We start from the raw sequence: 144,179 nt of genomic DNA, 5'->3' as shown, positions 1-144,179 counted from the left end.
AACTTTAAGGTTATAACCTATAATACGATAAGCCATAAGTAATTACAGAATAATGAAATGTGAAGAGACCCAAGAGATACTCCAATGCAGTGAGTTTTATGTATTTTTATTTATTTTTTATTTGTTGGAGAAGGAGTCTCACTCTGTCACCTAGGCTAGAGTGCAGTGGCGTGATCTCGGCTCAGTTGCAGTGAGTTTTAAACTGGAGTGTGTATTCCTTTGTGTAGAAGGCCATGAAGACTTTTGAGGGAGTACGTGGATGTGGCCAGTTCTCAGAGAATCTATTTTCAGTTTTCCCACTTCCATGCGTCATCTTTCGAAAATTGGTCTGCCCGGAAACACCTGGAGTATAGGCTCCAGGGAGACTTTTGTCTCTCACTTCCCTTTTCACACTTTTAAAAAGAAGGACAGTGTTTTCAAGTTGCCCCTAATATCACAACACGGGGTTCTGCCCTTAGGAAGAAAAACCTCCAAGGCACTAAACACAGGTTCAATAGGAAACACTATTAGTCACTATTGAGAATGTGAGTCAAACTACCACTAGGTTACATATTCTTTGCAATTCATGTGGTTCTCAATGCTTTCCTTTCAACCACGTTGAAGAAGGACCTAAAACAAATAAGAGCTGATACATTTTAATATATAAGTCAGAAGGAGTTTAAATGAGTGAGAGACATTACTAAAATAAAACTCCTTTCTAATCTTATATTTTACACAAATAGGTTTCTAGCCTTAACATATATGAAACACACACACACACACACACACACACACACACACGTAAAGTGCTTGATAATAAATTCGATTAGAGCACAAAATAATATTTATCCATGGACATATAAACTCATTGAAAAATTATTCTTATCCAACTCATTTAAGAAATAGATTTTACATATTGATTGTATGTTTTATTTCTTTTATTCAAATGTGTAATGTGTTTTATTTTGATCAACTGTATACTACAAAATAAATGTGATCATAATTCAATCTTGAATGATTTTTTAGCCCATAGGAAAGGAAGGTAACAGAAAATTATTTTATAATAAATGCTACATATATGTCATTAAAATACATATTTAATACAGATATATTTTATACCAAATAAATATGATCTGATGTTCAATGAAAGGCTTAAATATAAACATCATACAGTATAAAATTCTGTGGGGATGACTACATGAGTTACAAGATAAAAAGGAACAATGTTAAAATTTTGATTATTTTAATACAGACTGTTCATGTACTTCTAAAAAGATGTGTGTATTCAATTGTTTTGATGTATAGATACTATCGGATGCATTTAAAAAGATAAAATATTGTATTTTATTTTTAAAATTTGTTATATCAATATGCTTTAAAGTATGTCCTTTCTCATCACGTAAACATACAGTGAAAAATGTTAGCTTGTAATTTATAAGTGAAGGAGTATTTTTTTAAAAAGTTCATCATAAAACAAATTAATAAAAAAGTTTGATTAACACTGTTCAAATAGAACTTGCAAACGATTTTCACAGTAGACACCTTCCTTCAAATGAAGTCTTACAAGGAGTCCTAGTATATAAAACAGATATGCTTGGAACAACTGTGCACCCCATTTCTCCCCATACTGCTGTAACTCTAGCAGCAGTCCTGGAAGTATCTTCTATGCATCTATAAAACAGTTTTCTAGTCACTGATCTAGTAAAATCTGTTATTTTACAGTTGGACAGCAATGGCTCAGAGCCAGTGAGTAGCCGAACTATCCTCAAACCCAAGTTATTCACATTCAAAGCTTAGATACTTTATATATATATATAAAAATGCAACATAGTCTATAACAAGATACTATTTGGACCCCATGGCTCAGCCTACCCTTTAATAAATCATTGAAAAATGCACGTTTGATACATAATTTTTGCCTTGTGTTTTTTAGACACTATTTTCAACCCCTCATTTTGCAAGTTTGTAGCACAATTCTCCTGTGTGTCTTCTGTTTTTCCTAACATATTTAAGTAATAAAAAGACTAGAGTAAAACTTCAGTATCATAGAAAGCAAAGGAAAAGCAAACGTCATTAAGTGAAATGTATTAATTTTATGAGATTTCAAAAGAAATAGTTTTATTACTATTAAAACTTGAGATATGGTATAAACTTGAGCAAAATGAGTAAAGTAAGTTTAAATGGAGACAAATCCATTTTCAGGGTTACCACAAGCCCGAATCTTCCTTACTGTACAAGAATGAATTACTACATTCAGAAGTAATAAGGAAGATGAATATGGCTTTAATTTTTTGAGACTGATGTTTGCAAGCTTGATTATCTAGAAATATTATCTACATACATTATATACTGCTTAACATAATTCATTTTGAAAAGCTGAATTCAAAGACAGTACCTGTGTTTCATCTAAATAAATACATATGACTGCTTGACGCTTCTGATTCTTTCTTATTCAACAAGTTATTTTGATATCTATTGAAATTACCTTAATTTTTTGTGGTAATAAGAAAATATCCAAGAAATCTCTCCCCAATACAGTGTTATCCTCAGCTTAACTCTGCCAACAGAAAATTATGCCATCCCGTATGTTTCCAATTTATTACATCAGTTTTGACTTGAAATCTTCAGCTCTATCTATAGAATGAAACTTAACAGGTTACTTAGATCAATATTGAGAGTCAAATTTGCTAATCCCATTGCGTGTACAAGTTGCTCACAGGTCATTGGATGTATACGTAGAAAACATTCCCCAGCCCCTATGCAGCTATGTCCTGCCTGTTCCTTAGTTTTATGTGGGCACTTACCTCTCTGATCTGCTATTGTGTTGCTCCTTGCACACACCACTGTAGGGTCATTGGCCTTCATTGCGCTTTAATTCTTGTAACCTGTCAGTTTCCTTCCTGTTTTGAGGCATTTGCACTGGCTTTCCCTCTGCCTGGAATACATTTCCCCTAGATATGTGCATGGCTCATTTCTCTCACTTTTTTCAAGTCTTTTCCTAATGTTTCGTTGTCAGTAAGTTCAACTCTTACCATTATCCTTTTTTTTCCCTTTATTTGGACTTATCATCAAGCGTGCGATATAATTTATTTCTTTGTTTGATTTTGTATTCCACGTCCCAAATATAATTCATGCAAAGACAATAATTCTTTTTTCCAAAGGAATAAATAAATCTTGATTTCAATTATGATAAAATATAAAAATAAATCTTTTAGTATTAAAGGCTATAGTAACACAAGATCGTGGGGCCTTCTATTTATGGAAGATTATAGTTTAGAAAATAATAATATAGGAAGAAGATAACAGCAATTGTATACATAACAATATTTTAAATGATTATGTTAACAAAGAGAAAAGGAAAATGTAAATAAATTCAGAGAATTCAGTACAATTAAATCAAACTCATTTTGTGAAATAAGACTCAACAGGGAAACTAACCACATGATCCTTTCTGTGATGAACTGAATTTTCATCATCTGTGGTATTGGCTGGTCCTCAGAACCAGAAATAAGTCTAGTGTTAATAGAAATACTTTATCTTCCTTGCAAATGAAATGTGAATGTTACAGACAATAGCGAACCCGTGCTTTAAAATGTATTGTGTATTATCAGCCTAGTAGCAGCATTTAAATTCAATTCACAAAACCACTTTAGATCAAGGCAGCATAAAAAAGGAATCTGTCAATCCCAATGCTTAGACGCAACCAAAATTAAATTTTGCTGTGCACTCCAAATTTTAAGGTGGCTGCATGCAGTTGAATAAGCTAAGGATATTATCCTTAAAGTAACTTTGTATATGGTGTTAATTATTTGTAAATATGCTAATCTTCTCAAATAGAATTCTCTTATTCCCTTTTTATTTCCCAATCTTGATAAATTCTGGGACATTAATTACATATATGTGTGTGTTTGTGTGTGTATGTGTGTGTGTGTAATCGAAGAATGGCAAACTGTCTTTACCCTCGAGATTATGCTCATGTGTTCTGCTCCTACAGCGCGCTCCGAAAAGCACATTGAAGTATAGTAACTTGCTTTCAAAATGTTACTCTGCCTTATGTTGAATAAAAGCAGTGAAAGTGGGCATCTTGTGTTGTTCCAGTTCTCAGGGGGAATGCACTCAACTTTTCCCCATTCAGGTTAATGTTGGCTGTGGGTTTGTCATAGACGTCTTAAATATGATTCTGAAAAAAATGCAACAGAACACTTACAAATATAGAGAAGGTCATCACCAACAAATAGAGAGTAAAAACTGAGAGTCAAGTAGGAAAATTGTAAAATTCATATAAAGCATTTCTTTCAATGAAGACAAGCAGCTGCTCTCAGGCACGGATTTTATTTCCAAGTGGCAGAAGGGCTACTGTTCTAATAATGTTAACACATGGCCCGGAGAACCTCAAATAAAAATTATTACCTCAGACAAGGAGCTGTAAAATTAAAGGGCCAATCAAACCGTATTTGCTTGAAAAGACAATCACAAAATATGCATAAATAAACCCCTAACCAAGTAGCTTAGCCACAGTTGACTGTAAATAGGAAAAAGTAGGATGAAGTCCAGCACTGGATTCAATGTCTTACCATGTTAGTAATGTTGTGCTCATTTGTGATAAGCACCTGTTCTTCTTGCCTGCTTCATTCGCCCATCTCCTTCCTATTTTGTATTTTTAAAATATCATATTAACTCACCATTTGTTAAATCGATTCCACTTATTCCTTCTTCTATGCTCTCATCTTATAACCTCTCTCTTTTCTTTCATTATTCTCCTGAAATACAAACATGACCTCACATATACCCTGATTTAATCATTCAGAGACGCTTTGCTGACATTCAATCATTCAATGACTCCTTGCTCCTGAGACAGGGATTTTCATTTGCTTTGTTCTCAGCTGTATCTTCAGTGCCTAAAAATGTGCTTGCACTCAAAAGGCATTGAACAACTTTACTGAATGAGTAAACCAAATTTTTGCCATGGTAACAAATTATTTTTCACATTGCCGGACAATGCTCTTCACAAACTAGCCTGAAACCACCTTTCCTGGCTCTTTCTCTGGAATTCCTTCCGTCAAATACACTCTATGCCTGACTTACTCTCACTGTACCAAAATTCACCATGTTCCTAGAAGCCATTCGCAATTCTGTGCTGCATGATCCTTTCCTTTTTTTTTTTTTTTTTTTTTTTTTTTTTTTGAGATGGAATCTCACTCTGTTGCCAGGCTGGAGTGCAGTAGCACCATCTCGGCTCACCACAATCTCCGCCTCCTGGGTTCAAGTGATTCTCCTACCTCAGCCTCCTGAGTTGCTGGGATTACAGGTGCATGCCACCACGCCCAGCTATTTTTTTTATTTTTAGTACAGACAGGGTTTCACCATGTGACCTGGATGGTCTTGATCTCTTGACCTCATGATCCACCTGCTTCATCCTCCCAAAGTGCTGGGATTACAGGCGTGAGCCACAATGCCTGGCTAATCTTTCTACTATGGCCAGTAAGGAGAGTTTCTACAGTTAGTTGAGTAGCAAGGTATAGTCTTACGTGGTGTGACATAACCATGGGAGTGACATCCTATCATCTTTACTGGTGTTCTATTAGTTAGAAGTAAATTATAGGTCCCACACATACTCAAGGGGAAAAGATTCCAGAAAGGTGCTCATCAGCTCAAACTTCTGTTCCAACTCCCAGGAGGTGGGAATTAGAGGGATACCTTAGAGTCTGTTTACTGTACTGTCATTGCAGCTGGCTGAATGCTGGTTTCATTTACTAAGATGAAGATCAAATGAGGATAGAGTTTGAAGATCATGAATTCTGTAATAAGCATCTTGTATTTAAGGAACCCTTGAGACATGCATTTGCGTATGTAGAGTAGAAAGCTGGATATATGGATCTGAAAGTTGGAACAGAAGTTTGAGCCGATGAAATAAATTTTTAAAAATTGTTGGCATATATTGGCAGTTGAAGTATGAGAGTAGAAGAGATCATGGAGAAGGAGGGAGTCAGAATCCCCCAAAATGTCAGTATTTAAGAGCCCAGAAAGAGATAAATATATAACAAATATATATTCACTGCTTATAATGTGTCACATATTGTTTGGGGTGTTATCTTGTTTATGTGTCTGAAGCTCACATGAGGTATCTGAGTTGGGATAATAAACAGTGTGTGAACACTGTTTGGACAGAGGCACTGTAACTAAGAATATAGCACAACTGCATGCAGGAAATAGGTGTTAAATTTACTATGAGCTAAGGAATTACCCTTATTTACCTGCTACAAACATACGCAAACACATACTCTCTCATACATACTAGTCCCAGGAATAGAAGGCTACAGTGTTCTGAATTGTGATTCTTCCTCACACATTTTGGGACATTTTTATAGACATTTTCCAGATTACAGAATTAACCTTTAAGGTTTAACCAAATGACAGGATTGATATTTCAAGGAATAAAACAAACAGTGCTATAGAATCAATAAAATAACACTAGAGCAAACATAAAAAAAAAAATCCCACTTCCAATACAGGCTTTGTGCAAATACATTTTTCTTCTAATTTTCTATAACTTGTGGGGTGGTAAAATTCAATATGTAACTAGCAATCAATGGTTTCTCTTAAAGTTATACACACTGAAGGACATTTTTGTTACTTAACTAGAAAAATGGATGTAGCCTCCTAAGCAGTAACTACCTAGAGGTTAAAGAATGAAGGACTTAAGTTTTCTTGCTTAGGTCTTGCATTGATAATGTTTCTGAAAGCAATACATATGCTCAAGAAAATGCACTCAAGTAATTCTTGATAAGTGAAAAAATACAATATAAAAGAGGCAACTATGCTAGAAACATGCTTTCATTCATTTTGCTTTAGGTACTGTATTTGAGAAGAGTAGGTTCAACATTTTGTACATCTCTGAGAAAACGGCAAATGAAAAATTACCATCGTGTACAAGAATGTTAATTCCTAAGGCATAAAGGTTTAGAGAAGGCAAACAAAACTTGCAGAGCAATAACTCACAAGTAAGTGAAAGAATAAGCCACAGAAGTATAAATAACCTGAGCTTTTTCTGCATTGAAATAATGAGGTTTTTTGGAATCCAGACCTTGTCACTTTACCCTGCTCAAATGAGGTCGATTATATGTAAATAGATGCAGCATAATAATGAAAGATTGTACTTGGCAACTTTTCAGGAATAAGATCTGAGTCTTAATAACTTCATGTAGCTCTCAGTTGAAAATATCACTATACTATATGGTTCTCTCTATCAGATGAAAGGCAATATATATTTAAAAAGTAAATAACCCTTTCAAATTTGTAATGTTTTACCTAGCACTTCATGAACAGTTTTTTTTTTCATCAAATTAAACAGAAATTATATTTGTCTTATTTCTATACAGGACATTTGGAAGGTTGGTTTGTTGACACCGAGAATGTGAGCAACCATGAAATACCTTCTCTTTAACTTAGCCTCAGTTCTATTACTTTCTTTTCTGTCTAAAATCTATCTCTTTTTAAGACTCCACTGTTTCTTTTTTTCTTTCATCAAGAAGCAGGTGAATTTATTCTGGAGCCATTTTTTTCCCCACAAAGACATAACAGTTTAACCAATGTACAAGAATGATAGCATAGGCGTCAAGACAAAGAATAGAGAATAATGGAGCCAAGCAGAGATGCAGATGTTAGAACACTGGTTGCCCAAGTTCACTGGCCATAATTTTAAAATGTCAATCACAACCAACTGTAGATTTTGTAGGTATCTCTAAACAGCCAAAGATAAAATTACTTTTATAAATTAATATTCCAGAAGGCCTTATCTGATTGAAACTCTGGAAAAAAGGTAGATGAAATGACAAGTACAAATAGACGTAGAGATATAATTTTTATGATTTTAGGAGATTCACAACTCTCTAGAAAAGAATATATCAATGATAAATTAGAGGAAAATACATCATAGTACTTTCATTTCGAATTTTCACTCTCATATTGCCCCAAAATGTGAGTTCATAATTTTCAGTCACTAGAAGAGTCTTCCTTAAAAGAGAAGATACATGGGAAAATGCACTGTGTCTGTAAAGCACTACACAGATCTCATTATCACTACCGCAGGCTGGCTGGAGAGCTAAGACACGAACATAGATAATGGATCCAAGAATGTGATCAGTCATATGAGAAAGGTGCCATGAAATGCTATGAAAAGACAGGAAAATGAGAGAATGTTATGAGACTTTCAAAACTTACTATAAGACTTATGTCTCATATGATGTACAAATGAGGATAACAGCATTACAGAGGGAGAGAACCTTATGGGCAACAGTAGTAAGGTTCAAATGCTTATGCCTCAAACTATTTATTGCGGTTTAAGCATAAGTGATGGGTACTGGGAAATAATAGAAGGCAAAGGATACGCAGGCAGTTTCAGGTTAAACTATAATTTAAATCAAATTTTTACCATTTTCCACAGAGTGACCTTGGGCAATACCTTAATGTATTAGTATTAGGGACAGAATAGGATAGATGTGTGTGTGTGTATATATATGTGTGTGTGTATATATACATGCGTATACGTGTATACATGTATACGTATATGTGTATACATGTATACGTATATGTGTATACATATGTGTATATATGTATACGCATGTGTATATATGTATATACATACATATAAATATATATATATATATATATATATATATATATATATATATATATATATATAAAAACACACACTCACTCATGCAGACTAGTCCTAGTAATAGAAGGCTCCAGTGTTCTAAATTTATTAAGGAGTATTGACTCACACGATCACAAGGTGAAGTCCCATAGTAGGTCATCTGCAAACTGAGGGGCAAGGAAGCCAGTTCAAGTCCCAAAACCTCAAAAGTAGAGAAACTGACTGTGCAGTCTTCAGTCTGTGGCTGAAGGCCCAATAGTCCCTGGCAAACCACTGGTGTAGGTCCAAGAGTTCAAAAGCTGAAGAACTTGGAATCTGATGTTTGAGGGCAGGAAGCATCCAGCATGGGAGAAAGATGAAGTCTGGAAGACTCAGCAAGTCAAGTCCTTCCAACTTCTTCTGCGTGATTTGTTATAGCCATGCTGACAGCTGATTATATGGTGCCCATCCAGATGGAGGGTGGGTCTGCCTCTCCCAGTCCACTGGCACAAATATCAATCTCCTCTGGCAACACCCTCACAGACACACCCGGGAGTGATACTTTGCATCCTTCAATCCAATCAAGTTGACACTCCATATTAACCGTCACACTTGATTTATCTGAGAATCAATTTTCTCATCTTTCAAATGGGAGTAAAATGATTACTTTAAGATTACCGCAAGGAGAGCATATGATGAGCCTAGCTTAATTTTTGTATATAAAGGGCAGTGAACAAGGTGATGCCTATTACTTTAGGTTTCTGTACTGAAACAATAACGTACAAAAAGTTATAATATATACAGATGCAACCCACTCTGCAAAATAGATGTAAACCTGAAAATTTCTGTGTATGTCTACATTTTTATAACTAATACTGTATTTAAAGTTACTCTTGTGAAGCAGTATTTAAAGTAATACTATAGGCTTATCTAGATAGCCTATATATAGATAAGCCTATATATAGTATTACTTTATAGTACTATAGATAGGCCTATCGTGAAGTATAGAATAACTTCACTCCTTCTATTTTTCCCATTTCATAAATCCAGATTTTTAAACATCATGTGTAGTTAATGCTGGGTATACCTATATAAACTTGCCTCACAAACAAACTTTGAAGTCAGAGAGATGTATATAAATCAAAGATCTCACAGCCTAGAATTGCTTACTTATAAGAAATGTGTGATCAAAGGGTCAGTCTTCAGCTACCACCAGGAATACCTCATCGGCCATCAGAGAAATATAAAAGGCATGGGACAACCTGAATTTTTATACTTCCATATCAGTGGCAGAAGAACGGACAGATTATCAGACAGGGCATGTTATATGTTCAGTTTTTCATTGTAATGGAAAAGTGAATTTTTTTTTACATTTGCATATGAAAAGAAGTCAGAAGAACCCAGTAAACTGCCTGGATTTAAGTTTGTAAAATCAGTTTACAAATATGTTTAATATGCCCCTTATAGTCACTGTGAAAAGAAGGTTTATGAAAGTGTGTTAAATGAAGTTTCTCGAATTCTGGCAAAATTGAAATCTATAGGCGGTGAATCACAGGGTGTGTCAGAGCCAGCAGTTGACTCTGAGAATTAAACATGGTGGCACTATACTCTGATCTCATTTGCAACTTGACTTTCTTGATGGAAACTACACTGGGGAATGACAGGTTGTAGAAATGAGACTAACTTGCTATTTAATTGCTGAGTAAATGAAAGACAAATGTGGGCTTGAGGAGAATAATGCTAAAATGACACCTCCAATTTATGTTGGGTAGGAAGGACATATATTGGTCTTTTCATTTTACAAATAAAAACAAAGTTCAGAGTAGTTAACTTTTCTATGGTCACATAGCTATTAAACTGTACATCTATCCCAGTTATTATTGCTGTGACGTAAACCACCTGAAAATCAAGCGGCTTAAAACCACAACTATTTAATTACATCTTATATATTATGTAATTAAGCAACTTGAGAGTGGTCAGTAGGATGATTGTTCTGCTCCTCACAACATTGACTTAGGTCACTTTGTGGTACCTATCTGATGGACGGAATAGTCTAGACACCTTTTGGCTTCCCTGGGCCACATTGGAAGAATTGTCTTGGGCCACACATAAAATACACTAACACTAATGATAGCTGATTAAAAAAACAAATCTCATAATGTTTCAAGAAAGTTTACAAATTTGTGTTGAGCCACATTCAAAGACGTCCTGGGCCGTGGGTTAGAAAAGCTTGGTCTAGAGAGTCCAAGGCTGCTCTACTCACATGTCTGACACCTTGCAGAGGATGACTGGAAGAACGCTGGTATCAGTTAGGACTTTTTACCAAAGTGTCTATATGTAGCCTCTCCAACATGGTAATCTCAGGGAAGTCAGACTTCTTAGATGGTAGCTGGCTTCCGCCAGAGGAAGTGCTCTAAGAGAACCAGGAAGAAGTTGTTTGACCTTTTCTGCCATTGTCTACCTTAGGAGTCCCCAACCTTTTTGGCACCAGGGACCACTTTCGTGGAAGATAATATTTCCCTGGATTAGGTGTGGGGAGGTGGATGGAGTAGGGGTCGGAGGTTGGGGATGGTTTCAGGATGAAACTGTTCCACCTCAGATCATCAGGCATTAGATACTCATAAGCAGCACACAACCTAGATCCCTTGCATGCGCAATTTACAATAAGGTGTGTGCTCCTATGAGAATCTATTGCCACCACTCCTCTGACAGGAGGTGGAGCTCAGGCAGTAGTGCTCACTTGCCAGCCATTCACCTCCTGCCGTGCAGCGTAGTTCCTAACAGGCCACAGATAGGCACTGGTCCACAGCCTGGGACTTGTGGACCCCTGGCCTACCCGGTTTTAAATTAGACTTTACCCCTTGAGTAGGGTATGTCAAAATCAAATTATAAAAGAAATGTTTCTGGGGACCTTCTTTAGGAAATGCAATGTGTTGTTAATGCCATGACTAAAACTAGGGTCTCATGGCTATTAGATTTTCCTAGTTTCTGCTAAATCTCTCTGCTTCGTATACATGCAAGTGTGTGCCCAAAGGCATATACATAGACATATACAAAGACAAACACAGGTACACACAATATAAGTTAGAATGTAAACTCTAATGTATTTTATTTTTTCTATTTTTGTTTTCTATTTTTGACAGTATATTGTCTCTTTGCTATATTTTTCATTATCGTACTCCCTCAGAAATTAGCATGGTAGGGGCTCAATATGTATTTGTGATGTGAGTGGATGAATAAAGGTGTGAATATCAAATGTAAGGAAAGTATCCTTACTATATAATTTCAGTTTTCTGCATAAAAGATGATCAAAGAAATTTCTACTTTGATTAATTTAATTATAGCTATTTCACTTGCATTTTAGAATAGTTTGGCTAGTCTTGATTGATACTTCCATGCAATAATAAATAGAAATAATTTGTAATTCTAGAAAATGAAAAGTGATTTAGTTGTTCTGTATTCAAATAGTCCTAGGATGAAATCTAGGCATGGATGCATTTACAAGGTAAAATTTTGATGAGTACCTTCTATGTCCTTGAATAAATTGCTGCATCGCAAAGTAGCAATTTTGCTATGAAGCCCTCTATGGATTCCTGAAATTGTAACAGTCTACCTTTCCCTTTGTGCTTGGTTTGCATGTTATGATTTCACAATACATAGTGTTTCACTTTGTAATGATTTTAAAGTTCTCTCTTAAACCAGATGAGAAATACCCTGAAGATAGTCTGGCTTAATTCATGGTAAGAAGAAAAATATATCCTGTCTTCACTTCTAAACATTTTTTCTTTGACCAAAAGAAAATCAATTTTTATACTAAAAGTAAATCATGGACTGGGAGCAATACTGAAACAATTTTCAATACAGAGATCTGTTTTTAGGGGAGAATTTGTCATGTGTGGTGAAAGGCATGTTTTCTAGGAGGAATAATTAAACTTGGCCTACATTGAAAATGCATATTCTTATACCCAAGAAAAAAATGTCACTTTCACAAATGAGCAATGATCTAAAGTCCTCCAAATACACTAGAAAAACTCAGCTTCAAAAAAGCACACATAAACAATGAGTAAGTTTCTTGATTAATTTGCTGTTACTATATTCTTTGAGGCTTATAATTCATCTAGATGAAGTGCCACTGAGTCAAACAAACTCTTTGTTCACAACTAATTTTGACCCCTGGTTTACAGTCATCACTTTGTTTTTAAGATAAAATGAAAACTGTATTTTTTAATCATTTTATGACACTGAAAACATATGATAACATGATCCCAAATTTCTGAGCTTTGAATTATTTTTAATATCCAGAGGGAACACAGCTTGGGACAGACAGGTGATTTTGCATTCATGATCTCCAACCACTAGTTTTCCAGACAGGGAAACCAACTCAAAGAGAAGGGGAACATATAAGTACATATATGGATACACACACACACACACCAACTCAAAGAGAAGGGGAACATATAAGTACATATATGGATACACACACACACACACACACGCACCCACACACACACACATTGGATGAGTATCCATTATCCAAAATGCTTAGGTTCAGAACTGTTTTGGATTTATTTGAATTTTTGAATACTCTTATATACATACTGACATATTTTGAAGAAGGAACCCAATTCTAATAGCTTGAACGTCATTTTATACAATACGTTTGATAATCTTGTGCATGAGACAAAGTTTTGATAGCATTTTGACTGTAACCCATTACATGAGGTCAGGTGTGGCATTTTCCTGTGTTGCTATGTTGACACTCAAAAAGTTTTGAATTTTGAAGCTTTCAAATTTAAGATTTTTGGATTAAGGGATGCTCTATCTGTATACAGGCATACCTCATGTAATTGTGTTTTGACTTACGGTGCTTTGCAGATTTTGCATTTTTACAAATGAAAAGTTTGTAGCAATCCTAGGTTCAGCAAATCTATTGACACCATTTTTTTCTTTTTGACAGCATATGCTCACTTCAAGTCTCTGTGTCACAACATTTTGGTAATTCTGGTGATATTTCAACCTTTTTATTATTATTGTATCTGTTATGGTGATCTGCAATTACTGATCTTTTTATGTTATGCTTGTACTTGTTTTAGGTCCTCATGGACTGCATCTATAGAAGATGTTGAACTTAATCATATAAGATGGTGAACTTAAATAGATAGATGTTGTGTGTTTTCTGACTGCTCCACCAACCAATTGTTCCTCTATCTCTCTGCCTCTCCTCAAGTCTCTATATTCTCTGACACACAACAGTGTTGAAAGCAAGCTAATTAAAAACCCTACAATGGCCTCTAAGCATTCAAGTGAGAGTTTCACCTTTCTTAAAGCTAGAAATAATTAAACTTAGTGAGAAAGGCATGTGAAACGCTGAACTAGGCTGAAAGCTAGGCCTCTTGTGCCAGTTAGCCAAATTGTGAATGCAAATAAAAGGTTCCTGAATAAAAAACTACTACCACAGTGAACAAAAACATGATAAGAAAGCTAAACCATCTATTGCTGATATGAAGAAAGTTTTGGTTATCTGGAGAAGATCAAATCAGCCAGAACATTCCCTTAAGCGAAAACCTAGTCCACATCAAAGTCATAACTCTCTTCAATTCTAGGAAGGCTGAGAGAGGTGAGGAGGCTGTGGAGGAAAAGTTTTAAGCCAGCAGGGGTTAGTTCACGAGGTTTAAGGAAAGAAGCCATCTCCATAAGGTGAAGCAGCCAAAGCCAATGTAGAAGGTGCAGTCACTTATCCAGAAGATCTAGCTAATGTAAATGGTGAAGATGGCTACGTTAAACAATAGATTTTAAATGTAGATAAAACCACCTTCAGCCAGGTGCAGTGGCTCACACCTGTAATCCCAGCAGTTTGGGGGGCTGAGGCGGGTGGATCACCTGAGGTCAGGAGTTTGGGAGCAGCCTGACCAACATGGAGAAACCCTGTCTCTACTAAAAATACCAAAAAAATATTAGCTGGGCTTGGTGGTGCATGCCTGTAATCCAAGCTACTTGGGAGGCTGAGGCAGGAGAATTGCTTGAACCTGGGAGGCAGAGGTTGTGGTGAGCCGAGATCGCACCATTGCACTCCAGCCTGGGCAACAAAAGCAAAACTCCATCTCAAAACAAAACAAAACAAGAAACAACAACAACAATAACAACAACAAAAGAAAAAACACCTCCTGTTGGAAGAAGATGACATCCAAGACTTTTGCAGCTGCAGAGGAGAAGTCAATGACTAACTTCAAAACTTGAAAGGACAGGCTGATTCTCATTTAAAAGGCAGATGCAGCTGGTGACTTTAAGTTGAAGCCAATGTCCATTTACCATTCTGTCTGAAAATCCCAGGGTCCCCCCAAATTATGCCAAATCTACTGTGTCTGTGCTCTATAAATAGAACAACAAAGCCTGAATGAGAGCACAACTGTTTACGGCATGGTTTACTGAATATTTTAAACCCACTGTTGAGACCTACTGCTCAGGAAATAAGATTTCTTTCAACATATGACTGTTCATTGACAATATACCTGGTCACCCAAGAGCTCTGATGGAGCTGTACATAAGATTAATGTTGTTTTCATGCTTGCTAATAAACATTCATTCTGCAGTCCATGAATCAAAGAGTAATTTTGACTTTCAAGTTTTATTATTTAAGAAACATATTTCATAAGACTATAGCTCTCATAGATTGTGATTCCTGTGATGGATCTGGGAAAAGTAAATTGAAAACCTTCTGAGAATGATTCATCATTCTAGGTGTCATTAAGAACATCTGTGGTTCATAGGAGGCTGTAAAAATATTGATATTAAAAAGAGTTCACATAAAGTTGATTCCAGCATTCATAGGCTTCAGTGGAGAAAGTAACTGCAGATGTGTTGAAAATAATAAAATAACTGAAATGAGAAGTGGAGCCTCAAGATGTGACTGGATTGCTAATCTCATAATAAAAACTTCAATGGATAAGGAATTGCTTCTTACAGATGAGCAAAGTAGTTTCCTGAGGTGGAAACTAATTCTGGTGAAGCTGCTGCGAACATTGTTGAAGTGACAGCAAAGGATTTAGAATGTTCCATAAACTTAATTGGTAAAGTAATAGCAGGGTTTAAGTGCATTGACTCCAATTTTGGAAGAAGTGCTAATGTGGTGAAAATGCTATCAAATAGCATAACATGCTGTAGAGAAATCTTTCTATCTATGAGGCAAGATTCGTTTTTGTTTTAGTTTAGGAAATTGCACAGTCACCCCAACCCATAGCAACCACCATCCGGATCAGTCAGCAGCCATCAACATCAAGGCAAGACTCTCCACCAGCAAAAATATGATGACTATCTGTAGGCTCAGTTGGTTGCTGGCATTTTTTTTTTTTTTTTTTTTTTTTTGAGATAGAGTTTCGCTCTTCTTGCCCAGGCTCAAGTGCAATAGTGTGATCTCAGCTCACTGCAACCTCCACCTCCCAGGTTCAAATGATTCTCCTGCTTCAGCCTCCCAAGTACCTGGGACTATAGGCATGTGCCACCACGCCTGGATATTTGTTTTTGTATTTTTAGTAGAGAAGGGGTTTCACCATGTTAGTCAGTCTAGTCTCTAACTCCTGACCTAAGGTGATCCACCCCTCTTGGCCTCCCGAACTGCTGGGATTACAGGCATGTGCCACCGCGCCTGGTATGGCATTTTTTATCAATAAAGTATTTTTAATTAAGTACACTTTTACACATTCTATTGCACACAAATAGACTATTGAAAAGTATGGGCATGTAAAATTTCACATGCATCAGGAAATCAAAAAGTTTGTGTGACTCAATGTATTGTGATATTTGCCTTTGTGGTGGTCTGGAAACAACCCACAATATATCTGAGGTATGCCTGTGTTTATATGTGTGTGTGTCTGTGTGTGTGTGTGCGTGCATATCTATGTGTGCATATGTGTGTATATACATATACACACATATACACACATATTATCTGGAGAAGAGCAAATCAGCCAGAACATTCCCTTAAGCCAAAACCTAGTCCACATCAAGGTCATAACTCTCTTCAATTCTAGGAAGGCTGAGAGAGGTGAGGTATTCATACACATACATGCATATATATGTATGCATGCACACATATGCATACATATATGTGCATGTATGTGTATGAATACATGTATACATACACATATATGTATGTATATGTACACATATATGCACATTCATATACATATATACATATGTATGTATAGGTGAACATATTTTTTATATATATATAGTGTGTGTATATATGTATAAAACATAGCTTGTCTGTAGTAGAAATAGAACACATGTTTCTAAACTCAGTCTGGGCTTATCCCAAGTCCATCAAAATTGCAACTACCTCTAAAGTTTTGTTAAAATTTTTCATTTTAATAGAGTGATCTTAGTCACAGTCATACAAAAGCTAGATATCACACGTTTAATAAAAAATAACACCATATTGCAAAGTATATCATGCATCTTATTTTGTGAGGTTTTTAAAAAGTGTTTTGGTTAAGACTGTGACCTGGGCCTGCAGTATCCTTTATTGTTTATGCTGCACCATTAGAAGCATGAATGTCACTGATTTAGGTGGCATGAGGGAGAGGGACAGCTGGAAAATAGGACAGATGAGAAGAATTATTGAACTGCACCAGACCAAGGAGGATTCATCAAGAGAACAATGATTATTTATGAGGCAACTCTCAAGTACTCCCACTTTTCACCTACTAGTAGTATATAAATTTAAGGTTAGTCACCTCACTATGGACATAGATAAACAAAGAAGATTTTGTTGTCAATTGGACCTACTTGAATATGTATTCATCATAATTTAAGTTCATATCTCACATACATTTTTAAGGAAAAAATGTAGATGTGTATAAATTTATTTTTATAAATAATTTTGCTTTTCTCATTACAGTTAGTAGATATTAATTGTAAAATTAAAAATATATGTATACTTATAATAATAAAACTTAGTTATTAAGCTCAATAATATTTTAGAGCCATTACATCTAATCTTTTTATAATATATTCATAGAGGTATGCATATACATGCATCCACCCATGAACATACATTATTTAAATGTTATTAAAGTGTTATACCTTGCTGTTTAGGGTCTAACATGATATTTTGAGTATTTCCCAGGTCATTGGAAATTCTAAGTAACATTGCGATGAATATATACAAGACCATAATATAGTATCATGGGTTCTTTAACCATTCTTCTACTGTTGGATATCTAACTTGCTTCTAAATTTTCTATTGTAAACACTGTCGTTGTTACAATTTTGGTATATTAATTATTTTGTTTCTGATTATTTATTTAAAGTATTTTCCTCTAAATTATTGATGTTGTTTTTAAGGTTTCTGACTGATCTCAGCTTTGTGGTTCTGATACAAACCTCAGGTATTAAGCTGCTTTGCTCACATTTTCAGTATGCTTCCACCAAATCAGCTTAGGCTACTGTGGCCAAAAGAACTAGGTTTCAGTCACAGGTATGGTTAAATGCATGACTTTTAGCAATTGCTTTGTGTAATTGTTTTAGATTGATAATTCTTTCTCCCTAACAATTCTACATATTATATTAAGAAATCCCATATTTCAAAAAACGATGCTGAATTTAAACGTACCCTAAAAGAATAGATTTATATGGCACACATCATACTTTCCTACTTTTTGATAATGAATCATAATTTTAAACTTTTTTGTTCACTTTCAGAAGACTAGTCCAAGTATTAAATTTAGGATTGAGCTAGACATACCCAAGTTTTACTGAATGACTGAGTGTGATGGTTAATACTGACTGTCAACTCAATTGAAGGATGCAAAGTACCGATCCTGGGTGTGTCTGTTGGAGTGTTGCCAAAGGAGACTAACATTTGAATCAGTGGGCTGGGGAAGGCAGACACACCCTTAATCTAGTGAGCACAATCGAAGCAGCTGCCAGCAAATATAAAGCAAGAAGAAAAACCTGAATAAGAGAGACTGGCCTAGCCTCCCAGCCTACATCTTTCTTCTGTGCTGGATGCTTCCTGCCCTCGAACATCAGACTCCAGGTTCTTCAGTTTTGGAATTCAGACTGGCTCTCCTTGGTCCTCAGTCTGAAGACAGCCTATTGTGGGACCTTGTGATTATGTGAGTTAATACTTAGTAAACTCCCTTTTATATACATATATATATATATTTTTTTTTTTTTTTTCTTTTCTCCCATTAGTTCTGTACCTCTAGAGAACCCTGACTAATACAAATTTTGGTACCAGGAGTGGTTCTAGAGCAATAGAATATTAAGAATGGACTTTTTTCATTGGTTTTGGGGTTTCTGGAGTTAACTGCTTAATACGATTAGACCTAAAAATGCTAAGGACTCGAATTCTAATGGTATGGAGAACACTGATAGTCCTTGGCATGAACTGTTTAGAGAGTTATGCAAAATAAATGCATTTGACACTCCTGATTCATTGCTCATGGGAGGCAAGGAGTTTAGTGACTCTATACATAATACCTTTGACCACATGTGGAGAACCAAGAAACATAATGAAGCTGGTTGTTTGCTCCTAAGTTCAGTGGACAAAGTGATGAAAGAAAATGATGAACTCAGGGATTATATCCCTGGATTCAGAAGCAGATACTGAGCCTCAAATTCTCTAAGATTGCCCTGAGTGAGAGTCTCACCTCCCATGGAGAAAGAGCTGAGGTTGTGGAAAAGCAGACACAAGCTCTTATCATGCAAGTAGCTGATCTGTAAGGAAAGGTGCATGCACAGCCTTGCCAGGTGCCTACTGTTAAAGTGAGGGCATTGATTGGAAAAGAATGGGACCCTGCAGCTTGGAATGGGGACGTCTGGGAGGACCCTGATGAAGCTGGGGACACTGAGTTTGTAAACTCTGATGAACTTTTTTTGCCAGAAGAAGCAGGTTCCCCATCCCCAGTAGTAGTAACAACCCCTTCCCAACCCACACTGCCATCAGCCTTTCCACCTTTGTCTGAGGAGATAAACCCTGCGCTACCTGAGGCAACAGTGCTGGCATCCCCTGAGGCAGTTGCCAGGTAAGAGAATGTTGATTCTCCTCAGGAGCCACCCCCAACACCCCTGTTTACTTCTAGACGTATAACTAGACTAAAGTCCAGGTGGGACCCTAGAGGTGAGGTTCTGAGTGTGACCCATGAGGAGGTGCACTACACTTGAAAAGAACTGTTTCAGTTTTCTCATTTATATAAACAGACATCTGGAGAACAGGTATGAGAATGGATATTAAGCATGTGGGATAATGACATAAGAAACAGAGTTGGATCAGGCTGAATTTATTAATTTGGGCCCACTAAGTAGGGACTTTGCATTTCATGTTGCAGCTCGGGGAGTTAAAAAAGATTCTAACGGTTCATTTGCTTGGTTAGCTGAAATGTGGATTAAAAGATGGCCCATTGTGAGCAAGCTGGAAATGCCTGATCTCCCTTGGTTTAATGTAGAGGAAGGGATCCAAAGGCTTAGAGAGATCGGGATTGTGGAGTACATTAGTCACTTTAGACCTACTCATCCAGCTGAGGGGTCCAGAAGATATACCTTTGACCAATACCTTCTGAAATAGACTTTTGAGGGCAGCACCTGCATCTTTGAAGAGCACTGTAATTGCTCTTCTCTGTATGTCAGATCTAACAATGGGAACTGCAGTCACTGAATTGCGAAATGTAAATACAATGGGAATGATTGGATCCTGAAGTGGCAGTGGCCAAGTTGCGGCACTCAACCATCAAAAGCAAGGTGGGCGTAGCTACTGTAATAGACAGCAGAGGCAAAGCAGAAATCAGAATAGTTTGACTCAGGTAGAGCTCTGGCATTGGCTAATTAATTACAGTGTTCCTAGAAGTGAAATTGATAGGACGCTTACTGCATTCCTACTTAACTTATACAAGCAGAAAACTTCTAGGTTGAGTAGACAAAAGGCTAATTTGAATTATAAAAACAGAATCATGACCCTTCAATCAATTTCCAGACTTGAGCAAGTTTACAGAGACAGAATCCCTTGAATGAAGGAAAGGCCAGGTCCCCTTGAGGAAGGACACCACTACATTACCAACAACTTATGCAGTGAATCTTTCTCCCACCCTTCCCCAAGGAGATCTCTGGCTTTTTACCTGGGTACATGTGCATCGGAAAGGGAAATGATCAGACATTTGGGGGACTACCAGACACTGGCTCTGAGCTGATGTTGATTCCAGCGGATGCAAAATGTCACTGTGGTCCCCAGTTAAAGTAGGTGCTTATTGAGGTCAGGTAACTAATGGAGTTTTACCTCAGGTCCAACTTACAGTGGGTCCAGTGTGTCCCCAGTCTCATCCTGTGGTCATTTCACCAGTGCCAGAATGCATAATTGGCATAGACATACTTAGCAGCTGGCAGACCCCCTCCCCCTGCCCCATTAGCTTCCTGACTGGGAGAGTGAGGGCTATTATGATGGAAAAGGTTAAATGGAAGCCATTAGAGGTGTCTCTACCTAGAAAAATAGTAAATCAAAAACAGTATCGCATCCTTGGAGGGACTGTGGAGATTAGTGCCACCATCAAAGACTTGAAAGATGCAGGTGTGGTGATTCCCACCATATCCCTGTTTAACTCTCCCATGAATGACAGTGGATTATCGTAAGTTCAACCAAGTGGTGACTCCAACTGTAGCTGCTGTACTAGATGTGGTTTCATTGCTTGAGCAAATTAACACATCTCCTGGTACCTGGTATGTAGCCAATGACTTGACAAATGCCTTTTTCTCCATTACTGTTCATAAGACCCACCAGAAACAATTTGCCTTCAGCTGGCAAGGTCAGCAATATACATTTACTGTCCTACTTCAGGGGTATATCAAGTCTCCAACTATGTGTCAATCTTATTCAGAGAGACCTTGATCGCTTTTCACTTCCACAAAGTATCACACAGGCTCATTCCATTGATGACATTATGCTGATTGGATCCAGCGAGCAAGAAGTAGCAAACACACTGACTTATTGTGTGTCAGAGGATGGAAAATAAATTCGACGAAGATTCAGGAATCTTCTACCTCACTTAAATTTCTGGGGGCCCAGTGGTGTGGGGCCTTTTGAGATATTCCTTGTAATGTGAAGGATAAGTTGCTGCATTTGGCACCTCCTACAACCAAGAAAGAGGCACAATGCCTAGTGGGCCTGTTTGGATTTTGGAGGCAACACATTTCTCATTTAGGTGTGCTACTCCAGCCCACTTATTGAGTGACCCAAAAGGCTACCAGTCATGAGTAGGGTCCAGAATAGGAGAAGGCTCTGCAACAGGTCCAGGCTGCTGTGCAAGCTGCTGTGCAAGCTGCTGTGTCACTTGGGCCATATGACCCAGCAGACCAATGGTACTTGAAGTGTCGGTGGCAGATAGGGATGCTGTTTGGAGCCTTTGGCAGGGTCCCATAGGTGAGTCACAGCAGAGGCCTCTAGGATTTTGGAGCAAGGTCCTGCCATCTTCTGCAAATAACGACTCTCCTTTTGAGAGACAGCTCTTGGCCTGTTAACTGGGCTTTGGTGGAAACTGAACGTTTGACCATGGGATATCAACTCACCATGTGACCTGAACTGCCTATCATGAACTGGGTGCTTTCTGACCTGTCTAGACATAAAGTGGGTCATGCACGGCAGCATTCCATCATCACGTGGAAGTGGTATACATGCGATCAGGCTTGAGCAGGTACTGAAGGCACAAGTAAGTTATATGAGGAAGTGACTCAAATATCCATGGTCTCCACTCCTGCCACTCTGCCTTCTCTCCCCCAGCCTGCACCAACGGTCTCATAGGGGGTTCCCTATGATCAGTTGACAGAGGAAGAGAAGACGAGGGCCTGATTCACAGATGGTTCTGCACGGTATGCAGGCACCATCCCGAAGTGGACAGCTGTAGCACTACAGCCCCTTTCTAGGACATCCCTGAAGGAGAGTGGTGAAGGGAAAACCTTCCCAGTGGGCAGAAGTTCGAGCAGTGCACCTTGTTGTGCGCTTTGCATGGAAGGAGAAATGGCTAGATGTGCGATTATATACTGATTCATGGGCTACAGCCGATGGTTTGGCTGGATGATCAGGGACTTGGAAGAAGCATAATTGGAAAATTGGTGACAAGCAAATTTGGGGAAGAGGTGTGTGGATGGACCTCTCTGAGTGGCCAAAAACTGTGAAAATATTGGTATCCCATGTGAGTGCTCACCAAAGGGTGACCTCAGCAGTGGAGGATTTTAATAATCAAGTGGATGGGATAAGCCAGTCTGTGGACACCACTCAGCCTCTTTCCCCAGCCACCCCTGTCATTGCCCAATGGGCCCATGAACAAAGTGGCCATGGTGGCAGGGACGGAGGTTACGAATGGGCTCAGCAACATGTACTTCCACTCACCAAGGCTGACCTGGCTACGGCCACTGCTGAGTGTCCAATTTGCCAGCAGCAGAGACCAACACTGAGTACTTGATATGGCACCATTCCTTGGGGTGATCAGCCAGCTACCTGGTGGCAGGTTGATTATATTTGACCTCTTCCAATATGGAAAGGACAGAGGTTTGTCCTCAGTGGAATAGACTTTTAATCTGGATATGGGCTTGGCAATCCTGTACACAATGCTCCTGCAAAGACCACAATTCGTGGACTCACAGAATGCCTTATCCACTGTCATGCTATTTCATATAGCATTGCCTCTGACCAAGGCACTCACTTTACAGCTAAAGAACTGTGGCAGCGGGCTCATGCTCATGGAATTCACAGGTCTTATCATGCTCCCCATCATCCTGAAGCAGCTGGATTGATAGAATGGTGGAATGGCCTTTTGAAGTCACAGTTACAATGCCAACTAGGTGACAATACTTTGCAGGGCTGAGGCAAAGTTCTCCAGAAGGGACTTGGAAGAAGCATGTATGCTCTGAATCAGCATTCAATATATGGTACTGTTTCTCCTATAGCCAGGATTCATGGGTCCAGGAATCAAGGGGTGGAAGTGGAAGTGGCACTACACACCATCATTGCTAGTGATCCACTAGCAAAATTTTTGCTTCCTGTTCCTGCCACATTACATTCTGCTGGTCTAGAGGTCTGAGTTCCAGAGGGAGGAACACTGCCACCAGGAGACAAAACAACAATTCCATTAAACTGGAATTTAAGATTGCCACGTGGACGCTTTGGACTCCTCCTACCTTTAAGTCAACAGGCTAAGAAGGGAGTTACATACAGTGTTGGCTGGTGTGATTGACCTGGGCTATCAAGATGAAATCAGTCTACTACTCTATAATGGAGGTAAGGAAGATCATGCATGGAATACAGGAGACCCATTAGAGTGTCTCAGTATTACCATGCCCTGTTATTAAAGTCAACGTGAAACTACAACAACCCAGTCCAGGAAGGACTACAAATGGTCCAGATCCCTCAAGAATGAAGGTTTGGGTCACACCACCAGAAAAAACAAAAACAAAAACAAAAACAAAAAACCACCTGCTGAGGTGCTTACTGAAAGCAAAGGGAATGCAGAATGAATGGCTAGTAGAAGACAGTAGTAATCAATACCAGCTATAAACACGTGACCAGCTGCAGAAATAAGGACTGTAACTGTCATGAGTATTTCCTCCTTCTTTTGTTAAAAACATATTTGCACATGTATACACTAGTACTAAGAAACTATCTTCACTTTATTTCCTTTTCCTTTATCATGTGACATAAGATTTGTTGACTTCATATCAGCATTTATGTATTGATAACTTCATGTAATGGTATTTGCACTGGCAATTGGTGCGTTTCTGGTTGCGTGAAGAATTGTATTACATTAGGTATAATTATGACCTTATAATCGTCTTTATTTGAAGATTATGTATGATCTCAGGAGATGTGTATGGGTTCAAGTTGACAAGGGTTAAACTTGTGATGGTTAATACTGAGACTCAATTTGATTGGATTGAAGGATGCAAAGTACTGTTCCTGGGTGTGTCTGTGAGGGTGTTGCCAAAGGAGATCAACATTTGAGTCAGTAGACTGGGAAAGGCAGACCCACCCTTAATCTGGTGGACGCAATCTAATCATCTCCCAAAAATATAAAGCAGGCAGAAAAAAGCAAAAAGGAGAGACTGGACTAGCCTCCCAGCCTACATCTTTCTTTTGATGCTGGATGCTTCCTAACCCCCAACATCAGACTCCAAGTTCTTCAGTTTTGGATCTCAGACTGGCTCTCCTTGATCCTCAGCCTGCAGACAGCCTATTGTGGGACCTTGTGATCATGTGAGCTAATACCTAATAAACTCCCCTTTATATATATATATATGTATGTTCCATTAGTTCTGTCCCTCTAGAGAACCCTGACTAATACACTGAGCTAATTGCAGCTCATTTTAAAGTTTTTATTTTATTTTTTAAATCAAGACAAGAGTAGGAGGCTTTTTTTAAATCAACACACTTTGGATCTTTGATTCATAAGAACATCTAGAAACATAATCAAATCCTGGCGTTTCTGCCACTTCACTGTGAGAATTTCTCAACCTGTCTTCCCCTAGATCATCCAGAAGCCAGAAGCTTATCTTGCAATCAAGATCTGCTTACAGACCCAACGGCAGCTACTAGTTTGTCTTTCCTGAGCATCTTTCCACTTTAAGGAGGAAAGACAGACAAGTAATATGCACTAAGTGTATACCAGGTGTTCTCCCATATATAACTTCATCCTCAGGCTTCCCCTGAAAAGTAAAGTTTATCAGTGCCTTTATCAGAGGAGGCAACTGAGGAATTGAGGTTTGGAAGTAACCTCTGCAACAACGCTCAGGTAGCAAGTAGCAGAATGTGTCTGACTCCTCAAGCTGTTTTTTGATGCACGACACGGAGATGTCTCTAAGCTCCTGACAGTTTTTCTTCTCTGCTTTCAAGTCCTGTTTCTTCAGAAGCCTCTGAACCAGAAATAGAGGGATTACTGTCACACTGTGTCTCCCCCACTGTCTGCTGCTCACCCACCAAGTCAGCCTTTCCAAACTGGCATTCCCTTCATCCTCCTCGTCATGCTGCAGACTGAAATAGAAAATATGGTGGGACTTAAATACTTTTTCTGGCATATTTTCCATAGAACTAGGTTTGTTAAGATAGTGAAAAAAATAGAAAGAAAAAAATACTGTTTAACTTCCTCATGAATTCAGCTTATAGATTAAGAACATTTTAAATCTACGTGTCTCAGGGAACACAAGGAATTCTAATTCCATTTACCATGCACTTGGTGCACATTTGAAAAATTGTTCTTATTAAATTATTAATATAAACTCATGCATTAGAACACACATAGATCTTCATATTATAGAAAAATGACTTCTAAACATTATAGAACTTACCTTATTATATATAGCAGAATTTCCATTATTATTAGAGATCTGAAACTAATGTATTATATTATTTAGTTTCTCCTCACTTCTGTGTTTCCTTTGTTTTCCTTCCATTTTGTTTTGTCCTGAAAAGATTTAGTAAGTAGGCCCTGTGTCAGGGGTTGAGAACAATGAGGTGACTAAGATAGGACATTTACCAAATTTCACCCTGTCAGTGTTTTAGCGGAACATTCATCATTCACAAATGTGAAACATTCATGGGGACAGTAACACCTAGGATTTGTTTACTATGTGAAAAATCACAATTAATTAACAAAGTCATTCATTCTTAATAACTACAAAAAGTAGGGCCTGTTATACTCATTTAACTGATGAGGAGACTAAAGTTCAGATAATTTTAGTGACTTTCCATAGATCACACAGCAAGTAAGAGGTGGAGTCAAATTAGCATGCTAGTCTGCCTGACTCCAATGTCTGTGGTGAATTATGTACCAACCATGGCCTTTATTTTCTTTTATGCCATAATATTTTTTTTCTTGTTTCACTAATCAAACAAACATATTATTTTAGTTACAGAACATTAGATTTAGAAAATCAAGAACCCTTAGGAAAATATTACATTAGTGTTTTTAATCATAAAACATAACCTAATTAAATCACTTATCAGACATACACAATTGAAATAAAGAATACCAAGTAGAATAAAGTCATTTTATTCCATTGAAAAAGCATTTATGGCATCCTATGGGCAAAACACAATTGAGAATATAAAGATTAAAAAGCCATGGACCCCCAGGACTTAGAGCTTGGAGTCTGACCGGGGAGTCAGAGGCATATAAATGACTTCAGTAACAAAGCTAATGACTTTAAATACAGTAAAAAGAGGTTCAGAAAACATTGTGTGGGATTTGTAGGAAAAGAGATATTAGGTCTCCACAGAAACAATTGAGTTATACTTTTTAAAGGGCATTGGATCTAATATTAATTTTTTAAAAATTAATAATTGCTTGAATAAATAGGCAAAAGTCATAGAAGACAGGGTGAACTGTTTGAGCAAAGGTCAAACCTAGTACTTTTCAACTCTTTTCATTCATGGTCACCAATCTGTAGACGACTAAACATGAAAAAATGACCAAATATCGTTATCTAATTTCTCAATAATGACAACATTAAAATTTGAGTGAATATTTAATCACATCAGTAGGCAAGAGATACCAACAAATTCCTTGCACACAGAAAGCATTAAGAGGTGACGTCTGATGAAGCAGGACAGGAGGAATCATATTATATAAACCCATTCTCATAATAATCTCATCAATTAGAATCACAGAGAAGCTCATGATTCAGCAGATGTCAATGGTTGGAGGACTGGGAAATTAATGATAAACATGCCACTTGATCAATCAAACATCCTTTTTCCTTTACTGAAACTATGATATTTACAGTAGCCAAACACATACCCACTAGGCAGAAAGAGAGAAAGAGAGAGAGGTCGGGGAGTGGGGAGATGCCAGAAAGAGGAGGAAATTCCTCTCAAAATAATTAAACAGCCCCAGAGAAAATTTCTCTTTGTTCCTGGCAATAATCTGTCTCCTGGTTTAATAATCCACCATTCCTCAAGCCCTGCCCAAGGGTAGAAAGAGGTACAAGGCTGAAGACAGTAATATTAAGTCAAAGTCTGCATAAGAAAGAGTTGGACAACTAACCTCACTCCTCTATTAGACTTGCAGAATGCCTGCATCAATTGCATAGCCTGTAGGCAAGTTAGCCCTGTGTAATATGGGCATGTCACTTAACCTTCCCAAACCTAAGTTTTCTGATCTTTAAACTGAAAAAGATAATATATAACCTCTCTATTTGTTAAAGAAACTTTATTAAATCTGACATGACAAATATTTCATTAGAATTCTCATATGCTGAGATAACATGGAGGGATTAGAATACATAGATTCCGAGTTCGTGAACATTGGGTTGCCATGTGCAGAAGAATGAAACTAGACCCCTATCTCTCAACATATATAAAAATCAATTCAAAATGGATTAAATGCTTAATAGAAGACCAGAAACTATAAAAGTACTGCAAGAAAATTTAGGGGAAACTCTTTTGGACATTGGTTTAGGCAGAGACTTTATGTCTAAGACTGCTAAAGCATAGGCAACAAAAACAGAAATAGACAAATGAGATTTCATTAAACTAAGAAGCTCCTGCACAGCAAAAAGAACAATCAACAGAAGTTAGTGGATAACATGAAGAATGGGTGAAAATATTTGTAAACTGTTCACCCAACAAAGGACTAATGGCCAAAATATACAAGAATCTCAAACAACAGGAAAAAAAAAATAATAATCCCATAAAAAAGTGGGAAAGGACATTAATAGACATTCCTCAAAATAAGACATACAAATGACAAACAGGTATATCAAAAAATGCTAAACATCACTAATCATCAGAGGATTCAAATCAAAATCACAATGAGATATCATCTTACCCCAGTCAGAATGGTTAATATATAAAAAGACAAAAAATAATGCATGGTGGTGAGGATGCGGGAACTCATACACTTTGGTTGGAATGTAAACTAGTACAGACACAATGGAAAAGAGAAAGAAGATTTCTTAAAATACTAACAATAGAATTACCATATGATCCAGCGATCCCCTTACTGGGTATCTATCTAAAGAGAAAAAGATAAATAAATATCTCAAAGGAATACCTGCATTCACGTGGTTATTGCATAGGTATTCACAATAGAAAAGACATGGATCAACCTAGGTGTCCATCAACGGATGAATGGACAGAGAAAATGTGGTGTATATACACAATGGAATATTATTAGGCCATAAAAAATGATATCCTGTCCTTTTCAGCAACATGGGTGGAACTGGAGGTTATTATATTAGATACCTATTATGGGGAGGGGGGAGGGAGGAGGGATGGCACTGGGAATTACACCTGATGTAAATGACGAGTTGATGGGTGCTGACGAGTTGATGGGTGCAGCACACCAACATGGCACAAGTATACATATATAACAAACCTGCATGTTGTGCACATGTACCCTAGAACTTAAAGTATAATAAAATAAATAAATAAATGAAGTAAGCTGGGTGCAAAAGGACAAATATCACATATTATCTATCACTTTTATGTGGGAGCTAAAAAATTTGATCACATGGAGGTAGATGGTGGAAAGACAGATAACAGAGACTGGGAAAGGTGAGTGGGGAAGCAGAAGGATGGAAGTGTGTTAAAGGACACAAACATGCAGTTAGACAGAAAGAATGAATTCAATGTTTGATAGTAGAGTAACTATAGTTAACAAAAATGTATTGTAGTTGGATGATGGACACCCCTAAACACCATAAATTCCCCACTGCATATTATATACAAGTAACAAAATTTCACATGTACCCAGTAAATTTGTACAAATACAATGTTTTTAACAGAAAAGCAAATTATGCAACTTTTCAAGAAATTAATATTGTATGTATAAAAAATACAGGGTATCGTTAATTAAGACCTATTTTAAACCATCTTCCGAACAGTTTAGAGTTGATTGTATCTAAGCTAATATTTGAGCCGGGCCTTCAGCATTCGTGTAGGATTTAATGACAAAGCCTATACATGGTATAGACAAAAGCACAGGGATAAAGATATTTCAAATGAGTTTGGAAATTAGCTTGAATGGAGTGAGGTTTCACAAAGAAGGAAATAATTGGGAATCAGATTGAAAGGGTAGATGAGGAAAGGTGATGCCATTATTTTATAGATTCAGACCAAAATATACATATTTTGCCTGAAGTTACTGGAAAATTGATTGCGGCAGAGTAGAGTTTCATGAGATGAGGCCCCTATTAATAAATGAAGTTTGAGCAGTCTGAGGATTAGATACGTAAATCCGTATCAATAATCGAATCCTTCATATTTGAGCAAGCTCTCCTACCCTATAATATATATCCATTTGTGTTAACATTATTTATTTATTATTTATTTATTTTTGAGATGGAGTTTTGCTCTGGTTACCCAGGCTGGAGTGCAATGGCATGATCTTGTCACACTGCAACCTCTGCCTCCCGGGTTCAAGCGATTCTCCTGCCTCAGTCTCCTGAGTAGCTAGGATTACAGGCATGCACCACCACACCTGGCTAATTTTGTATTTTTTAGTAGAGACGGGGTTTCTCCATATTGGTCAGGCTGGTCTTGAACTCCCGACCTCAAGTGATCTGCCCACTTCAGCCTCCCAAAGTGCTGGGATTACAGGCATGAGCCACCACACCTGGCCCATTTGTGTTAACATTAAACAATCATTATCAGAATGTTCATAATAGCTGGACTTTATTGAGAGTGTTCAACAAAATTGGCCTAAAAGTGTTTATTTTTTTCCTCACCCACTGCTGTGGCACAGCGACCCTAAGGAACACTCCCTCCTAATGCGGGTCCCATTGATCCACAAATTCTCTCTGGGCTCCACCTTCTGTGTTCATCCTTTCAAACTGTGCAGTCCATCCTATCTGTCTCTGTTTCCAGGACGTTTACTGCTAGAGCTTTTCTAACCACTTTGTCCCTCGGATTGATGCTTTGGATCAGTTCCTAAGTCTCCAACCTGGCTTCACCAGAGTTACTATATAGTGCTTTTTCCCCTTGTGTTCAGAAATGGGAGTCAACCCCACTTCTGCCTCAGCCTCCAGTCCTTACTGCCAGCCCATACAGAGCCCTAGTTCTCCTCTTTACCCGAGTAGGGCATTCAAACACTGACTCCTTCCTTACTTCATGCTAGGCCCCCTGCCAGGTGCTTTAAGCAAGTAATTGCTATTAACATTCACAACAGTTATGTCATGTCAATTTAATTATTTCCATCTTCCAGGTGAGAAAATTAGGTTAAGTTAAATGTTTTAACCATATGTCCCGTCACGCAGCAAGTAAACTGGATTCCAAATGAAGTCTGCCACACTCCATAGCCTGAACTCTTTCCAACTCATCACAATGCCTTTACCTTTGGGGTTTTCTTTACCATGCACACTGTTTGGATTTTAAAGATATTGATCATGTCGTGTTGGTTACAGGAAAAAACACTTCAATCACTTCAACTACTTATCTTGGAATATTATCTTCAGTCAGCTCATCATTTAGTTGTTCTTTTCTTGTCATGATACACAGTGAACTGTATATCCATACGATCCACTATGACTATATATCTATATGAAGATATAGATATAGTTGGCTCTATTTATCATTCCCCTGAAACATACTATTGATTTGCTGAGAATAATAGTTTTAACAATTGCACTCATGATTAATGTGGCTTAGCTAAAGCACAGAATGGTAATTCGGGTGTATGGGTAAATAGAGAATATTCTAATGTTTGCATCATTTTCTTTAATTTTACCTTGGTTGCTGTGCTTTGAAATCAATGTGAAGAGAAACAAACAAATAACATGTATGGTGTTGCACAGCATTAAAGTCAAAATGTGCTATAAACAAAGACTGCATATTTTAAAACAGGGTGAAGGAGCAATTTTCTTTAAAAGCCAATAATTTGCTGCTAACTACTAAGGGAAGAAGCTGTTCCTTTGTTGGCCCATCTTCATTGCCAATCTATTTTTCTAAAATTGCAAGTACTTACATAAAATTAAATACAAAGGAGTTCAAGAACATCTTTGGATTTCAAATTCAAAAGATAGCTCGTTATATGTATAACGATTTTGTCCTACAAGGTTACCCTGTAATTTTTTTTTCATTTTAATTAAAAAGCAAGACTACTGAGGGGCCTACACTAGGGCAAAGTCTCTTTGGACGTGTTGCCATAACTCAAAGCACACGTAACAACCTGCTTCAGTATGTCACGGAAAGAGGCCACCTGAGAAAGGCAGAGTGAATGCATATTTCAGAACACTCCTAATATGCAGAGGAAAAAAAGAGAAAGGAAAAAAAAAGCCAGTCTCACCCAACAAAGGCTAAAAGCTAGACTTTCTCTAGCTTGTAAGACAGGACCAAGGGTTTCGTACTTCATTTTGCCTGACAGTATTTTTATGAGAAAAATACAAATCAAAACAATGGGATGAAATGGTTAAGAGAAAGAAAACAGCATTGTAGTTCATCTTGATTATTGTCAACAACATGAAACAAGGTTCTTCTCTGAAGAAAGCATTTTATGAGTGGCATATTTATGTAAAAGTGCACTTGATAAAGAAAGCTGACTATATCCAGCATTGTTTGAAGGGCGGAGCACCAATTTTAAATCTAATATAAAACCACCGGATTTGGTTCGATGTTATTAAAGGTTACAAAATGTGATTTATAAATATTTCATATGATTCATGTCCTTAGGTTAGTTGTTGATTTGTTTATTTTTGCTGCTTTTTTACAGCGCTATCATATTATTTGTAAAATTCTGTTTTTATATGTTATAAAATAAATTTGCATAATAAAAAAGCTTATCACAGGAGAAAACCAATGGTTAGACTACTAAGTAAGTGCACTTGACGTTTTTTATTACCATTGTTTTAATCAGAAGTAAACCTCACTGGAATGCAATTCAGTTGTAATTTACTGAGTTTTTTGGGTGACTACAAGTGAGGAAACTTACTAACTTGCTGAGTGACCTTGCATAATTTGCATAAGTTACTTAACCTCTATAGGCTTCAGTTTTCTCATCTGTGAAGTACAAAACATCCTTAATACATGAACTCTAATGACCCTTGCAGCTATAATACTCAATGAATTTCTTTAGTGGTGAGTATAAAAATGTTAACTCAAAACATCTCTAGATACTGATAAATAAAGCACGGTTCATTCAGCCATGTTCAAAAAATTCTACAATTATTTATTATTGCCTTGCACATTTATGCTTCCTCCCTCAATTAAAATGTTATATATTAAGAAAGAGAAAATGTTCAACAAACTACAAGATAAAGGAACACATAGGTTAAGGTTACTGTTAAGGAGCTATAAGATGGTAGAATGCAGAAATATCACTCTGCCAAAGATGATATTCAGTAACGATTATGTGAACAGAAAAATACAAAGTTACAGTTAGACAGAACGAATAAATTCTGGTCTTCTACTAACAATGTACTGTGTATTTCAAGATAGCTAGAAGAGAAGAGTTTGAATGTTGTCATCCCCCACAAAATGATGAATATTTAAAATGATGGATATAACAATTACCCTGACTTGCTCATTACACAATGTATACATGCATTGAAACATCACACTGTATCCCATAAATATGTACTATTATTATGTGTCAATTATAAACAGAAAAGTATTGATGAAGAAAAAGATATGTAGAGAAAGTTGCACACAGTGCTGTCTTCAAGAACAGAAGCTTCGTTTAATATGAGGAATGTAAAAGCAATGACGTGGGTGAGATGCTGCCTGTAAATAAAATGCTGCTACAGATATGGGGAGGGTGAGGCTAAAGGCAGGCATTTTCTTCAGGAAGCAATTCCAGTAATCCAGGAAAAAGGTAAAAAGTGTTTGAACTGGGGTGTTGGTAGTACAAAAGTAAAGAATAAGGCTGAAGTCACGGATATTTGGAAAAAATAAGGGATGAGTTTTGGTGGAAGAATAAAAAAAGATGATAGACGGACAAAGAGTAATAAAGAATGTCTTGTGAGATTTGGAAACTGAGGGTAACCTTAAAGAACAGAAACACATGTATTAAGGGTACTGATAAGGAGCTAGAACAAGGTAGAATGAAGAAGTATCATTCTGCCAAGGATCATGCAGTGAAGACAGAAACATCAAGAAAAGGAGCTGAAACTGGCACAGCCAAAAAAAAAAAAAAAAAAAAAAAAAGGAAAAATGTGGTTGTATGCGTGATGCAGGAAAGTTCTGTCCAGGTTTTCAGACAGTAGACAATTAGAAATGAGAAACATTTCACGCTGGAATCCATGACACAGAAGTGATCATTGAAGGCTTGAAAACAAATGATATTCATGAAGGATAGGGTAGCAGGAGAGAATATTAGAGGCATGAGGCCATAAATAGAGGATACATCTTGGAGCAGTGTGATACTTAACTATTACTAGGTAGGCATGTATACAGATGGCCCCAATTACTATGGTTAAACTTGTGATTTTTTTTTTCTTTGCTATAGTGTGAATGTGACACAAATTCAGTAGAAGCTGTACTTGGAAGTTAGAAGTTTGATCTTTTCCCAGGCGAGCCATATGTGGTGTGATGCTCCCTTGCTACACTGGGCAGCACAGAGAGCCACGGTTCCCAGTCAGCTATGAGATCGGGAGGGTAAACAATTCGTATGTTGCAGCGTATTGTGTTGCCAGCCTTTTCTGGATACTGTGTTTTGTGTTTTTGCATCCCATCATGTCCGTAAAATGCCCATCTGTGTACAGTATTCAATACTTTATTATAAAATAGGCTTTGTGATAGATGACTTTGCTGAACTATAAGCTAATGTAAGTGTTCTGAGCACATTTAAGGTAGGCTAGGCTAAGCTATGACGCTTGGTAGGTTAGGTATTTTAACTGCATTTTTGACTTACGATGTTTTCAACATATGATGTGGTCATCAGAATGTAACTCCATTGTAAGCTGAGGGGCATCTATAGTCTCCTTCATGACTGCTGATAGATAAATCACATGTTTGTGTTTTTGACAAACTAGATTACCCAATTAGATAGATAACAAATGGAATTTTAAACCCAAAAATCTCAGACAGGTGTCAGCTAATTTAGAAAGCTTGTTTTGCCAAAAGTTGAGGATGCACCCCTATGACACAGCCTCATGAGGTCCTGACGACATGTGCCCAGGGTGGTCGGGGGACAGCTTGGTTTTATACATATTAGGGAGACATGAGACATCAATCAATACATGTAAGAAGTACATTGGTTGCATCCAGAAAGTTGGGGACAACTGGAAGCAGAGAGGGGGCTTCCAGGTCACAGGTAGGTGAGAGACAAATGGTTGCATTCTTTTGAGTTTCTGATAAGCCTTTCCAAAGGAGGCCATCAGATATGCATTTATCTCAGTGAGCAGAGAGATGACTTTGAATAGGATGGGAAGCAGGTTCGCCCTGAGCAGTTTCCAGCTTGGATTTTCTGTTTAGCTTAGTGATTCTGGGGGCGCAAGGTAGTTTGCTTTCACAGAATCTAAATATGAATATGATAAAAGGAATTTGATCCTTTCATTTTCTTCCAGTGTTTTGAGGTGGAAATAAGAAGCCTCAACAATAATGATAAATTATTACAATTTGTAATGTTAGTGTTCATTTACTGAAGTTCAGTCTGTGCCAGGACAGTCGTTTAGGAAAATCAGATAAATAATGGTTGTCATCAAGGAGTTTATTTTCTAACTCTAAGGAAGGGCAGACTGACCTCTCAGCAGAACTAAAAGCAGAAGGTTTTCTTTTTCTCCTTTACTAAATATTTGCCAGTCCAAGTTTTAGCCTGTTCATGGGGAAAAAGAAGCAGAAACTTGAACCAGGGATCGTATCTTCAGGAATTTTGAATGTAAGTAGACATGACTATAATGAAAATGTTCAGTCTGAAAGGGTCTAGCAGATTGGGCCTTCTTTTGTTGACTTTTGGAGTTAAAGGTTTAGGTAAGAGTAGAAGGGTTCATTTTAGTGGGTCTCTTTGTTACCCAAAGAACCAATTTAATTCCAACCACATACCTAAGCCACCCCATGACACTTCTCACAATTTTCTGAACTGAATCAATATAATAGAAAATGTATTCACAAACTCCATATTGCACTGTTATTAGAAAAAAGCAAAAGTAGCTTAAAAAGTATTATCTTGGTTGAAGAAACAAGAAATAATTAAACATTGGAGATTTTGGCCTATGAATAAGGTGAGTGCATAAAAATATCCCCAAGAAATTCATGTTGCTTTCAAAGAATATTGAAATATTAAATCCACCCTAACATCCAGGAGATAGATTCTCTTGATGTGTGTGTGTATTTTTCTTTAATGCAGCCAACCTTATATTTTTGTCTTCATAAACAGGTAAAGAATTTGATGAAGTGACTGTAGCCCACCAAGTGAAAACACAAATAATTTTCTGTATTTTTTCTCATTTTGGCAATAAAATAATGTTGTTATATTTCTTTTAAAAATACAGTCATATTAGCTCTACACTGAAACTTGGACTGTATGAATATGAAACTGTTACTTTATATTCAAATCTAGTCTAATTATAAGATTGTGCAATCTTGCTGTAAATCTTGGTTTCTTGTCTTCAAGATAAATGTTGATATAAAGATTATAGCAAGGAATTAAACAAAAATTATTCATGAAATTTGCCTATAACTTTTATGTTTATCAAAGGACAGCTGCTAAAATAAGCCCCTTGGGGTTATCCCCAACTCCCCATAATTGTTTAAACTTCTGCCTGTGTTTTGATGCCTGTGTGTCAAAAAGGTTGCTAAAGAAGAATAAAAGCAAATATTGAATTTGGAGAATTTGACTTCAGTATTTGAAGTTTCAAATTTATTGCTTTGTTTTTATTATTTACATCAATTGATATTTGAAAAAGGACGCTTTTTCTCAGAAATTGACTTAGTTTATTGGTGTTATTGTTGCTATATGATGCATTTTGATTATGATTAAACCTGTTTTTCCCCAATGTCTTTCTAAAAATACCCTTACAATGAATTTCTTTTCCCAATATAAGTGACCCAATTACATTTGATTCTTGGTGTATGTGGGTGGGAGATGGAAGGGTCCAGTATACTACTACTATGCTTTTCTAGGCTCCAATGAAAGCTGAATCTCCTTCAGTGTCTATCACCAGTCTTTTATCCCATAATCTCTTGGGCAAAAAGAAAAATCCACTGTTCTCTCTGCTGCAGAAATACAGAAAGCCAGCATGACTCCACTGCACAGGTACATACAGTGCATGGATATAAGAAATGGTTGAAACCAGCCTGTTGACAAGAGCTTGAAATTGTGATATATAGTAGGACAACATTAGTAGCTCTTTTAACCTGTCATCTATAAGTCTATCACCTATCTTTCTATTTATCTATCAACTTACTTACCTATCTGTGATTTTGCCATTGCTGAAGTCTTAATTTAATTCCTTGTAATACCTTTCCTCTAGGGTAATTTTTCTGTTATTCACTTTGCCTATATTCCCTCCCCATTATAAACCATCCTGAATTCAACAGCAATGGTAGTTCCTTTAAACCATGACCCTGATCATGTCGTTCCTACTGTTCAAAACCCTGCATTGAGTCCCCATTCAAGGGCCATCTCTATTAAACTTCTTGGCCTCCTCTTTGGTGCCTCCTTTTTCTATAACATGCCGCTCATCTCAGTGAACCATACTCCATGTTGCTTTCTTACCTCTATGCTTCTAGTCATTGCTCCCTCTAATGATGATCTTTTCTCCCATAACCTTATAAGTAAATCCTGTTGGTCATTCAGACTTTAGTGCAAATATCACATTCTTTATCTCATTTTTTAAGAATCCCCCACTCTCTTTCTACCTGCTCTCTCAGTTGGAAGTATCTTTTCCCTCTTCTGAACACTTACAGCCTTTATGAAACTTTCTTTCACAGAACTAACCATTGTCTACCTCTTTCTGTGTTGTAGGTAATACATTTACACATCTGACTGTCTTATTTTTTCTATTATTCTATTGTTATGTTAAGGGGACTACAGAATTGTGTTTATTTTTGTGCCCTTCACAATGCCTGCACATTGTATATAAATGCCTTACAGTTATTAAAAGAATAAATAACCACTGTTGCTAATATGCTTAAAGATAGAGTAAGAATCTCTATTCAAAGCACAATGGATTGTATTGCATCTTTATAATGAAAGACAGCATCACATAAATGGAAGAGCATAGAATGGAAAAGGATATGGGTTTATTACTAGCTCGAATATTTGCTAGGAATTTGGACTGGGGAAAACTAGATTGTTTATTTCAATGACTGTCCATTTTTAGGGAGATTATTATTATCTTTCACCCAAAGTCATTGCAAGTATTAAATTATGTAATTTATGTACATATAAACACAATAGTTAACACACTTCTGCTTGATATTTATTTTTTTTTCACAGTATTTTGACAGTATCATCCCACTGTATCCTGGCTTCTATTGTTGCTATTAAAAGCTCTGCTGTCAGTCAGTTTTGGTTCCTTGCTAGATCATTTGCCTTTTTATTTCTCTCTAGGTACTTTTCACTTCCTTCCCTTGACTTTTATGTCTTCTCATTTCACTGACATATGTCTAGGCATATATTGTTTTAAATTAATTCTATTGGAGTTATTCTGTGCTAATTGATTCTTTGGATTTATGTCTTTCATTTCTGGAAAACTCTATACCATTACTTATAATATTCATCTCCCGGTCTCTATTTTTCTACTATTATTCTAGTTAGATATTTATTAGACACCTTATCCTCCATATTGCTTAATCCAACATTAATTTTTTGTCTCACTGAGCTGCATTTTACGAAATTTCTTCAGAACTATCTTTTATAAAAACAAATTCTTTTTTTCTACTGTGTCTACTATCTAATCTGCTCATATAATCACTATTTATTTATTAAATTATATATTGGTTTTGTGTCTATAATTTTTATTCTGTTCCTTTTTATGCCTATAACTTCTATTGAATTTTAGACATTCATGGTCATTTTTAATAGTCTCCAATGTTGCCCGTTTTTTCAATCCCTTTATTTCTTTAACTATTTCCAGCAGATTTATTTGATACTCTGTATCAGCTAATTCAAATATATAATTCCCTTGGGGCTTTAAATCTGTTGTTAATGTTCCTTTGATTATGCATCATATGTTGTTTGCTTATGTATTATGCAATCTTTGGTTATGTGTTTATGTTACATGGATCATAAAATGTGAGAACTCCAGGGAATAAAGTATAAACTTTTTTTTTTTTTCCAGATTAAATTCTGTGCTTGTTTCTACTTGGGGACTACAGTTGCTACTGATCTGGAATCACACTAGTCTCTGTGAAGTTTCCCCTCTGTGTGAGACACTTAGGCTCAACTCTGCCATCTTGACACTGGCCCAAGTCTTAGCTTCCTCCACGCAATGCTGTTATCAGCATTTTTACTCAAGACAACTCTGTTAGTCCATTTTGTTTGCTATAAAGGAATACCTGAGGCTGGGTAATTTGTAAAGAAAAAGGATTATTTTGGTTTATTTTTCTATACGCTGTACGAGAAGTATGACACCAGCATCTGCTTTTGATGAGGCTGCAGGATGCTTTGACGCATGGCAGAAGGCAATGGCAGCCAGCATGTCACATGGTGAGAGAGGAAGCAAGGTGGGGAGGGCAGTGCCATGCTATTGTAAACAAACAGATCTCCTGTTAAGTAGTAGAGTGGAACTCACTCATTACCATGTGGGGAGGGCACCAAGCCATTCATGAAGGATCTGCCCCCATGACTGAAATACCTCCCACTAGGCCCCACCTCCAACGCTGGAGATCACATTTCAACATTAAATTGAAAGAGGAAAAATATATAAATTATATCAATAGCCTACTTTATGGTACTTACTTGCTGCTAAACCCTCCACACACTAAGCCCGACTCATATATTTTTGGTGGGAAAGAGACCCAGGAGAACTCTTTCACCTAAAAAAATATAATGCATCATGATAATAGTTTCATATAAAATTAGTTATTTTGCAGTGACAGAGACCTTCAGTGTCAATTTTCTGCCATACCTGAAGTGAAAGACTTCTGATTATACACATCATTTACTGGTGCATATAATTGTGGACTTGTACTGTTTTTACATTTTTCTGTTGGTTTTTACATTTATATTTTCCTCCCTCCAGAGTTTTTGAGGTGACTTTGAACAAGAAACACATAGTCTACTTCATTTTATTCGCATAGTATCTGTAACACATTAGGTTCTCAACAATTACCTTTTAAATATATACAGAAAACTTCCATGCTCTTTAATTTATATGAACAGAATATATGACAAAATCTAAGAATGTAAATTATCTGATAAAAGCTGTGAAAGTAAAAGACTCCTCAGATGTGAACTTATATATCTATTTAGAAGAAGGGAATATAAATCTTCCCCTTTTAGAAAATTCTGAGACTGTAACATTTATGCCTTTTCCGCCAACACTTTTACTTATTTGCCTTCACACCAAATCCCTAGACAGCAAGAAGATCAAAAACATCAATACTATTTTATGACATACTCTGAAAAATGAAACAGGTAAGAAATACGGATAAAATACTAACTTTTTTTAACTGTAGAATTTAAAAGGCTGTGTTTACTGATATAATCTCATATGTATTAATGTGACCTTAATGTTAATAAAAAACAATTCTACCATCTGAGTATTTGGTGATACAAAAACTAAAATTATAAAAAAAAAAGGTTCTGAAGTAAAAGTGCTAATTAAAAGGTCAAAGAAAAAGGCATAGTCAGTGCTTAATTATCTAAATACCAGTAACTCAAATCATGTGATCCGTCTTTCTCTGTGGCTGCCTGTTGGCTACTTAGAAAACTCATTATAATCTTCATTATAGGATGGAAAGAAAAAATTAAAAGAATAAAGAGTCTACTCTATCCATTCAGAGAAATTTTAACAGTTCTGATAAATAATAGAGAAAAATAAAATTGAACCTTTAGTTTCAAAGGAGGCTAGTAAATCATATCTATTTGTTCCCTTTGTTCATTGACCCTATCCCCATTAATAATTCAAAATTAGTACATGCAGCACCTACACCTGTGTTGACTCATATATGTTATGTCTGAGAGTCAAAAATGCAGAAAGAAGGATTTCTGGCTGGGTAATTCTGACAATATTCACCTCTCCTGGCCAAAGTCCTGAAATGAATCTTTATTTTCAATCTGCAATTTAAATATTGCCTAAATGGTTCTGTCAACAGGCTCTGTCCAAAGGACGAAAAAGAATTGGCAGTAATATAAAGGATATGGTTATTGAATTCTGTCCCAAATCCTTCTCACATTAGCCTTCTATTGTGATTAAAATTGGCAAAATGATGCTTAAAAGAAGACAGGCCTTATTTATTGGGATACAAGTACCATTGACCCAGGACAAGCAAATAATCTGTCAGATTACTTAGCTGTTATGGTGAAAGGCAGAAACCAGGGCATTTCTGAAAGCAGACAGAGTGAATATGAAAAGTCTCCAGCCTATGAAAATATAGATGTCCTTATTTCAGAAGGGCATGTTTTCAAAGATAACTTCCTCGGTTTTAGCTTCTCATAGCCAGTCTATCAGTGTACGGTAAGAATTACTTCCTAACATTGCAATACCAGGCCGCAGTTCAATGAGTACAGTGATTAAAATTCCTAACATCAAAATATTAATTATTTAGAATACATACAGAATTTATTGATAGACTCATTTTTTAAAAAATAACAGTATACATTTTTATGTATTGTAACAGTTCAAGAAAGCTGCTTCTATGCATTTCCTAACACCATTTAAATTCTGTAGATGCTTTGATTTCAACACAATCCTGAGCACATTATGATTGAGGCAAGCAAATAGCCATGCACTCTGGCTGGTGAAAGGTGCTACAATATATATATGAATAGCATGTGCTTAGAAGTTAAGTTAGATGGATCTGGATTTGAATACTGGATCTGATCCTTACTAGCTATGTGACTTCTTACAGCATACATATTCTATGAGCACTCATTTCTTTAACTTAGAGTCGGGTAGTAATAGTGTTTATATCACAGCGTTCTTGTTGGGTTTAAATAAAATAGTCAATGTAAAGCATTTTTATAGTGCCTGACACATAATAAATGCTCAATAAATGTTATATCAATATTCCAATATTATTACAATAAATATTTTATGTAATTGATATTTTTATTGTTTACAAAATATAAAACCCAAACTACCTGGAAACAGTATATACCTTATTTTAATCTGTATTTATTATCATTATTTTCATGAGAAGAAAACTCAATTTCAGATATTTTAGGTAAGTTACCTGAAGACATGTAGTCATAAATGAGAGGGCTGAGTGCTGCACACACATCTGTTTCACCCCAAAGATCATGTTTTTTCATTGCACACACTGATTCTTAAATTAATATTTCTTGTAATGATGGTTAAGATTCAGGAGGAGAAAAAAGGACTGCATTTGGGAATTAACTAACTGGTATCCCAGTAAAAGATAGCAGCATATTCAATATGATGATACCACCTGTCATGATAGGCCAAAGCTCCACATTACCCCGTCTCTACTAAAAATCCAAAAAATTAGCCAGGTGTGGTGGCAAGCACCTGTAATCCCAGCTACTCGGGAGGCTAAGGCAGGAGAATCACTTGAACCCGGGAGGCGGAGGCTTCAGCGAGCCAAGATCATGCCACTGCACTCCAGCATGGGCGACAGAGCAAGACTCTGTCTCAAAAAAAAAAAAAAAATAGAGTTTACTCCTTGTCATGTACAAAATACTTAACAGGCCTATTTTCTATAGTTTAACAAAACAGAGCACACCTGTTCAATCTGAACTGAGGTGCACTTTTAAGTATACAATCGAAATGTTTTCCAGCTTAAGCCACATTAATGTGTCACATTGATTTCCAATTCTGAAATAAGTTCAACTAAAACACTAGCAAAACATAACAGAAAAAAAATGAAAGGGATTTGTGCTAGAAATAGCAGATAGAGCAGTGAACATATGTAGAAACTGACATAACAACAGTGAAAGAATATATAGCTTCTGAAACACCATGGCAGCCTGAGCCTGCAAAATCCTTTTATTAGCTGCCATAGCAGTAAACCAGAAGAGTAATTAGGGATTTGAGCAGCATAACACAGGGTAATAGAAGGGGCTAGAAAGAACTGCAGCACGGCACAATAGCATGTGCCAGTCAGAGGAAGGCTGTGCACTCAGTTTGAAAAATCAATGAAAGGGAGAATATGTTAGTGCCTATGATTTTGGAGAGCTGACTTCAAGGCGATGGGTGAAGCTGAATCTAGTTGCAGTGAACCAAGCACAGGCTCACAAATTTTTACTTCCCAAAAAACCATTTTGAGTCAGCTCTGATTTGCAGATCTACAAAATTTCAAAACGACTCTGAACTGCATAGGCAGTCAGTTTTTTAAATGAGCAGTGTTTTCTCTATGGGGCCCCTTGGGTGGTTTGGTGTAGCATCTTAAACCATGAATTAGTATCAGGCTATATACAAGCTATAAAAGTAAATAAAAGTCTTACCAATAATCTAGATAAAATAATTAGTGCAATTAACCAGAAATAAAAACACAGGTATAAGAATTTATTCATCTTTGTATTAATTCAGCAAATATTTATTAAATACTTAATACACGGATAGGTCTACTAAGAAATGTGTAAAGATATCAAGAAGTCCAATATACAATCTTTCTCCAAAGAAACTGAGGAAAAGTAAATTACATTGTAAAAATTTAAAAAGTAAAACAAAAGAATGACAGGTATCTTGAAAAAAGTGTGAATGTAAATGTCAGTGGTTCAACTATTGAAACTAACTTACTTAATCACTCTGATTGTGTTTGCTCATCCAAACAATTGTCATGTGAATTGTTAACTTGAAGTGATTGTCTCGGTGAACTTAATTTTTAAAAGTATGTTAAAGTGACTTCCTCTTCTGAAAGATGGAATAGATACAATTTTGCATATTTCTCTAAGTACTACCAAAACCCCTGAATATTATATATAAAACAAACAAGAACACTCTGAAAGTTGGAAATAAATAGACTGTTTAGAGAGCTCAGGACCCAGGAAATGACATGGTGGTGAGCTTCCTCGGTTTCTTTTTCTTTTCCTTCCTTCCTTCCTTCCTTCCTTCCTTCCTTCCTTCCTTCCTTCCTTCCTTCCTTCTTTCCTTCCTTTCTTCCTTCCTCCCTCCCTTCCTTCTTTCCTTCCTCCCTCCCTCCCCCACCTCTCTTTTTCTTTTTCTTTCTTTCTTTCTCTTTTTCATGTGTCATATATTTGAGAGTGGCAGCTAAAGAAGCCAACAAATTGGAAATGCCAAAAGGCACAGACAAAAAGCCCAAATAAAATTCTGCTTTGTCTAGCCAAAGGACAAGAAAAGAGGTAGCCTTGGCGAGAGAGAAAATTTTAATAAAATAACTACTCTACTGCAGCCAATCCTTACCCTTGAAAAAGCTATTCTTATTCCCAATCTTGTGTCCAAAGTTGGAGTGGGGAGGCTTCTGACTTCATCAGGGTTTAATGAGAAGTTCCGGCACCTGGGTATGCATGGTGTCTATTTCCGCTTGGCAGTAACAAGGCAACCATGCAACTCCTTTCAGGGCTGTTGTGAGAAGAGGCCTATTGAGTAGCAGTAATGAGATACTTCACCCCCTACGCAAGGTGAAACTACCACCCCAACTCACAGGTGGCAGTGGAAACTAAGTGGACAACTGGAATTTCTGACCTTACCTGGCAAAAAGGAGACAGTGGCTCTCTCTTCCCCTACCAGAGTGATATCATAGAAAGCCAGCTAAAACAGATGGCTTAAATAAGATCCAAAGGGTTACAACACAATACGTAAGATTGATTCTATGGTGTGAATGTTTGTGCCTACCCACCTCTGCCAAATACTTACGTTGAAAACCTAACAATCAGTGGGATGATATTAGGATGTGGGTAATTTGGGAACTGATTAGATCATGAGGGTGAGGCCCCAGAAAATTGCCTTCCCCTTTTCCACCACATGGGGACACAGCTAGAAGGTACTACCTGTACACCAGGAAACAGTCCTTCACTAGATGTCAAATCAGCCAGTACCTTGATCTTGGACTTTCTAGCCTTCAGTACTGTGAGAAATACATTTTTGTTATTTGTAAGCCACCCTGTTGATGGTATTTTGTCATAACACCCCATATACCCTAAGACAATGCACATGCTTTAGTAAAACAATAATTCATCACACAAAGAACCAGAAGAATCTGACCTATTACTACTGTCTCTGCTATAGGAATGTTTTCTTAATGCAGACCAATGAGCTGGAGTCAAAGGAGAGTGCGGCCCACCTATTGATCTGAAGAAGTAGAATTCAGAGATTGTAGCAATTAACGCAGATACTGTTTGAAGGGTAGAGTACTGGGAAGGAAAATGCCATGCAAGAAAGGAGGGGGAAGTTAGAGAGTTCCATGAGTGTCCTTTGCGAGTTACTTGCTGAAGGTTAGGCTGCACATTCAGAGAATGAGTCTGCCTGAGATTTACCAGAAAATGGCTACTATGGGGTTGGTAGTGGAATACAGATACTAGAGGTAGAGTAGTTATAGACATATTAGACATCAGACCTAGATAGAGAATATAGACATCATTAATACCTGCAGATTTTGCTCAGCCACCAGAAAGCCTAAACCTTATGTGTAAAGGCCATCCTCTAGAATAGGAGATGGAAAAGTATGGTTCTTGAATCTAATCCAGCCTGTCATTCATATTTGTAAATAATGTGTTGGAAACTGGCCATGCCCATGTGTTTATGTATTGTTAATGACAACTTTTATGCTAAAATGGAGGAGTTTAGGATTCCACAGAAACTCTATGGCACACAAAACTAAAAAAAAAAAAAAAAAAAATTACTACGAGGCTATTTATAAAACAAGTTTGCCAATCTCTGCTCTAGAGTAAAGAGTACCCTAAATCCACTTTAACACGGCCTACCAAGCCCTCTGTTAAGACAAGATGCCTGCCTAAGACTAAAATTTAAGTAGTAAAACGAAAAAATGCATTCTCATTCCAGGCCCCTACCACTAAGCAAAATGTCAAGTAGCAAGTAATTTGCAATAGACATAGATCACTAAGACACAATGCAAAGAGAAGACTTAAAACCGAGTTTAGAGTATATATTGAAAAATAAATCCACTGGCAAACCAATCCCTATATTAAACATGGGTTTTGCTAAACATATTTGAAGACTGGATATAATGAGTATAAACATAGCAACAACATACCTCAAACATTTATTTAGATTAACTTAAATACCCATAATAAAGATCTAGCAGAAGAGGATGTACCCCTATTTTCAAGCATTTAAAAAGAGTTATCTCAATCATTACTGTGGTATAAAAGAGAGCTGGTTTTTTTTAAAAAAAATAGGAAACAGAAAATAGGCAGAAAAACAAAACATTCCCAAGAATAAAATAAATCATTATGACCAGACTCAAATATTACACAGATGTTGGAAGTATCTGAAAATGAATTTCAAACAATTGTGATTAATATGCTGAAGGTTATTTTAAAATGATGGACAACATTTAAGACCAGATGGGTAATTTTAACGGAGAAAATGGAAACTGTAAGAAAGAATGAAATGTAAAAGCTAGACATAAAAAGCACAATAACATCACTAGATTCAACACAATATAGAAAGTAATTCATTTACTAAAAGATATACCTACAAAAATTACTAAAACTGAAGCACAAAGAAACTACGGAATAAAGAAAGCAGAATGTATCATCCAAAACTCATGAGACATTAGGAAATGATCTAATATTTGCATATTTAAGATTGTACAAGAAAACAAAAGAGAGAAAATGGGGAAGGAAAAATGTTTTTAAAAAATTGGCCAAGACTTTTACAAATTTAATGATATAATCAAAAGCACAGAGCTAAGAAGCTTAGAAAACACGAAATAGAATAAACAAACATACACAAATTCACACTCACATATTTAAGTGAATCATTTTCAATTTGCTAAAAAGACAAAATGAAAATATTAAAGGTTTTCAGATAAAAAGAACACATGACTGATATTGTTAGGCCTTGTGTCTCCACCTAAATCTCATCTTGAATTGTAATCCCCAGGTGTTGAGGGAGAGACCTGGTGGGAGGTGACTGGATCATGGGGGCGGATTGCTCCATGCTGTTCTCATGATAGTGAGTGAGTTCTCGTGAGACCTGATGGTTTTATACGTGTTTGAAATTGCTTCCTATCCTCACCATCTCTCTCGCCTGCTGCCATGGAAGGCATGCCTGCTTCCCCTTCTGCCATGATTCTAAGTCTCCTGAGGCCTCCCAGCTATGTGGAGCTGTGATCAATTAAACTTCTTTTCTTTATAAATTACCCAGTCTCAAGTAGTATCTTTATAGCAGTGTGAGAGTGGACTAATACAATTACATACAGATGAATAGACTTATAGCATAAAACTCTTTATAAAACTAAGCAAGCTAGAAAGTATGGGATGAAATCTGTAAAGTGAAGAAAGAAAAAAAAAGCTACTGTCAAGTTAGTAAAAATGTTTTAAATAAATAAATTAGAATTTCTCAGAGAAACAAAATCTGTAAGAATTTACTGGGAGAAAAAAAGAATTGCTAAAGCAATAAATTGGAAAGGAAGAAATAAAAGTGTCCCTCTTTGCAGATGACATGTTTGTGTACATAAGAAAATCTTTAAAAATCTGTGGAAAAGCTCCTAGAAGTAGTAAAGTGATTTTTTTTTCAAGGCCACGTGATAGAAAAATCAATATGCACAAGTAAACCATATTTCTATTTACCAGCAATAAAAAATTGGAACTCAGTTTAAAAAATACAATACCATGACAATAATACCCCCCCCAAAAAAATCAACTCAGGTTCATATTTTACAAAACATGAACAGGCTCCATATGTTGAAATAGAAAATATGGATGAAAAAATCAAAGAAATATCAATTCTCCTCAATCAAATCTGTTTACTGCAATCTTAATCAAAATCTTGACAGCCTTTTAAAAATAGGTATCAACAAGGCGATTTTGAAATATATATATATATATATGGAAATGCAAAATAATTAGAAAAGCCAAAGCTATTTTTTAAAAGGACAAAGTTGGAGGGTTTACAATACCTGAGTTCAGGATTCACTGTGAAACTACAGAAATTAAGGTAATATGGAATTGATGAAAGTGTAGACTTACAAATCAATGGAATAGAGAACTGAACAATAGGCTCACACAAATATAGTAAAAACAAAAATCTATAGACTATTTTCCCCTATATGGAGGCATGTTACACCTTTGTATTGGTATATTTTTGTCAATAAGATCAAAACTATCTCTAAATCTGTGGTTCTTATGTATTTGTGGGGTATAGGTCTTGTTGAGAGTGGGAACTGTGTCTTGTTCATTTCTATTCTCCTCAGTTATAAAGATAGTATTAATTCATTAAACTCCTATTCCATCACATATTAATGCTATAAACTTGGGAAGGGAACTTCTAACTCTCAACTTCCTCTCCTGTAAAATGGAGATAATACTACATACATGATAAGACAGTTGTGCCAACTAAATGACATCATACATATAAGGCAATCAGCAGAGTGAATTGTATATATCAAAATATAGAGTAACCCCCTTAAATATTAGTTGGTGGCCTTAGGTTGGGATTTTTAGAAGTAAACCTTTACTGTGTGATAGACAGACATTCTTGTGCAAGTAATTATTGAGGAAGTGTCCTCAGAGGGGAAAAAAAGAAAGAGAGAGAGAAGCAGAATAGGGTCAAAGAAGTTATTAAACAAGAATATGGTCTCAAATTCATATACATTCAGTGTGATCCCAAGGGCAGCTCTGAAGCACAAAATGCTCTACAGAAAAGAAGTAGCCTCATTATAAGTAGAGAATAGTCTATGGATGCAACTTGGAGGTAGCTTCTATGTGGCAGACAGTGGAGAAAGGGATCAGTTTTGAGCAGTCAGCACTCACAGCAGTAAGAGGCAAAAGCGCATTTACTTGTGACAGGACATCTGGGCAGGGCATTGACGGCATCTTCTAACTTATTGTGATTGTCTGATTATTCTACCAAGATATTTAAATGTAAACGAAGACTTTAAAAGTAATATAATACAATTAAGCCATATTGTGGAACATCTCTCTCCCAACTTCAACTAAAAGATGACATTACCAGCAACACGTAAGCACAATATTAAGTAGTTGAAATGTAGCAGCAAATGACAGAGAGAGAGAGATAATATTTACAAAATCCACCTAACTTATAATGCTCTCTATTCACCTTCTACACTCAGTCCTTCAAAAAACTCTTACAGGAAATGTAATGTGAAATAAATCTTTTTTTAAAGTATGTAGTGATGCGTTTCACTTTACAGAAAGTACAACTGAGCAGGTATTTTATCACAGACAGAAAAGAAAATGACAATAACAAAAACAACAAGGTTGATTATTGTTGTTTCCCCACTGGGAAGAAACCTAAAGAGGGAAGATTGAATGATCATAAACGCTGATAGTTTATTACCTTCAATGAAAATTGGATTATGTAGATAAGAAAGCATAAAAGACCTTCCAAAGAACCAGGAGGTATGGAAGAAGAAGCACCTAGTCCTGCTCCTCCTATCACCCACTAAACCGGACAATAAAACAATGGCCAACCTTATACGTTGTGCCAGTGTTTGCTTCTACTTTCAGGAAATGGGATAAGATTGCTGCTAGAGATTTGTGAGTGAATGGTGGGAAGTAAAACACCTGATTTTGGCCCTGACTTTCTCACTTCGGAGCAAGGGTTTCAGGGCTCCATTCTGAAAGGAAAAATTATACAAAACTTGAAGGTAATCTCTATGGATTGGGTAGTCAAATTAAATAGAGGATTCTCATGTAGATTTAAATTTCAGATAATGATGGATAATTAAGACCTACTTACACTGAAAAAACTGTTGTTTGAGTGAAATTAAAATTTCAGTGGGCTTCTTGTTTCCTACTATTGGAAATTCATATATGGACATGTTACAGGATGTGGATATGACGGTTGGAGCTCCAGCTCACTTTTTGGAGCATGAGGAGACATGCTTGAATATAACAGGTTGACGCCTTGTTTCCTGTTGATATGAAGGTTGTGCCATGCCCACACAAGGGAGCATTTTGGACTTTTTATTTAAAAGTGAGAAATAAACTTATATCTTGTCTAAGCTGCTTTGTATTTAATGACCTGTATAGAACACTCTCTGGGTTTTGACTCAATAAATATTTGTGGAATGAATGAATGATTGAAATCCAGTAGATTTCACCCATACTCTTTCAGAGAAAATAAAAGGTCTTGATAGAACTGGCCACATTACACTTGAAAAAATACTGTGAGTGAAAGGAAGAATTAAAGTAACATAACAAGCACTGTATAAATATCAAGTTCATAAGAAAATACTATCAAAAACAATCTTTTACAGTATGTGCTTTTTAGTATTAAAATACTTGAGAATGAAAATTAAATTAAACAAAAATGATAAAACAGAAAAATAAGATGAAAGAGTAAATCATAGAAATAATAATAACTTAATGCTTCAAAATTCAAAATAGAACTAGGTCGATGTGAAATAGAATGGAAAAGAATAGTGATGGCTGTAAACCATATTAATGATGTGGATTACAGGCTTAGAATAATAACAGTGATTGTAATTGGAAGAGGAGCAGACTAAGACTTTAAATAATTTTGAAAGAATGTAACATGTAAGGAGAATACAATAATGAATTAATATGCACATAATGTTACATAGAAAGTGTAACAAAAGAACAACAAACAAAATTCAGAGGAGAGGCAGAGCAAGATGGAAGAATAGAAAGCTCCACCAATCCTTGCCCCTCCCCACCCCCAACAAGGACACCAATTAACAACTGTCTACACAGAAATAAATACGTTCATAAGAACCAGAAATCAAGCGAGCACTCACAGTACCTGTTTTTAACTTCGTATCGCTGAAAGAGGTACTGAAAAGACAGGAAAAACAGTGCTGAATCACCAATGTCACCCCTCACTCACCCCCAGAAGCAGTCTCATGGTGCTGAGAGCATTTCTGAGCACTGGGGTTGGGATAATACAGCAACTTTGAGAAATAAAACTCAGTGCTGTCCCATTACAGCAGAAAGGAAAACCAGAACAAACTCATCTGACACCCATTAACAAAGGGAGCATTTTTCTTTGTATCTATTTTTTCATCAACTTATATTTTAAGTTCTAGGGTATGTCTGCAGGATGTTTAGGTTTGTGACACAGGTAAACATGTGCCATAGTGATTTGATGCACAGATCAACCCATCACCTAGGTATTAAGCCAAGCAACCATTAGCTGTTCTTCATGACGCTCTCCTTCCCCCCACCCCCCAACAGGCCCCAGTGTGTGTTGTTCTCCCCTCATGTGTCCATGTGTTCTCAACGCTCAGCTCCCACTTATAAGTGAGAATATGTGGTGTTCGGATTTTTGTTTCTGTGTTAGTTTGCTGAGGATCATGGCTTCTAGCTCTATCCATGTTCCTGCAAAGAACATGATCTCGTTCTTTTTTATGGCTGCATAGTATTCCGTAGTGTATATGTACCATATTTTCTTTATCCAGTTTATCATTGATGGGCATTTGGGTTGGTTCTATGTCTTTGCTATTGCAAATAGTGCCATAATGAACATAAGTGTGCATGTATCTTTATAATAAAATAATTTATATTCCTTTGGGTATATACCCAGTAATGGGATTGCTGGGTCAAATGATATTTCTGCTTCTAGATCTTTGAGGAATAGCCACACTGTCTTTGACAATGGTTGAACTCATTTACATTCCCACCAACAGTGTAAAAGTGTTCCATTTTCTCCACAACCTCACGTTTCTGTGGTTTCTTGACATTTTAATAATTGCCATTCTAATTGGTGTGAGATGGTGTCTCATTGTAGTTTTGATTTACATTTTCCTAATGATCATTGATGTTGAGCTTTTCTTCATATGTTTGTTGGCTGCATGAATGTCTTCTTTTGAGATGTGTCTGTTTGTGTCCTTTGCCCACTTTTTAATGGAGTTTTTTTTTATTGTAAATTTGCTTAAGTTCCTTGCACAGTCTGGATATTAGACCTTTGTCAGATGGATAGATGCAAAAATTTTCTCCCATTCTGTAGGATGTCTGTTCATTCTGATGATAGTTTCTTTTGCTGTGCAGAAGCTCCTTAGTTTAATTAGATCCCATTGGTCAAATTTTGCTTTTGTTGCAATTGCTTTTGATGTTTTCACCATGAAATCTTCCCCTGTACCTATGTCCTGAATGATATTGCCTAGATTTTCTTCTAAGGCAATTATAGTTTTGGGTTTTACATTTAATTTTTACTTAATTTTAGTTAACTTGTGTATAAGGTGAAAGGAAGGGGTCCAGTTTTCTGCATATGGCTAACCAGTTCTCCCAGCACCATTTATTAAATAAGGAATCTGTTCCTATTGCTTGTTTTTGTCAGCTTTGTCAAAGATCAGGTGGTTGCAGGTGTGCAGTCTTATTTCTGCGTTCTCTATTCTGTTCCATTCATCTATTTATCTGCTTTTGTACCAGTACCATGCTGCATTGGTTACTATAGCCTTATAGTATAGTTTGAAACTGGGTAGCATGATGCCTCTAGCTTTTTTCTTTTTGCTTAGGATTTTCTTTACTATATGGGCTCTTTTTTGGTTCCACATGAATTTTAAAGTCTTTATTTTTTTTTAAATTCTGTGGAGAATATCAATGGTATTTTAATTGGAACAACATTGAACCTATAAATTACTTTGGGCAGTATGGCCATTTTCACAATATTGATTCTTCCTATCCATGAGCATGGAATGTTTTCCATTTGTTTGTGTGCGCTCTGATTTTCTTGAGCAGTACTTTGTAGTTCTCCCTGAAGAGGTCCTTCACTTCCCTTTTTAGCTGTATTCCTAGGTATTTTATTCCCTTTGTAGCAACTGTGAATGGGGGTTCATTCATGATTTGGCTCTCTGCATGCCTGTTACGGGTTTATAGGAATGCTAGTAATTTTTGTGCATTGATTTTGTATCCTGAGGCATTGCTGAAATTGCTTATCAGCTTAAGAAAGTTTTGGGCAGAAATGATTGGGTTTTCCAGATATAGGATCATGTCATCTACAAACAAAAATAATTTGATTTCCTCTCTTCCTATTCAAATACCCTTTATTTTTTTCTCTTGCCTGATTGCTCTGGCCGGAACTTCCAATAGTATGTTGAACGGGAGAGGTGAGAGAGGGCATCCTTGTCTTGTGCTGGTTTTCAAGGGGAATGCTTTCAGCTTTTGTCAATTCAGTATGGTGTTGTCTGTGAATTTGTTGTAGACAGCTCTTATTATTTTGAAGTATGTTCCTTTGATCCCTAACTTATTGAGGGTTAACATGAGGAGATGTTGAATTTTATTAAAAGCCTTTTCTGCATCTACCAAGATAATCATGTGGTTTTTGTTTTTAGTTCTTTATATGTGATTAATCACATTTATTGATTTGCATATGTTGAACCAACCTTCCATCCCACGGATGAAGCCAACTTGATCATGATAGATGCGCTGCTAGATTCAGTTTGCTAGTATTTTGTTGAGAATTTTTGCATCTATGTTCATCAAGGTTATTGGTATGAAGTTTTTTTCTTTCTTTATCTGCCAGGTTTTGGTATCGGGATAATGCTTGCTTCATAGAACAAGTTGGGGAGGAGGCCATTCTCCCCAATTTTTAAAAACAGTTTCAGTAGAAATGGTTCTAGCTCTTCTTTATACATCTGGTAGAATTTGGCTGTAAATCTTTCTAGTCCAGTTTTTTTTTTTTCCTGGTTGGTAGGATTTTTATTATTTATTCATTTTTTGAACTCCTTATTGGTCTGTTCAGGGATTCAGTTTCTTCCTGGTTCATTCTTTGGAGGTTGTGTGTGTTCAGGAATTTTTCAATTTCTTCGAAATTTTCCAGTTTGTGTTCATAGTAGTCTTTGATGATTTTTTTTTTATTTCTGTTGGGTCAGTGTTTACATCACCATTGTCATTTCAAATTGTGTTTATTTGGATTTTATTTTATTAGTCCAGCTAGTGGTCTATCTTATTAATTTTTCCAAAGAACAATCTTCTGCATTCATTTATATTTTGTATGTTTTTTTATGTGTGAATTTCCTTTGGTTCAGCTCTGATTTTGCTTATTGCTTGTCTTCTATCTTTGGGGTTGATTTGCTCTTGTATCTCTAGTTCTTCTAGTTGTGATGTCAGATTATTCATTTGAGATTTTTCCAACTTTTTGATGTGGGCATTCAGTGCTATAAACTTCCCTCTCAACACTGCCTTAGCTGTATCCCAGAAATTCTACTATGTTGTAGTTTTGTTCTTATTAATTTCAAAACAATTCTTGACTTTTTGCTTTAATTTCATTGTTTACTCAGGAGCAGGTTGCTTAATTTCTATGTAATTGTATGATTTTGAAAAATGTTCTTATTATTGATTTCTATTCTTTTGCACTGTAGTATAAGGGTGTGGTTGATATGATTTTGGATTTTTGGAATTTGCTGAGGATTGTTTTATGTTCAATTGTGTGGTCAAGTTTGGAGTATATACTGTGTGGTGATGAGATGAATGTATACTCTCATTTTGGGGTAGAGAGTTCTGTACATGTTTGTTAGGTTCATTTGGTCAATTGTTTAGTTCAGGTCATGAACATATTTGTTAATTTTCTGCCTTGATGATCTGTCTAATACTTTAAGTAGGGTGTTGAAATGTCCCACTATTATTTTTGGGGAATCTAAATCTCTTTGTAGGCCTCTAAAAACTTGCTTTATAAATCTGCATGCTCTAGTGTTGGGTGCATACATATTTAGGATAGTTAGGTTTCCATCTTGAATTGAACCCTCTGCCATTATATCATGCCTTTATCTTTTTTTTCTATTACTATTATACTTTAAGTTCTGGGATGCTTCTGCAAAACATGCAGGTTTGTTACATAGGTATACACGTGCAATGGTGGTTTGCTGCACCCATCAACCTGTCATCTACGTTAGGCATTTCTCCTAATGCTATCCCTCCCTTAGCCCTCCACATCCCAAAAGGCCCCAGTATGTGATGTTCCCCTCCCTGTGTCCTGTGTTCTCATTTTTCAACTCCCACTTATGAGTGAGAACATGGGCAATGTTTTCTTTTCTGTTCCTGTGTTAGTTTGTTGACCATGATGGTTTCCAGCTCCATCTATGTCCCTGCAAAGGATATGAAATCATTCTTTTTTTAATGACTGCATAGTATTCCATGGTGTATATGTGCCACATTTTCTTTATCCAGTCTATTGTTGATGGGCATTTGGGTTGGTTCCAAGTCTTTGCTATTGTGTACAGTGCTGCAATAAACATATGAGTGCATGTGTCTTTATAGTAGAAGGACTTACAATCTTTTGGGTATGTACACAGTAATGGGATTGCTGGGTCAAATGGTATTTCTAGTTCTAGATCCTTGAGGAATCACCACACTGTCTTGCACAATGGTTAAACTAATTTACACTCCCACCAACAGTATAAAAGCATTCCTATTACTCCACATCTTCTCCAGCATCTGTTGTTTCCTGACTTTTTAATGATCGCCATTCTAACCGGTGTGGTTTTGATTTGCACTTCTCTAATGACCAGTGATGATGAGCTTTTTTTTTTGTTAATGTTTGTTGGCTGCGTAAATGTCTTCTTTTGAGAAGTGTCTGTTCATATCCTTTGCTCACTTTCTGATGGGGTTGTTTTTTTCTTGTAAATTTGTTTAAGTTCCTTTCTGGATATTAGCCCTTTGTCAGATGGATAGATTGACAAAATTTTCTACCATTCTGTAGGTTCCCTGTTCACTGTGATGATTGTTTCTTTTGCTGTGCAGAAGTTCTTTAGTTTGATTAGATCCCATTTGTCAATTTTGGCTTTTGTTGCCATTGCTTTTGGTGTTTTAGTCCTGAAGTCTTTGCCCATGCCTGTGTCATGAATGGTATTACCTAGGTTTTCTTCTATGGTTTTTCTTTTATGGTTTTAGGTCTTGCATTTAAGTCTTTAATACATCTTGAGTTGATTTTTGTATAAGGTGTAAGGAAGGGGTCCAGTTTCAGTTTTCTGCATATGGCTAGCCAGTTTTCCCAACACCATTTATTAAATAGGGAGTCCTTTCCCCATTGCTTGTTTTTGTCGGGTTTGTCAAAGATAAGATGGTTGTAGATGTGTGGTGTTATTTCTGAGGCCTCTGTTCTGTTCCATTGATCTATATATCTGTTTTCATACCAGTACCATGCTGTTTTGGTTACTGTAGCCTAGAAGTATAGTTTGAATTCAGGTAGCATTATGCCTCCAGCTTTGTGTTTTTGGTTAGGATTGTCTTTTCTATATGGGCTCTTTTTTCGTTCCATATGAAATTTAAAGTAGTTTTTTTCTAATTCTGTGAAGAAAGTCAATGGTAGCCTGATGAGAATAGCACTGAACCTAAAAATTACTTTGGGCAATATGGCCATTTTCACAATATTGATTCTTCCTATCCATGAGCATGGAATGTTTTTCCATTTGTTTGTGTCCTCTCTTATTTCCTTGAGCAATGGTTTGTAGTTCTCCTTGAAGAGGTCCTTCACATCCCTTGTAAGCTGTTTTCCTAGGTATTTTATTCTCTTTGTAGCAATTGTGAATGGGAGTTCACTCATGATTTGGCTCTCTGTCTATTATTGGTGTATAGGAATGCTTGTGATTTTTGCACATTGATTTTGTATCCTGAGAATTGCTGAAGTTGCTTATCAGCTTAAGGAGATTTTGGGCTGAGATGATCAGGTTTTCTAAATATACAATCATGTCATCCACAAACAGAGGCAATCTGACTTCCTCTCTTCCTATTTGAATACCCTTTATTTCTTTCTCTTGCCTGACTGCACTGGCCAGAACTTACAATACTATGTTGAATAGGAGTGGTGAGAGAGGGCATCTTTGTCTTGTGCTGGTTTTCAAAGGGAATGCTTCCAGCTTTTGCCTATTCAGTATGATATTGGCTGTGGGTCCTTGTATAAGTTGCTTTCTTCTTGCTGCTTTCATAATTCTTTATCCTTTTTATAATTTTGTTATATCTCCTGGGGTAATCGTTTTTGGTTTCATCTTGTTTGAGGACCACTGAGCTTCATGGATATTATCCATATTCCTCCAAATATTTGAGAGGTTTTCAGCCATTGTTTCCTTCAATAAAATTTCTTCCACTTTCTCCTATCATTTTCTTTGGCAGCTATAATATTTATATTGATTCATTTGATGGCTTCTCATAGGTCCCACACGGTTTTTTAAAATTTGTTATCATTCTTCTTTTCCTTTTTGTTCCTCTAGCTGGCTGATTTCAAATGACCTATCCTTGAGTTTACTAATTCTTGCTTTTGTATCATTGAGTCTTCTATTGAAGCTCTCTATTGAACTTTAATTTCTACCATTGTACACTTCAGATCTAAGATTTATGTTTAGTTGTTTTTTACAGTTTATATTTCTTAATTAAACTTCTGAATGTATTCAAGCATTTTTCTGATTTCTTTAGTTGTCTGCGTTACCTTGCATCTCATTGAGCTTCTTTAGGGTGATCATTTGTATTTTGTTAGGTAATTTACAGATCTCAATTTCTTGGGGATCATTTACTGGAGATTTATTAGTTTCCTTTGATGGTGACCTGTTTGTCTGATTCTTCATGATCCATGTAACTTTTAATTTGTGTCTGTACATTTGAAGAAGCAAACACTTCCAGTCTTTACAAACTGGTTTCAGCAGGCATAGTCTTTCTCTTGTTGAATCCTTGGGCTGGTGAAATTTTATCTGGAATTGCAGTTTAATGGGGTTGGAGCTAGGTCATGTGGAGGCTGCTGGCTCTGCTTTATACACTGGGTAAGTCTGTTATTATGGGACCAGGTGAGTATTGATTCTACTTGATTCCTGGGTAGATCAGACTTCCTCTAATACCTTAGTCCATAGGACTGGTGCTGCAACAAATGTGTGTTTTAATGTCTGCAGTTGGATTTGTAGATGGTGTACCTGTTACCAGTTGCACTGACAGGTTGCCTCACATTGTGTCCCTGAGAGAACTCCTGCGGGGTAACTGAGTGGATCCCTGAGTAGGAAACATTGCCCCTGTACCACAGCTGAGAGGGGCAAGAACCAAGTCACAAGACTGCTTCAAGGTTAACAGCTTAGACCAGTATCTCCATGCCTGCCTCTGAGGATATAGATATCCAGCCTTCCTAGTGGGTTCCCGTGTGGTCAAGACTGTCCCCAGAATGCAGCTTAGAGGGACTGAAGCCAGATTAAAATTCTGCTTTAAAGTTTGTAGTCACACCACAGACATGAGGCCTATTATCTGAGGCATGAGTAAACATGGCACCTTCCAGTTCCCTTGGCAGATACTGCTATTAGCAACACCAAGGCTTAATAAGCCTGTAGTCAAGTCCACAGAGAAATGGGGCTGTATTTCCTGTACCATAGTTGGTTATCCTGCCACCTGAGCATGGGTCCGACTTCTCAAAATGGCCCTCCTTAGTTAAGCTCTATTGGGGTTTTTGCAGCATTATACCTATATCCCCCAAATCCCATAAAGGCACTTTTGACTGTGGATGGCTGCCAAATTTTTGTTACCATGGTGGGACATCAATGGGAGACTTCTATTCTGCCATCTTACTAACATCACTCCCAGATAATTTTTAATCTGAGCAAGCTGATTCTAAGGTTTATAAGGTTTATATTCTAGTTTGTGGGAGAACCAGGAAAATTATTAAAATCGAATAGCAATTTGGAGTCTAGCTCTACCAAATGCTAAAATATTTTATAAAGTCATTTCTATCTTGTCAGCTTTCAATAATCTTTAATTTACCATAATATCTCATAAATACTATACCACTGAAGCTGCTCTTGTTAAAGTCAGTGATAATATCCAAGTCTTTAACACTAATGAATGACTCATTTAGTCTTTATATAGCTCGGCCTCTAAGCATCATTGGACACTGGTGACAATTTCTTCCTACCTGCAAGCCTTTATGCCAGTGTTTTTCATGATCCTATTCTCTTTTTAGTTTTCCCCAGCCTCTCAGGCCTGCATTTCAGGTTCTTTAACCTGTTTCTCTTATTTCCCAAACACTTCAAATGCTGGCATTTTTTAATGCTCTGTCCTAAGTCTCTTTTCTTCTCATTGGTGCATTATCACTAGGTTGTATGATATATTCTAAAAGTTTCAATTACTAGCTAAGATTTAATGTGTGGGTAATAAATAAGTAGATTAAAAGGGGAAGGAGAGAGCATTCCAGAAAAAGGGAAGAGCACGTGAAGACAGCAAAGCCTGTTTGAGGATATACATTAATTAAAACAGTAGCTCTCATTTATTGAGTACTTAGTATATACTAGGCTCAAATCTAAATGTTTTCAATATATTAAATTTCTTACTCCTAAACCACATGAGATAGTTCTCCATTTACAGATGACTAAAATGGGGCACAAAGAAATTACATAATTTGCCTAAATTATGCTGCTAGTAAACAGGGAAACCAGGACTCCAATCTAGGTAGCAAGACTCCCAAACCTGGATTGTAATCACGATCCTATGGTTCACTGAAGCTTTAGCACTGAAGTGAGGGAACACCACTAGGAAGAGAGGTTGGATGGGTGAGGACTACAAACACCATTACAAATATTTATGCCTCGTATCTCTTTCTCTTCTCCATGGGCCTTCCAGTCTTCTGCTACATTCTGCTAGCTCCTACTCATTCTGCAGATGTAGGTTTAAATGTGTCTTTTTTCAAGGAATCCCTCCTTCACCACCTCAGGCTTGATTAACTTTCTACTGCTATACATTTATAAAGCTTTTTATGCCATTTATCTTCCTAGTTAATTTCGCTTATCATCTGAAACTCAATACAAACATCATCTATAGACTCTTTCCCTGACCACCTCCCCAGTAGATTACATTTTACTGCAACAACCTTCATCCCACTTAAACCTAGTTTTGCAGTTTCTGTTTTCCACTCAATCGTAATTTTCTTGAGGCAGGGACATAGCATGGTTCATCCACAATGGTATCAATAGCAACTAGAACAAGACATAGAGCAGACATTCAATAAGTTCTTCTTAAATGAATTAAGATTAACTAAAATACCACTAGTAAAACTACATGGCTGCAACCATTAATGAGCACTTAATTTGTGCCAAGTACTAACTAGATTATTTTTATACAGTCTTACTAACTTCCCTAACCACCCAACGAGGTGGCCTTATGATTTCTTTTTTAAAGGAGAATAAAATGAAGCCCAGAGAAAGTAAATGATTGCTTATAATAATAATAGTTTACAGTCATTTAATGCTTATTTTCCATGCCCCAAACTAGGTATAATTTTCATAATTTACCTATGACAAAGAAGTTGTTGCTGTAGTATAGATGCAAGCACTGAGGCTCAGAAGTAACGCACCTGATTGGTATCATGCATTTGTGAATGTATGTGTAAGAACCAAAAAGTGAACCCAGGGCTTTCTGATCCTGAAACCTGGACTCTTTCCACTATATCACTGTTGTTACCTTTCCATCAGTGAAGGATACGTAAAAAGCAACTTCATGCTGATAAGGAGTGTTTATTGGCAGTTATCTAGGTCTTTTATTAATTTTCCTTTTTTCTCCTCTAATCAAGACACAATAAATTTATATAATTTAATAAAGTATTTAAAAATATGGATGTGCCTGGCAAAAGTAACAAAATAGGTTTTGCTTTATTTTCTGAAAAAGAAGAGACTTAGTAGCCATTTGAGCAGGAGACCAGTGTTTAACTGGGCACCTGAAATTTGCCATTTAGCATATGATGTACAATTCCAGGTCTCCCAACCAGTTCTTATTTATTTATCTATTTATTTTGAGACAGAGCATCACTCTGTCACTCAGGCTGGAGTGCAGTGACACAATCACAGCTTAATGCAACCTCAAATTCCTGGGCTCAAACAATCGTCCCATCCTAGTGTTTGAGGAGCTGGGACTACAGGAGCACACCACAACTCCTGGCTAAGGTTTTTATTGATTTATTTTTTAATTTTTGGTGACAGGATCTTGCTATATTGCCCAGACTGATCTCCAACTACTGGTCTCAATCAATTTTCCTCCTACGCCTCTAAAAGCACTGGGATTAGGGGTGTGGCCCACTGCACCTGGCCCCAGCTCACCTTTAATGATAATATTTAGTAGGAATTATTTATTTGCCATATATACTGTCAGGCTACATCATTTTTTTCATGAAATGTTCTCTGTAGAAAATAGTGTAGTAAAGGGGACTATCACAGAATGTAGAATGAGTGTGTTGCTCCTTATATATCTATCAAAAATGTTGATGAAAATATGTTATGATTAAAAAGTTTTTAATCACATCTCACATAGATGATTACCTAATTATAATCCCTAAGTCTTTGCAACTTTTAATTTAGCTTTATGCATTTTTAAAATGACAGCTGAAAGAAATCATCTGGTCAGAATACTAATATCAACTGTCTTATATAAAATAAAAATGAATAAAGGGTTTTATATTTTAGTATGTTGCTAATGAGTGACAGAAAATTTAGTATGTTGTTAATGAGTGACAGAAAATTATGTGTTGCTGACTTATCTTCAAATCTATTTTATAGGAAAATATGTTTTCTTTAAGTCAGGGATGACAAAAATAAAGTTGCCAATTAATAAGTATCCCCAGTTAAACTGGTTATGATGAATATGTGTGTGTCAAATTGTGTAGAAGCGAAAATAAAGAATGATTAAGGTAGAAACAGCCCTTGCCAGGGGAAAGAGATAAATGTTATGCGTTTTCTTACCTATTATATTAGTCTGTTCTCACACTGTTAATAAAGACATACCTGAGACTGGTTAATTTATAAAGGAGGGAGGTTTAATTGACTCACAGTTCCACATGGCTGGGGAGGCCTCACAATCATGGCAAAAAGCAAGGAGGAGCAAGTCACGTCTTCCATGGATGGCAGCAGGCAAAGAAAAAACTTGTGCAGGAAAACTCCCATTTTTTAAAACCATCAGATCTCATGGGGCTCATTCACTATCACAAGAACAGCACAGAAAAGACACGCCCACATGATTCAATTACCTCCCACCAGGTCACTCCTATGACACGGGAGAATTATGAGAGCTACAATTCAAGATGACATTTGCATGGGGACACAGCAAAAGCCTATCATTTTACCCCCACCTCCTCCCAAATCTCATGTTCTCACATTTCAAAACCAATCATGCCTTCCCAACAATCCCCCAAAGTCTTAACTCATTTCAGCATTAACTCAGAAGTCCACAGCTAAAGTCTTATATGGGACAAGGCAAGTCCCTTTTGACTTACTAATCAAAAGTAAGTTAGTTACTTCCTACATACAATGGAGTCACAGGCATTAGGTAAATACACTCATTCCAAATGGAAGAAATTGGCCCAAATGAAGGGGCTACAGGCCCCATGCAAGACCAAAATACAGCAAGGCAGTCAAATCTTAAAACTCCGAAATAATCACCTTTGACTCCATGTCGGACATTCAGGTCACACTGATGCAAGAGGTGGGTTCCCATGCCCTTGGGCAGCTCTGCCCCTGTAGCTTTGCAAGGTAAAGCTCCCCTCCTGGCTGCTTTCACAGGCTGGCGTTGAGTGTCTGTGACTTTTCCAGGTGCAGCGGCAAGCTGTTGGTGGATCTACCATTCTGGGCTCTGGAACACAGTGGCCCTCTTCTCACAACTGCAGTAGGCAGTGTCCCAGTGGGGACTCTGTGTGGAGGCCCCAACCCCACATTTCCCTTCCACACTGCTCTAGCAGAGGTTCTCCATGAGGGCCCTGCCCCTGCAGCAAACTTCTGGCTGGACATTCAGGCGTTTCCATACATCCTTTGAAATCTAAGCAGAGGTTCCCAAACCTCAATTCTTAACTCCTTGTGCACCCACAGGCCCAACACCACATGTAAGCTGCCAAGGCTTGGGGCTTGCACCCTCTGAAGCAATGGCCTGAGCTGTATGTTGGCCACTTTTAGTCACGGCTGGAGCTGAAACACTGGGATGCAGGCCACCATGTTTGGAGGCTGCATAGAGCAGGGGGGCTCAGGGCCCAGTCCAGGAATTCATTTTTCTATTCCTCCAGGCCTATGATGGGAGGGGCTGCCATGAAGGTCTCCAACATGCCCTGCAGACATTTTCTCCATTGTCTGGGTAATTAACACATTTCTGCCGCAGGCTTGAATTTCTCCCCAGAAAATGAGATTTTCTTTTCTACTGCATCATCAGGCTGCACATTTTCCAAACTTGTATGCTCTGTCACCCCTTGAATTCTTTGCCACTTAGAAATTTCTTCCACTAGATACCTCAAGCCATCTCTCTCAAGTTCAAAATTCTATAGATCTCTAGGGCAGGGGCAAAAGGCCGCCAGTCTGTTTGCATAGCAAGAGTGACCTTTACTCGAGTTCCCAAAAAGTTCCTAATCTACATCTGAGACCACCTCAGCCTGGGTTTTATTGTCCATATCACTATCCAGCGTTTTGGTCAAAGCCATTCAACACCTTTCTCAGAAGTTCCAAACTTTCCTATTTCTTCCTGTCCTCCATTCTTTACGAAGTTCCAAACTTTCCCACATGTTCTTATCTTCCTCTGATCACTCCAAACTGTTCCAGCCTCTGCCTGTTACCCAGTTCCAAAGTCGCTTCCACATTTTTGGGTATCTTTACAGCAGTACCCCACTCTACTGGTACCAATTTACTGTATTAGTCTGTTCTTATGCTGCTAATAAAGACATATCCAAGACTAGGTAATTTATAAAGGACAGAGGTTTAATTGGCTCACAGTTCCACATGGCTGAGGAGGCCTCACAATCCTGGTGGAAGGTGAATGAGGAACAAAGTCACACCTTACATGTCCACAGGCAAGAGAGCTTGTGTAGGGGAACTCCCCTTTATGAAACCGTCAGATCTCATGAGACTTATTCACTACCAGGAGAACAGCATGGGAAAGACACACCCCCATGATTCCATTACCCGCTACTGGATCCCTTCTATGACACATGGGAATAAGGGGAGCTACAATTCAAGATGAGATTTGGGTGGGGACACAGCCAAACCACATCACCTATCATGCATTGGTGTGGGTGTGAATATTAAACAGCAAATTATTTGGATCTGAAGCTCCAAATGTTTGGAAAATAATTTCCAGATATATTTAATTATCCTGGTAGTTGGCAAAGGTACACCTTGAATTATAATAAATCCTAACTGTCTGTTCACATTCACAGTATCACCAGTCATTAAGTGCAGTATGTGCAGTTGTACTTCCAAATAGTTCTAAGATAGTAACTGATTATTCCATACCATAATCTACCAAATTCTGTTCAACTAAGAGTACAAAAGCCAAGGGAAATGGTCTTGCTTTTAGCACACAGCTAAAAGGCTAGGTTTTGCAAAGTTAGGTATTTGACAGTTAAGATCAGGAGGGAAGGATTCTTGCTGAAATTAAATACTTGTAATACTACTAACATTGGAAAATAATTTGCTTTCTGACTTCTTATGACAGAATGAGTTTAATAAGCAAACTGTGTATACATACATATATGCCTACACAAATCATTTTCCTTACTTCTGCTAATTAACATCTTTTCCCTTTTTCCTCCTAATGCCATCTCTATTATAGAAATTATTAGTAATAATTAATAGTAAAATCATTATTATGATAGATATAACATGTAGCTCAGTTTAGCAAATATTTCCTGATCAATTACTAAATATCAGAAAAGGTGTTGGACATGCATACATAAATTATAGTGGAAAAGGGTCCAAAGGTTATATGTGAAGTCCTCTGTTCCAGCTAGCACGATGAATTCCAAAGTAAAGCACTTCTGCTGCAATTCTTCAGGAAACAAATTTGCCAGCTCATACTCACTCCTGGAGCCTTCATATCCTAGTTCAGAGGTTCTTAAAATATTGTTACCAACTCAGCAGCATCAGACTCACTTTTTTAGACACGCAAACTTTTGGTCCCACTCTAAACTCACTAAATAGGAAACTATAACTACAGTCCATCAATCTATAGCTACTCAAGCCCTCCTAGTAAATCTAAAGCATACTTAAGTTGTTTGAGAACCACTAGCTTATTCAATAGTCTATGTCTACATAGTTATATTCCTTCTCTTTTAGTTCCCATTTACAGCCAAACAGGCTCCAGTGACACTGGATCTGATCTAGTTCCAGGTCTAGCTTCCTTAAGGATGAAGGACTGCAAGGGATAAGGTCAAGTGGTCCCAATCTTCTCAACTAAGACCAACCTCAGGTTGATCCACCAGCTTAACACGACCATATAATTGAGCCTAGTTTAGACCAACAGAATTGCTTGGGCAACCCAAAAAAGCATGCTATGTATAACATTGGTATTTTTAAGCTTCTAAATTTAGGGGTGATTTTTTAATGCGGTGTAACTAAAACATGAAACCTGAACCCAATCCTGAAAACTGTAAGAGAGCTATTGAAGAGTTAAGATAGAGAATGATATGATCAGATTTGCATTTTTAAAAAATCACTCTTGCTATAGTATAGAAGACGGGTTGAAGGGGGAAAACAGGCAGAGGAATTAGCAAATGCATGCAAGAGATATTAGACCCTGAATCAGAGCTATAAGTCATTTGCTTTATATAGAATTACATTAGACCAAGGTGTTGTTATAATTCAATATAACTGGAAAGCTATGGGATATGCTCATAATGTTTCAACAGGTAGGAAAATAATACATTTAACCCCTTTAATAAGTTGTTTGCTTCTTTCCCCCAGTTAGACTTTGGGTAACTATATGGGTGCTGCTATGCTGTAACATGTTCCACCTACGTTATATGTCTTCGAAGAAAATGTAGAAGCCATCTTATTGACAGAACTATCTCACAACCAGCAAAGGAAATTGGTTGATTTTTTTCGCATACATTCTATAGGTTTGTGTTACTTCCTTCACATACTCAATTCAATTGTAGATTATTAAATTGTAGGTTATTAAATAGGAGAATAATTGTGGATGAGCAAAAAGGCTTGCATGGAGAATACAGCAGCAGATAAATGGCCAAATGGCTGGCTTTGGAACAACGATTCATCAAACATGATTGGTGAAATCTCGCTAAGCACTATGTAAGGTAAAGACTGGTTTTATTAACAGAATGCAAGTTATGGGCTTTATGGACAGGGATACAAAACTAAGGAGAGAAAAGGCTGAGAAAAAAAGTAAGGGTCAGATAATATGCTGAGATGAAAATGGAAATGGACAATATTGGAATCTCCATGAAACTAAAATTGTAATAGCAGATTAAACCACATTACAGGAAATTAAGAATAACATCGACACCATAGAAAAAAATCAAATGATTGTTATGAGCAGCCTTTCCCAAAATGCAAAAAAAGTATGGAAAATGTAAATATTATGACTGAGAATTTGGTAATTATTTAAAATATAGAATGACAATCCAAGCAGCAGGTTATAGGGGTTCTTAAGGAGGAAAACTGAGCAGTTCTAAAATAATTAATTAATAAAAGTAAAATTGAATAAAGTTGTCTAAATCTAATAAGAAAATAAATATGCAGCATTTAAGACCTTCCTGATTCTCCTGTAAATTTAATGCAAAGAATTCTACAGGTAGAAACACTGACAAATGTTTGAATAATTGTAGTATTAAAATCCTATAGGTATCAACTAATGACTCAAAGAAAGTTACTTCAAATTGCCTTCAAATTTCCCTCAGCAACACTGACTATCAGAGAGCACTGTAATAATAACATCTTACAAAATTTGAGGGCAACTTGTTTCCTACTGCCACCTACAACCAACTTGTCATTTATCTGTAAGTGAAATCTTCAGCTTCAGGACCTTTGTATTGCTGTTCCCTATCTTCCCCAAATTGCTTTGTCATTCGTTCTTTTCATTCATAAAAATATCTGTCCAAATCTACCCTTCTTGGAAATGTCTACTCTACTGAAAACAACCTAATGGTCTATGCTTCTCCAGATGTTTTTTATAGCTGTCATCACTACTAGTAACTTGATATTTATTTTCCACTGTTCCTACTAAAATATAAATTCCATTAGATTAGTAGTATCATAGATAATTGTGTTTTTCTGGCATTAGTAATGCCTAACATAGTCACAGACACATGATAACTACTTAATATATAGTTGTTGAATGAATGCAAATGTATGAATCCCCTCATAATCTCTCACTTGGATTAATAGCTGGTCTTGTTCCTAATCCACAACATCATCCCCCCCTCCTAATTCAGTTTCTACACAGAAGCTAGGTTGAAGTTTTGAAATTATGTCATTGTATTTAAATCCCTTCAGTAAAGGCCCATAAAATTTTTTATAAAATCTCAACTTATTGTGGTCTAAAACTTCTGATATATTCGGTTGTTTCTTCAACCTCTTTCTATGTCATTACAAAACTTGAGTGGAGGCAGGTAAATGCAGATAATAGCTTGCTCTTAATTTAACTCAATTACATAAAGACATGAAGCTGCTCTGAATTGATTTATAAAGTTAATGTAATCCAAATTAAAAGCCAGTCAGGTTCCATTGCAAGAAGCCAGAAGTCTGATCTATTGTGTTAAATATATTTAATACCACAGAAAACAATTTTTCAAAAGCACTTTCTCTTCCTGGGATAATTGTTACAGGGATATTCCCCACTTATTTTATAGCCCACGCTTGTTACTAAATCATGTTCATTAAATCAAGGGATCATTGCATAAGCCTTTCAGTATCTTCTCACTAACTTTCCAAATTTCTGTACTTTACCTGATTATAGTTTGGTTCTAAGTATGCACCCTCATTTTGGTCTCCCTTTCACTCCATTTGGCAGATATGTTTCATAGTTTATATTGAAGGCTTGTAGTCATTTCTTTGTTTCTAAAAATATAGTTTTCTTCTCTATTTTCATTTTATTTTTCCCAGTTTGTGAAATTACTCTAAAATTTAACCAAAAGTTGATTAGTTTACCTTATAAAATTAAAAAAAATGGATATGGTTACAAAATATGAATTTTAAAAGGAGAAGTAATACAGAAGAAGATAATATTAAATGATTAAAACAACACATTGGTACTTAAAATGGTAGTTATTTAAACAAAACTGAAAATCTCAGAAACTAACCACAGCATATATTCCAATTGGTGACATAATAATTGTTGCAATGTCCAATCCATAAGAGAAAGATTAGTCAATAAATTATAATAGAACTAAACCATAAATAAATTTCAACAGGATTAGAGTTTTTGTATATAAAATAAAATTATAAAATTATAAAGTACATAGTTGTATATCTTTCTCATTTAGAGATCTTAAAGAACATTCGTACATTTAAATACTTTGGAAACATCTCCTTATATAAATATAGATATAAAGAGCAAAACAGATATTACAAAGACTAAAACTCATCATTTATAGAGATATACATCTTTAACAAAAACTCTAAAACATAAGTAGAAAATGAACAAAGAATAGCAACAACCGATTCACATCAAATTAAATGCAAATGATTTATTTTTAAATACTTAAATTCAGTAGTAATCAAGAAGATGCAAATTAAATAAATATATAAATTTCCTTTTCAAAATAGAAAGCTAAATATATTACTAAAAGTACAGCTAAAACTGCACCCTCATGTCATGCAAATGGTTGTTTCAGGCTGCTCAGGCTGCCAAAAATAAATAAATAAATAAATAAATAAATAAATAAATAAATAAATAAATGAAGCCACAGACTAGGTAGCTTAAACAACAGAAACGTATTTTCTTACAGATCTGGAGACCAGAAATCTGAGATCAAGATGCCAGCAGGGTTAGTTTTTCCTTATGCCTCTCTTCTGCCTTCTGCCTAGCTTACAAATGACCATCTTCTCCCTGTGTACTCACATAGCATTTTTCTGTGTACATGCATTTCTGGTGTTTTCTCCTCTGGTGTTATCAGTTCTATGAGATTAGGGTCCCACTCTTGTAACCTGATTTCATCTTGATTATGTCCCTAAAGATGCTATCTTCAAATATAGCAACGTAAGGGGTTAAGGCTTCAATGTATAGATTTTGTGGGCACACAAGTTAGTACATAACACAGTAGTTTCAGTTTTTCATAATTTTATAAGTAGCCTTTTGCCATATATCTATAGATCACTTATTGTTTTTATAGGAATCAATAAGAAAGGCATATTCAAACATACATTCAAAGGTTTTGATAGAATGATATTTATCCAGAGAAATATTTGTATTTTTCCTCAAAATTGAAACTACCTAAATAGGCCACGATAGGAGACAAGTTAAATTAATGATACTTGTAATCATGTTTCAAAGTATATTTAATAAAGTAAAGTATGCACTCAGTGCAAAGTTTCGTACACAAAACATTACAGTTCATCCTATATGCAATATTAATTCCAATGGGAAATATATATCTCTAATATGTATATAACTTCATTTCAGCATACTATCCTCTAAAACCCTATAGATATATAATTGTATATTATGTATTACATATATTTATACATATAAATATCATAAGCCACTACACTAAAATTAAGAAAAGTTTTATTTTTTAGTAGAAAATCTTTTTTCTATATTATTCTTTAACAATTTTTAGTCAGTGGAGTATTTTCTATACAGATAATACATATTCATAATATCAAAAAAGAAATATTTCACTTGTTCTTGGCAATCACTCAGCTCTTTCCTTACTTATCCTGACCTGTGTTCTCAAGAATGTTTCAATGGAAGCCTCACGCATCCATATCAAAGGCTGCCAAGCCTTCTGATAATTCCTTTTAAGAATTCATTTAATAGAGTCTTTCTTGAAATTTAGTTATTTCATTTGTTATTCTAGTCATTTAAATATCCTCCCAAATAAATACTTAGATTTAACAAACATTCCATTTTATATCTATGTCTTCAAAACATTTTCTAATGGTAATTATTTGAATATTATCAAAAAATGATCCTTCCATATGAGAATTGGAGACATTCTAATACTCAGCATCCTGTGTACTACTGGAGGATCAAGAAATATGTAAACATATTCTCAAGAAAAAATTTGGTAAACAGCCACACTCACAAATACCTATAATGTGTCACTGAAATAAGAATTGCCATTGAACTCCAGAATTGGATATTTTTAGACATTTTTCTAAGTACAGAAATTGTTGCCATAGTAACTTGTAACAGCTGTGAATAATCTGGCCCTAATCTGAAGCACTAAACAGCATTACAGAGGCTCAGTTCAACTACTTTTTTGTCTTGAAAGATTTAGGTTCTATATTGAGCGATAAACACCCTAAGCCCTGTATAAGAAAAGTTCAATAGCATCAGAATCTGTAAAATGCTTAGGAATAAGCTTAACTATGGAGATGAAAGACTTGTATATTGGCAACTATGAAACATTCATGGAAAAAAATTAAAGCAAACACAGATAAATGAAAAGACATCCCGTGTTCATGGATCTGAGCAATTAACATTGTTAAAATGTTCATAACCAAAGCAACCCGCAAGTTCAATGAAATCCTTGTCAAAATCCGAATAACATAGCTACAATAGCCTTCTAAGAGATAACATAAAAATATGTAAACAGAGACAATTAAGTAAAAACATGGGGGAGATAAAGTTAAGGTATATAATTTTATTGTTTTTTGCCTTTCTATTATTTCATTTGTGATATAAGTTTTTATCTCTTTAAAATAATGACATTTACAGAATATTTCACCCAACTTTTGCAGGATACATAGTATATTTATCAGCACATGAATCATTCTTTGGAATAGATAAGATCCTAGTCCATGAAACAAGTCTAAACAAATTCAAAAACATAAAAATCTTATCAAGTATCTTTTCTGGTCACAATGAAATAAAACTAGAAATCAATAACAAGAGGAACCTCAGAAAACACATAAACACATGGAAATTAAACAACATGCTCCTGAAAGAACAATAGGTCAATGAAGAAATTAAGAAAGAAATTTAAAAATTTCTTGAAACAAACAAAAATGGAAACATAACCTACCAAAATCCATGTATATTGCAAAAGGAAAAAAACACCTATACCAAAAACATAGAAAGACTTCAAATAAATAACCTAGTGATGTACCTGAAGAAATCGAAAAAGCAAAAACAAACCATTTCCCAAAGTATTAGAAGAAAATAAATAATAAAGATTAGAGCACAAATAAGTGAAAAGAGACTAAAAGCAAATACAGAAGATAAACAGAACAAAAAATTGGTTTTTGAAAAGATAAATAAAACTGACAAACCTTTTGCTAGACTAAGAACAATAGAAGACCCAAATAAATAAAATAAGAAATGAAAAAGGAGACCTAGCAATTGAGACCTCAAAAATACAAAGAAACATTGAAGACTACTATAAACAACAATATACCAACAAATTGGAAAACCTAGAAGAAATGAATAAATTCCTGGACAAATAAAACCAACTAAGATAGAACCATGAAGACAGAGAATACTTCAACAAACCAATAGGGAGTAATGAGATTGAAGCAGTAATAAAAGATCTACCATTAATAAAAGCCCAGGACCTGATGGATTCACTACTGAATTGCACCAACCATTTAAAGAAGAACTAATACTAATCCTACTCAAACTCTTAAAAAAATTGAAGAGGAGAGAATATTGCCAAAGTCATTTTATGAGGCCAGCATTTCCCTTAGCCCAAAACCAGACAAGGACACAACAAAAAAAGAAAAGTTCAGGCCAATATCCCTGATGAATATAGATGCAAAAATCCTCAAGAAAATACCAGTAAACCAAATTCAATAGCACATTAGAAGGATGATACAATGTGATTATCCTTCTAATGTGCTCATGTGCTATGATCAAGTGGGATTTATCTCTGGGATGCAAGAGTGTTTCAACATGTGCAGATCAATAAATGTGATACATCACATTAACAAAATCAAGAACAAAAACCATATTATTATTTTAATAGATGCTAAAATTTTGATAACATTCAACGTCACGTTATGATAAAAACTCTTATCAAAATGGGTATAGAATAAACATCCTTCAAAATAATAAAGGGCATATATAAAAAACCCACAACTGATGTCATATGGAATAGGAAAAAAATTAAGGCCTTTCTTTAAAGACCACAACATGATAAGGTTTCCCACTTTTACCACTTTTATTTCACATAATACTGATAGCCCTGGCCAGAGCAATTGGGCAAGAGAAAGAAATAAAGGGCATTTATATTGGAAAGGAAGAAGTCAAATTAGCCTCATTTGCAGACATGACTTTAGACTTAAAAAAACCTAAAGACTCAATCAAAAAATGTTATAACTCAAATGAAATTAGTAAAGTTCCAGGATACAAAATAAACATGCACAAATCAGTAGTGTTTATATATGACAACAGCAAACAATCTGAAAAAGAAATCAAACAAACCATTCCATTTATAATAGTTACAAAAGTATAGGACACCTAGGAATCAATCTAACCAAATAACTGAAAGGTCTATACAAGAAAAACTATAGAATTCTGATGTAAGAAATTGAAGAGAACACAAAAAAAGGGAAAATATTTTATGATCATGGAATCGATGAATTAATATTGTTAAGATGACAGTACTACTCAAAGCAATTTATGGACCCAATGAAAGCCCTATCAAAATACCAATGACATACTTCACAGAAATTAAAACATTCTAAAATTTATATAGAACCACAAAAGACCCTGAATTACCCAAGCAAATCTCAGCAAAAAGAACAAAGCTGAAGACATCACATTACCTGACTTCAAAATTTACTACAAAGCTATAGAAAACAGAACAGTATTGGTACTGGCATAAATACAGACATATAGACCAGGGCAAAAGAATAGAGAACCCAGATATAAATGTATGCACTTACAGCCAATTCACCTTTAGCAAAGGCACCAGAACATACAATGGGGAAAGGACAGTCTTTTCAACAAACGCTGCTGGAAAAACCAGAAAACTATATGCAGAAGAATAAAGTTAGACTCCTATCTCTTACCATATACAAAAATAAAATAAAATAGATTAAAGACTTAAATGTAAGATCTATAACTAAGAAACTACGAGAAGAAAACACCGGCAAAACACTCCAGGACATTGGTCTGGGTAAAGATTTCTTGGGTAAGATCTCAAATGTACAAGCAAACAAAGCAAAAATAGACAAATGGAATTACAATAGACTAAAATGCTTCTTCACAGCAAAGGAAGCAATCAATAAAGTGAAGAGTCCACCCAAAGAATGAAAGAAAGGAATGCAAACTATGCATTTGAAAAGGGGTTCATATCTTGAATATATAATGAGTGCAAACAACTCTATAAGGAAAAACCTAATGATCCAATTAAAACATGGCAAAATATCTGAACAGATATTTCTTTAAAAAAGACATACAGATGGCCAACAGTTACATGGAAAAATGCTCACCATTTGTAATTATCAGAGAAACGCAAATTAAAAACAATGAAATATTACCTCACCTCTGTTAAAATGGCTTGTATCAAAAATAAATAATGAATGCCTAGGAGGATGTGGGCAAAAGTGAACCCTACTACACTGTTGATGGGAATGTAAATTAATACAGCCACTATGGAGAACAGTAGAGAGGATCCTCAACATACTACAAATAGAACTAACATATACTCAGCAATTCTACTACTGGTATATATCGAAAAGTGAGAAAATAAATATATAGAAAAGACATATGCAAATCAATAAACATAATCCATCACATAAACAGAACCAATGACAAAAACCACATGATTATCTCAATAGATGCAGAAAGGCCTTCGATAAAATTCAACACCCCTTCATGCTAAAAACTCTCAATAAACTAGGTATTGATGAAATGTATCTCAAAATAATAAAAGCTATTTATGACAAACCCACAGCCAATATCATACCAAATGGGCAAAAGCTGGAAGTATTCCCTTTGAATACTGGCAAAAGGCAAGGATGCCCTCTCTTACCACTCCTATTCAACATAGTATTGGATGTAATGGCCAGGGCAATCAGGCAAGAGAAAGAAATAAAGGATATTCGAATAGGAAGAGAAGAAGTCAAATTGTCTCTGTTTGCAGATGACATGATTGCATATTTAGAAAACCCCATTGTCTCAGCCCAAAGTCTCCTTAAGCTGATAAGCAACTTCAGCAAAATCTCAGGATACAAAATCAATGTGCAAAAATCACAAGCATTCGTATACACCAATAATAGACAGAGAGCCAAATCATGAGTGAACTCCCATTCAAAATTGTTACAAAGAGAATAAAATACTTAGAAATACAACTTAAAAGAGATATGAAGGACTTCTTCAAGGAGAACTACAAACCACTGCTCAAGGAAATAAGAGAGGACACAAGCAAATGGAAAAACATTTCATGCTCATGGATAGAAAGAATGAATATCATGAAAATGACCATACTGCCCAAAGTAATTTATAGATTCAATGCTATCCCCATCAAGCTATTATTGACTTTCTTCACAGAATTAGAAAAAAACTACTTTAAATTTCATATGGAACTAAAAAAGAGCCCATATAGAAAAGACAATCCTAAGCAAAAAGAAGAAAGCTAGAGGCATCATGCTACCTGACTTCAAACTGTACTACAAGGCTATAGTAACCAAAACAGCATGGTACTGGTACCAAAACAGATATATAGACCAATGGAACAGAACAGAGGCCTCAGAAATAACACCACACATCTACAACCATCTGATCTTTGACAAACCCAACAAAAACAAGCAATGGGGAAAGTATTCCCTATTTAATAAATGGAGTTGGGAAAACTGGCTAGCCATACGCAGAAAACTGAAACTGGACTCCTTCCTTATGCCTTATACAGAAATTAACTCAAAGTGGATTAAAGACTTAAATATAAGACCTAAAACCATAGAAACCCTAGAAGAAAACCTAGGCAATACCATTCAGGACATAGGCATGGGCAAAGACCTTAGGACTAAAACACCAAAAGTAATGGCAACAAAAGCCAAAATTGACCAATGAGATCTAATTAAACTAAAGAGCTTCTGCACAGCAAAAGAACCTGTCTTCACACTGAACAGCAACCTACAGAATGAGAGAACATTTTTGCAATCTATCCATCTGACAAAGGGCTAATATCCAGAATCTACAAAGAATTTAAACAATTTTATAAGAAAAAAAAAAAAACAACCCCATCAAAAAGTGGGTGAAGGATATGAACAGACACTTCTCAAAAGAAGATATTTCTGTGGCCAACAAACATATGAAAAAAACCTCATCATTGCTGGCCATTAGAGAAATGCAAGTCAAAACCACAATGAGACATCATCTCATGCCAGTTAGAATGGCAATCATTAAAAAGTCAGGAAACAACAGATGATGGAGAGGATGTGGAGAAATAGGAATGCTTTTACACTGTTGGTGGGAGTGTAAATTAGTCCAACCATTGTGGAAGACAGTGTGATGATTCCTCACGGATCTAGAATCAGAAGTACCATTTGACCCAGCAATCCCATTAGTGGGTATAAACCCAAAGATTATAAATAATTCTACTATAAAGACACATGCACACGTACATTTATTGCAACACTGTTCACAATAGCAAAGACTTGGAACCAACCCAAATGCCCATCAGTGGTAGACTGGATAAAGAAAATGTGGCACATATACACCACGAAATACTATGCAGCCATAAAAAAGGATGAGTTTGGCTGGGCGTGGTGACTCACGCCTGTAATCCCAGCACTTTGGGAGGCCGAGATGGGCGGAGCACAAGGTCAGGAGATCGAGACCATCCTGGCTAACATGGTGAAACCCCGTCTCTACTAAAAATACAAAAAAAATTAGCTGGACGTGGTGGCGGGCACCTGTAGTCCCAACCACATGGGAGGCTGAGACAGGAGAATGGTGTGAACCCGGGAGGCGGAACTTGCAGCAGTGAGTGGACATCACGCCACTGCACTCCAGCCTGGGTGACAGAGCAAGACTCCGTCTCAAAAAAAAAAAAAAAGAAAAAAAAAAGGGTGAGTTCATGTCCTTTGCAGGGACATGGATGAAGCTGGAAACCATCACTCTCAGCAAACTAACACAGGAACAGAAAACCAAACAATGCATGTTCCCACTCATAAGTGGGAGTTGAAAAATGAGAACACATGGACACAGGGAGGAGAACTTCATACACTAGGGCCTGTTGCGGGGGTGGGGGGCAAGGGATAGCATTTGGAGAAATTCCTAATGTAGATGATGGGTTGACAAGTGCAGCAAGCCACCACGACATGTTTATACCTATGTAACAAACCTGCACGTTCTGTACATGTATCCCAGAACTTAAATTATAAGAAATAAATTTTTTAAAAAGGACATCTGCACTTCTATGTTTATTGCAGCACTATTTATTTAGCACAGTAGCTAAAATATGAATCTACCTAAGTACCCATCAACAAATGAATGGATAAAGGAAATATGACATATATATACAATTGAATATTATTAAGCCATAAAAGTAATGAAATCCAGTCCTTTGCAGCAACATGAATGAAAGTGGAGACCATCATGTTAAGTGAAATTAGTCAAGCACAGAAAGACAAATATCACATGTTCTCATTCATATATAGAAACTAAAAACGTGGCTCTTCTGAAGTTAGAGATTAGAATGGTGATTACCAGATCTTGGGAAGAAGAAGAGGTTGAGATGAATGGAAAAGAAATACAAACATAGTTATTATCACTGAACTGTACACTTAAAAATGGTAAACATGGCACATTTTACATTTTATCTCAATAAAAAATTAAAAATAAAAAACAAACGATAACAAGTGTTGGCAAGAGTGTGAAGAAAAGGAAACCCTTGTGTACTGTTGGAATGTAATTTGGTGCAGCCACAATGGAAAACAGTATGCAGGCTCCTCAAAAGAATTAAAAGTAGAACTACCACAAGATCCAGCAAATCCACTTCAGAGTATACATCCAAAGCAATTGAAATCAATATACTGAAGACATATCTGCACTTCCATATTTATTGAAGCATTATTCACAGTAGCTAAGATATGAAAACAACTCAAGTGTCCATGAACACACAGATGGAAAAAGAAAATATGGTATATACATATAGTGGTATGATATTTAACCTTAACAAAATAGGGAAATCCTTTCATTTGTGACAACATGGATGAAACTGTAGGACATCAAGCTAAGTGAAATAAGCCAGATGCCAAAGGACAAATACTACATGATACCAGTTAAATTAGAAATCTAAAATAGTCAAATTCATAGAAGCAGAGTGTAGAGTAGTGGTTATCAGGCCTAGGAGGTTAAGGATGGAGGTGGGTATTGGTCAACAGGTACATAGTTTCAGTTACACAAAATGAACAAGTCTTAGAGATCTAGTGTTCAGCATAGTAGCTAGAGTTAACAATAGTATATTGTATACTTTCAAATTTGCTAAAAGGGTAAATCTTATGTTAAGTGTTCTTATCACAAAAATAACAATAATGATAATAATAATAAAAGGGGAAGGAGGAATCTTTTGGAGGTGCTGGATAGGTTGATCACATTGTTTGTGGTAATGATTGCATGGGTATGTACTTTATTTCTAAACTCATCGAGTTTTATCCATTAAATGTGTACAACTTTTTGTATAAATTATACCTCAATAAAACAATTTCTAAAAATACGCACATCATCATTATTTGTGGTTTTGTGTCTTAGAAATTATCTTTTTTTCTTCCCTGGGAAACACGGCCTTCTCAGAAACCATGTACTTCTTTGATGCTCTGTCCCCCAGGGAATTCTCAAGTTCACTGTCAGTTTCTGGACCTCAACAAAGAGAACATCTACATTTTACATGATATACAGCACTCACCTTTGTTTAGGACATAACTGATACTGTTTCTGGTTTGCAAAATAAGTGAATTTGGTCATTTCTTTTCATATGGTTGAAAGTTATAACAGGAATATTCACCCAAGAGCAGCAATAAGCCTGGCCCTAACACATGCCTGCTCTGCCTGGCTCTAAAGTGTCTCTTTGGGGGCAGTCTGATAGTCACCAGAGCAGCTGTCACTGCAGCTTTACCACGTGACCTCTCCTTCTACCTCCTTTCCAAAGAATGAAAGAGAAGAAACATACCTTCAAAGTTGTAGATGTCCTACCATCAACGCAAGCTTGCACAAGCATGCATAAAATTCTTATTGACAGCTGTGGGCTGTAAGAGTTGTTGCCACTGTACAAAATAAGGAAGCTGAGATACAGGAAGTGAAAGCATGTGACATATTATTTGCCTCAGTTCTCATTTGGAAAGTGGTAGAATCCGGTGTGTGTAACTAAGTCTCAGAGGCTCCAAAGCCTGTACCCTTTCAGATGTACCTCACTCATCAGAAATTTAGGTGAGGCATTGGAGAGGGAGTATAGAAGAGAGTTTACAAATCAAAATCCAGGAGAGAAAGAGGTCTGAAAAGGCAGCAGTATATATAGCTTCCTGTCTCCACTTCAGAATCTTGTGAATTTGTCCATGAATTTGTGTTAACTTTCATGGCTTCATATTCTACATCCAAACTACAGTATTCATTTTCTTGTGTAAATTACTTCAGAAAGTTAGATGAATACTGCAAATGATTAGCCTTTACAGCTTCTTTTTTGAATTTCAAAGGACTCTACAACCTTAATTACTCACCTACATCTGTAAGGCAAGGCAAGAATGATCACCTTAATTGAACCAAAGGAAATCCAGAGGTCAAGCAGTTCCCTGCTGTCCCCACAGCAAGAAAGTGATGGAGAGAATCAAGAACTGGAAAGCATACTTCCTCATTTCAATTCTATATTTAGACATTGACTTTTTAAAGTTTTCTAGTAAAAGAAGGGCAGCGCTGCTAATTATAATGAGCTGAATTACTCTGCTTGTCACTCAGACAAAAATGTGTTTATTAAAGATAGGCAAGACAGTGAGAGAAGAACAGAGAGACAGAGAGATAACAAAGAGACAGTGCAGGGAGACAACTTGTCAGTATAAGGAATGAGCTGTCACTTTCCTTGTTGGGAGCAGCAGGGAACTTTATGAAGAAGAAGGGAAGGCTTGAGCTAAATGGGGGAAAACACAGACCAGGTGGCAAGCAAGGAGGTCAGCAGTCCGGAATAATTTCACACCACATGTGCTGCTTTTCAGCAGAGTTAAGCATAAAATGAGATGACTATGCAAAAAAAGGCACAGATTTGAGATACCAGATCTTTGACTCAAATATCTTTTTGTTCAATACTCCTGGAGTGTTCCTTGAGTCTCTCCGGGAATTTTAAATTTAAAAAAAAGAAAAAAGTGAAAAAGAAACATTATTTGAAAAATAAAATAAGAAGATTCTGAGAGTCCATAAATAAAGGAACAAATCTGGTCAAAATTATATAATTCTGAATTAGCAAACATGTAGAAAGATTGTAATCCTCTGGACTTTAAGTACTCATTTCAATGTGGTTGCATGGACTCCTCATTCTTTCAAGCAATGTATTTCACATTCAGAAGTCGCTTAGTGGCCAAGTGGCATATAATATGCAATAATTTCATAGTTTCCTGAAACGTGAGTTTGAAATATTGAATAAATTGTTTTTGTTATTTCCAAATGAACCACATCCCCTGAGTAATCACTTTCATTCTCATATGAAACAATAAACAAAAGGACAAATACTACATGATGCCACTTAGATGAGGAATCTAAACTAGTCAAATTAATAGAAGTGGAGAGTGGAATGATGGTTGTCTGGGCCTGGGATACACAGTATGAAATACAACATCACTACTAAATGAATGCAGTAGTAAATCTATATGTAATGTCTTAGAAAAAGGGATATCTAATATATATATGTGTGTGTATATATATATGTGTGTGTGTGTGTGTGTGTGTGTATATATATATATATATATATTTTTTTTTTTTTTTTTTGAGACGGAGTTTCACTCTGTTGTCCAGGCTGCAGTGCAGTTGCATGATCTCCGCTCACTGCAAGCTCCGCCTCCCGGGTTCAAGCAATTCTCCTGCCTCAGCCTCCCGAGTAGCTGGGACTACAGGCGCCCGCCACCATGCCTGGCTATTTTTGGGGGGTGTGTGTGTATTTTTAGTAGAGACGGGGTTTCAGTGTGTTAACCAGGATGGTCTCGATCTCCTGACCTCGTGATCCACCCGCCTCAGCCTCCCAAAGTGCTGGGATTACAGGCATGAGCCACCGCACCCCGCCTAAAATATATTTTAAGTGAAAAAGGGTAAATTGCAAAGAATGTGCTTAGTGTGAGACCATTTTTTGTTTGTTTGTTTGAAGAATGCATAGTCATAAGGTAGAACATGTTGGGCAATATATTTGCATAATTCAAATGGCCACCAAACACTGAGTGACCATCCTGCTGCCCTTCCCTTGTAAGTTTATTTTATTACACTCCAAGTCATCTTTTTGACCCTTCCTCTCCTCAGATAACACATCCCTGAGCTAATGACCTGACTTCATATTTTATTGAGAAAATAGAAGCCCAGAGATGAGATCTATATTATCACCCCATGAGCAAACCTACAGGTTATCTCTCTGTTTTCTGTCACCATTTTGTCTGCCTTCCCTCTTGTCAGCTACAATGGAGGCAGTATCCCTGTTTCTATCAATGTCCAACCTCAACATTTGTGTACTGGAGTCCATCTACTCTTGATTTCTCAAATATCTGATTTCTATTCTCAGTAATACTCTCTTTCTCTGTCTCTCTCTCTCTCTCTCTTCCCACCCCTTTCTCTTAAGATGCCTTAAGAATTGTTGTACTTACATTGCACATTACCATCAGAAATACAGCATAAGTATGTTATGTCTCTTGCTTTTTGATTAATAGCAACAGCAAAAATATTCCTTTGGGCTCACAACTCTTGCCAGGGATTGCCCCATTTCTGTGTTGCATTTCACAGTAAAACTTTTTGAGAGTTGTCTGTAATCTCTTGCCTCTGCTCCTTAAACTCACATTCTTTCTTTACTTCTACCTGTGGGTTTATATTTCCTCTACTTCTCCACTGATTGTACTTTTGTCATGTTGCCAATGACCTCTATATTGGCAAATTTTATAATCATTTCACTGTTCTCAACATATTTACTTTCTCAACAATATTTGACAGTTAATCTTACTTTCCCTTTTGTTTATTTTTATTTTTAATTTTAATTTTTTTTTAGATGGAGTCTCACTCTTGCCTAGGCTGGTGTACAGTGGTGTGATCTCGGCTCACTACAACCTCCACCTCTTGGGTTCAAGCAATCCTCCTGCCTCAGCCTCCCAAGTAGCTGGCTTTTTTTTTTTTTTTTGTATTTTTAGTAGAGAGAGGGTTTCACCATGTTGTCCAGGCTGATTTCCTGACCTCGAATGATCCGCCCACCTAGGCCTCCCAAAGTGATGGGATTATAGGCATGAGCCACCGCACCCATCCACTTTCTCTTTAAAGATATATAAATATATATATATATTTTTACTTCTTGTATATCACAACAGTCTGGGTTCCCTTTTACTAACTGGCTACTTCTTGGTTTCTTGGCTGGTTCCTCCTCGTCTTCCTGAATTCTAAATGTTGGAGTTCCCTGGGGCTCTGTTCTGGGCCTTCAGTCTCTATCTGAATCCTCTGTATAGATTGCCTCATCCAATCCCAATTTTTTTTTTTTTTTTTTTTTTTTTTTTTTTTTTTTGAGACGGAGTCTCGCTCTGTCGCCCAGGCTGGAGTGCAGCTCACTGCGAGCTCTGCCTCCTGGGTTTACACCATTCTCCTGCCTCAGCCTCCCGAGTAGCTGCGACTACAGGCGCCCGCCCAGTCGCCCGGCTAGTTTTTTTGCATTTTTTAGTAGAGACGGGGTTTCACTGTGTTAGCCAGGATGGTCTCGATCTCCTGACCTTGTGATCCGCCCGTCTCGGCCTCCCAAAGTGCTAGGATTACAGGCTTGAGCCACCGCGCCCGGCCCCAATCCCAAAATTTTAAACGATGGCTATCAACCATTGATTTCTCAAACTTTATCTTCAAATACTCTTTATGAGCCAGATACTTCCTAAATGTATCCCAATGCCTGATTTTCTCCACTGGAAGTCCAGGCACAAATATCCAACTGCTTTCCTGACATTTCCAAATAGTTCTCTAATATGTGTTGTAAACATTAAATGATCAAAAAAGGACTTGATTTCCCCCAGAATCTGCTTTTCTTCTAGTCTTCTCTATTTCATCAAAGTATACTATTATACTCCCAGATGCTTTTGTTCCAAATAAAAAGTTTTCACTGATTCTCTTAATTCCTTTAACAGCCCCACCCACCTGTATTAAATGCACCTTAAAGTTGTGTTACCAATGTCTATAAAACATCTTTAGAATCATTTGAATTCAAATTGTTCCAACTTGCCATCACTGTGGGCCAATTTCCATTTTTTCTGGCCTGGACTACTGCAATACACTGATTCATAAATGAGGTGTATGGTTCTAGGTCAAAATCCTATGTGTGATTTTTCAGGCCTGACCATAAGTAAGTATCAAGGCTTTACCTGACAAGCCTTATAGGGGAAGCTACTCTCCCATACCAGATTTAGTGCATAGCTGACACCTTGCAGTTACTAACTGAAGTTACAGTCACAGACTCATATGTCACACCCCACCTTTCTCCAGCTTGTTATGCTCTTAGGTATATCTGCATCCTTAGCTCAGGCACCTTCATTCAGGGGTTTCTTTACTTGGGGTTTTGGTAGAAGCCTTCCTCAGGTGCCTCTGCATCTGAGGATAAGGAACAGAAAATCTTGAAAAAACTTTTTTCTCCACTCTGATTCAGTACTTTTCCAGTCCCAATGCTTCACTCACCCCATTCTTCCTCTCCCCTGGTCTCTGAGTCCATAGAAATGCAGGAGCCTTTTCAGATAGATAGATAGATAGATAGATAGATAGATAGATAGATAGATAGATAGATAGATAGATAGATAGATACATACATACATACATACATACATACATACATGCATGCATACATAGAAAAATAGATTGATAATATACATTTATCCATGAAGAGAGAGAGATCTCTTCTGTCCCCGCACTGAGATGACCACTATGACTGTGCTGATTTACCTGAACTTTGACCCAGCATGCCATTACCTGGGAGAAAATAGAACAGGGAGAAGTGAGTGCTTTCTCTGGTTTAGTCTCTTGCTTATACTATACCAGAAAGTAATTAAACCTGGACAATGACTTTGATTTTGCCTTCTTGTTTTAATCAACTACTTGGACGCCTAACAATGCATCTCTCTCCAGTTCAGCTGAGCTCCTAAAAGTAAATTTACATGGAAAGACAAGGGAAGTAAACTAGTCAAAATACTTTTGAAAGGACGAATACCACTGAAGGATGCATACTGTCCTGTTGTAAGATTTACTATAAAGCTATAGTAACTAAAACTGTGTAATATTGGTTAAGGCAAAGGCACATTGATCAAAAGAGCAGAATTATGTGTTCAGAATAGATCCACAGAAATAGGACAATTGATTTTCTACAAAGGTACAAAAACATTTCAGTGGAGAAAGGATCCTTTGAGACAAATAGTGTTAGAGAAATTAGACATCCCTATGCAAATAATGAACCTCACATTATATATAAAAATTAACTGATAGACCTAAATATAGAATGTAATACTGTGAAACCTTTAGAAGCAGAAATGAGAAAATCTTCACAACTGTGGTTAGGCAAAGATTTCTTACACACATGACAACACAAGCACAATCCTTAAAAGAAAGTAAAGTACTAAATTGGACTTTATCAAAATTAGAGACTTTCGCTCTGAGAAGAACAGTGTTAAGAGAATGAAAGGCAAGCTACAGAAAACCTATCACATTCAGGACAAAGAACTTGCATCTAGAATATATAAAGAAGACACTAAACTCAGGAGTAAGACAAAAATAACAAATAGACAAAATTATTGAAGCAACAATTCACAAAGGAGAAAATATGGCTGGCATATAAGCACATGAACATATGGGCAACATCATTATTCATTAGGAAAATGCAAATTAAAACCATGACGAGATAGCTGTATATATATATTAGAATGCCAAAAATTTTAAAAAAAAACTGTGACAATACCTAATACTAGAGAGGGTATAGAAAGACCGGACTTTTAATTCATTGTCATAAAATGCAAAATGGTACAGACATTCAGAAAAACACTTTGACACCACATAGAAAGTAGTACATGCACTTACCATATAAGCCACAAATTCCACTGCAAGGTATTTATTTTAAAGAAGCAAAACTATATGTTCACACAAATTACTGCACACGAATATTTATGGAAGGTTTATCTTCTCCCAAAACTGGAAATAACACAAATTAACCTTCAATGAGTGAAGGGATGAACGAATTAAAGTGTAACCATGCAATAGAATACTACACAGGCAGAAGAAAAATGAACAAAAAGCCCCACCAAAGCTATTGATATGCACATACACAAGACACGGAAGAATTTGGATAAATATCAAAGAAGTCATGCTGAGTAAATGAAGCCAATCTCAGAAGGATATATATATATAAGTTTAACTTTATAAAATTATTGTATAGACAAAAGCTATAGCTGCGAAGAGCCGATTAATCCTTGCCAGGGGTTAGAGGTCAGAGGAGGGTATAATTTCAGAGAGGTAGCCACAGGGAGTTTTGGAGTTTAGGTAACTGTTCAGTATTCTGATTGCGGTGGTGGTTATAAAGATTTGTATCTATGTTAAAATTCATAGAACTGTATATAGAAACATCTTTTAATATATATTAATATTAAAAATAAAATGTTAAATGTGAGTTATTCATTTGCCTTATTCAACCAACGCCATGTACACATAAACACCAATTATTATGGGACTGAATTGTTTTTCATAAATTCATCTAAAATTAGTCAAACTCACATAAGGTTTATTCAGGAAAATATCACTTTTCTGTACTCTGATGGATTTTTACAAATAAAATTAACTAAACTTTCTTTTGAAACAATCTGAGTCATTTTGACAACTGCTTTGACTAATGCAGCTCAAGAAAAAGTTATTGGTTAAGGAGGATTGGTTATAGGATATCCTCTAAGACTGTTGCACAGATATTTCACCATGTTTTGGTTAAACATGTTCTTACCAGTACTTCCGCTTCTTTCATCCTGCCATGAGCCCACACAAAGACTTGAGTGAACATGTCTTTCTTTATAAAGTTGAAGTGAACAAACCTTATGACTTTGTTCTCTACTATACCACCAAGATGGGAGTGTTCTCAGCTAAGACTGACATTTAATAACTACACTATTTCTTAACTTTACATTGAATTCACATATATAATAAGTAGTTTCATGCTCATAATTAATTAAATGAACATTTCCTAAGAAGTTACGAGCTGCCAGTTACTGTGTTAGGTGATGTTACAAAGATGAATAAGACATGATTTCTGACCATAAGGGCATCATAATCTAAAAGAGGACATGAAAAATGGTGATGTGAACAGAAACCACCAATGAGTAAGCTATTCTTGGGGTATAATTTGGTCACTAAGGGAGGAAATATTACCTTCTTTGAATTTAAAAGGTCACTGGTGAGTGAACCTATTAAATGCTTCTTAATGGAGTGTATGTCAAGTTCAAATAAGTTTTTCACATGCTAGATTTCATCAGGTTCATGATCTTTAAGTTGAACAATTTTGTAACTTATTCCAACTAGAGGAGTCTTTGCCCAAATTCCAAACCCCAGTTGGATGACTACAATGAGAATAAACAGTCAATGTAGTGCATGACATACATCCCCTTAGTTTTGGACTCCTCTTTTCACCTATTCAGTTTTGTGGGAGTTAGGATATGCATGACAAAGGATGCCATGAATTTTTCATGTAGAAACCATGTCCCTGAGACAAGTTAGTTTATTGACATGTCATCAAGATAGTTCATTTAACATATATATAATGAGCCCTGTATTATATTCCAAGCACTGCACTTGATAATGCAGACATACAGATGAATAAGACTAGGTAGGTATTATCCTTCGAGTGGCTCAAAATCTAGCGAAGGAAGTTAAGCACACAATGCAGTTAATGGGGAAAGAGTAGGCATATGTATGAAGGGCAGAAGTAGCATAGGGAGGTTGGAATAAAAGTTACTGGGAGTGCGGGGGACAAAGCATGGCTTGAAAGTTTATGGTCTTACTGAAACATATGGCAGCATTTGAAATTACGAATTTCTCTCTCATGAAAACTCTCCTTTAGCTCCTTGATACCATATTTACCTGACTCTCATTTGATCTCTGTTGATCCTCTTTAAATTATCTTCTTATCTTCCTTTTTTCACTTTTATTTTAAGTTCAAGAGTACAAGTGCAGGCTTGTTACATAGGTAAACTTGTGTCACAAGGGTTTGTTGTAAAGATTATTTTATCACCCAGGTATTAAGCCTAGGGTCCATTAGTTATTTTTCCTGATCCTCTTCCTCCTCCCACCTTCCAACCTTTGATAGGCCCCAGTGTGTTTTATCTCCCTTTGTGCATCCATGTGTTCTGATCATTTAGGTCTCACTTATAAGTGATAACTTGCAGTATTTGGTTTTCTGTTCCCGTGTTAGTCTGCTAATAATAATGGCTTTCAGCTCCATTCATGTACCTGCAAAACACATGATCTTGTTCTTTTTTTTTATTATTATACTTTAAGTTCTAGGGTACATGAGACTGGATTAAGTAAATGTGGCACATATATACCAAGGAATACTATGCAGCCATAAAAAAGGATGAGTTTGTGTCCTTTGTAGGGACACGGATGCAGCTGGAAACCATCATTCTCAGCAAACTATCGCAAGAACAGATCTTGTTCTATTTTATGGATGCATAGTATTCCCTGATGTATATGTACAATATTTTTTTTATCCAGCCCTATCACTGATGTGCATTTAGGTTGATTCCATGTCATCGCTACTGTGAATAGTGCTGCAATGAACATACACATGCATTTGTCTGTATAATAGAATTATTATACTGGCTCTGTCCTGGGCCTTCAGTCTCTATACTGTCTCTGACCCTTAAATGATACTGTCTTTTAGGATTCAATTCTTTATCTTGTGCTCTCTTCATCCAAAAGGAATTTTCTGGAAACTCTCAGCCAGCACAGTGGCTAATACTACCACATATATTACCCTCATCCTTAACTTCTCCATTGATTTCAGATGCTTATCTAATTGCATATTATGTATTTTATTCATTCATGCATTTTGTATTTGTATTACAAATAAATCTTAAATGCCTACTATGTACCAGAGACTCTACTAGGTATGGAGAAATGGAGTGGTGAGCAAAAACAGATGTGGGCATTGTCACATGACTATCCCATAGGCATATAAATCTTAGCATATTTAAATCCAAACAAGTACACTTTATCTCCTAATAATAACAGTTAACATTTCCGGATTGTTTATTGAGGACCATGGTTCTGAGAACTTTATATACATTAACCTATTTAATCTCAGTGGCAAAGTTATGATACAGGTACTATTTCATCTCCCTTTTATCAATGAGGAAACTGAGACAAAGGAGCATTAAATATCTTACCAAGGTCACACAAAAGATAACAGGCACCGGTGGGATATAAATAAAGATGATCTCTTTCCAAAGAGATACGTGGTACTGTGAGATCACGGAGGAAATACAGAACCGGCTTGTCGTGGCTGCAGCCACTGTGACTCTTTACGGCATCTTCCTTGATGTCTGTGGGAGGCCCAGTCCCCTAGTCACGCAGCCAGGCAAAAAACCTGTGTCTGCAGGCATTTTTTTCATCCATCATTCAGCCGGGGTCTGCAGGTCGGGCCCGGCAACAATTTATCTAAAATGTCACAGTTGATCATACCACTCCTTTGTTTCAAAAAGTCTTTTTAGTATCTCCATTTTTTTTCTTCTTTTTTTTTTGGCAGAACTTCAGGATATAGACAGAGCCCCTCATAGTTTGGTCTCTGACTTCCATTCCAGCAGCATCTTCTCGGCTTCATCCTCATAGGTCGTTCATTGGGAACTCTAAAACGATTGCAAGTATCTACACATGTCATGCTGTTTCTAATCTTTAAACTTTTGCTTATGCTTTCCTCTCTGCCTGAAACTCCTTTCTCCAATTCTACCTCATTCATTTCTGCTGATATTTTCAAAAGTCAGCTGAAAAATTAGTCTTCTCTAACCACCAAAGGTTTACTGTATTTCATCTCTGATCTCACAGCACTACGTATATTCCTCAACCTTGCACTTAACACTGCATCTCATAATTGTTTGTTAATTTGTCCTAGACTAGTGGTATGGTTGGGCTGCGTCCCCACCCAAATCTCATCTTGAATTGTAGTTCCCATAATTCCAATGCATCATAGGAGAGACCCGGTGGGAGGTAATTGAATCATGGGGGCAGTTACCATTATGCTGTTCTCGTGATAGTGAGTGAGTTCTCATGAGAACTGATGGTTTTATAAGGGGCTTTTCCCGCTTTGCTCAGCACTTCTCCTTCCTGCCACCAAGGACATGTTTGCTTCCCCTTCTGCGTGATTGCAAGTTTCCTGAGACCTCCCCAGTCCTGCATAACTGTGAGTCAATTACACCTCTTTGCTTTATTAAATTACCCAGTATCGGGCAGTTCTTTATGGCAGCATGAGGATGGACTGATACAACTAGAAACACATAAAGATCAAAGATCTCTCATTTTCCATCCTCAACATCCCTACCTTATTATATTTATCACACTGTAATTTTATTTATTTTTACTTAATTAATTTTTTTGAGACAGAGTCTCACTGCATCAGCCAGGATGAAGTGTAGTGGCATGATCTTTGCTCACTGCAACCTCCACCTCCTGGGTTCAAGTGATTCTCCTGCCTCAGCCTCCCAAGCAGCTGGGATTACAGACGCACACCACCACACCTGGTTGATTTTTTTTTGTATTTTTAGTAGAGATGGGTTTTCGCCATGTTGGCCAGGCTGGTCTCGAATTACTGCCCTCAAGTGATCCACCCACCTCATCCTCCCAAAGTGCTGGGATTACAGGCGTGAGCCACTGCACCTGGCCCCACACTGCAATTTTAAATCTGTCTGTATGATTATTTGACTGATGTCTATCTCTACTGCAATGAAAGGGCTATCTATGATGGCAAGAATGATAACAATTTTTTGCTCCACATTGTGTTTGTAGCGCCTAATAAAATATCTTGAATAGAGTAAATGAAGAACATAACAAAAGCTTCACTTGAATGCCAACTGTTTGCAAGTAGAGAGTTAAATACCAAGAACTCAGAAGTAGCAAAGGTCATGGTCCCTGCCTTGTGAGAATGTCACGCTGGAGACATGAAGTTAGCAGTACATGAAACTTAGCCAGCGTCTAAGTGGTAAATGATAACATATCCAATACTCACATATTCCTTATTTTAAGAGGAAAAGTGAATGCAAAGTGAAGGTGATATTTGTTTGATGTTAGAGAAGTGGTATCAAAGGATCCATGTCCTCGCACAGCACTCATTAGCACATCCTGAACTCTTAAACCCAGGGGATAATAAAATATTTCAAGAGTTAAGCAACATGACATAGCCACTGAATTCTACAGCTTATTATACCAAGCAAATAAGGGAAAAAATTTCAATTTGTCTTTCTTGCTCTTTCTCCCCATATTCTCTGGTAGCCATTGTGGGCACAAGAAGTCAGGTCCCCGAGACAGGCCTAGATCAAATGACCTTCCAGAGGAGGCATAAATTTGGGACCCAAATTTGTTCAGTATTTCAACAATATTTCTACCTTCAACATATTTTCCATGTATATTTTATTCTTAGATGGTTGGTGTAGCTTCTAAGATCCTGATAATAAATATTCCAAAAAGAGATTATAAGTTTTCTCCAGCCACATTAACTAGACTTCTATGGAGTAGTGTCTGGCTGACTCCAGAAGATCCCTTTCTTCAGAAACAGCAGTCCGGGCAGACTAAGCTCATTGCCCAGGGTTGCAAAGGTAATACTCAGCAGAGTTGTGATTCAAAGGATGTGAGGATTCAAGAGATTATGTGGGAAAAGCCTAGCACACCGTAGGAACTAGGTACACACTATATATGCCCTAATTAATCCTGACTGCAGATAAAAGGCTAAACAATACAACCCTCCGTGGTCTCTTTCTGCACTTTAAAATGTGACCTTTTCACAAATAACAAAGGACATTATGAGGACCACGGTTTATCTGTCTAAATAGAGTCCATTATAAAGTATGAGCCATCTAAGTGCTGGAACTCTTTTCCTAAATTTTAGTAGAATACATTTACCATGACATAATGAGTCTCCGCAAAGTTTTTACATGCCCTATGATTTACTTAGCCTCAGTCTTTCTCTGTTCTTTTTTTGACTCTTGTGCTCTCAATCTCTGCAGTTTTTTATTATGAATGCTTATTAATAGACACTACATATCCATATGATGGCCAAACTATGACCCAGAATATTAGAACTTGTTCTTTTCTTGTGCATTGTAAATAATAGATAAAATGTTAAACATTGTACTGAGTTTGATGTTTCCATTCCATATTTCAGAGGGGAAATTGCACAGATTTGCAAAAATGCTTTTTTCCCATTTATGATACCTAACAATAATCATTAATGATTTTGACTGCTTATTGTCATTTTTATTGTATTCTGTCATTTTCTAAGTTTAGACATTCTGAGTTTGGATTTGCTTCACCCTGAAATGGTTTAGCGCAGGGATTGGCACACTGAGGCCCATGAGCCAAATCTGAACTGTCACCCATTTTATTAAATACCCTTTTATTGAATCACAGACATCATCACTTACATATTTGCCATGACTGCTTCTGTACTATGTTGGCACAGTTGAGCAATTGTGATCGAGAATTTATGGCTCACAAAACCAAACATATTTGCTATCTGGACCTTTATAGAAAAAGTTCTTGACTTCTAGTTTAATCCATACTACTTCTTATATCATTCTATAGAACACAATCTTGTGTGAAATGGGAGAAACGAAACATTTGTCACCACTACTGAGCAATAGCCTTACCCCTTCCAGTAGCCACAGCCCCAAATTAGTTCATTCCCTTATGGCAATCCCCTGAGCCTCTGTTTCTCAGAAAATTTTACTGAGGAAGTTGCTCAACTCCTGCATGAAAAATCCTGCTGCTGGACATTCCTTCATGGGCTGGTTGTCCCGAATTATGTCACCACATTTATGAAGTCATAACGTTTTCCTAAAACAATAAACCAAGGTTTCTTTTTTTTTTTTTTTTTTTTTTTTTTTTTTTTTTTTTTTTGAGACGGAGTCTCGCTCTGTCGCCCAGGCTGGAGTGCAGTGGCGCGATCTCGGCTCACTGCAAGCTCCGCCTCCCGGGTTCACGCCATTCTCCTGCCTCAGCCTCCGAGTAGCTGGGACTATAGGCGCCCGCCACCACGCCCAGCTAGTTTTTTGTATTTTTAGTAGAGACGGGGTTTCACCGTGTTAGCCAGGATGGTCTCGATCTCCTGACCTCGTGATCCACCCGCCTCGGCCTCCCAAAGTGCTGGGATTATAGGCTTGAGCCACCGCGCCCGGCCAAACCAAGGTTTCTTGAACTCCATGGAATTATAGAAAATCGGACCTCACTCTTACTCTCTACTTTGCTATTTTTGCTAGTCCTAGCCTACTTTGAAATGTCATACATATTTCAACAAAAAGATTCAGAAAGCAGTTGCAGATGAATTTAATGAACCCACGAGAGGACATTTCAAACTCGTATTGCATGTGATAAATAAAGCCCAATACTGCATTTGCAAAAGAATCCTAACATTTCCAGATTAATCAGCAGCCTTTTGGAAAATGTAAAGAATGACTGCAGAATATTTGTTCTAGTAGAAGTTAAAGGTTATAAGCATTTTGACACGTCCTATCTATAATAAACCTGTATTTGCTTAAATTTACATTTCCTATTACCTCAGGCACTGCTTCTTGCTTCATCTCCAGAAAAATATTTCCTTTTTGCTGAGTCATAGAAAGGTATAAATCTACAATACATTCCTCTTATAAAATAGTCACGGAATTTAAGAATTATATGTTGCTCTCAGTGCAGGTGTATAATTCATGGTCATGTTACATGTAAAGGATAATTCACCTTAAAGTTGTAAATTTTAACTGGGATAATTACACCCAAAGCTTATCTAAATTTCCTTCTGCTGCCTTAAATTGATAGGTTAGTCTATCTAGTTACATGAAAATGTAGAATTCCTGGAGGACAAGCCTTTAAAATAACAGCCACTTTCATGTATTATTATTATTATTTTTTTTTGGTCTGGTCAAAAGAGACAGAATCTCAGTAGTCAGTCAGTATTGCTATCTTTAATTGGTTACCTCCATTTGGGTAATAAGGAAGGATCCAGCACAGCAGAATGTTTCTAAGTTTAAAATACATTACACACTTGATGTGAATATATACAGCTGGCCTGCACTTCTCACAAAACATGACTTCCTGTCTCTATAAAATAACAAACCAGACTGCTCTTTGGCACATCTACCATGTTACTTTTTTACAATAGTGAGCTTATCTATCTGGACCTTAAATGTGTCAATAACTACTGATTTCCTCTTGTACCATGTGGAATTTGGGAATATAAAATGTCTAAATCTAATAATTTCAAAAGTTATAACTTCTTTATGAGTTAATTTTAAACCCGTCTGAAACTTACTTTGGTGTTTGGTATGAGGTAAAAATATGCATTAATTTTGTTTTGATATCTGCAGGTATGGCAACATCATTTTTTTCTTTAAAGAAATCACATATGGCCGGGCGCGGTGGCTCATGCCTGTAATCCCAGCACTTTGAGAGGCCAAGGTGGGCGGATCACGAGGTCAGGAGATCGACACCAACCTAGCTAACACGGTGAGACCCCATCTCCACTAAAAATACAAAAAACTAGCCGGGCGTGGTGGCGGGCACCTGTAGTCCCGGCTACTCGGGAGGCTGAGGCAGGAGAATGGCGTGAACCCAGGAGGCGGAGCTTGCAGTGAGCCGAGATCGCGCCACTGCACTCCAGCCTGGGCGACACAGCGAGACTCCGTCTCAAAAAAAAAAAAAAAAAAAAATCACATATTTGCCACTTTTTAGTGATGCACTAGTCTTTGTAAGTTGAATATTTTTATGATTTTTTTGATGTATGATGGATATCAAATATATAAAAGGTACACATAGCATATATATGGTTTAAAAATAGCCTGAATACATAGACATCTATGTATTCACTACTCATCTTAATAGAAGATTAGTAGTACATTTGAAATTCTGTTTCTCCTTTCTCTATTTTGTCCTCTTTCTATAAATCCAGAAGTAACCAGTCGTCTGAGATTGTGCTAAGCATGTCTTCACAGACTTTATAGTTTGAGTACATGTGTACTACCTACTCCAGAATGATAGGTACTGATTGCTTTTCCCTGTTGTGAAATTTACTTAACAGAGCACAATTGCATACATTCTTCTGACTTAATTTTTTTGTTAGACATTATTTTTATAATTATTGATGTGCATATATGCATTTTCACATCTGCATACTATTTCGGTACATTAATGTACTAGTTATTTATCTAATTTGGCTACATATGGTTAACTTACTGATACTGCTAATTGTCTTCGACACAAGTAAATTTAAGCACCATAAGGCAGTTTTTTTTCTCATTTTTCTGTTTTGTTCGCCACTATATCCATAAGAGAAACAGCTCACTGTTAAGATTCAATGAATATTAAATATCAAATATGAATGAAATTCTTCCTGATGTAAATCTGTAATGTTCCATAAATTCAGCTATGTATTTCATGGAAGATGTCAGTAAATATTTTGATTTTTATAAGATGCTCAGTATCATTAACCATTCAAAAGTACAAATTAAAAACCATAATCAGACACCATTTCACACCCATAAATTATAAAAACAAAACAAAACATAACAAAATAGGTTTATAATAAATTATAAAAACAAAACAAAACATAACAACAAAATAGGTTAATGCAAAGGAAGCTCACATTCTGCTTGTAGGGATTTAGGTTATTACAAAAACTTCAGAAAGCATGTTGACATAATCTGGCAAACAATAAAAAGAAGATAATCATAATCTATAACTCCACAATTACACTTCTAGGTATAAGAAAACTAAGATTGTTTTTAATGGACAAACAAAACAAACATAAAAAAATAAACAAAATACACTGTGAAAACAACATAGATTTTATTCATTCATTAATTCGGCAAATATTTATTGATTAACCAGTGCATATCTGCTAAGTGCTTCAAACGTGTTAACTCATTTATTCCTCACAATACCACTATGAAGTGAATCCTATTATTATCCTTGTTTTGCAGGTGGGGAAATTGATACACAGAGAAGTTAAAAAGCTTGCCCAAAGTCAAAGCTATTATGTACAAGAGCCATAATTCCAATCCAGGAAATCTAACTTCGGAGTCCAAATTCTAAAAGGTAACTTTCTGAGGGCGACAATTCACAAAAGAATTTGTGAGAGGATCCCAAATATAGTCACAATTACCTAAATTCTAATTTAAATCTTGAGTAAGCCATGTCCAGAAAATTTTTCTATTGCGGGATCTGGCCAGCAGCCCGCAATGCAACGGGACTCTCTCTTTGTTCCCAGGCAGATCGGCAGGTCGAGAAATAATAGACACACACAAGATACTGAAAGCTGGGTCCAGGGGTTCATCGCCTTCTGGTCCCGTGATGCCAACAATGCACTGGATATACCAGCATTTATTATTAAGTTTAGTGAGGGTGGGGGTAGGTTAGTGAGGGATTTAGGGTCATTTGATTATGAGGTGAGATGGTCACATGGGGATGAAGTAATTCTTTAACATAACATCTGTATGTAGAAATACAGTATACAGAGATAAGAATTTACAATATAGCGTGTGCATCAGGAATTTCGGACAGAGCCTTAAAACAGAAACGCAGTCTTTCCATAACCTATGATTAGCACGATATTAATCAGTAGTAACAGTTGCAGCAAAAGCTGGTTACAAATAGTCCATAGTAATAGGACGTGAAGCTAGACAACTGGTTAGACCAGAAATTCTCAGAAGGGAGTATGCCTTAACCCTAAAGAGGCCTAGAAGAGCCGTGGCAAGATGAGGGCATTTGTAGCCCTATCTTATCCATATGGACAGGTGCCCCCCATGCGTCCATTTATAGGCTCTCCACGAGGATCACATTCCATCCCCAGAGCTATGAACATCTGCTTTTCTGGGATAGGAATCTTGGTGATGTGAAACCTCCCTGACTGCACGTCCATCCATAGGCTCTCTGCAGGAGGAAGCACATCACGCACTGTTAGCTCATTCTGGCAGTCCAACCTGGCATTGTCTTTACACAATCCTGCATGCAATTTTATATTTACAATAATCAGGAGCATTTCATCTTTTATTCCATAGCAATAGTTTCAGGGGGTCTCCCCACATTTTCCCACTATTGAAATATACTGCTTAATCACATAATAATATGAAAAGTTTTTTTTTTTCAATGGCTAAGACCATCTAATTATATTTTGTTCAGGTACAACCTAAACTGAAGTTCTCCTGAGAAGTGGGGTAATGGGCTGAATTGTCTCTAGAAGGCTATTCCAGCCCAAAGATTTTGTGATTGATGTTTTATATCAAGTAGATTTTTTATTCCATCAAAAATTAATAAAGTGTATCTATTAATATTCTGTAATATCCCTCAGGCTATCTCAGTTAACAAAATCATGAAATAAACTGTGACTTCTAGCAGAGCCCTCAGTAGTTTAGGTTTAGCAGCTGAAAAATAGATGGGTCTCTGGACACATCAAAAGAACAACTTCCCTAAGAAAGAAAAAAAAAATCCTTTAATTGACACTCACTCATCCTTGCCCGGTTAGACATGAATATGTAATAACGATGGACATATTGTACTATTATCATTAGTTACCTCTATATACATTTACATGGAAATTTTCAAAGTAATTTCAACTACATTAGTTCCTTTGATCCTCACAAAAGCTTTACTGGCTTTTCAGGGCCGAGATTTTATATTTTTCCCTGCTTCTCAGATCAGTATGTTGAAGTTCCTTCATCTAACACCATTTACAACAGAAAGAGTCTTATTATGATTTAGTATTTATGAAATCACAAACAGAGTTTTGGGAGGTTTCCTAGACAAATGAGTAGAAAAATGTCTCCGCATCTAAGATAAGGATCTAAAATATAAATCAATCACTCATCATCACCATGTAATGATGAGTGATTGGCACTGAGGAGGTATACTTGGCAACTGGTGTTATTTTAATTATCCGTGTCCTACAGAGCCCAGAGTCTTCATCCAGATGGGAGAGAAATTGATGGCCAGGAAAGATTCAATTAAACCCTGTGCTTGGAGGATGGATTTGCCCTTTTGCGGTAGGAAAACAGAGGCAGGCACAGATGTAAATGTCTTTGTAGAGGAACTGCTTGGAAGAAAGCAAGACAAAGGGAGATGTAATAGCTAGACATGCAGTATACTAAGGATGCAGTAGCAAATAATATACAGCCCATGCTATGAGGGGCTTATAGTCTAGTGGGAAAGGGAGAGGTAAATATAAATAAATAAGCAAAACATATTATATATTTTAAGTGATCCAGCTAAAAGTAGAGGATAAGGTGAATATAGCAAGTGCCAGCGTAAGGGTGGGGAATTGTTATTTTTCTATATGGTTGCCACCATTATGGTGATAAATAAGCAGAGACCTGAAGTAAGGGAAGAGTTTTCCAGGCAGAGAAAAGAGTATACAAAGCCCCTAAGGATGGAGTATTCTTAGACTTTTAGAAAAAAAATCAACCAGGTTTATGTGATGAGGCAGAATGATCAAAGGGAAGTGAGTGGGAGATGACTTCAGGGAACTAGAGGAGAGTAAGGGCGTTGTAGATCACGCAGGATTTTGTCCATTACAGGAAGGATTGCAGCTTTTAATATCAGTGAAGTGTGGAGTCATTAGAGAATACTGAGCAGAAAAGTAACACGATCTTACCTCACCATTTAAATGATCATTCTGTCTGCTGTGTTGAGAAGAGACAATAGAGAACAAAGGTGAAAGCAGTTGGGAAACAGATGAGGTGAGAGATGATTATGGTTAAGATAAGGTTGTTTCAGTAGGAATAATGACAAGATGTTAAATAACTGATATATTCAGAAGGAAGTGCTGTCAAGTTTCACTTCTAATTTGGATGTGGGGTGAAAAAGACAATGGAGTAAAACATAACTCCAATGATTTTGGCCAAAGCAACTGGAAGAATGGAGTTACCACCAAGATGGAAAATATCATGGAAGGCCAGGTGTATGTAAGGTGGAATAGAATAGGAATTCAGTTTCATACAAGTTAAGTTTGAGGTACTTATGATGTGTTTGTTTCCGTTTATTTTTGCACAACAAATGACCCCATAAATCAGTGGCTTAAAACAGTAATAGCATTTATTTTGGTTAAATGTCTACTCTTCTTAGGGTTTATTTGGCTTAGCCCATGTCTGTTCCACTACGTTAACCAGGGTGGCTCAAAGATGGGGAACTGGAATGATCAGAAACATCACTGACTCACCTCTCTGGTCGTTTATACAAGCTGTTTATACTAGTTTCGACTCACCTGTCTATACTAGGTAGTTGATACTAGCTGGCAGTTTATACTAGCTACTTATACTAACTTATACTCACCTGTCTGGTAGTTTATACTAGCTGTTCAGAAAAGACCTTGCCTGTAACAGCCAGAGCACTTTCAAGAGACCTGTTCATGTAGCCTGGGCTTACTCACACATGGTGGCAGGGTACAAAGGGCAAATCAAACAGAGAGAGAGAAAGAGAAATCATAGGCTTTTTTTTTTTTTTTTTTGATGACCTAGCCTTGGAAGTTACTCACTGTGAATTAGGCCACATTCTTTGGTGGAAGAAATCACAAGTACCTATTCAGGTTCAACTGAAGAAGAAATAGACATCACCTCTGAATGGGGGTGTGGTGAGATTCTAGCAGAGTGTGTGATAGTGGAAATATTACTGTTAGTTACAATTGTTTTGTAAAATATAATTCATCACAATATTCAAATAGAGATTATGAATAGGCAGTTATTTGAATGTGTGTCTGAAGTTCAGGGTAGCAGTATTTCCAGAGATATAAAATGGAAATTATTCAACCAAAATAGATAAAAATGACTAAGATTAAATAAGATTATCTAGAGAATTAGTATGGATAGAAAAGAAAATCAGTGTAAGGACTGAGTCTTGGATCATTACAACATACAGAGATCGGGAAAATGAAGGAAAAACAGCAATGATTGAGCCAAAACAATGAGGAAGGGGGAAAAATAAACAAGAAAGTATGGTATTTTGAAGGTCAAACAAAGAAAGTATTAAGAGCAGGAATTGTCAGCTATATAAAATACTAACCAGTTGAGTAAGATCAGGCTAAAATAGTGATGATTGGTATTGGAAAGGTAGAAATCATTGCTCACCTTGATAAGAGCTAGTTTAGGGGAATGGTATGGGTTAACATCTGAATGCAGTGGTTCAACAGAGAATGGTAGTTGATAAGTTGGAAATTGAGAATAGGGACATATTTTTGCAGACAAATTTTGGTGTTTTCCTTTGTTTTGGATTGTATATTGTTTTCATTTAGATGTTACTTATTCTTTTCATTTAGATATTACTTATTGTATTCATTTTCCTGTTGCGATTATAATGGATAACCACATGTTTGGTGATTTAAGCAACAACAGTTTGTTCTCTTATAGTCCTAGAGATCACCAGTTGGAAATAATTCTCACAAGACTGAATGAAGGTATTAGGCAGGGCAAGTTCTTTCTGAGGGCACCATGGGAGAATCTGTTTCTTGTCACTTCCAGTGTATGGAAGCTGCCAGCATTCCTTGGCTTGTGGCTCCATTACTCCAACTTTTACTTTCCTCACCATGTTGCCTTCTCTGACTTTCCAGTGTTCTAATAAAGACATTTGTGTTTAAACCTGCTTCACCACCTGGATAATACAGGATAGTCTCCCCATGGCAAAATCCTTAACTTAATCACACCTCTAAAGTAACTGTTGCCATACAAGGTAACATTTACAGGTTCTGCGAATTAGGAGGTGAACATTGTTTTTTTGCAGGGGACATTATTCAGCTAACTATATCCATCCATTCTAAAATAGATTTATAAATGCATAATAAAAATGGCCTATCTTCCTTGAAAATTGTTTTTCTCTTTGTAACATAAGATTTTCAAATATCTACCCTTTTCTCTTTTTACTGTTCTCATGGTAGGAATATAAATCACCTCCACTGTCTTCATTTTTTTCTGTATTATGAGAGCAGAATAAAGGTCATTATTACAAGGCTGTTTAAAAGAGAACATGCAGTGGTGTGTGTATTTATGACATCTTTGCTTCTACGAAGTCTTAAATACATGACTATACTTGTCTGTAAAGATAGAGGAGGGCACTCGGTGTGTGCCAGATGCAGAGGCAGCAGCAACACATGTTCTTTTGGACTCAAACATGAATGCTCTGCAGGTGACAGCAGGTGTTAATATGGGGAAAACTGCTTTCCAGAGATGTGCTTCAGGTGGATGTCAACAGCTACGATAGTACAGTGTAATACAGACATCTTTAGAATCCTTTTGCAGTGTGAAGCCATCGCAATTTATTCGAGGTCAATGAGAATTATGGCATGATTTGAAGAACTGTATTGAATTCTACCTCCTGTAAAGTCAATAAAAATTAAATGGCAAAGTAAGGATAAGTAGAGCAAGTTTTGCACTCAGTAATATAGCAAGCCATTTTTAGTCCAAATTTGAAGCGTGAATGGAGTAGAGTAAACCCAACCTCAATATAACATAATTTGCTATGCTATCCTGTGATTCACATTTAGCACGTACCAAACAATATTCTAAGCACTTTACATATGTCAACAAATTTAATCCTCACAACAACCTTATGAGATGGAGACTATTATTATATGCACTTTGCATACGAGAAGATTGGTACAGAGTGGAGAAATAACTTGTCTAAAGTCACACACAAGTGACAAGTGATGCCACAGATAAAACCAAAGCATTCTTAATTTAGAGTCTATTCTTGTATCCACTATACTATAAAATTCCCTTGTTTGGTAGTAAATCTATTTGCTTGCTTTTGGGTATTTTTTTCTGATTGATTTGTCCACATTTCAATGAACAAAAGGGAATGATTCTTTATATGAGTCGGTGTCTGCATTAGATACAGAACTGAAACCACTTTTGACCACGGATCTAAACAAACTTACATGATATCACATAAAGACAACTATTGATTAACAATTAAAATACTTTAATGACCTTTAATGATTAATCATTTAAATTATAAATGCACATATCCAGGATTTGGATATTCACATGGATATGTGCATTTATAATTTTCTATTCCCATACACATCATCTCGTTTTACCTTCATAACCATCTTTGAGGAAAACAGGACTTTCATTTTAAAAATCAGTAACTGGGCCGGGCGCCGTGGCTCAAGCCTGTAATCCCAGCACTTTGGGAGGCCGAGACGGGCGGATCACGAGGTCAGGAGATCGAGACCATCCTGGCTAACACGGTGAAACCCCGTCTCTACTAAAAATACAAAAAACTAGCTGGGCGTGGTGGCGGGCGCCTGTAGTCCCAGCTACTCGGGAGGCTGAGGCAGGAGAATGGCGTGAACCCGGGAGGCGGAGCTTGCAGTGAGCTGAGATCCGGCCACTGCAAGCCAGCCTGGGCGACAGAGCAAGACTCCGTCTCAAAAAAAAAAAAAAAAAAAAAATCAGTAACTGAAGATCAGAGAAATAAGAAATTTGCTCAATGTCACACAAAAGATGAAACTACCTCTGCACACTGAACAGACAGTGGTTATGAATCTCAAAGTATCACTGAAAGTTCTTTTGAACCATTTCTTAAGCAGTCTTATTTTTCTTTTTGGCATGATAGTGGCAGCTACACCCCAAAACTGGTGTGTGTGTGTGTGTGTGTGTGTGTGAGGTGAGATAAATCACTAGATGACTATAAATTTCTACACTTGAAGTTCTATGATTTTCTGCTCCCTGGGAATGTGACCTGATTGAACACATGAATAGATAATATGAGCTGTATTTTTCCAGAAGCCAAATTAACCTTGGAATTTACTATGGGAAAAATATTAATAACAAAGTATCAGTCTGAATAGTCGTCAAAAATAGGACAACAAGCCGGGCACAGTGGATCACACCTGTAATCCCAGCACTTTGGGAGGCTGAGGCAGGCAGATCACGAGGTCAAGAGATCGAGACCATCCTGGCCAACATGGTGAAACTCCGTCTCTACTAAAAATACAAAAATTAGTGTTGGCACACACCTGTAGTCCCAGCTACTTGGGAGGTTGAGGCAGGAGAATCACTTGAACTCGGGAGGCAGAGGTTGCAGTGAGCCAAGATTGTGCCACTGCAGTCCAGCCTGGCGACAGAGTGAGACTCTGTCTCAAAAAAAAAAAAAAATAGAACAAAAAATACAGTACAGTCTATAAAGTTTGAGGATTTATGTCAGTCAGGGCAATAAATATTAGGCAGTGTAATAAGCCTAAACCCTGTGTCTTAACAAATATTTATCTCCCCCTCAGTACAAATCCAAAGCTGTTCCCAGTGGGTGCTGCTTCTCCGTGTCAGAGTTCTCCACTTCCAATCACAAGGAGAGAGGTAAGTGCTGGAGAGCACAGCGTAGAAGATCCTACAGAGAATTGTAGAAGTCAAAACTGAAAGTGGTGTACAGTACTGCCATACATACATGTTGCATTGCCCAAAACTCAGGAACACAGTAACTTCTAGATATCAGAAATGAAGAGAAGGGAGTTTTGGGTAATGTTGTCTTCCTGTATTCTCAGGAATAAAAGAAAAATTTCATGAACATGTAGTATTCACACTGCCACAGGAGTGGCACATCAAGAGTTTTACCGGCCTCAAAGCTATCACTCCACAGCTCTTCCCACATGATGGCAAATTCTCATTTTCAGAGTCAGACACGGTTGAACAATGGAAGCATGTATTTATTGTGATGTGCGTAAGCGAAATGACCTCAGCTTCCTCTATCATGTATTTGGCTTGATGGAAATAATTCAGCTGTGTGGCATTTATCACATTTGTTGAAATCTTAAAATTGTCACGATTGTTTTAGAACTCCAGTTATCGCCATCAGTAGCAGCATTTACATAGTATGTTACAATCCACAAAGAACTTTGCAGACCCGCTGTCATTTGAGTTTCACAATAATCTTCTGAATCCCTTGAGCAGGAAGCATTTCCCCATAGTATAGAACAAGAAACTGAAGTTCTGAAAGGTTAAGAAATTTCCCTTTATTTAAACCAGCTAGAAGATAGCCAAGCTGAAACCAGAACACAAGTCTCAGACACATGATATGTACTACTGTGCCATTCCCGTTATGCTGATTTACCTCTCACACTTACAACGTCGGTAGCAAGATTCCTACATTAGGTCCAGTCAAGAAGGACCTCTGGAGTTAGGTACTGAAACAGATTTGTTAAATTCTTTTCTTTTTTTAAGTATGGGATTTAGTCATAATCAAAAAGTCTTTCAGTCAATAAAAGTATTTAGTGAGTCGCCACAACAGGGAATTAACACTGTTATGCAATGCCTCCAGATAGACTTTAGACTTTGGTAAGTGTTTAAAAATTGACTTTCACTGAGTGAAAATCCTTTGTCTTATATTTGAGCAGAATATTGATCTGAGTGAACAACTTTTTGGATAATTTAAATATAGCAAGATTTTATATCATTGGTAAGTCAGACCAGTTTTTCTATTGACTGTCAATCTTGAGACAGTATGACATTAGATATAATATCAGTTAGTGTGTTGGGAGAAATATCTTCTATTGTCCACACAAAAAATTTCTACCATCATACTAGGCTTAGATACAAAATAATGATTCAGGACTGTATATTGTGAACAAATAGTTGAAAAACAGTTAGAGGTTTCTGAGCTGCCAGGTGTTGGTAAACCATTGGAATGACAGATCTTACTATACACAAGACTTGAAGGCAAAATTTATTTGCCAACTCCCTGCCTCCATATTCAGGACTTGAATATGAGATTACACTCTATGAGCTAAACTATAAAATTCTAAAATATCCTATGATAGGAGAGATAGGCAGTCTACAGAGACACCCTAAAGAAACAAAATGGGTCATGAATGCAGGTTTGTCAGCTTTCACTGTCCATCAGAACAAAAGTATATCAGCCATAAAATCAAATAATTATAGCTACATTAATTGAACACCTGCTATGTGCCAGGCATATAAGCTAATGCATATGTTCCATGTATAGGTTTAATTAAGTCTATTTGTGAGACAACTAGAGATTAAGTTATTTTTTTATCAGCCGCATCTTGCAGATAAGGCAACCAAGGTTTAGAGCAACTAAATGAATTTCCAAAGGTCACACAGATAGTATATTATGAACTTCAAATCAGGATTCAGAAGCATATGGATCTGCTTTCAGGACTTGAACAGGAGCTCAAGTGATTTCCTCATCAGGAAATCACTTACATAATGCTTAAAGTTGTAAGTGGGTTAGTCCTGCTGCTATATGCACTGAATCTGAATTTTAAGGATGAAATGTAAGCATCTATATTTGGAAAAATCTTCAAATATTTATACTCTGCCGCGAGAAGGAAGAACCACTGCATTAACGTATACCACGTAAAACGAGGAGAGTGACTGTGGTTGAAAGAGTACTAACTTGGTCTCTAAAATTCCAGTTTTTTTGGTGTAGGCACTCTGCATAATCACCACCCTGTGTGTGGGTGGGGCCTGTGGATATGAAGGGATGATCACATAACTTGATTAAGTTATATGGCAAAGGTGATGGGAGAGTCATTTCTATAACGGCTACCTTATGTAAGACTCTGTCTTAGCAGATTGGAGGAGAAGACCTTCTGCTGGCCTTGAAAATGTAGACTGCCATGTGAGAGGGCCTATAAGCAAGTCACATGGTAAGGGACTATGTGAAGTTTCTAGAAGCTAAGAACAGCCCTCTGCTCAAAATCAGTAAGAAAGGGGGAGCTCACTCTTGCAACTGCAAGAAACTGAATTTGCCACAATCACATGACCTTTGAAGAAGACCCTGTTTTAGAAATGAACACAGCCTAGGTGAGACCCTGATCAGAAGTACTATTTAAGACACGCTTAGACTCTTAGCTCATAGAAACTATGAAATCATAAGTGTGTGCTTTGAGGTATTAAGTTTGTATGATGTGTTGTGCAGCAATAGATAACTAATATGGTTATCAAAGAAAAATTCTCAGTACCCATTTAATCCTAGTTCAGGAGACAGGCTGCCCTGGTCCAAGAAGACTACCAGTGTTAGATGTATTTATATTGTAGTGGCAGGCTCAATTGTGATGTAGCTATTTAGCTTCTCCCCTCATTCTGATGAGAATCACTCACCAAGAAAACTTGTGAATTTGATTTAACTTCTCCCATTGGTACTCCTAAAATATGTGTTAACTAAAAGAAAGAAGAGCTTTAGTTCCCTGAGTCTATCATATACCATGATAAAGAAATCCATTGGCATTCTGGTTTAGACCACATTCTCTGTGACTTTGATTAGTGTGAGTCTGCCCATGATAGATCAATGAGTTTAGGTGCTAGGAAAGCAGTTTCTGAAGCAGTTTGCCTTGTAAAAAGCCCTGTGCATCACTGCTCCTTCATTGAGTAAAGATGTATCAAGTGCTTACCTACGTGGCAAACACTATTGGTTTACATTATGGACATTTTCACTGAAACCTCATCATTAACAAGCTATTCATTTGACAAAGTCAGTGAATCAACTAAACTTAAAAGAAACACCAAGTGGGGTGGTATACAGAGGCAGAGAGATGAACAAAAAAATGCCATGTATAGAAATCAATGTAATATATTACTCAAAATATAAAGCATCTGTCTTGCTCTTTTTATGACAAAAATATTTGCAGCCTACAAGTTTGACATTCACTCGCTTTTATCTGGTATTTCCTTGATGGTAAAATCGTATCAGTGAGCATTCTGCACCAGAATTCTGACTCCATTTGTTTTAATAGCGTGTGTAATAGAGGAAATCTGGTGCCATTGTCCTCTATTTGTCCTCTGCTGCAATCTTACCTGGCAAGCTGCAGGAATCAGTACGATAGTTAATTTCTAGATAAGCATATCTTCAGAGGCCATACAAAAATCAGGTGCAGGTTTGGACTGCAAGATTGAATTTTCTAAACATAATAGCTTAGTTGTAGCAGGGAGAGAGTAGATATTTCTTCTCTGATGCATTTCTATCCACTGATAGTGGATATGGGCAGTTAAAGGGATGGAGCCTATTATTACTATCCTTCTTTCTGCAAGCACAGTTTTACACAGATTCATGCCTTTGCCTGCCTATCTCCTGGGCTCAGTTACCAGGGTATTTATGAAATGTCCCCAAAGAAAAAGAAAGGTCATTGAGTAAGAATGAACTGAGGCTGCATTTTCTCAAGTACTACTTGACATCAAGTACAAATATGAAATAAAGTACTGTGCTATTTACTATGAAAATGCAGTTGCTGTCCTTTGCAATTTTTGTTTAATTCAAATATTTAGGCAACACTTGACCTGGATCAATTTCCTGGTTACATGATGGATAGACTGTGGTGAACTAAAGTTAACACAGTTTCTGTCCTATTGACAGCAAGAGCCTAGTTGAAGAGACTGATACGTAACAAATCAATTACCTAAAAACAGATGATATATTCTTGGACAAGGATATAATAACGAGAATAGAAAAATAGTAATCCCTTTACACTGTGTGTTGCTTTTCAGGTTTATCTTAATATCTCTGAGACAAGTGTTATTAACCCCCATATTACCTATGAAGAAACTGAGATAAGGTTTGGAAGGATTAACTGACATGTTGAATATGACTTGCAATTCAAACCAGATCTATACATTTCAAATTCAAAGTAGCTTCATCAATTCTCAAAGCAAGGATTTTCTATAGAGAAAATGAATTCTCTCAAAATTGCAAATGCCCATCAATGACAGACTGGATAGAGAAAATGTGGCCCATGTACACCATGGAATACTATGCAGCCATAAAAAGGATGAGTTCATGTCCTTTGCAGGGACATGGATGAAGCTAGAAACCATCATTCTCAGCAAACTATCACAAGAACAGAAAACCAAACACTGCATGTTCTCACTTGTAAGTGGGAGTTGAACAATGAGAACACATGGACACAGGGAGGGGAACATCACCCACCACAGCCTGTCATGGGGTGGGGGGGTTAGGGGAGGGATAGCATTAGGAGAAATACCTAATGGAGATGACGGGTTGATGGATGCAGCAAACCACCATGGCACATATATACCTATGTTACAAACCTGCACATTCTGCACATGTACCCCAGAACTTAAAGTATAATTTTAAAAAAAGAAAAGAAAATGAATTCTCAGGTGGATGTGATCTCATGTGAATAGATATAATGAGTAGGGGCAAATTAATGATACAAAAGAGGCTAAGGTGAATAGCTGATAAATTACAGGCATCCTGTGGTTGAAGTGAAGCAGAAGATAGGATGACAAGGAGAGAACCAAGGTGTAGAGCAGAGCTAGCAACAAACTAGTAACAAAATGACCATAGTAAAACGTGACATACACCCCTGCTTTCATTGTATATCCTTATATACAACTAAAAGACCTCATTCCTCTAGTCACATGAACAGGAGAAACGCATATGACTAAGTAGAGATAAGGATCATGAAGTTTGGAGAGTAATGAGTGCTTCTCATCCTGCTTCTTCCGGTGAAGGGATGGAATTTACAAAACCTAAAGGTTGCACGTCTTCCTTCAGTTAGCGCTATTATCTCTATACCATGAATGATACTATAAGGCTTACACTGATGCCCAACAGAGTCAAAGAATCAGGTTTGTGCCATATCTGCTAGCATACTTAGTGCATTCACTGTGAGAAACAGTCAAGGGGAAAGGAGTAGGGACAGGGCCTCTCTGTTTTCATTTTCCATATCCTTATTTCTTCATATGGTGGGGATGGAGAGATGAAAGCAGGATAGAGACTGTCTCAGGGTATACAATTCATCTACTCATAATGGACTTGCGAGTAATGCAAATCTTCTGTTTGCTCTCAATAGAGGAGCAAGCACATTCTGCTGATGGAATCCCCATACAACCTATCTTATGTATTGGGGTGATGGAAGGGAAAAAGAGGAATATATAATTAGTCTCTCTTTGTACTTAACCACCTATATTATTCAGGGTTCCCTAGAGGGACAGAACTAATAGGATAGATGTATATATGAAAGTGAGTTTATTAAGGAGTATTGACTCACACGATTACAAGATGAGGTCCAACAAGAGGTTGTCTGCAAGCTGAGGAGCAAGGAAGTCATTCTGAGTCCCAAAACTTCAAAAGCAGTCTTCAGTCTGTGGCCAAAGGTCTGAGAGCCCCTGGCAAATCACTCGTGTAAGTCCAAGAGTCCAAAAGCTGAAGAACTTGGAGTCTAATATTTGAGGGCAGGAAGCATGGGAGAAAGATGAATTCAGGAAGAACCAGCAAGTCAAGTCCGTCCAACTTCTTCTGCCTGTGTTATTCTAGCTACATTGGTGGCAGATGATTAGATGATGCCCACCCATATGCAGGGTGAGTCTGCCTCTCCCAGTCCACTGACTCAACTGTTAATCACCTTTGGCAACGTCCTCACAGACACACTCAGGAAAAATATTTTGCATCCTTCAATACAATCATGTTGACACTCAGTATTAACCATCCCACCACCTATGAAGAGAGGAGCAGAATCCTCAGATTATTCACAGGAACTCTTGAAATCAGCAGTGTTGGAAAGATATGGCAATAATTTGATGTAGAAGGAGCTAGAAATTTGCAGGTAGTTTCTCACACTGGACATTGCTTTGTGGATTCCTGCACTCCTTAAAGTTATGTGCAAAGCATTGGCTGCATTGTTTTTGCCTCTACCCTTAGGAAAAACAGCAAAAAAGCTCAGAAAAATTAAATATAAGAAGAAAGGTAAAATATTATGGTTTCATTTACAATGACTGTGCAACGTATGTCACAAGTAAGAAAGGTAAGGAATACTGGGAAGGTTTTAATAGAGAAAAGATAGCATACTCAAATTGAGACAATCATTCCAAAGGGCCACTTTACCAAAGAGTAGGCATATGGGAACATTGAGGGAGGATGGATTAGTGAAGAAAGGGAACAATTTCCAAAACTAGAAAATAGAAAGTCTTGTCTTATTATCTTGGAGGGGCAAAGTGACCTTTGGTTTTGAACACAGCTAATTCGAGATGATGTTCAGTAAGGGGATGTTCAGGGGAATTAATAACCCTACCTAACTCTTCTCCTTCAACTCTCTTACTCCTCAGCCCCCAATAACCTAACCCATCAGAAAGACTGGTAGAGAAATGTTGCATTTAATAAAGCTCTATTTCTTCCTGTAAGGCCTTAAGGTAGCAGCTATGCAATGTTACAGATCTTCAATGCCAAGAACTAAGTCTTAGGTATCATAAAGATATAATTATCATTATATAGCAAAATATTTAAATGTTTCTGCTATTTACTAGTTCTGTGGCCTTGTTTAAATTCCTTAACCTCTTTGAAACTGAGTTTCTTCACCAATAATAATAATAATAATAATAATAATAATAATAATATTTTTACAAAATTGTAAAGGTTAAACAAAAATTATCACAAAGCTTAGCATGTAGTAAATATTTTGTAACTAGTAACTGTTGCAGGAAGTCAGGGACCCCGAACAGAGGGACCGGCTGAAGCCACGGCAGAACATAAATTGTGAAGATTTCATGGACATTTATCACTTCCCCAATCAATACTCTTGTGATTTCCTATGCCTGTCTTTACTTTAATTGGTTAATCCCATCATCTTTGTAAGCTGAGGATGTATGTCACCTCAGGACCCTGAGATGATTGTGTTCACTGCACAAATTGTTTGTAGAGTATGTGTATTTGAACAATATGAAATCTGGGCACCTTAAGAACAGGATAACAGTGATTTTCAGGGAAGAAGGGAGATAACCTTAGAGCCTGGCTGCCTGTGGACCGGGCAGGACACAGTCATATTTCTCTTATTACTGAAAACGGATAAGAGAAATATCACTGAATTCTTTCCCCAGTAAGGAATATTAATAATTAACAGCCCTGGGAAAAGAATGCATTCCCAGGCAGGGCCTCTAAAATGGCCACCCTAGGAGTGTCTGCCTTTATGCAGATGTAGATAGGAATGAAACACACCCTAGTCTCCTGCAGTGTCCCCAGGCTTGCTAGGATTAGGAAATTCCAGCCTGGCAAATTCTAGTCAGACCAGTTCTCTGCTCTTGAACCCGGTTAAGATGACAATGCGTGTACAGCAGGACATGGAAGTTCATTAGTGATCCTAGTTTCACCCTGACCTTGTGATCTCACCCTGACCTTCTGCCTTGTGATCTTTTGTTACCCTTAAAGCATGTGATCTCTGTGACCCACACCCTCTGTGACTCCCTTCCCTCTGAAAATTGCTAATAAAAACTTGCTGCTTTATGGCTCAGGGGGCATCACAGAACCTGCCAACATGTGATGTCTCCCCCGGACACTCAGCTTTAAAATATCTCTCTTTTGTACTCTATTCCTTTATTTCTCAGACCAGCCGACACTTAGGGAAAATAGAAAAGGACTCATGTTGAATTATCAGGGGCGGGTTCCCCTGATAAGTAACTCTTATTATAAAAGAACAAATAAATGAATTAATGAAAAATCAGAAAAAAAAATACCTTTTTATAAGGTCTTCCTAGCAGTAAGATTTTTGAATATTTTTTACAAATAGTATTTCTTGGCCTAAGGGACCTCTTAGGAGTAAACTATTTTGCCCATTAAAACATGGATTTTGTCTTAAATAAGGCTAACCTGCTAGTATAGCATGCTATTTTGAGACTATTAAAGCACACAGGCAAAAAAAAGATGGAAGGTTTCACAGATTATTGAGGCTTTGGATACATTATTTAAAAAATTTCTACAATCCAACAGTTTCACTTTTGCACTTCTGAGTTTTTAACAAATTGGATTCATTGCATAAAAGACACCACTGACAGTCATTTTGAATGCCAAGGGCCACCAATAACCTGGGATCTTCATATTAGCTTGCAAAGTGTCTCCAAATGTTTCTTTCTTAACAAATCTAATGATTAAAGTAAAGTTTAGGCTAGATGACTGTTCAGTCCCAGGATGACCTGTAGAAATTGTCAATTAGACCCAAATCATGCTCTAGATGTGCAGCATTCGGCCCTTTAATCATTTATCTGTCTCTAATTACCACCAACTCACATCAAGGAGCAATTGCTCCTTACAGTCTAGCGTGATTGACTGAAATCAAACTCTAATTTGAATGTGATTATGCCAATGAATTTTAAACTTTCAATTGGTAATAAATCACAGTGATGCTAGTAGTGTTGTTTTTGCTGTTATCTCGATTTTCAGCTCCTGACTCCCTGGGCATGATTAAGGTAGGCACTTCCAATGAGATCTATGACCTACCATATTTTTGATAATGAAAATCAGCAATCTGCTTCAACTTTTCTCCTGACTTCTCAGCATGTCATTGGACAGATTACCAAGGCACAGGCTGGCGTAATTCAGCCCATCCTAGAATCAACCTACTCCCTCCTTACAGAGACGTTTGCAAAATTGTATATGCTGATAAGGGCTATATTATTAGAAATAAAGATGCTCTGAAACTCTAAGGTCAAGTTCAAATCCTGGCTCTATCTGGAGGCACCTAGACTTTCTGCTGAAGTAAATGACACAATTCCTTTACTTTAAAACACCTCCACAGGATGCATAAAGTTAAGAAAGAACAAAACTTCTGGTGGAAGCTCATGTATTTTAATTTCATATTACACTCCATCACCTGTGTCCAACAGGAAACCAACATTTTATTATACATACTATAATATCTAGCCCAAGGCAGCCTGAGAAAAATCTTATTTGAGCCCAGTTCGTGAATGGATCAAGTATGACTCACTAGGGTACAGCAACAATGACAATTTGGCCCTCTGATTGTTCATTCTTTTAATTTAGAGAAGTATGTGGTGATATATAATTTTTTATCTCCCAATTTCCACTTTTATACCCCAGTTAGGCAAAGTTGTAGCTGGTTCTACAGTTATGGCATGATATCCTTCCCCCTCCATGTTTATAAAAGTACAGTCTATGGCTCTGACTTCTGATAGCTGTAGATACCAGGAGACATGTAGTATTATAAAGATCCAAGCCAATATAAAGTGCCGGATTGGGAAATCTAATGCTTTCTTCAGCCACTATCTAACCTACAGAGATTGTAAACCAAGGTTTGGAATAATATTTTCTTAGCTATTATCATGCTGTTAGACTTCTTATCTTGAAAGACAAGCAGAATTTAATTGAGGTCCATAGAGCTATGCATACTTCAGGTAAAGCATTAAGGCTTATAATCTAACCCACATTCGTAAAATCACGATGAAATAGATATACTTGTCTTACAATTCCCCATTGCCTATGAGAAGGAAATCACTATTAGCACTTGGCATTCACCTCAGAGTAAAAAACCATCAGAACTAAACCAGCCACGCCCTACATCCCTAATTAGGTTCTTTAAGGAGCCTATTTTGCCCCAGGCACTCTTCATCTTCTAGTTGTTTCTCCACAAAAAAAACTCTGTACATTCACAAATCTACCTTCTTCTCACATCCTTTTGCAACTACCAAGGACTCACTTTCTCCATTTTATCATTTAGATTTTGTCTCTAATGTCAGCTAATCTACAATTTGACCTATTCATTCATTGCAATGTCAAACAGAATACGAGGTTTTTTTTGTATAATTTGAGAGGTTAATTATAAAAATAATTGTTGAAATATGAAAGATCTAGAACAACCAAAGTAATTGGAAAATAAAGAAGTTGAAGAACTCACATTATCCAGTTTCACAACCTACTGTAAAAACTACAGTAATGCAAATGTAGTATCAGCATACAGATAGACCATTAATTTATCAAGGGAATGGACAAGAGGTTTCAGATTTAGAACTAAACATATATGGTCAATTGATTTTCAATAAAGGGGCTAACATAACGAAATGGTAATTTTTTTCAGAAAAAGTAGCTGGAAAAATTGGATAACTGTATGCATATACAGGTAGGGGTGTGTGTGTGTGTGTGTGTGTGTGTGTGTGTGTATGAAGGAGGAGAGAGAGAGATGGATATATGACTATATATGTGTGCATATGTATATACAGATATACATATACCTTATATGTATATGTATGTATAAGTATGTATATCTTAAGTCAACTACAAAATTAAGTTAAAATGTATAATTGATTTAAATATAAGAATAGAACTATAAAACTTTTAAGAAAAAATATAAGAATAATCTTTGTGACCTTGATTAAGACAAATAGTCCTTAGGAAGGTTATACAAAGTTAAAAAAAAGAAAAAAAAGAAAAAAAAAGTTAAAAAATGATATATTGGGCTTCATCCGAATTAAAAAACTTTTCATTCAAAAGAAACTGGTAAAAAATTATCAGGCAAACCACAGGCTAGAAACAAGCCAAATGTTTACCACTTAGTGAATAGATAAACCAGTTTTGTACTCCATACCATGTAGTAAAATTCAGAAATGAGAAAAAAAGAATTACTAATATATGGAACCATATGAATGCATCTTGAAAACACTAAAATAAGGGAAAGAAGCCAGACACAGCAACTCTATCCACTGTACAACTTAATTTATATAAAGTTGTAGGAAAAAACAAACCTATAATTACAGAAGGCAGATCACTGGTTATCAGGGCAAAAATGAAAGAGGAGGAGAATGAATACAAAAAGTCAAAAGAAACTTTGGAGAAAAATGGCAATAAAATGTATATCTTTACTGTGATGGTAGTCACATGACTGTATACATTTGTCAAAATGCATAGAATTATACACATGAATTTGGCAGATTCATTTTATGAAAATTATATCTCAAGAAAATTGATTAGAATATAATTGATAACAAGATATATATGTATATATACTTGATATGTATATGTATTTACTTTATGTGTGATCTATTTGATTTTCAGTAAAGATAAAATTAGCTCTGTAGCCTGTTTCATGTGCACCAGTGCGTATACTAACTGCTAATAATTAAGCTACACAATAAATATGAGTGGAGTTAATAAAGAAAAAAGCCATAAATTGTAATTAAAAACCAATATAAATAAAATATAACAAAATTTTCAGTTAGAAGTACATATGTATGGAAGAACATGGAAGCTTGTATGACTGTATTTGTTAATTGATTGATTTTTCAGTATACCCGAGCCAACTACCTTGAGAATTATTGTTGATGCCTTAAGGCCATGCTATGTACTGGAAGCCCATGTTTGCAAAATGTATGATTAAAAAATCAGTTAATTCAAATTCCTATTTTACATGAAATTGACTAGGGATAAGCGATAGCAACAGAGGTTCAATCAATAGTGGTCAGAGATTGGGATACAGAGAAAATTCAAAACCATAGAAGACTCTTGCAATAAATATGTTTAAATATCAGGGATAAATACAGAGGAACTAAGTTAGAAACCTTTAAAGAGCACCTACACATGTGTAGAGCATTATTTTACTTCACTTCAGCAACCTCTAACTAACCAGTTATATTAACGATAATCACGAATCAAGGATCTTAGCAGTGCTTACCTGTCTCATAATGAAGGATGTCTGCTTATTCTTCATCCCCAAAGAGTTGTGCAGCTCAGAAGGGCTGTGGCACATAGAAAACTGAAGCCAGCTGCCTTGATGACTCTGAGGAATATGCCAGGCTAAGAGATAAAAATGATCAAAGAAATACATGATTATTCTAATTCATATTAGCATGAGAAAGAAAGTAAATTAATTCATATATTGTGAATGAAACAATGTTACTGACCATGATTATTCTGCAAACAGTATCTCATGCTGTTTATTCATTAATGGCTCTTTTTAGCACTTCTTTCTGCCACAGTTAGTAAGCACTTCATGTGAAAGAGTGTGCTTCTATGTATTCATAATACATATTCGTGAACCATTCAACCAGATTCGCATTGTACACTTTTCCAAGTTGAAGTCTTCAGCAGCCAATTTCACAATTCTTTCTCCTATACAATTCTTACTTTACCCCTACACTTTGGGATGAAGTATCATTTTCTTAATCTTGATTTTGGCTTCTCTCTCATATGCTTTATACTGGCACCTCAGTGCTGCAACCTTGGGGAAACCACGGGCTTGGTTATATGCAAACTATTTCTGACCTAGGGATAGAATTAGGACAACTATCATCAGGTCTTTGTGGCTCAGTCTAGCTCCAACAATGGAAGTGAATTATCATGGTAAGAAAACCTTGCTTTTGTTGCTTAAAATGTATTAGACCAGTCGAAGAAATAATAACTGCTTGGCAATCTGAAAAGTGTTTCCATCTAGTAAGCCGCAGAGGGGTTTAGTATTGTTAACACTTTGTTAAAAGAAAAAAAAAAAAAGCATGCTATTACAGCCAAAAGAGGATTTGAACCTTTTATCTCATTTGAGAAGTAGGTAAAACTTGATAGAACTATCACCTTGAATAAGCACACCATAATCACAAAGCACATTTATTTATTTAATTGCATTTTTGTTTTCATTGAACCCTTATAACTATTATAATTATTATATTTAGCTAGTTCTTCTCCTTCCTCTGGGAAAGAAGTTGCATAAGCCTCATGGTTTTTCTGATAATTCTTATGTAATAAAATGTTATAAGGTCCTCTGGGAACACTTTAAAATATCCAGTCCCATGTAATAAATAAAGCTCCAAATTTAATATAAAGTTAAAGCTCCATCTCTTTCCTAAAGTCACTGAAAGGGATACCCCTTTCAAACTATAGTTTGAATATGTTCCACAAAAACACATGTTGGAAACTTAATCCCCAATGCAATCATGTTGGAAGGTGGAGCCTAATGGAAGATGTTTAGGTCATAAGGGTGGAACCTCCATGAATAGATTAATGCAGATTATAAAAGGGCTTGAGACTGTGAGCTAGATGTTTTGCTCTCTCACACACATCCTCTTACCATGTGATGCCTATCACCATGTTATGGTGCATCAAGAAGGACCTCACCAGATGTGGTCCTGTGACCTTGGGCTTTCCAGCCTCCAGAACCATGAGCCAAATAAGGTTCTTTTGTTTTTAAAGTATCCAGTGTGTGGTATTCTGTTATTGCAACACAAAACAAATTAAGACAAGGTATGTTCCTTTGCCACCTTGTGTTTCTATTCCTCTTCTCCCAATTTTTTTTTTAAATTTTTTTTTATTATACTTTAAGTTCTAGGGTACATGTGGATAATGTGCAGGTTTGTTACATATGTATACTTGTGCCATGTTGGCATGCTGCACCCATCAACTCGTCAGTACCCATCAACTCGTCATTTACATCAGGTATAACTCCCAATACAATCCCTCCCCCCCCCCCACATGATAGGCTCCGGTGTGTGATGTTCCCCTTCCCGAGTCCAAGTGATCTCATTGTTCAGTTCCCACCTATGAGTGAGAACATGCGGTGTTTGGTTTTCTGTTCTTGCAATAGTTTGCTGAGAATGATGGTTTCCAGCTGCATCCATGTCCCTACAAAGGACACAAACTCATCCTTTTTTATGGCTGCATAGTATTCCATGGTGTATATGTGCCACATTTTCTTAATCCAGTCTGTCACTGATGGACATTTGGGTTGATTCCAAGTCTTTGCTATTGTGAATAGTGCCGCAATAAACATACATGTGCATGTGTCTTTATAGCAGCATGATTTGTAATCCTTTGGGTATATACCCAGTAATGGGATGGCTGGGTCATATGGTACTTCTAGTTCTAGATCCTTGAGGAATCGCCATACTGTTTTCCATAATGGTTGAACTAGTTTACAATCCCACCAACAGTGTAAAAGTGTTCCTATTTCTCCACATCCTCTCCAGCACTTTTTAATGATTGCCATTCTAACTGGTGTGAGACTGGTGTTTCCTGACTTTTTAATGATTGCCATTCTAACTGGTGTGAGATGGTATCTCATTGTGGTTTTGATTTGCGTTTCTCTGATGGCCAGTGATGATAAGCATTTTTTCATGTGTCTTTTGGCTGTAAATGGCCATACTGCCCAAGGTAATTTATAGATTCAATGCCATCCCCATCAAGCTACCAATGAGTTTCTTCACAGAATTGGAAAAAACTGCTTTAAAGTTCATATGGAACCAAAAAAGAGCCCACATTGCCAAGACAAAGTCAAAAGAACAAGACTAAGTCAAAAGAACAAAGCTGGAGGCATCACGCTACCTGACTTCAAACTCTACTACAAGGCTACAGTAACCAAAACAGCATGGTACTGGTACCAAAACAGAGATATAGACCAATGGAACAGAACAGAGTCCTCAGAAATAATACCACACATCTACAGCCATCTGATCTTTGACAAACCTCAGAGAAACAAGAAATGGGGAAAGGATTCCCTATTTAATAAATGCTGCTGGGAAAATTGGCTAGCCATAAGTAGAAAGCTGAAACTGGATCCTTTCCTTACTCCTTATATGAAAATTAATTCAAGATGGATTAGAGACTTAAATGTTAGACCTAAGAACATAAAAACCCTAGAAGAAAACCTAGGTAATACCATTCAGGACATAGGCATGGGCAAGGACCTCATGTCTAAAACACCAAAAGCAATGGCAACAAAAGCCAAAATTGACAAATGGGATCTAATTAAACTAAAGAGCTTCTGCACAGCAAAAGAAACTACCATCAGAGTGAACAGGCAACCTACAGAATGGGAGAAAAGTTTTGCAATCTACTCATCTGACAAAGGGCTAATATCCAGAACCTACAAAGAACTCAAACACATTTACAAGATAAAAACAAACAACCCCATTGAAAAGTGGGCAAAGGATATGAAGAGACAGTTCTCAAAAGAAGATATTCATCCCAATTTTTAAACTATGGTTTATATCCTCAGAATTGGAGCAAGAGGAAGGGGAAATAATGGAGTAGGGATGTGTCTGCATGACTAATACTATCCTGGTTATCTAATTCTACCATTCTCTGGGTGTGAGACTGCCTTTCTGGCAGGGTGATTCCATTTGTGTTCCGGCATCTGACATTACTGTAGATACTCATCTGAAGTTTCCTTGATGAGAGCTGTACCCATCAGAGTCCCACCAGTTTACAGATGGTACATTCAAATCTAGATAATTTGAATAAGGTTTACTTTAAAATGGATTATTTACAAAATTGTGAACGGAGAATAGGCAAATGGTAAAGAAGAGTAAAGTGACCTGGGGATAGTGACACTGAGTGTTACTACCTCTACGCCTAAAAAGATGGGAAAAGGGAGTGGTCACCAGCATCCAGAAGGAAACCGTCATGAAGAGAAGGCCAAAATGAGAGGAAAAAAAGACATTGATTCAAAGGTGATAATAAGATGAGGTGCCTCAGAGAAAAATCAGCAACAAACCAATATTCTAATATAATTTTCTACTTTCTTTATATCTTCTGCTATGGATTCCCTTTGTAAAACCCAACTGGAAGCCAGAGAGCAACGGAGCCCTATTACATAGTACATCAAGGTCAGCCTTCTAGAGCAAGGAATAGATGTAGATAAGTGGAGAGGGGAGGTCTTAGAGTGGTGCAAGATGGCAGAACAGAAGGCTGAACCATCACCCCTGTAAGGACACCAATGTAACAAATATCTACCTAAAAAAGGACCTTTATAAGAACCCCAAATCAAGAGAACACTCACAGTACCTGGTTTTAACTTTATATCACTGAAAAAGGCATTGAAGAGGTAGGAAAAAATAGCTTTCACTTACAAATGCCGCCACCACCTCCCAACATCCCGGCAGGGTCAGCTTGGTGCATAGAGCATTTCTGTGCACTGGGGAGAGAGAGAGCACAGCAACAGTGAGGCATTGAACACATTACTGTCCTATTGTAGCAGAACAAAATCCAGACCAAACTCCGATAAAACTCAACCACGGAGGGAACAATTAAACCAGCCTTAGCCAGAGAAGAATTGATGATCCCAGCAGTTGAAAATTGAGCTCCTGTAAGCCCTGCAACCATGGTCTAAAGGGCTGTGTGTCTCTAAGTAAACATTAAAGGCAGTCTAGGCCATAGCAACTACAAATCTGAAATAGTCCCAGAGACAGTGGACTGTGTGGGGCACCTGACCTACTGAGAAACCAGCTGGAGTAGATAAGGGAGTACTGGGATGTCCTCCTACCTAATACCAGGCTTCACGCCTCATAGCTCCAAAAGCAGAGGGAAAAGTAAAGGGTACTTTTCTTGTATCTTGGGTACCAGCATGGTCACAGGTGGGTAGAGCATCAAGCAGGCTCTTAGGATCACTGATTTCAGGACTTGGCTCTTGGATGGCATTTCTAGACCTGCCCTGCAACTGAGAGGAGCCCAGCACCCTGAAGAATGAGTCCCAGCCCAGGCTGCATTCACCCCAAGCTAACTTAAAAACCCTTATGCCTTAAGGGGATAGTGGTGATAGTCTGGCTGTAATCCCCATGGGTCTGTGGTCATGGTGGCCACTGGATGAGTCTCCTCTGCCTCTGGAAAGGGGAAAGAAGAGTGTGAAGGAGTGAATCTTGTGGGTTAGGTGCCAGCTCAGCTGTAGTACAATAGAACACCAGGTAGGCTTCTAAGGATTTTGCCTCTAATTTCTGTCTCCCAGATGACAGCTCTGGACTGGCTTGCGACCTGGGAGAACTTGATGGTCTGAAGCAAAGGACACCTTTGCCACCTCCTGATTGTAGAGCCACAGAGCCTTGAGCAAACATAGGCAGTAACCAAGGAGTGGTTACAGCAGAAGGACCTGTGTGAGACCAAGTACTGTGCTGCCTTTAGGTCTTACCAAGCATAGTCCTAGTGAAGGTGGCCAGAGGGGTGCTGTGTCACTTCACCACCAGCTCCAGGTGGCTCAAAATCAAGAGAGAGACTCCATTTGTTTGGGAGAAGGTAAGGGAAGAGAACGAGTCTCTGCCTGGTAATCTAGATAATGTTTTCAGATCTTTCCCAAGACCATCAAGGTAGCACCTCTACCAGTCTGCAAGAACCACAGTGCTATTGGGCTTGGGGTACCCCCTAAAACAGAAATTGCTTAGATTGCAATACCCACGTCCTACCTAATATCTGGAAAGGCTTCCAAAGAAGGAACGGTACAAGCAAGCCCATACTGAAAAGTCTAAAGTAAATATCTAACTTTTCAATGCTCAGATACAGCAGAACATCTAAAAGTATCAAGAAAAACATGACCTCACCAAATGAACTACATAAACCACCAGTGACCAGTCCTAGAGAAGCAGAGATATGTGAACTTTCAGACAGATAAGTCAAAATAGCAGTTTCAAAGAAACTAAAACATATTCAAAAAAACATGGAGAAGGAATTAAGTATTCTATCAGACAAATTAAACACAGAGATTAAAATCATTAAAACAAATCAAGCAGAAATTCTGGAGTTGAAAAATGCAGTTGGTATAGTATATAATGCATCAGAGTATTTTAATAGCAGAATTATTCAAGCAAAATAAAGAATTAGTGAGCTTGAAGAGAGGCTATTTAAAAATACACAGCCAGAAGGGAAAAAATAAAAATAAATAAAACAATGAAGCATGCCAACAAAATTCAGAAAATAGCCTCAAAAGGGTATACCTAAGAGTATTTGGCCTTCAAGAGAAGACAGAGAAAGAGATAATGTGTAGAAATATTATTCCAGGGGATAATATCAGAGAACTGCCCAAACCTAGAAAAATGTATCAATATTCAAGTACGAGAAGGTTATAGAACACCAAGCAGATATAACCGAAAGAAGAATACCTCAAGGCATTTAATAATCAAGTTTCTAAAGTCAAGAATAAAGAAAGTCTCCTAAAATCAGCAAGAGAAAATAAACAAATAACACACAATGGAACTTCAATATGTCTGGCATCAGACTTTTCAGTGGAAACCTAACAGGCCAGAAAAGAGTGGCATTAAATATTTAGAGTGCTGAGGAAAAAATCTTTTACCTTAGATTAGTATATGTGATGAAAATATTCTTCAAACAAGGACAAATGAAAATTTACTCAGACCAACAAAAGCTGAGAGAGTTCATCGAAATATGACCCGTGCTAAAAGAAATGCTAAAGGAAGTGCTTCAATCAGAAAGAAAAGAATGTTAATGAGCAAGAAGAAATCATCTGAAGGTACAAAACTCACTGGTAATAGTTTGTACACAGAAAAACACAAAATATTACAATATTGTGTCATGTGTAAACTACTCTTCAGTAGAAAGACTAAATGAAGAACCAATCAAAAATAATGATTACAATTTCTCAAGACATGCCCTGTACAGTAAGATATAGACAGAAACAACAAGAAATTAAAAAGCAGAGGCCAGGCCAGGCATGGTGGCTCACACCTGTAATCCCAGCACTTTGGGAGACTGAGGCAGATGGATCAGCTGAGGTTGGGAGTTCAAGACCAGCCTGACCAAGAGAGAGAGAGAAACTCCCTCTCTACTAAAAACACAAAATTAGCTGGCCATGATGGTGCATGCCTGTAATCCCAGCTACTTAGGAGGTTGAGGGAGGAGAGTTGCTTGAACCCGGGAGGCAGAGGTTGCAGTGAGCTGAGGTTGCACCATTGCACTCCAGCCTGGGCAATAAGATCAAAATTCCGGAAAAAAAAAAAAAAAAAAAAAAGCAGAGGCAATGTTAAAGCATGATGTTTTTATTAGTTTTCTTTTTGTTTGTTTACTTATGCAAACAGTGTAAAGTTGTTATCAGCCTAAAATAGCGGGTTATAAGATAATATTTGCAAACCTCATGGTAACTTCAAACCAAAAAACATACAACACATTCACAAAAAAATAAATGTAAGAAATTGAATTATATCACCAGAGAAAATCTCCTTCACTAAAAGGAAGACAGGAAGAAAACAAAGAAGAGAATATCACAAAACAAACAAACAAAATAATAAAATGGAAGGAGTAAGTCCTTACTTACAAATAATAACATTGAATATAAATGGACTAAACTCTCCAATCAAGAGACATGGAGTGGCTGAATAGATAGAAAAATAAAGCTCAGTGATGCTTTGCCTACAAGAAACACACTTATCTTACAAAGAGAGACATAGATTGAAAATAAAGAAACAGAAAAAGATGCTTCATACCAATGGAAACCAAAAAAGAACAAAAGTAGTTATATTTATATCAGACAAAATAGATGTCAAGACAAAAACTATAAGAAAATAAAATGAAGATAAAGGTATCAATTCGACAGAAAGATATAACAGTTTTAAATATACATAGATCCAACTATGGAACACCCAGACATATAAAGCAAATATTTTTCGAGCTAAGGACAGAGATAGACCCCAAACCAATAATAGCTGGAGTCCATAATACTTTCAGCATTATACAGACCTTCCAGACAAAAAATCAACAAAGAAGCATTGGGCTTAATCTGCATTACAGACCAAATGGTTCTAATAGATATCTACAGGCCATTTCATCCAATGGATACAGAATACACATTCTTCTCCACAGGGATCATTCTGAAGGATAGAAGATATGGTAGTGACATGGTTTGGCTTTGTGTCCCCACCCAAATCTCATTTTGAATTGTAATCCCATAATTTTCATGTGTTGTGGCTGGCACCCAGTGGGAGGTAATTGAGTCATGGGGGTGGTTTTACCCTATGGTGTTCTCGTGATAGTGAGTGAGTTCCCATGAAATCTGATGATTTTAGAAAGGGCTTCCCCCTTCGCTCAGCACTCATTCTCTCTCCTGCCACCCTGTGAAGAGATGAATTCCCCCATGACTGTAAGTTTCCTGAAGCTTCTCCAGTCATGTGAAAATTTGAGTCAATTAAACCTCTTTCCTTTATAAATTACCCATACCAGTCTTGGGTATGTCATTATAGCAGCATAAGAATGAACTAATACAGATAGGTCACAAAATAAGTCTTAAAATATTAAACAATAATGAAATAATATCAAGCATCTTCTCTGACCACAATAGAATAAAACTAGAAGTCAAAAACTGAACAAATTTTGGAAAGTATATAAATACATAGAAATTAAACAATATGCTACTGAGTGACCAGTGCATCTATGAAGAAATTAAGAAGGAAATTGAAAAATGTCTTAAAACAAATAACAGAAACATAACAACACCTATGGGATACAGCAAAAGGAGTTCTCATATGGTATGGATCTGTGTCCCCACCCAAATCTCATGTTGAAATGCAATTCCCAGTGCTGGAGGTGGGGCTTGGTGAAAGGTGATTGGCTCATACGGGTGGTTTCTAATGGCTTAGCACCATCGCCCTAGTGCTGTTCTAGTGGTAGAGTTCTCACAAGATCTGGTTTTTTAAAGTGTGTAGCACCTTCACCATCTGTCTCTCTTTCTCCTGCTCTGGCCATGTGATATGTCTCGATCCCTTTTTGCCTTCCACCATGAGTTTAAGTTTCCTGAGGCCTCTCCATAAGCTGAGCAAAAGCAGAAGTCACCATGCTTCCTATACAGCCTGCAGAACCGAGTCAATTAAACCTCTTTTCTTTATGAATTACCTAGTCTCAGATATTTTGTTAGAGTTGTATGAGAACAGACTACTACAAGTACTAAGAGGGAAGTTTATAAGTGCCTAATCAAAAAAGAAAACAAACTTCAAATAAACAACCTAATGATGCATATTAAAGAGCTGGATAAGCAAGAGTAAACTGAACCCAAAGTCAGTAGAGGAAAAGAAATAATAGATGATAATAGAAATAATAAAGGATAAATAAAGGAAATCAAAAAAAGAAAACAATATAGTTGTTTCCAATGAAAAATATAGTTGGTTTTATGAAAAATTAAACAAAATTGACAAGCATTTAGCCTGCTTGACTAGGAAAAGGAAAGAAGAACCAAATAAGTAAAATCAGAGATAAAAAAGTGACAGAACAAGTGATACCACATAAATTCAAAAGATCATTAATGGCTAATATAAAATACTATATAGCAATAAATTGGAAAATCTACAAGAAATGGACAAATACTTAGGCAAATACAAACTATTAGGATTAAATCATGAAGAAGCCCCAAAGCTGAACATACCAGTAATGAGTAATGAGATCAAAGCTGTAGTAAAATTCTCCCAGTACATAAAAGCCTGGGACCAGATAAGTTCACCACTGAATTCTATCAAACATTGAAAGAATAATTAATATCAATCCTACTCGAAATTTTGTGAGTAATAAAAAGGAAGGAATACTTCCAAACTCATTCTATGAGTCCGGCATTACCCTGATACCAAGACCAGGCAAAGATACACACATACACACATGCACACACACACACGCACACACAAAACCCTATAGACCAGTATCTTGAATGAATATTGATGCAAGAATTCTCAGCAATATACTAGCAAACTAAGTTCAAAAATATATTACAATGATCGTTCATTAAGTGGAATTTATCCCTGGGATGCAAGGATGGTTCAACATATGCAAATTATCAATGTTATACATCCTATCAACAGATTGAAGGACAATAACCATATGGTCATCTTAATTGAAGCTGAAAATGCACTTGATGAAATTTAATATCTTTCATGATAAAAATCCTGAAGAAAATATTCCTGAACAGAATAAAAGCCATATATGACAGACCCACAGATAGTATTACACTGAATGTAGGAAAACATAAAGCCTCCTTCTAAGATCCGAAAGATAACAATGATGCCCACTTCCAACACTGTTTTGGAACATAATACTGGAAGTCAAAGCAAGAGCAATCAGACAAGAGATAGAAAAAAAAGAGCATCCAAATTGGAGTAGAAAGATTCAAATTATCCTTGTTTGCAGATAGTATGATCTTATATTTGTAAAAACCTGAAGACTGCCAAAAAAAATGGAATTGATAAATTATTTAAAGCTTCAGGATGCAATATTAACATAAAAATAACATTTCTATATTCCAAAAGTAACAATCTGAATAAAATAAAAATATAGTCCCATCTACAATAGCCACAAATAAAACTCAATACCCAGGAATTAATAAATGAAATGAAAGATCTCAATAATGAAAAGTATAACACACTGATGAAAGAAATTGAAGGGGACACAACAAAATGGAAAGATATTCTGTGTCCATGTATTAGAAGACACAATACTGTTATAATGTCCATATTACCCAAAGCAATATACAGATTCAATCAAATTCCTATAAAAGTACCAAAGACATTCTTCACAGAAATAGAAAAAAAGAATTCTAAAACTTATATGGAACTACAAACCACCCAGAATAGCCAAAGTTACCCTAAGAAAAATGAGCAAAACTGTAGAACTTACAGTACCTGACTTCAAATTATACTACAGAGTTATAGTAAGCGAAACAGCATGGTATTGGCTTAAAAATAGACACATAGATGAGTGGAAAAGAACATAAAACCCAGAAGCAAACCCCAAACACCTACAGTGAACTCATTTTCATCAAGGGTGCCAAGAACATATACTGGGGAAAAGACAGTTCCTTCAATAAATAGTGCTGTGAAAACTGAATATCCATATGCAAAGAATGAAACTAGACTCATCTCTAGTCGTATACAAAACATAAATCAAAATGGATGAAATACTTAAATGTAAGGCATCAAACTATGAAAGTACTACAAGAAATCATTGATGAAACTGCAGGACATCGGTCTTGGCAAAAATGTCTTGAGTAATATCCCACAAGCACATGTAACCAAAACAAAAGTGAACCAATGAAATCACATCAAGTTTAAAAGTTTCAGCACAGCAAATAAGACAATCAACAAAGTGAAGGGACAACCCACAGAATGGGAGAAAATATTTTCTAACTACCCATCTGACAAGAGATTAATATATAGAATATATGAGTAGCTCAAACTCTATAGGAAAAAAATCTAATAGTCTTATAAAAAAACAGCCAATAGATTTGAATAAACATTTTTCAAAAGAAGACATGCTAACGGCAAACAGGAATGTGAAAAGGTGCTCATCACGGATCATCAGAGAAATGCAAGTAAAAACTACAATGAAATCTTGTCTTACTTCAGTTAAATTGGCTTATATACAAAGACAGGCAATAGCAAATGCTGGCAAGGATGTGGAGAGGTACACTGTTGGAAACGTAAATTAATACAACCACAGCTTGAAGGTTACTCAACAGTTTGAAGGTTCCTCAAAAACCTAAATAGAGCCACCATGTGATCCAAGACACCTACTATTGGGTATATACCCATAAGAAAAGAATTAGTTATACTGAAAAGACAACTGAACTCTCATGTTTGTTGCAGCACTGTTTACAATAGCTAAGAGCTGAAAGTAACCTAAAAGTCCACCAATAGAAAAATGAAGAAAAAAATGGGGTATGTATACACAATGATGTACTATTAAGTACAAATGATATCCTGTCATTTGAAACCACATGGATGGAACTGGAGATTATTATGCTTAGTGAAACAAGCCAGGCACAGAAAGACAAACATCTCATGTTCTCACTTATTTGGGGGATCTAAATATCAAAACAATTGAACTAATGGACATAGAGTAGTAGGATGCTAACCAGAGGATGGGATGTGTATTTAGGGGTTGGAAGGATGGTGGGGAAAGTTTGGTTACATAAAATAGAACAAATGAGTAAGACCTACTATTTGATAGCAAAATAGAGTGACTGCAGCCAATAATAACATAAGTGTACATTTCAAAGTAACCAAAAGAATACTATTGGGTTGTTTGTAACATGAAGGATAAATGCTTGAAGGGATGAATACCTCATTCTTCATGATGTGATTATTCCTTATTGCATGCATGTATTAAAACATCTCACGTACCCCATAAATATATGTATCTACTCTGTACTCACAAAAATTAATAACAAAAAATAATTTAAAAGAAAAAATTAAAATGTTGAGCACTGTAGAAAATTTCTGACTCCTCAGAAATTTTGATTTTAAAGTGTCAATTTTATTTTGTCAGGCTGGACATTACCTCACGATATCTTTTCAATATGCCAGATATAGAATACATTTTTGGGGCGGCATGAAGAACAATTTTCTTCAAAAGGTGCAGAACAAGGACAATGGTCTTTATATCCCTATGACTAGCCCAGTGCTTGAGACAGAATATGTGCTCACTTAAGAGTTATTGAGAGACTTGATGGTCTTTGACAGCTTACTTCTGCTTAAAGCATCCTATTTCTTGGCTAATCCTGCATATTAAACCAAGACCTTTGTTCTTAGGCGCTAGTATTCTCCCAGTGGTAATAGAATCAGAAAGAAAAACCAGGGTAGTTCAAGGCAGGATAGCCCCACCACACAGAGTTTTACACTGTGGAATTTTAAGTCTGGTTGGCTTTAATCATAATATTACCTAAAGTTTTAAAAAATCATAGTATCTTTAAAGGTGAGGATTACACAATCATAGCATAGTTTTTAAATGACATTCGTTGTTCCAATGTACTCATTCTACAGCTAGGGGATCTGAAGACTACAGAGAGTATGCAATTTACCCAGAGTACCAGAAAGAAGATGAGATTTAGGGCAGAATGAACCCAGGTTTGAACACTGTTTCACAATTATTGAGTTAATGAGCTTCTCTGGGCCTCCGTTTCCTTATCAGTAAATCAGATCCCCGTGATGATATCTACCTCCTGGGACTGCTGTGAGTATTGCATCTCTGCTGAACATCTTCCCTCTGCCTTTCCAGATCCACTCACCACCATTCTTCACCTGTGCTATTCCGAGAGGCTATTTAGGAAGGATTCTCTCAATGGGCTCCTGAACTCTCTGGTGTCCACTGGGTTTGGCTAATGAAAAGCCCCAAGGAGAGCTGGAGGTAGGAGGGAGAAAGGAAGGAGAGTGAGGACTGTGGACCTATTCTCCTGGCTCCCTCCCTGTGAATCACCCCGGGCTGGATGAGTCTCTTGGTAGAGGTCACTGTTCCTCTAGAAATAGTCATTTCCTCATGATTATTGATCTTTCCAGGTTCTAGTAACCACTTCCTTCCTGCTCTCATTCCTTTGGGTCTGGAGTGATGGCAGTTACTACTAGCACTATCTCTGATGGTCTCCCCACATCTGTCTGTAAGTAATTCCTTTGCAGACAAATATTTGTCAAATTATTCCATTTTGCATGTACCATCTGTTTCCTGTTTGACCTAGAATGATTATACCAGAGCCTGGCATATAGTAGGTTCTTGGTGTATGGAATCTATTGCTAGTAGTATTAATAGTAGTGTACAGGTAGTAGTCGTTGAAGTGGAGGTAATAGTGCTGGTATTTTTCAAAGTCACTCATCCATTCACATGCAAAGCCAGTAGTAGGATGTATTCCTCTCCCATACTCAACTCTTTTTCATTGATTGCTATTCAACTGTCTGTGCTCCAGAGGGAAATATATGGTTGGCCTCTAACACCTTGCTGTTTGTGGCCACAGAATGGGGCAAATCCCAGGAAGATCCTATCCTATACCACATTACACTATTAAAACCTGCCTTAGACAGCTTAAAATGTGTAAAAAAATCATTAAAATGTAGTTGATGGTTATTATTATAACTAAACTAGTATCACTTTATAATATCATTTGTACAAAGGCCCCAAAACAAGAGCTGAAAAGGTTTCCAGGAGTCCCTGGTTCTCATCCTGGTTCATTTCTGACTTATAGCATGACATAGGCGAGTCACTTTGAGTAGTTCCTCAACTTAATATGATAAAGAAGAATATTCTTGAAGACTGAAAACATCAGAAATAAAAAAGTTCAATACAGGCCGGGCGCGGTGGCTCAAGCCTGTAATCCCAGCACTTTGGGAGGCCGAGACGGGTGGATCACGAGGTCAGGAGATCAAGACCATCCTGGCTAACACGGTGAAACCCCGTCTCTACTAAAAAATACAAAAAACTAGCCGGGCGTGGTGGCGGGCACCTGGAGTCCCAGCTACTCCGGAGGCTGAGGCAGGAGAATGGTGTAAACCCGGGAGGCGGAGCTTGCAGTGAGCTGAGATCCGGCCACTGCACTCCAGCCTGGGCGACAGAGCGAGACTCCGTCTCAAAAAAAAAAAAAAAAAAAAAAAGTTCAATACAATGAACTTATTGTACACTGATGGCCTTTAATTTTTTATTATTCCTTTTGGTGGAAAATATAACATCATCACTAAAGATTTCAATAGGAGTTATTTTATAAAGTCAGTTGTAATCTTTCCATAGAAATATGCACTGAATGTGTTCCTAACATTTTGATAAATTTTCATTGGATAGTGATATACCCATCAAAACATTTTTTGATAAACAAATTTAGAAAACAATTATAAAAGGTAATAAGGTAATTGAAATCTATTATTTTCAGCAATTTTAATCAGTTTTTGACCTACCCTATTTTATGTGGTATGCCTTTTGGGTTTTGTTTATTTGTTCAGTTTTTTTTTAATAACATGACAAGTCAGGGTGATGTTCTCACTGTTAATTGCAGGCAAGAGTCCAAAAAAAAATTAAATCCTTTGAAGTTAGCTTGTTAGTATTTAATAAATAAAATTGTTAATCTCTAGACAACATCTGGGTTTCACTAAGAAAAATGTATACCTTAATAACAATGTTCTTTTGGTTTCTTCGCTTTTAGATGGCACTCATGGGAATGCTATAAATTGGTTGTGTTTGGAGTTCAGCAGGGTACTTTGCTAGGACTTTCTTGATTTTATGGTATATGAAATTAAGATATGTGAGCTCAATGAGCACTGAAACAAAAATCTAGGGTCTACTGCTCTTTCATTTTATTTTATTTTTCCTATTATTGATTTTTGTGACTTCCTATGGAGAATTAGACAGGTGTCAACATGTGAGAGAAATCTAGGACCATACCTCCTGTATCTTTGGCCCTCTCTCTTTTAAAATATTTTTATCTTTTTATTTTGAAACAATTTTAAGTTCTCAAGAAGCTTCAAAGATATGTACATAGAGACCTTATGTATCCTTCAACCAGCCTCTCCCAATGGTAAAATCTTCAGTACACCACCACGTTACACTATCAAAACTAGAACATTGACAGTGATGCAATCCAGAGCTTTTTAAGATTCAACACTTTTCTTTTGGCTGTTCTAGGCCCATTACATTTCCATATGAATATTATAATTATCCTGTCAATTTCTATTAAGAAACCTTTTTAGAATTTTTATTAGGTTTGAGTTGAATCTACAGATGAATTTGGAAATAACTGACATCTTACAATATTGAATCTTCTAACCGAAAATCAGAGCATACATCTCGATTTTTCCTTATGTTATTAATTTATCATTGCAATTTTTGTAGTTTTAACTGTACAAGTAAGTCATTTACATTTTTGTTCAGATTTATCCTAAAGCCTTTAATTTTTTTGTGATATTTTAAATTGCACTGTTCTTAATTTCAAATTCTGGTTGTTGAAATTAACTACCAGTCCACCCTAGGACTACCATTGGCTGAAACACTGACTGTTCTAATATATAAACTTCTAATATATAACTTCTAACATATAAACATACAATTGATTTGTGTGTTGATCTCCTATCCTGCAATCTTGCTAATCTCAATTATTATAGAAGCCTTTTTTTTTTTTTTAAGATTGATTTTTCTACACAGGCTCTCATGTAGTCTTTGACGAAGGATAATTTTACTTCTCCCCTTCCACACTAAATGCCTTTTTTTTCTTTTGCACTGGATACAATCTCCATTACAAAATTTAACAATGCCCACACTGGTGCACATGTTGGTGTTAGATAGTATTCTGCATGTAAACACTCAGAACAATTTGCAGTATATGTATACCCACTCCTCCCCCAACCCTACACACTGGTAAAATCCATGTTGGGAGACTACATTTGCTATGAACATACACCCCTGAGTTGAAACAAGACTAGGATACCCAGTAAGAATGTTTATTCACTGAAGTTCTGGCAGACTGAAGGCCATGATTTCAGACTAGAAATAGAAAACTTAAGAGGACCCCATGGACATTGGAAAAAAGAACATGGATTGAAATTTGCCTGGCAGAAACCTGAAAGTTAATGGTCTTCAAGGTGAATATGAAGGAACTGTAGGAGGGAAGTGGGATAATTCACATCTCCACCAATAACTAAATGTAGCCACACTAGCTTGGAGGGATTTGAGGTGAGACATGTAAAATACTAGGGCATGGTGGGTGCTGGAAGACAAAAGAATGAATCACTTACTAGGAATGGCTGTGGGGAAGGGCTTGAAGGAACCATCCTCTCGCTTCCATGTGAACCATGAACATTAAACATGGAGAAATGAGGAGCGGCGGCAGATCCGTTTGGGATGCATCGTCTTCAGGGGATGCCGAAACAACAACAGCATTTGGTTTCCTCTACACCACTTTCACCTCCCCCGCAAGCCCAGGGAGTGGGCAGCAGTGGTGCTTTGTGATGCCAAAGCCACCCCAGGACTGCCATTGGCTGGGACGCTGCCTGTATGATCAAACAAAGCTCAAGGGTGTGGCTTTGTTTTGCTCTCAGGTGGGTATATATACAGGGTGGGCAAAAGCTCTGGGACAGCCCACTGGAAAGCTTCAATACAGCTGTGGAAATCTGCACCCTAGAAGAGTCTAGTGTAGAAATTCTCCAACCAACCATAATCATGGAAGAGCCAACTTCAAGCACCAAAGAGAATAAAATGAAAAGCCCCTGTGAATCCAACAACAGAAAAGTTGACAAGGTCAGATTGTTAGGTTTTCAAGGGAAGGCAAGGGTGAAAGAAAGACACACAGATAGGGGGCGGGTCAAACAGCAACACGGGTATACTGCAGACATCGGCAGAAATGGGGGAGCAGCTTAATGCCAGAGCCCACCGCTGCATACAGGCTGGCGTACTTACAGGTATGGGTGGGAGAGGTTTGGGCAGTATGGCTTCCTGCCTGGCAGAATATTGACAAGATGTTATTATAATCAGGCAGTTTGGCCCTTTCTCTGGTGGGATGTCACCATGGTGTTGCTTGGACCTTTAGGCCCAACAAGATATGATAGGGATGTTTCTTTAGTTGGGCTTTTATCTACCTTGTGGTCAGGCGGTTAGGTGGGATTTTTCTCAAGGCCAGAACCCCCGTGGAATGTTTCACTTTGACCAAGGTCTGCAAACTAGAAGGGAGCTTACAAAATAGTGCAGTTTAAACTAATATTCTTGCCTTCTACTTTAGTATAAAAGGAAGAGGGGCGTTGTTGAGTATCTGGCTGCCTCCTGCTGAATAGGGGAGCTATAATCAGGGTTTGGGTCTTGAAGCAGTGGGTGTTGGACTTCATAGTTGTTTTCCTGGAGGCACTGGTACTGGACTTGGTAGAGGAGAACGATGGTATTAATGTGTTGCTGGGTGGCTGCCTGGACAGGGGAGTTTAGCCTTCGGGGGATAAAGCGGGATATGAGGATAAGTATACATGGGCCAATTGCAGTATTAGGTGGAGAAAGATTAGGGGACCTAAGAAAGGGGCCACCTGCTATCCCAGTGCTGAGTGCAGCAGAGATGTTTAGTTCTGCTAACACTAGAATGAGATGTAGAGCCTGCTTAGTGTGTGTGGAGGAAGATGAGACAGAAGCTACTAAAGGAACCTGGATGGTCTGCTTGTTAGGCAAAATGTTAATGTCTAGACTGAAACACCAGGGTGCATGTTCCTGACCAATTGGCCAGTAGGCAGAGATAAGAGTTTGTGCCACAAAGGAAGAAGACACTGGGGGTGGACAGACAAAAGTTATAGGTCATGGTGGCAAGCCATGAGAAGGTGGGTGTTGAATTGTGCACAAACCCTTTGTTTTAACTTTTATGTTTTTCCAAGTTGAATAGCTGCCAGCAAGGGTAGCCACTCTGAAGGCATGAGAGAAAATGCTGGTGGGGGAGGAGGTGAAGGTTGCTTTTGGAGAGAGAGAGATAAGTGGGTTTTTGTAACTAATAGTCATTGCAGTCCTGATAGGGCAGAAGGATACAGGTTGCAGTTGAGGGAAATGTTTGTGGATTTTTTCCAGGGAGCACCCTTGAGTTGAATACATGGAGAGTGGCACCGTCAGAGAGGGGAGGGTTTGGTAGGAGGTGTTTTATGGAATCCGACTTGTATCATGTTTAGTTAGGAGGCTATGAGGCAAAGGAGGGTGACAGCCCTGTGTGTGACAGTGTGGGTGGATTTGATGGATTGGGGGAAAAGGTGTTTAGCTGAGCAAGATTATAAACAGGTTTGGGGAATGAGTTGGCTGAGTAGGTGAGATGCAGGTTTATTTTGGACCAGGTTTATGTGGACAGTTTGAAAGGAAGGGCTGTGAACTGCTGGATTTGTGTGGACAAATGAATTGAACTGTTGGAAGAAAGATGGGAGTGTGACTGATTTAAGAAGCAACGTATGAGGCTGATGAAGGGGGCTCAACTGTTAGAGGTTTGGGGTGGGGACTTAGAATATTCCACAGACAAAGAGGGCAAAAGGAGAAAAAGGAGATTTGAGTAGGAGTGAAATTTTGGAAGGTGCCCTGCAGTCTTACCTCCTGCATTAGTGTGAGAAATTGGCAGGACTATCCAGGGACATGGGGAAGGGAAACCAGGAAAGATCTAAAATAAAGTTGGAGGTAAAATATTGGAAATTGGAGACAGAGATTGTTATGCACTAAGGTGTTCTGGGTTGGCAACTTCTGAAATTCTTGTTAAGTGCAGTGAGGTTTGTCCTGTGAGGGAGAGAGAATAATTTGGGGGTGAGGAAATTTCTAGATGTAGATCTGGTGCTCTTTTTAGTTTGGAATGGTGCATTCAGTGTGGAAAGGATGTTAGCTTTGCCACTGTGGGAGTAGTTAGGATAACCTGGTGAGGATCTGTCCACTTAGGTTGGAGACGGGAGGAGGGGGAGTCTGCGACTCAGACCCAGTCCCCTGGTTGTAGGACAGGGAGGAGCGTTCTGAGGATGGACTTTTGGGCTGGGGGGAATAGGACTTAGGCTGAGGGGCTTTGGGGAAATGGCTCATAAATGCATGAGGACCAATAGGAGAAGTGAAGCCTGGGCCATTTTAACCTCTAGGGTTTTTTTTCTTTTTTTAAATTACCTGAAGATTAGGGGAGGTAAGGAATATGGAAGGCCCACTTAATGTTTAGAGCCTTTGCCAGCTGTTTGTTAACCTGTGAAACAAATGTTGGCCCATTGTCTGACTGAATTCAAGAGGAGAGTTTAAACCTGTGGATAATATGAGTGAAGAGAACAGAAGTGATGGTGTGTGCCTTTTCGGTGGTTGTAGGAAAAGCTTTTATCCATCCAAAGAATGTATCTACTATTATCAGAAGGTATAGGAATCATTTGTTGGGAGACACGTGGGTGAAGCTGATTTGTTAGTCCTGTCCTGGTGTGTGTCCTCAGGCCTGGTGTATGAGAAAGGAGATGATTTGATAGCTTCCTGAGGGGAAGTTTAAGTGCAAAGGGAAGATGCCTTAGTAATATCTTTCAGATGGGCAGCCACGGTGGAAGAATGTATAGAAGTTTTTAAAAGCCGGAGTAGGGGCAGTAACAAGCATGGAAATGGTTGTGCACATATAAAAGTACAGAAGGTTTTTAATACTTGGGCAAGACACTTTTATCATTGAGGTAGAACCATTTTTTCCCGAATGGTGCCAGCCTGGGCAAGTGGGGTTTATTCCTCCTGGGTATATACAAGTTGTATGCTGGGAAAAATGGGCAATAATGATGAAATTTTAAGGGCTGCCTGCCGGGTTGCTGAATGTGTTCAGAAGTTTCCCTTTGTTATGGCATCAGTAGCTTTTTGGTGTCCCTTTCAGTGGATAATGGTGGCCTTCGGTGGTAGTTTAGCCACCTCCAGCAGCTTGTGTGCAAGTTTCCTATTTCTCATGGGGGTTCCTTTTGTAGTTAGAAAACCCCTTCCCTGCCAGACTAAGGTGTGAGAGTGTAGGATGTGCCACACATATTTGGAATTGGTTTGACTGTTAACTCTCCTTCTATTTGCTAGGGTGAGATCCCGGGTTAGGGCTACTAGCTTTTCTTGTTGAAAGGTAGTATGGAGTGGGAGAGCATTGGATTCTAGGAGTTCATTTTTGGCAATGATGACTTGGACAGCTGCTGGACATGGCTCCCTTAAAGAGCTTCCATTAATGAACCATGTAGGTGTTCCCCTCAAAGGAGCTTTTGAAATATGTTGGAAGCGGGAGGAGAGGGAGTTTAAGAGGTCCAGGCAGGAGTGAGAGAGCTTAGAGTTAGAGTTATTAACAAGGAGGAGGGCGGCTGAGTTGAGAGTTTTATATCTCTTGAAGGTGATTACAGGGTTAGCTATGAGTAAGGCATGTACCTGCTGTAAGCGGGATGATGGGAGGGATAGAAGGGACTGATGGTTTATGACGTCCTGTAGGTTATGAGAAGATGCAACAGTAATGTGTTGGTTGAGAGGGAGTTTCTGTGCCTCTAAGGCCAGCAAGGTGGCCATATCCAAGATTTTTAGTCAGAGTGACCAGCCTTGGATGACAGAGTCCAATTGTTTTGAGAGGTGTGCAATGGCTTCTGGGGCATCGCTGTATGTTTGGCAGAGTAGTTCAAGAGCAAGGCCTTGGGCAGAATGTACATACAAAGTACAGGATGGTGGGATTGGGCAGTCCTAGTGACGGGGCCTTTAAAGGGCTTTATTTATTTATTTATTTATTTATTTATTTTTTAAGTGGGAGCTGATGGGGCAAGCTGGGTTCAGGCGTTTTAGGATGGGCCCATGTGAGGCCGTGTAAAGCAGCTTGGCCAGCAAGTCAAAGTTGGGAATGCACAGCTGGAAGTATCCCACAAGGCTCAAGAAGGAGAAGAGGTCCTTTTTGGCGTGGGGAAGGGGCATGTCCTGAATTAGCTCATTTTGTTGGGTTGGGATGGCCCAAGAATTAGAGGTTAGGAGAAACTGAAGGTAAGGAACCTGGGTTTGGGCTACCTGAGCTTTTGTGAGTGAGACCCGATATCCTCAATTATGGAGGAAGTTTAAAACCTTAGTGGTGTGTTGTATTGACAGGTTAAGGGAGGGACTACAGAGAAGGAGGCCATTGACATATTGGAGGAGGGTGCCAAAAGGAAGGGAAAGTTCAGCTAGGTCCTTGGTGAGGGCCTGTCTGAATAGGTGGGTGCTATCCTGGAACCCCTGTGGGAGTATGGTCCATGTTAGTTGGGTGAATGTGTGAGTATTAGGATTTGACTACATGAAAGCAAAAAAATTTGGGGAAGCCAGATTTAAGGGAATAGTGAAAAAGGCATCTTTTAGATCAAATTCAGAGAAGTGTATGGTGGATGGGGCAATATGGGAGAGTAAAGTATATGGGTTGGGGACTGCCTAATGAATTGGTACCATCACCTGGTTAACAACTCCAAGATCCTGGACCAAGAGGTAAGACCCATCTGTCTTTTGGACAACCAGGATAGGGATGGTTGTAGCGAAAGTTGACAGACTTGAGAATTTGAGCTTGTTAAACTTTACAGATAATAGGTTTGAGGGCCCTGAGGCCAGCTGGGTTAAGGGGATATTGAGACTGATGAAGGAAAGTGGAGGAGTTTGAAGGGTTATTTTACCTGGGATGTTGTGTGTGGCTATTGTGGGTTTAGAAACGTTCCAAACTTTAGAATTAACAGTAGGTAACAGGGTGGATAATGAAGATGAGGGGGAGGAGAGGGAAGCATTTGGGTGGCAGAGTAAAATAAAAGGAGTAGAATTGTAGGAGCCACATTGCATGGAGTTCTGGAATTTACTTAACATTTCCCACCCCAAGATAGGGATAGGACACTGAAGGATAACCAGGAAGGTGTGGGTGAAGGGGGGTGTTGCATAGATTGTATAATAAAGGACCAGTCTGTTTGTGCCTAGAGGGGATTTCATTGCCTCTCACAATAGAGATAGAGGAACTGAGGAGAGGTCCAGAATATTCTGGTAAAACTGAATAACTATCCACTGTATCCAATAGGAAAGACACGGGCTTACTAGAGACTGAAAGTGTTATCCTGGGTTCTGAGGTGGTGATGGTGGTGTGGGGCGGGGAGAGGGGAGGTGGCGGGTCGGCTCCAGGCCCTGTCAGTCTTCAGTTAGAGGTTATGAAGCGGGATGAAAAGTTTTGCTGAGCACAGTATGACTTTCAGTGTTCCTTGATAACACAGATGGGGCAATGTTTCCTGGGTGTCCTGGGATTAGGGCAGGCTTTTGCCCAGTGTCCCTGTTGGCTGTACTTATAACAGACTCCTAGCAACGACTGTTGCAAGATTGAGGACTTCTGTATGCGTTGGGAAACCTGTTGAATGGCAGCTGCCAACATTTGGTATTTAGTCTGGTCCTTTTTGGATTTTGGGGTTTTCAGTTCTTCCTCTCTATTATTAAAGACCTCAAATGCCACTTCAATTACATGTCTTTGGGAGGTTTGAGGGCCATCCTCTAGTTTTTTAAGTTTCTTTTGGATGTTGGGGGCTGACTGGGAGATAAAGTGTAAATGAAGGTGGATTTTGCCCTTATTGGTATTAGGGCTTTAGGTGGTATATTTACTTATGGCCTTTGAAAGGCAGGAGAGGAAAAGAGCATGGGCAGCTTTATTTATGCCAGCTACAAGGCATGATATCATATGGCCTTGTTTCTGTCTGTCCACAGAAATTGCCTGATAATTCCAACTGGGGTAAGTCCTTGGGACAGCTAGGGTCCCTATTGGGTTATGGGCAGCATCTTGTTGGTGGAGGGTGTTTGCATTGGCTTGGACAGCCATCAAAGTGTATTCAGCCATCCAGATGCATTCCCTGTCTTCTGGGGAGAGGGTGGAGGAGAGTATTAAATATATTTCTTTCCAGGTAAGGTCATAAGATTGAGTGGCATAAAAAAATTCCTTGTGGAAAGAGGTGGGATCTTTGGAAGAGGAGCCAAGTCTCTTTTTGATATGGGAGAAGTTGGCTAGAGAGATGGGAACATGATCTCGGATTATGCCTTTGTCCCTCCCAATCTCCTGCAGGGGAAGGGTTTTGGAAGGCCTTTGGGTGTGTGACTGGTTGTCAGCACTAGGGGGGTGGGTGGGAGACCTGGTTTGTGGTGAAGAACAAAGGGCAGATGGAGGGCGATAGGAAGAAGGTGGAGGAGCCAGAGCCAAAGGAGAAGGAGGAAATGGTGTTGGGAGGGGGACCTCGAGAGGGGTTTTGTTTACCAGGTTGAAATTAGAGGAGAAAGGCTTGTCCTGAGGAGGAGGCATTTTTGCGGGTTTTTAGTTGAGGAAGAGGATTTGAAAAGGTGAACAAGATTGCAGAGAGAGAGAGCAACCCATGAACAGAGATAAGCAAAGTGCTTTCGATCCTTTACCATTGCATTAGAGAAAGTTTTTTAGATTATATTCAATTTGGAAGTTGAAAATTTTGTTATCTGAAGGGAATGAGTATCTCCAGAGGGTAGTGAATACCCCAAAGGGAAGCGAGTACCTCAGAAGGGAGTTAATATCCCAGAAAAGAGCAAGTACCCAGAAGGGGAGTGAATACCCTGGAGAAAAGTGAGTACCCAATTCCTCCCAGGAGAATGGATGTAGGAGAGCTGGGATGTACCGAAGAGCTGTGGCAGCTCTTCACAGTCCCCTGGTGGCCAGAGCAGCTGGAATGGCAAGCATTCTGAAGGCATCCCCTGAGAAGGCAGGCTGTGTGGTCACCTGGTGACCAGGGAGACCTCCAATCCAGTGCTAGGATTTTCTGGAGAACCAGCAGAAATAGAGAAAAATCTGGAAAGGAGGAAAAGGGAGACTCACACACTAACTGGAGACTTGTGTTGGATGTAAGGTCTAGCAATGGGGGTGATCCTTCCTGGAGCCACCCAGAAAGGGGAAGGAAGCAAAGAGGACGGTGAGTTTTATCAGGACCTAGAGGTCAGCCCAGGACTGGAGATGATGAGACAATAAGGAGAACTGGGCTGGAAACAGGTAGTCCACTCAGGATATGGAAACAGGCTCAGGTCTAGTTTTTGCTGCTTGCTGCTTTCCAGTATGCAAAAGAAGACTTACCTGGTAGAACTCAATCCCCATCCCAGGTTTTGGCACCAAAATGTTAGGGTTTGAAAGGAAGGCAAGGGTTAAAGAAAGACACACAAAGAGAGGACCACTAAAACACCTACACAGGTATATTGCTGACAGCTGCAGAAGTGGGGGACCAGCTTAATGCCACAGCCCACTACCACTTACAGGCTGGGGTACTTACAGGTATGGGTGGGAGGGAGCTGGGCAGTATGGGATGCTGCCTGGCAGGATATTAAGATATTCTTATGATCAGGTGGTTTGACCCTTTTTCCTGTGGGATGCCATTGTGGTATTTCTTGGACCTTTGCCCAGCAAGATATGATAGGAATGTTTCTTAGTTGGGCCTTTGTCCATCTTGTAGTCAAGTGGTTAGGCAGGATGTTTCTCACAGCCTGAACCCCTACAGAATGTTTCACTTTGACCAAGGTCTGTGAAATAGCAGGGAGCTTACAAAATCGTGCAGTTTGGAGTAACACAGATGACCCTACCCATGCTCCTCTTCTTCCCCATAGATCCCTACCCAGATTCCACCTTGTTCTTCTCAGACACAAGCCCCTTCCTCAACCTGCATTCCTTCTTATAAAACCCCCCTTGCTATCTATTCTCTACCCTCTTCACCCAAAATAACGCCTTTCTGGCCTCTCCCTGTTTTTTTTTTTTTGTTTTGTTTGTTTGTTTTTTGTTTGTTTGTTGTTTTTTTTTTTTACCAGAAGAAGAAGCATCTGGACAGAGCCTCAGCCCCTGAACAGAGTTTGAAAGAGACAGTAAAAGCAAAATATCCAACATTAGTGTTTTACTACAGGAAGAATAAGAAAAGAAATTCAAATCAACTGGCGAATAAAGAGCCCACCGAGAACTCCACTGATCCAATCAAAGAGAAAGGAGACCTAAACATATCTGCAGGATCTCCACAGGAGGGTGGGGAGAATTAGTCCAACATAGAGAAACCAAATTGGACAAATCATTGCCACTGATGGCAATGATTACAATAAAATCAGTTTGAGGAGCTGATGACTGTGTATACCTCTGCCTTTTTTTCTAATGGTGGGGAGGAAGGGAAGGGAAAAGATAGGCATTTGAGAACAGAGGGATATGAGATCCTGTAGCACTGGCAGACAGATCCACAGGTTAGGCAGACATTGTAAATAAGGACTGGCCAGGGGAGACTGATTCCTGGAGACAGATTTTCTTCTGAAAATTTTATCTCACAGGGGAGGAAGAAAAGGATTTGGTGTTCCTTGGAGCATGTGCATATTTAGAAGAGCACATAAAAAGATCTGTATTGTATGTAGGTGACAGTGACACTCTTTCCAAAATGAAGACATCAAAATCACCACCTTCAGGCCACATACCTCAGAGTGGTGTGTTTTATAACTCACCCAATGCTGTGAGCAGCTGAAGGTCCTCAAAAGGACCAAGAACCTCACCCTACAGAAAGTAAGAGAGCATGCCATACACAATAAAATAATGGTGTTTGGAGGACATGGTCCCAATACTAGGTCCCAATACTAGGGCACTTGATAAGAAACTCTAGGTGGAGCAGTCACCTACCAAGTGTGGGGCACTGGGAGTGGCCTGTGTCTACTGTAGGCAACAAACAGAAGCATTGTCTACAGAGAATTTCAATACCAGAATTCAAGTAAAAGCTGGTATTTTTATTACCATTTCCATACACCAGCATTTCTAGAGAATGTCAGTGATTAAGAATTCTTCCCCTAGAGGCAGAGCTTGCAGTGAGCCGAGATCGCACCACTGCACTCCAGCCTGGGTGACAGAGCAAGACTCTGTCTCAAAAAAAAGAAAAAAGAAAAAAGAAAAGAAATTCTTCCCCTAAAATAAAATATCGTTTTTATTGGTGGAAATACAATAGAGTGGTTTTGGCATCAATGTAGAGGGCTGAGTTGCATTCCTTGAGTTAACGGCTCAAGACACTCTCCTGTTTATTCACTCATTCACTCTCCTTTATTTCCATGGCCCAGTTTTATTCCTCTTGTCTTCATTGGCAATCATTGTAATGCATTTGATGTATATCCTTTTCTTTGTATGACTGTCAATATACTTTATTGTTTGTGGACATTTGTTTTTAATGTATACATCCATTGTCAATATTTAATGTTTCACTCAGGCCTATATTTAAGATGCATCTATGTATGTCTAATCTGTTCCTCCCTTGTCGGATATATTTTTATATTATATAAATTTAAGAAAGATATTTGGATTTTTAATATTTGTACCCACCTTCTGGTCCATGTTTTGTTTAATTTCTACCTTAGTATTACATTTTCTTTTGAGTGACTGTAAATAGTGTCATGTGTTTAATTTTGATTTCCACATGTTCAATGTTAGTATATAGAAATGTGATGGATTTTTAATGTTTTAAAGAAATTTTATTTGGTATATTTCAGGTTTACAACATGTTATTATGGGATGTATACATATATATATATATATATATATATATAAAGTAAAATGGTTACAGTGGTAAAAATGATTAGCATATCTCTCTTCTCACATTTTTAAGTGTGTAACAATAGCAGTTAAACTCTACTTATTTAAAAAAAAGTTAGTGATATAATTCATTAGCTTTAGTCTCCCTGTACATTAGATCACTATACTTGTTCATCCTACATATCTGATCTTTTGTATCCTTTGACTTACATCTCCCCATTTCTTCTCCAATCCCCAATGTTTCATTCTCTACCTCTATCTATTGAACCCCTTATTTATATAGTCTACATATGAGGTCATATAATCTTTTTCTTTCTGTCTGGATTATTTAACTAAGTGTGATGTCCTCCTGGTCCATCCATGTTCTGGAAAATGCCAAGATCTTTTTTTTTAAGTGGAGGAAGGATGTTAAAGAGCAGATGGATGGTAACCAAAAGAAGGGATAATGAAAATCTTTCTTCTGGCTCTTTTCTAACTTTGTCTTCAGGACCTAGGCATATTCTAACGTCCAAAATTTCTCTTCCAAAATCTGTTGTCACTACAGGTGTCCATCTTGGAAAAAGCCTAACATAATATGGACATGGCCCTTGATTTCTATAGAAAAATCTCATAGATCCTCACTCTGAATCAGGGAGTATGAGAAGCCCTATTATATCTCTTTTCCTTTGGTTCACCAATCATTGATAAACATTTTTCTGTTCTAGATAGAACTTCCATAATTCCCAAGTACACTCTGGCATTTATATTCATTTATTTGTATGTGGATGTCCAGTTGTCCAAGCATCATTTGTTGAAAATATAATTCATTGAATTACTGTGACATCCTTTTCTATGTTCAATTGACCATAGCTTTATCAGTTTATTCCTGTTCTCTAAATTTTATTCTATCAATTAGTACGTTTAAAAGTATCTAAGCAGTATGCTTTCTTGAATGCTATGGCTTTGTGGTAAGTTTTGAAATAGGAAAGGGAGAGTCATTCAACTTTGCTTTTCTTTTACAATATTGGTTTGGCTGTTCTAGGCCCTTTAAATGTACATGGGTTTTAAGATAAGCTTGTCAATATTTGCAAAAAATGCAGGTGGGATCTTGATTGGGCGTACATTGAATCTGTACCTCGATTTGGGGAATATTAAAGTCACACTTTATCTCTAAGATCTTTCAATGCTAGGGTGCTCCAGAGTTCAGTCCTTAGACATACCCTTTTATCCTTCTGCGCTTTTATCCTTTACTGCTTTAAATGACATCTATATGCATATGACAACCAAAATTATATCTTCACCCTAAATCTCTCCCTGAAGCCCAAGCTCACTAGTTTATGCATTCATCTGAGTACTTAATAAACATTCCAAAATTAATGTAGTCAATGATAATTTTACAAGAAACAATAACATTGTGCTTATCACATTCAAGGTACTCTTTTTTAAGACCATATGTAACCTGATGAGGCGATTATCATTTTTCCCTTCAAAAAAAATGAGATAAACACTAGATACATAAATGACTAAGTTCACATAGAAAGTGTCAGAATCCAAGATTTGAACCAGTCATGCTGAACCCAGAGCCTACACACTTCACAATACCTCATATCATTTCTTCTAATTAGAGCATATGCTTTCTCTATCTACATACTTATCTTCTCCTTTTTCTTGGAAAATAAATTTCTTGGGGAGAATTCTTCTCTTAGCCATTTCTGTAATAACATAAATTATATGAATAAAAGAACATAATAATGAATGCCTGCAGTTTCTCACTCGCCCAGCTTGACTACGTTCTCAGACTATACTGTTGAGTTGCCTTAAGGGAGTTAGTATGAGGAAGTTAGTGTTTATACTTTATCAGTGGAAACTGCTGTTTATCAATTCCTAACCACTTCCTGGATGTTTTCTCTATTGCTATGGTTAGGCTTTGTGTCCCCACTCAGATCTCATCTTGGATTATAATTCCCGTAATCCCCATAATCTCCATGTGTCAAGAAAGAGACCATGTGGTGGTAATTGGATCGTGGGGGCAGTTTCCTCCATGCTGCTCTCATGATAGTGAGTGAGTTCTCAGGAGATCTGGTGATTTTATAAGTACTTGGTAGTTCCTCATGCATTCATTCTCCTTTCTGTTGCCTTGTGAAGAAGGTACCTTGCTTTCCCTTCTCCTTCCACCATGATTCTAAGTTTCCTGAGGCCTGCAAAACCATGCTGAACTGTGAGTCAATTAAACCTCTTATTTTTTAAATAAATTACCCAGTCTCAGGCAGTTCTTTATAGCAGTGTGTAAGTGGACTGATGCATCTCTAGAATCTGTAGCGATCTTAAAATAAACAGAAGAAAATAATAGACTTTCAATAGCGGTTCAACACATAATGAATCCCAGTTGATTCTGATGTGAAGTGCTAGAACTCAGGTCTTTACATGATATCTGTAACTACTTACACTCTGATCTCCTTTTTTTCTTTGAAAGCACTTGCACTAGTGACATTTGAATCTCTTCATTGTTCTTTTTTTTGAATTGTAAAATCATATAACTGTTGGCTTTCTGAGTGTCTTTCAGTTTCCTATATGTGCCAATGTCTTTTCTACATGGAGACTGTTTCTCATTTTTTCCTCTTTGCCTGGAATTATTTTCTCCCTTCTATACACAGTGCCAGATCGCACCTAAATTATTATTGGTTACATTAATTAATAACCTTAGGTCTTTAGCCCATGGGTACCTCCACACTTGAGTTCCTCTCTGGCCACTTTATGTAAAGTTTTATCCAACACCTCCTGTCCCCATAGCTAACATTTTATATGCCTTCCTGGCATTATTGTTTTCTTGTTAATAATTATCATTCTCAAATATATTTTACTTTCTTCTTCTTGTTTTCAGTTTGCTTTCTCCAGTATATTACAAATTCCATGACAACAATTATCTCAGCCTGTTTTATTCACTACTATATTCTCATGACTTCAGAAAGTGTCTAGCATGTAATAAGTACTTAATAAATATTTGTTGCATTGAGTCTTCAATATACATAATTTATTCAACAAACACTTATTAAGCATTTATTATGTTCCAGGCACTATGCTATGTACTGAGGATATGTTGCAGAACAAGACTGACATTACCACTGCACTTAAACCTGTGAAAAGCAGGTAAGTAAATGGGCATTTGCAATATAAAGTGTTAAGGAAGTAAGACAGGAGTCAGCAAACTGTGGAGGCATATTAGAGGAGCATCTTGTCTAGCCTGTGGCATCAGAGGATGCTTCTGAAATCTGAAGAACTGAGACCTGAAGTTACTGGCGTAGCTTATGTAGATTTCTGTAGTATATTGTCTGAACCAGGGGTCAGTAAATTTTTATCTGTCAACTTTTCTCTATCAAGAGTCAGTTAACAAATATTTTAGGTTTGTGGGTCACATATGGTCCCCATTACAATTAACCAATTTTACCCTTGTTGCAAAAGCAGTCATAAATAATGCATAAACTAATAGCATGGCTCTTTGCCAATACAACTTTAATTGCAAAGAAAAGTGGCAGCACAAACTATCTTTTCATAACTCTCAATATAGCCCCATGGATTTCAATTTTTTTTAAGTAACAGAACACTTTCTTCAAAAACACTTTATGTGGAATACCAGTACCTAATGAGACAAATGTCCTTGATTAAAACTGTGGTGGAAGTCTGGAGACCCTTACCTCTCTTTCCCAGTGATTAGAGGAACAAGTAGGTAAGCTTCCTTCTTCCAGCATAACAATCATCCACTTTTCATTTCTCTTTCTCCTTATATGGTTTCCTCCACATCCCTTATAATAATAGCTGAGGCCAATAAGGTTGTTCTAACTAAGAAAATCAAACCAGAAAAGTTGATATTCAAAAATAGAATCAGCCCAATTTATTTGGGAAATTCTCAAAGATACTGCTATGTATTGAATTGTGCACTACTGCCCCCACTCCACCCACCAAATTCATATGTTGAAGCAATAATTTTTATTGTGATTGTATTAGTCCAGTCTCATACTGCTATAAAGAAATA

The 144,179-nt window shown here is 37.3% G+C and overlaps 1 protein-coding gene and 1 long non-coding RNA gene across 2 annotated transcripts; one reads left to right on the top strand and one right to left on the bottom strand.

Annotated features, from left to right (window-relative positions):
• Positions 1-24,983: 24,983 nt before the first annotated feature.
• LOC139360726 (uncharacterized) lies at positions 24,984-130,061 on the bottom strand. The gene is made up of 3 exons (XR_011618203.1): positions 129,924-130,061; positions 113,375-113,496; positions 24,984-25,622 (listed from the first exon to the last, which is right to left on the bottom strand). It is a non-coding gene; the product is annotated as an uncharacterized lncRNA (long non-coding RNA).
• A 179-nt stretch (positions 130,062-130,240) lies between these two features.
• Positions 130,241-138,733, top strand: LOC105485088 (SPANX family member N4). Its single transcript, XM_011747291.2, has 2 exons — positions 130,241-130,425; positions 138,433-138,733. The coding sequence occupies exons 1-2, from the start codon at positions 130,348-130,350 to the stop codon at positions 138,652-138,654; spliced, it is 300 nt and encodes a 99-aa protein (XP_011745593.2). The 5' UTR covers positions 130,241-130,347; the 3' UTR covers positions 138,655-138,733.
• Positions 138,734-144,179: the final 5,446 nt, after the last annotated feature.

The sequence above is a fragment of the Macaca nemestrina genome, chromosome X (assembly GCF_043159975.1).
Source record: "Macaca nemestrina isolate mMacNem1 chromosome X, mMacNem.hap1, whole genome shotgun sequence".
Classification (NCBI taxonomy): Eukaryota; Metazoa; Chordata; class Mammalia; order Primates; family Cercopithecidae; genus Macaca; species Macaca nemestrina.
Note: the sequence above shows the minus strand (reverse complement) of the source record. Positions and strands in the feature narration are given on the sequence as shown.

Bases quoted from the DNA above. Each gene is read 5' to 3' on its own strand.
- LOC105485088 (XM_011747291.2), top strand. From the start codon at position 130,348: ATGGAAGAGCCAACTTCAAGCACCAAAGAGAATAAAATGAAAAGCCCC. The intron at 130,426-138,432 runs GTCAGATTGTTA...TTTTTTTACCAG, and splicing joins ACAACAGAAAAGTTGACAAG to AAGAAGAAGCATCTGGACAG.